At 36.2% G+C, this 144179-nt stretch overlaps 1 pseudogene; it reads left to right on the forward strand.

Moving 5' to 3' along the window:
- The first annotated feature begins 37264 nt into the window (after positions 1-37264).
- Positions 37265-115473, forward strand: LOC122469997 (annotated as a pseudogene).
- Positions 115474-144179: the final 28706 nt, after the last annotated feature.

The following is a 144179-nucleotide window of genomic DNA, read 5'->3' on the forward strand; positions in this document are numbered from 1 at the left end:
CAAAACTTCATGGTGAATTGTGGATATCTCTGATGTTTCCATTTATTTAAGAGAAAAATATATGGATACTCATGATCCCATATCCCTTGCCACATGATTGCTTCTTGGATGCTTTTAACTTAGGGATTCATTCTTTGAATTTATTGAGGCAAAAGCAATATAAGCAAATTAGATTCAATTTATCTCTGTAAATAATGTAGAAATTATAAATTATTATGCAACATGTTCATCTATAAATGCCAAAAATATATTTTTCATTTTATATTTAACATATGGAACTAGTTTTTGTCCCTCTATGTTATCCTGATATATATCCCTATAAAGGTTTTAAAATATTTTTTAAGTTTATTTATTTATTTTGAGAGAGAATGAGAGAGACAGTGAGCACAAGCAGAGGAGAGGCAGAGAGAAGGAGAAACAGAATCCCAAGCAGGCTCTGCACTATCAGCACAGAGCCCCACGCGGAGCTTGAACTCAGGAACTACGAGATTGTGACCTGAGCTGAGATCAAGAGTTGGATACCTAACCAACTGCACCACCCAGGCACCCTATAGAGTTTTGTATTAAGGCTGGGCATAAACATATTAAAATTAAGGAAATTTGGGGCGCCTGGGTGGCTCAGTCGGTTGAGCGCCGACTTCAGCTCAGGTCACTGTCTCGCGGTCCGCGGGTTCGAGCCCCGCGTCCGGCTCTGGGCTGATGGCTCGGAGCCTGGAGCCTGCTTCCGATTCTCTGTCTCCCTCTCTCTCTGCCGCTCCCCCGTTCATGCTGTGTCTCTCTCTGTCTCAAAAATAAATAAATGTTACCAAAAAAAATTTAAAAAAAAAAGGAAATTAAAAGTAAAGAAAATTAAGTTCTATTCAACATGATGCTTTCTAACCTTTGAGAGCCCATGTGCCAGACTTTGTGCTAATACTTTCTATCAAAATTTATTTAATTATCGTATGTGTGTGAGGTAGATGATATTATTTATTTCCACTTTGCAGATAAAGAAAGCAAGGCACAAAGATTTATTTGTTTATTTTGTAAAAAGTAAAATGTGCTGAATTGGCATAAGAAGAAAATTACAGTCAAATGACTTCAGAGTTGATGCTCTAACCACTCTACTACCCTACCTATTTTACTGACAAAGAGAAGAGGGTTACTTGGAAACATTCATTAAAACTCTGATAGAGCCACTGTAGTAGTTCATTGGCTTAAACCTTTTACTTCTTTTACATGTGACATAAGGAGGAGAGGAAGCAGAATCTGCAAGAAGAGAAGCTATATACGTGCCCTGGAGCCAAAGACTCCGGCTTAAAGCGTTTGATTGTTAGCTCTGTAATATTTAACTTTTCTGAAACTCAGTTGTTACATCTGCTTATGGGGAAAATAATATCCACCCACAGATTTTTTTTCAGCAATGATAGTAAGGGACAGATAACAATAACATAATATTTTGAAGGTGCTGAGAGAAAATAGTTATGAAATATAAAAGCATAATATGACAATATTTATTGTCATAATAGAAAGTAAAAGTGGAGGCACCTCGGTGGTTCGGTTGGCTAAGCATACCACTTCAGCTCAGGTCATGATCTCATGGCTCATGAGTTCCAGTCCCACTTCAGGATTCTCTCTTTTTCCCTGTCTCTCTGCCTTTCACTCATTCATGCCGTCTTTCTCTCTGAAAAATAAATTAAAAATAAAATAAAATAAAATAAAAGTGAAATATGACAAACAACTAAACTTCTAACAAATAATGCAGCTAAGGTAAAGTTATTGTTGTGGACCCACAATAATGCATAGAATTTACCACTCACGAATCCTTGGAGAAATTCTGAAGAATGCATTTCAGAAAGAAGGAAATGGGGGCCATACAGAAGGAATGGCATGCAAATAGGAATGGTGTACAAGAATTTTAACCCTGAGTCAGGCACCTTCTTCACTGAGCTTAAGATCTAGCAAGGAGGTAGACCTTAAATAATTCATTATAATTCTCCTGGGTAGAAAAATTGCTGTGGAGTATATAGACAGAAATAGAAGTAGCATTCTTCTTTCTAAATGCTTAGGAGAGACAATGGAAACTAATATATGTCTTTTGTGTATAATTTAAAGGCCATTAAAACATTTGCACATTGAGTGTACCTGGGGTACCTGGGTGACTTAGTGGGTTAAGCATCCAACTCTTGATTTTGGTTCAAGTCATGATCTCATGGTTTGGTCTGTGAGTTCAAGACCCACATGGGGCTCCTCACTGACAGCACAGAGCCCGTTCAAATTCGCTCTCTCTCCCTCTCTCTTTGCCCCTTCCCTGTTCATGCGCATGTGTGCACACATGCTCTCTCTCTCTCTCTCTCTCTCTCAAAATAAATAGATAAACTTAAAAAAGAAAACATTTGAATGCTGAGATGGGTACTCTTTCACCACCAACCCCAACTCCTATCGCTAGCCTTCAACTCCTCTCCTTCCATAGGTTCTGTCTTCCCTGGTATTTTCTCAAACACACCACACTGTTGCTTTCAATTTTACTCATATTTCTCCGGGAGACCCACACTTTCACCTACTTAATTCATTTACCTCCTTCAGATTCAGTTCTACAGTCACCTCCTCCTGTTTATTCCTTTTATTCCTTTCCTGTTTATTCCTTCCCTGTCCTAACCCACTCCTTTCCAAGTTTATTCAGTTAAGTTAGACACTCCTCTGGTGTCCTCAGAGTTTGCTCTATATAACAGCTTCTTATGTTTTCACAAATTGTATTAAACATATCTGTTTATACGTTAGTATTCCTAACTGGATGTTAAAGCACCCTAGGGAAGATAATACAATATTGATCGTTTTTTTTCCAATGATCACTCTTGGCCCCATTGGGAGAACATTGTCCTAGATGACTACCCATAATTTAAGACAAAATATCATTGGTTCTGGAGAAAACAACAAAAATGATGAAATTACCCAGATGGTATGTTGTGTTATATATCAATAACAACTACCTGAAAATACTTAACCAATAATTTAGTAAGTTGAAGGGGAAAGTGCAAAAGCAGTAATGTGTAAACATTGCTGAAGAGTCTGACATAATTCCTAACGTTCCTAAAGATCTGTCTGCTGACAAAGTCCTAAAGATTTATAGTAGAGATTGTTTTAATTTTAATTTTTGATTTCAATTTCAAAGTTATAGAGAAGTTCTTAGCATAGTAGAAAGTACTGCCTTTTACCCTTCATCTAGATTCACCAATTGTGAGAGTTTTGTCATATTTTGTTTTTCTGTATCCTCTAAATTATTATTATTAGTCCGTTATTTTTACTGAACGATTTGGGAGTAACCAGAATATGTACCTCATAATAATGAAAACATCCACTCATCTACCATCAGTATGATTATCAAATTCATGAATTTCAATGTATACACATTATTATCTAGTACCTAGCTCATATTAAATTTGGCAGATTATCTAATAATGTCTCTATGTATTATCTTTGTGCAAACTAGAATCCAAAACAGGATCATCCATTGCATTTAATTGTCATCTCTTTTGTTTTCTTTAAACAGGAAACAGTCTTTTGTCTCTCACGACATTTCTGTTTTTGAAGATACTGATTTGTTCTTTTGGAGACCCGGGCTGTCTGGTGTTTATTCATGATTACATTCAGGTTACATATGCCTTTTTGGCAGAAGTTTGACATGAGAGGTGTTACATTCTCAGAGTATCACATTAGCAGCCACATTTTGTCAGTTTTTTCAATATTGGTGATGTTAATTTTGCTAACTTGTGAAGTTGATGACTGCCAGGTTTCTAAATCTTAAAGTTACCACCTTCCATTGACAATATGGGAGAAAAATGGCTTAGTAAATGTTGGATTCTCCACCAAATTTTCACCCAATATGTTTAGCATCTATTGACGTTTCTTAGCTAAGTTAATCGTAAGTATAATATTTTCAAAATATACTTTTTAAAGTTTATTTATTTATTTTGATAAACAGGGTGGGGGAGAGGGGCAGAGAGAGAGGGAGAGAATCCCAAGCAGGCTCCACACTGTCAGCCAGAGTCCTATGCAGGGATCCATCTCAGGAACCATTAGATCATTACCTGAGCTGAAATCAAGAGCCAGATGCTTAACAGACTGAGCCACCCAAGCGCCCTCAGAAGATATTTATCACTATTTCATTCTTCCTACATTTAGAGATTGTCATTCCACTTTAGGAAAGAGCTTTCCTATATTTTCTATTAATTAAGTAATTCATTTATTTATATTCTTATTTGTCTTATAAGTTTGAGCCCATTGATTCTTATTTTTGTCCTTGGGTTTTCATTGTATCCTTAAGGCAATCATCTGTTTCTTGGAGCCCTGGTTTATATATTAATCTTTCTTTCTTTTTCTTTCTTCCTTCTTTCTTTTTCTTTCTTTCTTTCTTCCACAGAGAGAGAGAGACAGACAGACAGAGTACAAGCAGAGGAGGGGCAGAGAGAGAGGGAGACACAAAGAATCTGAAGCAGGCTCCAGGCTCTGAGCTGTCAGCACAGAGCCTGACACGGGGCTTGAACCCATGCATCGTGAGATCATGACCTGAGCCAAAGTCTGACACTTAACCGAGACACCCATGCACCCCTAATCTGTTTCTTTGTATATCCATATCAACCATGCTGGCTTTGCAGATGTGTTATTATTTGCATCATAAATTTTCTGATTGCGATGTTCACTGAACGATTTTTGTTTTTTTAGGTTTTTAGTTTGTTTTTGCAAATTTGGGGAATTTTATTCCAATTTTTAAAAAATTTTCAACATCAAAAAATGCTATTGAAATTGGGTAAAGATTATATTGAATTTATGAATCAAAATAATGATACTTTAAGGATATTAATTTTTTCCATCATGAGTAAGTACGAATAACTCTCAGTATTCACGAATTGAAAGATTTAACATTAAAAGATGTTAACTCTAATGAAATTAGCATAAAAATTGAAAGCAGTATTTATCAAATAACCAGCTTTTGGGCAGAAATGTCGTAAAGTGATTCTAAAATTTATATGTAATATAGAAAAATAACAAGGAAAGCAAAGGCACATTTTTCAAAGAAGAAGAACAAAGTTAGAGGTAGATTCTAATTAAGATAGTGCAGTTTTAGGGTAAGGGGAATATTAAATAAACCAATGAAACAGAACAGAGACAGACAGACAGACAGACAGATATAATATGGTCTCCTGATTTATGACAAATAATACATTGAAGTGAAGTTAAAAGGCTAATATTTTCAATAAATTCTGCAGGGCCAATATTGGGTAAAATAAAAATAATATTGATTTTTGTTTTATATGATACACAATAATCTATTCCTAATAAGATTTGGGGAAAATAAAAAAAAACATTTCCATGAACATGTGGTAAGACAATATGTATTAAATAAGACACAATAGTATGAGTCATAACAAAAAAAGAAAATTTATAGTTTATAAGCATATGAACTATTTCTTTAAATTTATTTATTTACTTTGAGAGAGACAGAGACAGCAGAGTGGGGAAGGGGCATAGAGAGAGGGAGAAAGAGAATCCCATGCCGGCTCTGAGCTGCCAGCACAGAGCCCGACCTGGGGTTTGAACTCACGAAGATGTGAGATCATGACCTGAGCTGAAAACAAAAGTCAGGGGCTTAACTGACAGAGACACTCAGACACCCCAACATATGAGCTATTTTTCTAGAGAGGCAAAATTAAGACAATGAGAAGATAAGCTGCAGAGTCGGAGTATGTACATAAATTCTTTTGGATCAATCAGAAAAGGGGAAAATTAAATGGAAAATTGGGAAAAAAAGGGCTTGAGCTCTTAAAAACAAGAGTCTCCAAATGCCCACTACCAATTAGAAAGAGGCTTGAATTCACTGATCAGCAGAGAAATACATTCAAATATAGTACAACTATATACCACCAAATTTTCTAAGGTGAAAAGACAGAAAAATGAAGCATTAACATAGCTGTGGAGTTTCTGGAATTGTCTGCAAATATTTTAATAGAAAACTGTTTGCTGATATAGAATAAAGCCATCTGTGACCATCAGCAACTCTACTTCTAGATATAACCCCCCAAATATCTGTGCATATTTTCACCATAAGTCATATACAAGAATCTTCATAGAACTATTCCTGGGGCGTCTGGGTGGCTCAGTCGATTAAGCACCGACTCTTGGTTTCAGATCAGGTCATGATCTCACGGTTCGTGGGTTCAAGCCCTGCATCATTTTCCATCCATGAAAAAGTAAATTTTTGATACATTCAAATGGTGGAGTACAATATATTAATGTGGATAAAAAAACAAAATGGTAGTCAGCAACATGAATGAATCTCAAAAATAATATTCAGTAAGAAAAGTTACTAAAAAGGAGTATACACTTTGTGATTCTGTAAAGTTAAAGAACAGACAAAATGCATCGAGGGCATTAGGAGCCCAAAGACTGGTTATCTCTGTGGTGGAGAATCGAGACACTGGATTGGGACATGAGACATGTCTGCTTCTTGCTGTAGGTGCATCTTACATAGGTATGTTCACATTGTGGACATTCTTTTGCACTCTTTGAAAAATATTTTTATTAAGTTTATTTATTTATTTTGAAAGAAAAAGCACACCGGGTAGGGGCAGAGAGAGGGAAGAGAGAGAATCCCAAGCAGGCTCCACACTGTCAGCTCAGGGCCCAGCGCAGGGCTTGAACTCATGAACCATGAGATCACGACCTGAGCCAAAATCAAGAATTAGATGGTGAATCGACCAAGCCACCCAGGCGCTCCTGCACTCTTTTTAGATCTTGGCACTTTCCTCAATGTGTGTTTGTATTACACACATGGGAGAGTCTTGGCAGGAAACAAACAGTACATCAATTATTTTAACAGAAATACTTCGCTATAACCCCTTGTTCACTACTTATTAGTAACCTAAAAAATGCAAAATGAGGAATCACATCACAGAATCTCTGCATTTGGTAGAGGGGGCTGGGGAGTGGTGACTCAACAACAGATGTGGAGGTGACTTGACAACAAATGTACTTGTTGCTGGAGTCTCTAGGGGTCATGATGCAGCTGGTTTTCTAAGTGTTGCAAAAGCCCAGCATCACTAACTGGGGTACAGGATATTGAGTTTAAAGCAGAGAAGCAATAGCTTAATAACTGCCAAAATATAATACTACAATAAAAATCATCCTCCCCCAAGAAAGAAAAAAAAAGGCACTATACCAGTGTTAGAACAAATAATAAAAAAATTATATTATGTCCATAATTTTAATTCAGATAAGAAAACTCAGAAGACAGAAAATAAAGAACTCCTACATCATACACTAATAAGTTATGGTGTTTTAATCAAAATAAGCAAGACTAAACTTTATGTGATAAACTAAAGATCAAATACAAACCTTGCCATTAATATCTCCAAGGCCTAATTTTCCTAAAATATAAATGGCTGCTTTTATCAATTTGAAAAAGACCAATGATCCAATAGGAAAACATGGGCAAATTATTTGAACTTGCTGTTCACAAAAAAGAATATACATATTTTTCTTAAATATATGCACAATTCCAATTTCATTTAAGATGGAAGTTCAATGAAATTTAAAACCACATTACAATTTTATCAGACTGTTAAAGTTTGACCAAATACTAGGTTGAATAAAGATATAGAGAAATAGCAATTATATATTCCTGGTGGGAGCATAATTGTGTTCTTTCTAAAAATAATAAATATTCAAGCCATTTGACAATTTTGTCTTCCAGGAGCATATCTATAGAGAAAAATCAAACCTACACATGTCATATTTAAAAGTGATTTATCTTATCAGAAAAAGAAAATGTTTTAATGACTGTTAAGGAAAATATTCATTATTGTTAAGAAAAATGTTATGCTAAGTGAAATAGGTCATACAGAGAAAGACAGATACCATATGTTTTCGCTCTTATGTGGATCCTGAGAAACTTAACAGAAGACCATGGGGGAGGGGAAGGAAAAAAATGTTAGGGAAGGAGGCAAATCATAAGAGACTCTTAAAAACTGAGAATAAACTGAGGGTTGATGGGAGGTGGGAGGGAGGGGAAAGTGGGTGATGGGCATTGAGGAGGGCACCTGTTTGGATGAACTGGGTGCTGTATGGAAACCAATTTGACAATAAATTTCATTAAAAAAAAAAAAAAAGGAAATACATTTGGGATGCCTGACTGGCTCCGTTGGTGAAGCATGCAACTCTTGACCTTGGAGTCATGAGTTCGAGCCACACATTAGGTGTAGAGAGTACTCAAAAATAAATAAAACCACATTAAAAATTTGAATTTGTATAGGGGCACCTGGGTGGCTCAGTCGGTTGGGCGTCCAACTGGCTCAGTCATGATCTCGTGGTCTGTGAATTCAAGCCCCGCGTGGGGCTCTGTGTTGACGGCTCACTCTCCCGCTCGCACTCTCTCTTTCAAAAATAAAATAAAAACGTAAAAAAAAGTGTATTTGTATAGAATATCACTTAAATTATATACAAAGAAACCTGATACTCTCCTTGTGGGCAGAGTAAGCGGTTGGATTGGAGACAAGAGATATTTCACTGTCTACCTTTCATACTATGTTCATAAATAAATACAAATATTTCACATTGATAATATCCATAGATTGACGATACTTCTAGTGTTCTCACAGGGTCACTTATATGATTAGAGTCATTTCCATTAATTTCTCCCATCCATGCTTTATTCATTCAGGAAAGTAAGAAAGATATGGGAAATAGAATGACATTATTCTTCAGAAACAAATATTAATGTCAAGCCATTATACTATAAAACAGTGATTAACATAATTGTGCTGATTTAAAATAGCATAATACCTCTATGGATAAATACCACACATTTATGCTAATGGTAAATATTTATTAGATTTCCAAAATCTGACTGTGTTATTACTGTGCTGGTGTATTACATACTATTGACCTTGGTTCCACATTTCTATTTGTACTTGAAAATTTGATTTTGGAGTATTAACATTCTTATGTATGTGAATAATAAAAATAATGATAATAAATATGACAGTAGTAATTTGAAGCCCTGAGAGATTTGTTGAGCCCTGAAAAGAATATCACATTTTTCAAGCCAGTTAGGTTTAGCACAGTTCATATTCAAATCTATAAACCACCCTTTTATTCTCCTAATGGCAAATAGAATTGTTATAATTAAGTTAATGATCAGATTTGTAGCTACTTCAACCATCTGTGAATGAGCCACAAACCTGGAAATGAGCCCCTAGTAGAGATTTATCACATTTTGTTACACAGGGGAGTCTCACATCAACCTACCACTTCTAATACTTATGCATAACAATAGTTAAAATAGTTATTACTCCTAAGTCCTTATCACATTACAAACAGTGCACTATGAATGTTATACACAAGCAGCATAGCCCATTAGATGACCTAGAAATCACTTTCTGGATTGCCTGGTGATGAGTGGTTGGAAAATGGGTCTCAGCTTCCCAGAGGAGAGGCAATTCCTGATCTCAGCTTTGAAGGAGAAGGAGCCCAGTTTTCAGTCTCCAGGGACTACAGCCAGCTCTCCTAACCTTCCCCAAAGAGTTCCTTTCCAAGCTTTTGTTACCATAACAATCTACCATAACAGTTGTCAGTGAGTCCTACAAGTCCGCTCACCTGCTCTTTCCATTAAAACCAAAACATAAGAAAACACCACAAAACAAAACAACAACAGAGGAGAGGCATTTCTCTGCTGGAGTCATTCAACCAAATCCCAGACTTACTATGTGGTCAGCTCTGCCTTAGACCTAGCACATCTCTCCAAAGGATGCCAAGACCAGCAGAACTTGTTTTGTTCGATGAGTTCCTGCTCCAATGTTGGTGTTTATTCAGAACCTCTTTCATGACACATTATCTCATATAATCGTCATCACAATGATATATACAATGATAATAGGTATTATAATTCTCGTTTCACAAATGAGAAAAGTGAGCCTTAACAAAAACAATATGTTATCCAAGCTCACATAACTGGCTAATTTTAAAGTCCATATTTGAACTGAGTCCATAATTATAGAGTCCATACATATGAGCCTGAATACTTAAATAACTTTGCACAACTGTTTATGTATTTTCATTGTTGCTATTTGTCTGTTATAAATTGTCAATAGATCCATACAAAGCCAGGTGATAAGGAGATTCTAAGATACCTACCAAAAATACATTTTTTTTGAAATGGAAATATATATCATACAGCTTTATTACATGCTGACTCTTTTAAATGCACTTGTTTAATCATCATAAACTTTTCATGGAATATACGGAAAAGCTATCACAGGCTCTTCCACAGATAGGGGATGTAGCCAGAATCCTTTACCAAGCTCGTTTTGCCTCTTTCTTTTTTTTTTTTTAATTTTTTTTTTCAACGTTTATTTATTTTTGGGACAGAGAGAGACAGAGCATGAATGGGGGAGGGGCAGAGAGAGAGGGAGACACAGAATCGGAAACAGGCTCCAGGCTCTGAGCCATCAGCCCAGAGCCTGATGCGGGGCTCGAACTCACGGACCGCGAGATGGTGACCTGGCTGAAGTCGGACGCTTAACCGACTGCGCCACCCAGGCGCCCCTCATTTTGCCTCTTTCTATGGAATGTCAAGGCATGTTTACCTTATATATTTGGGGTTTTTAGTAAATTGTTCTCCTGAAATCACAGATTATTGCTTTCCTAGATAGTCTCCAGATCATGACACCTAGTATTATACTCCCAAACAAAGCTGAAACTTTTCCCAACATCTGCAATGTCTGTGTTCTCCATACACAATCCTCACCTACCCGGCACTCGCTCCCTCATCCCTTGAAACTCTATCCATCCTTGGTACAAGAGGATCATAAAAGTATATATTTCTGGAAGTAAACACTTTTTTTCTCTTAAAAAGCAGAGGTAAACTGAATCTGTGAAGTTAGTAACTCTTGATAGTTTTGCATATAATTTTCCTGAATAGTAAAAAGTTTTACGCTATCACTGGTTCAGAATAACTCTTGATCTTATAGATAATGGCAAAGGATTGCTTAATCATGGAAAAGCAAGCACAGTCACAAAACAATCTAAATGTTCTATTTAACTTTTGTACACGTAGAATGTATTTTCTTAACTTATCACAACATCCTGTCTCACATTGTGATAGTGACCAAATAAAGAGACACTATTTTACTCATTGGAAATCTTACCCAAATTACTAGTTCCCCCCAGATATTAGGGTTTCTTTTCAATTTGATCATTGCTTGAGAAAACTCAGCTCTCTGCCTTCAAAATCTCTAACCTAAACTGGAAAATATAAATATATTCAAATAAGATAAAATGATATAGAAATTTCTCTTAATAAATGATTTAAAAGTTTATAACTATTCAGTTATAATCATTTTCAATATAATTATATGAACCACTTTAAACTGCAATTCATTTAAAAAAAAATTTTTTTTAATGTTTATTTATTTTTGAGACAGAGCATGAACGGGGGAGGGGCAGAGAGAGAGGGAGACACAGAATCAGAAGCAGGCTCCAGGCTCTGAGCCATCAGCCCAGAGCCCCACGCGGGGCTTGAACTCACGGACCGCGAGATCGTGACCTGAGCCGAAGTCGGACGCTCAACCGACTGAGCCACCCAGGAGCCCCTGCAATTCATTTTTTGAATCATCTACAATTTGTACATTAAATTTAGTGTATCAAAGTATAGATTTTTAGCTAAAAAACAAACTATTGTCCTGGAAGAAAATTAGAGCATGCAACAAGAATATAACAAAACAGGAGATTTGAAAACGATGTGTTGCTGTCTACTACCCAAATAAGAAGACTTAAACATACTATAGGTATAGGAGACAACATTTCATCTAGACTTCATTAAAATTAAAAACTTCTGCTCTTCAAAAGACAATGTCAAAAGTGTGAGAAGACAAGCCACAGTCTGGGAGAACTATTTTTGCGAAAGACACATCTGATAAAGAATTGTTATCCAAGATTTCTTACAGCTCAATAATAAGGAAACAAAGCGCAATTTAAAAAAAATGGGCCAAAGGACTCAACAGAAGCTCATCAAAGAAGATATATAGGTGGCAAATAAATATATGAAAAAGATACTCTATATCATGTCTCATGAGGGAAATGAAAGTTACAACAATGAAATACCACTATACATCTATTAGAATGGCAAAATCCAAAACAGTGACACTACCAAACATGGTAGGATGTAGAGCAACTCTCACACGTTGCTTGGGGCGGAATGCAAAATGGTACAGCTACACTGGAAGGAAGTTTGGAGCTTTCTCACAAAACTGCACATATTTTTCCAGCAATCTCACTCCTTTTTATTTACTCAAGGGACTAAAAACTACATCCACACGAAAACTTATACACAGATGTTTGTAGAAGCTTTATTTGTAATTGCCAAAACTTAGAAGCAAGCAATCATGCCTTCAGTAGGTGAATAGATGTACTAGGGTTGATCCAGACAATGGAATATTATTATTCAATGCTAAAAAATGGAGCTCTCAAGCCATGAAAAGACATGAAGAAATTTAAGTGCATATTACTAAGTGAAAGACGCAAATCTGAAAAGACTACATATTGTATAATTCTAAATATATGACATTCTGGGAAAGGCTAAACCGTGGAAAGAATAAACAGATGAGTGGTTGCCAGGAGGTAGGGTGAGGAGGAGTGAATAAGCAGCACCTACAGGATTTGGGGGACAGTGAACACACCCTGTATGAAACCATAATGATGGATGCATGTCAGTATACATTGAATGTACAACCACAACAGGGAACTCTAAAGTAAACTATGGACTTTAAGTGATTATGATGTCTTAATGTACTTTCATCATTTGTAATAAATGTGCCACTCTGGTTGGGGTTGGTAATGGAGGAGGCTATGCTTGTGTGGGGGCAGAAGGTATATGGAAAATCTCTGTACCTTCCCCTCAATTTTGCGGTGAACATAATACTGCTTTTATTTATTTATTTTTTTAATGTTTATTTATTTTTGAGACAGAGAGAGACAGAGCATGAATGGGGGAGGGGCAGAGAGAGAGGGAGACACAGAATCAGAAGCAGGCTCCAGGCTCTGAGCCATCAGCCCAGAGCCCGACACGGGGCTCGAACTCACGGACAGTGAGATCGTGACCTGAGCAGAAGTCGGATGCTTAACTGACTGAGCCACCCAGGCACCCCCCTAATACTGCTTTTAAAATAATAAAGTCTTAAGGAAAAATATACTTAAGATGTGGGAAAATTTCTAAAGTTGTCTCATAAGGAAATACATTTGCATAGCTGTGTGTATAAAAATATAGAAAGGCATAACTTAAAATCACAAAATTAGAAAAAAAAAACCCAGTTAATGTTAACCTAAGATTTATTAAACAAATTATAATGCAATATTTCCATGAAATACTATCCAGTCATTAAAGATAATAATATACATGTGTATATTTGTAATACATAAAGTGATGTTAATGTTATTTTTTCAAAGATTAGTTGATACATAGAGACAACACTGAGAAGGTTATACAGCAAGAAATGGGATTACAGATTTATTTTGCATTTTAATTTGGGTGCATAATAGTTTTTTCCATTTATCCTTCAAAGAACAAATATATTTTGTATAATTAAGTAAAAGTGGTTTGTTTTTTGTTTTTTGAGAGAGCAAGTGAAAGTGAGAGTGGGGGAGGGCGAGGAAGAGGGAGAGAGAGAATCTTAAGCAGGCTCTATGCCCAGCATGGAGCCCTACATGGGGCTTGATCTCACAATTGTGAGATCATAACCTGTGCCAAAATTAAGAGTCAGATGCTTAACTGACTAAGGCACTCCAAGTATAATTTTTTAAAAAGTGAACATAAGAAATCATATGTGGCAAAAATAACTTTTTAAAATTGCTTTTGGTAAATGTTAATAATGTATTTTCATCTCATATCTGAGACTCCCAAGGCTATTTATTATATTTACGTTAATCAATTTGGATGTCATAATTGAAATCAGATTCATTGGCCTTGATATTTTATTTTAACGTTTTATTGATAAAGTGATAGGGAAATATATTACTTTTTATTAAATGTTTATACAATACAAAACACAAAACCACATATAACCCTCTTTTATCAATGTCATATTATTTTCTGGGAGTATAGAGGTGCCTAACTTCCATCATACATAACTATTAATCCTGAAAAATTTTCCATAGTTAAATTTTATTTCAAAGATCATTCACAATTATTTAAATGCGTATATGAAATGGTATAGTTGAGGTTTGAAACAATATATTCACTAAATAATATATTACTTGAAACAACCAATGTTTAGTTGTTTTCCTTTAATTATTACTGGGAAAAAAATTACGGTTTTGGAATAGAAACATTTTGTTATTAAGAGTGTTATAATCATCTCTTGTTTCAGTATGAGCGCAGAAGCAAACCAAAACAGAATTGAGTAGAACAATAAACAGCTACTCCTACCCATCAGATAGAAGTTTTCTGCATAAATTCAAATTATTTCAAGAAAATAGAACAATGTTTTTCATAATAATTATGGTTAAAGTGTATCACTACCATTTAGAGCTGGTTGAGATACTGCTTTAATATTTTTACTTTAACAACAACAACAACAAAAAACTAAAAATAAGAATATCTTCACCAGTGGTGCCTGGGTGGCTCAGTCGGTTAAGCATCTGACTCTTGGTTTCTGCTCAGGTTATGATCTCACAGTTCATGGGTTCACGCCTTGCATCAGGCTCTGCACCGACAGCGTGGATCCCCCTTGGGATTTTCTCTCTCTCCTTCTTTCTCTGACCCTCCTCTGCTCTCTCTCCCAAAATAAATAAATAAATAAACTTTTTTTTTTAAATGTCTTCATCATATAATATGAATTGGTGAATAATGGCAGGTTTTATTTTATACAGTACTAAATAAAGTCAGACTGGTAGTATAGACATACAACTCATCCAAAGACAAATGATGAAGGATAACTTTTGCTATTTTTCCATTGATATAAGAAAAGTGAGAAGGAAAATATGACAATAGATACTGTACAACTCATTTAGAATTTTTATTCAATTGTCAATGTCTAATTTCTTTTTTGGAATTCATCTGAAGTGTTTAGTTCGGTTGATATCTGTTATTGACGGATGTATTAAGCCTGTGACAGAGATTCCCAGAAGTGAGTAAGACACAGCTGCTGATATAAATATAATCAATTAGGGGAGATGGACCTGTTATCAAATAAATTACAAGAGTATGAAGTATAGCAATAGAAGCAGAGTGGAATGACCTGTTTCCATTATTTTGGTGTTCTTTGACCGAATTGTGTAGTTTAGTGGTTTTCAAAATCTAACATGCCATGGAAAAACCTGGAGTGTTTGTTATAGCACAAGTTGTTGGGGATTACCTTCAGAGTTTTTGATCCTGTAGGCCTAGGGTGAGACTGCATATTTGTTACATGTTTCTAGATGATGCTTTAGGTACTAATCTGGGATCATACTTTGTGAACTAGTTTTTGAGTCTTTAACCCAACCATTCCCAATTTATAATACAATCTATGCTATATAATATAACCACACTCAGCTGATCTATAAAATAGCCTTAAAGATTCTTTCTTTTTTTTTTCTCTCTTACTTCTCCTTCTATTCTTTCATTTGTAAAGAACATTTATACATTGTTCGGGAACATTACATTTTAACACCAGCTAGGATAGTTACTGGAAAGCTATTCCAATTTCCCTGCCTTCCTTCTTGTGATTTACACAAAAGTGGAGGGAACTCCATTCAAATTAATACATAAAAACTTGAATCTGCATTTTAATCTAACAAGTTTTAATCAGCTCCTATGATAATAACATCAACATTAGTAAAATAGAGAATTTTCTTAGCAAAATAGAGAATTTTCTTGATTTAAATGAAAGTGGAAACAAAAGTAAATTCAATAAAATCAGGCTTGTATACATATTTTTAATCTTTCTCCTAAATCACATTGTCAGTTTTTCAGATAATTATAAGGAGTTTAGGGAACAACAGACTTAGAGAGATGTAACACAGTAAATAGAGTCTAGGACAAGATTTTTGCAAATGAAATTCTAATTGACCTTAAATTTTTAATTAATTATGCATTAAAAACATTTATTCTGTAGATGTCCTGGAGCTGGCTTCTGATTGCAAGTAACAGAACCTCCTGTGGCTAACTTAAGCAAAAAGCAACATAGAGGAAGGATATCCGAGAGTTCTGAGTCTACAAAGTGTAGGCAAGATGGGAGCTCCTGACCAGTGGGCTCCAGACAGAGCTTCTGCCACCATCCCCCACATACTAGCCCTGGGCGGCCAGACTCAGACCGCTCCATAGCCCTGTTGGGTACTGACTACCCACAATGGGTTTGCTTCACTCTAGAAGAATCCAAGTCCTTGTGAAAGGATTCAGTTGGCCACTCCCTTGTCATACCTGAACAGACTAGAGGCCAATGAAACAGAGGGAGCATCTGACCTTCTTGGGCTACTGGAAAGAGCCCATCATACCTCTCATTTATGTGATTCCTTTGAAACCAAAAAGTGTTGGATGCCTTATAGTCAAAATGATAAATTTTGGGGGTGCCTGGATGGCTCAGTTAGTTGAGCTTAAGCTCAGGTCATGATCTCACGGTTCATGGGTTCAAGCCCTGTGTTGGGCTCTGTGCTAACAGCTCAGAGCCTGAGGCCTGCTTTGGATTCTGTGTCTCCCTCTCTCTCTGCCCCCTCCCCAATCATGCTCTGTCTTTCTCTTTCTCAAAAATAAATAATAAACATTAAAAAAATGTTTAAAACTCTAAAAAAATGATAAATTTCTACTATAACAAGGGTAATAGAAAAAAAAAGTCCGCTATTATCTTTTCTCCTCATGTGTTCATATTTAATCACTCATTTCCCTTACTCTCATAGCATTTCAGAGCTTACTAAATTCATAAAAAAATTTACATATGATGTCCTCACTTGATTTCACACCATCAGGGACAGAAATTCAGAAGAGGTACTATTTTTTATCACTTATTATTTACCTATGTTTTGAAGAATTAGGAAATCAAACCTCAGAGAAGATATGCAGCTTCTTCATAAACACATATATAAAGTTTCAAACAGAGCTAGGCAGCACCTTTTGGCTTTCTTTCATGCAAAGTGGTAGATGTTTGGTTTTTAAAAAAAAAATCACATGCTTATTTCTTTTAGTAATGGCAGTGTATCTGTCAGGATGCTTTTAATTGCAAATTACATAAAATGCAACTACAGTTAGCCTACACAGTGTAAATATTTATTATATCACAGAACAAGTCTGAAATTGGGCTTGCTTCAGGCTGGATAATATACCAAGTTAAGAGTATCAGATCCTTTTCTCTTCCAATGCTCTCAGGTTCTCTTCATGGCTGCATCTTCACTTACAGCACTCACAACCCCCCCCCCCCCATGCAGGAAGTTGCAGGACTTGACTTATAAATCCTTTAATTGACTTGGCTTATAAATCTGACAACTATTAATTGTCAGAACTTCCCCCACAGCTCCACAGCACTCTTCCCCTTAAAAACACAATACCAATAGGCTACAGAACTTCTAAGCCAATTATTTTTGTTTGAGGATATTGAAATATGTTTTCTTCTTTCAAGACATACCTTGTAGGGATGCCTGGGTGGCTCAGTCAGTTGAGCATCAGAGTCTTGATTTCCCCTCGGCTAATGATCTCAGGGTCTTGGGATCAAGGCTCTGGTTGAGGGTGGAGGCTCTGGGTTGAGCATGGAGCCTGCTTAAGATTCTGTCATTCCCCCCCCCCCTCCTTCTTCCCCCTCTCCCTTGCCACTCGTGGGCACACTCTCTTTCCTCTAAGGTAAAAAAAAAAATCTTGTAAATTTCTTGTTAATTAGAAATTTAGCTACATTTTTTTTCATTTTGGACTTTGTATTGCAGTTATTATAAAATTGTTCAAGCCAGTAGACGATCACAGCATTCAAGGCCATGTGCCATAAAATGTCATCAGAGTCAGGTACACAGTATCTGTATATGAACTTGACAGGATGTGAAAGTTGTCCAATAGTGAGTGAAGATTTAACACATTTTGTCATGTTTTTTGTTTGTTTGTTTGTTTGTTTGTTTGTTTGTTTTTAAGAGAGAGAGAGACAGAGCACCAGCAGGGGAGGGGTAGAAAAAGAAGGAGACACAGACTCTGAAGCAGGCTCCAGGCTCTGAGCTGTCAGCGCAGAGCCTGATGAGGGGTTCAAACCCACGAGGCCGTGAGATCATGAACTAAGCTGAAGTCGAACACTCCACTGACTGAGCCATCCAGGCGCCCCAGCACATTGCATCATGTTAGACGTGCTATCAGTTATTTTAATTTTTTTAATTTTGTTTTTAATAGTATGAGTGTTCCCCTGTCTGACATTTACAATTATGATTAGGAATGCTGACAGTTGTTTGATATTGATAGTGACTCACTATTGAAAGGATACTTTCCTAACACTTTCTTTCAAATTTCTAGATTGACTTAATTGACCAGAACATTGAAATAGTAAGACAAAGACTTTTTAAAAATTGTCCATTTGAAACTTCTTTTGCATGAAAATCAGTTTGGGAGGTAGGAGGTATTGAGGGGAAAGAGAGAAAGTAGTTGTTTGTATGTTTGTTTTGAAAATATCAAAAATCATGTTTACTTTTAAAATAATATGCAGAGGTATAGAATTACAAGCTCTAGTTATAAATAAGTCTTCTGAAATCCAGCATGCTAGGCTACCTCAAAAACATGAGAAGAGAAATATTGGAGTAATTGTCTATTTCAGTTACCTTAGGAAAAAACTCTAATAAACAGAGTGGACTGCTTCTAAGTTTACACTGCATTTTTTTCTATCATGGATACAAAATTTTCTTCCAAATTTTACTCATTAATGGGAAGAGATGAGACTGGCAAATGTAACAGTTATGTAATCATTTAAATATGTAAGCCATGTTGTTTTTAGGAAATGTATTCATCTATTTATTAAAGTTACACATTTTGTAGTATATTAAACATGCTTTTAAGCTGAAAAGTGATAACATGGGCCCAGTTTTTGTTTGCTGTGTATACATGTATAAATAATGTTTACCCACTACTCAGAAAATTCTCCAACCTTTGGCCCAGTGCTCCATTTGGTGAATTTGTAAAATGCAGCTCAAGGAAAAAGTGTCCTTAATGGATTCATGTTCAAGCACAACCTGAAGCCTTGTTATTCCACATTTTTTTTTCTTGTGTCAATGATGGCAAAGAGCTAACCAAAGAAAAAGAGGCAGATGCTTCATTGTGGTAGATAAAAAATCATCTATTCATCCAATAAGCATTTACTGAGTACATTCTATGTGTAAGGAAACAAGAGTCTTTGTAGTTTTGGCTGTTGTCAAATGCCTCACAGTTTTGAAAGCAGCTGAAGAGCTATGCATCAAAGTTTGAACAGAGACTGCAGCATTATTGTGCCCATTCTTGACCAACTCAGCATGACTTTGACTCTCCCACATTCACAGTCATCCACTACCTGGATAGATAATTAATATGTCAGAAGCCGTGGGTCCCAGTAGAATTCATGGGCTATATTAGCTTAGTCCTGGCATTTAAAATGTGTTTTCTAAGGGTGCCTGGGTGGCTCAGTCGGTTAAGCCTCCAAATCTTGATTTCCATTCAGCTTTTGATCTCGGGGTCATTGGAAGGAACCCAATGTCGAGCCCTGTGGTGGACTCTGCAGTGAGTGTGGAACCTGGTTGGGATTCTCTCTCTCTCTCTCTCTCTCTCTCTGTCTCACTCTGTCCCCTGCTTTCTCATGTGAGCATGTTCACTCTCTCAAATCAATAAATACATATATAAAACATATTTTCTATCCCTTTAATGTCAATTTTTCTTTGCTCTTAAATTGTAGTCATGTGTTCTGTAAAAAAAATTTAAAAAATTTAATTTTGATCAATCAGAAGTGCATTAGCTTTCACATTTCTGTTGTTATTTGGATACCATTTTTTTTGTGCTTCCTTTGGTGGGGGGTTTGTTTTTTCTTCTTAATAGAGTTCACTCAAATCAGGAAGCAGTCGTTATTCTTTTTCTGTTCTATCATTTACACATAATCTTTCCAGGATTTTAATGAGTACATGCATATTTGACTGAATAAGTCCACACTTAATCAGCATGTCTCTTTTTATCTTCTCGTAACTAAGAAGTGTCTTGCATTCTAATGCCAAATACTCTTCTCCTCTCTTAACATACAACTGCCATTTAGCATTTTAGTTTTACCTTGATCTTATTCATTCTAAATTATACTTAACTTCACCACAGAGTCATTCTTATTACCTGTTAACAAATTGTAAATTAAACCGTGATTCTCCTAGGAATAATTTTATGATTCGCTTTTAAGTGAGGAAACCTTATTTACAGATGCCCGTTCGTTTGCCAGTGTCTCCACTCCTACCCACTGCTTCTGGCTTCTCATTTCTTCTGGGGTAAATCCCCTTCTATCTCAAATACATTCTTTGGTGGTTCTTTCAGTAGCAGTTGTATTTGTTTCCCTGAAAATGTGGGTTTTTCCCCCACCTTTACTTTTGAATAATAATTTAAATAAATAAATAAATTATCTACATCGAGAATTATTTTTCTCAGTGTTTTGAAGATATTATTGTAGTGTCTTCTTTTTTTTTTTTCCTGTTTCAGAGGCTGCAGTCGGTGTAATTTTCCTCTATTTGAGAACAATCTTTAAGAAACATTGTCTCGGTGGTTCTAGAGTTATAATACCCAGCCTGGGTATGGCTTTATTATAATTTTCAGAACTTACCGTGCTCGCTTCAGCAGCACATATACTAAAAATATGATTCTTGGAACATATGAATCTGAAAAATCCTCATTTGTAATCTCTTAATAGTCTCTCCCCCTCATTTCCTCTATTCTACATTTCTGGAATGTTCTTATTAGTATATGTTGAACTTCTTCATCCTAGTCCTTATGTTCTTAGTCTATTTTTTACGTCCTTCCATGTCACTATCTTTCCACATGGACTTTTGGTAAACATCCTTTTATTTTTCCCAGTTTATCAATTCTTTTTGCGGTTGTCTCAGATCTGCTGTTTAACCCTTTTTCCCACTGAGTTTTCATTTCAATAATGCCATTTTTTTTTTATTCCTAGAACATCCATTTTGTGATTTTGCAAAACTGCACATCTGGTTTCATTATGCCTTGCTATTGTCTCATGTTTTTAATGGTTTTTAATTTTAGACTCAGTATCAGAGAAAGGGTTTTATAATCTAAAGTTTCCTGGCATATAATCTTATGCTTGTAGTGTCTATTAGTTCTTAGTCATTGAGGATTGCTTCCTTATATCTTAAGGAATTTTAGTTAGGGTAGGGAACCCACAGCAGAGCATTAATTCATTGAAACGCTGCAGGGCTTCAGTTCAGCATGGATTGGTCCAAAGAGATCTTGTTTTGTTTTGTTTTTTTCCTATGGGGCACCCAGAGTCATAACAACTGTGAGCTAAAAGTTCTGTGAACACGTTTCAGTATGTGGATTGCTAGATGAAATGAGCAATCTAAATTTGACCTTCAAATTAATGTGAGGGAAAAGCTGCTGGCTGTGAGCTATCAAGGAGTCTTTCCCCCCCATTAAGAAATCACATTAAACATCTTAACTATCATTTTCATACATTGAGCCAAAGGAAGAATGTTTTGATTCTCTCATTTTTATTGGCGGTTTATCACTTTAGTGATCAAATATTTTAGTGTTTTCTCACATCTAAATACCACGTTTTGACACACAGGGTCTCAAACCTTATCTCTACCATGAATTAGTTTTACCAGCCAACACCAACCAACACCAACCAGTGGATGAGACTCGCAATCCCTCCGGGTGTGGCTATATTTCCAGTTAAACTGCTTGCCATATGTCTCTTCAGGTTTTAATTCTCTCCTTGGTTGCACCTGGTAATTATTTTATTTTATAAAAATTTTATTTTATAAAAAGCAAATATATATATATATATACATATATATGTGTATATATATGTGTGTGTATATATATATATATATATATATAAAACCATGCTTTTTACAGTCTATTCCATACTTACCAGTTACGTAGATAAAATGTTTTAGTTTTTTTAAGATGCTCATGGCCATTGGAAGCATTGGTAATATGAACTGTACCACGTTGGTGTGGGAAGAAGTTAAATCAATTATTTACTTTGTGCTTTCCAACTCATGGAAAGTTTTCTTCTAGATTTGAATGAGCCTAAACACACCAACTTTCCTGGGCAATAGCTCACTTTTTATACCAGCCTCTCATGTAGTCCACACCAACAGTTTTTGCTAAATATCTTTATATTTATCTGAAAAGAATGACAGTCTTTAAAAAATTTTACTGTCTATGATTTTAGTGACAGCAAGCAGTAATGAGATCAGATATCATGTAGAGCTTATGTTTTTCAAAACATAAATGCAACAGCTCATTTAGCAATGTGCTTTAAAATGTGATCATAAATCATTAAAATTGAACAATAGTTGTCAGGAAAAATGAAAAATGTGCATTTTGCGATGTATTTTTTTTTCACCTCAAATATTTACAAAATATTCACAGTTTGGGGAATTTTTAACAAATGATAGGACATTTCTAAACTGTGAGAGCAAGTGCACTGTCATTGACTTCAGTGATAGGAAGGAATTGAAATGATTTTTGAAGACAAGTCTTGAGAAAAACAATTCAAATTCTGAAAGGTCCAGACTAAGGAGAATTTTTATTCTAGATAAGAAGGAATATATTATTCACAAAAGTGTTTTCTCAAATAAACCTTTTTTTCCACTATTTTTTAAGAAAAAAAATGATGCCAGCACCTTTTAAAAATATTACTTCCCTTAATTATACTTAAGTGGCCTTATTTTATCTAAAATATTATAGCTCATTTTACACTGAAAAAAGAGGCTTATTCTGAGCTAAGTCTTTCAAAGATTTGCAACATTATTATATAATTAAGAATAAAATATTCTTTGAAGTCAATACAATCTTTTTCTCAGCAATTTGAAGTTTCTGTCAACGTATATTGCTAGACATCCGTCTTTATCCCAGTACAGAGATAAAAGACTTTAAATTAAAACAAATAATAATAAGCCCAAGATCTTTGGTTTAGAATTCTCTCAAAATCTGAAAATTTAGAAAGCAATGTTCTTGGCTAATATAAGCCATAATTCTTATCAATAACAGTATGTTTTTTCTCACGCCATCCCAAATTATTTCTTTATAACAAAGTGGAGCTATTATCATTTACAGAACACCTCATTATACATGAGTTATTTCGTATTTATAACTATATGAAGCTAGCTCGAATAACTTTTTAATGAAGTGTTCTCAAACCTTTTAAAATTCCTCTGTGCTAAAATTACTTATTTTACCATTTTAACCACATGTCTAAAAATGGCAAATTACTAAAATATTTATCAAAACAAAACAAAACAAATACACCTGTTGCCCTGCCTAGGTTTTTTTCTCTGGGATTGTGCACAATTTTCTAGCTGCTGGTAGGCGGATTGCTTTTCACCAATGAAAGCAGCCTCATCCGAGGAGTTATGTCCCCACGGAATGATGGGTTAGCCAAGCAGTGCAAACCCTTGTCTCAAGGAAGCTATGTTCTGCTACAGCTCTTGTTCTGGATCTTCCCTGGGGTCAGGCTGAAGCTGATCTCTCTGCTTAACTTTCTTTCCCTACCCTATTCTGCTTCCGTTCATTTCTATTTCCTCTATGTTCCTGTTTTTATTTGCTTATTTTGTTTTTTTAATTTCTCTGATTTCCTCAAATATCCTTGAGGGTCCGTTAATTTTTAAGAGGGAGCCTGTAAAATACCATTTTTGTCTCCATATGTTTGGTTAGGTTTTGTTGACTAGGGAGGGGACTTTTTTTCCTCGGCCTTAGAATGTATACGTCTTTTTTCTCTGGCCACCATTTTTCCAGAGAAGAAATCTCTAATGTACTGTCTGGGCGTTTTAGATTGGCTTCCAGCAGTCTAGAAACTAAGAGAGGGAAGAAAGCGTTTGAAGTGTCTATATTTACTATATAGACTTTCATTTAAGTTTCTTTATTTTAGTCCATGGCCTCAGTCCTTCCTTCAACTTTTCCAACACATGGAGTGTTTTTAGTTCAAAGAATGAAACTTTCAACTTGAGGTGGTAAGGGAGTCTTGATTGAATTGTTTTTCTCTGCAGGAGTGAGGATAGAGCCATTAACTAATCCCAAAACAAGATTCCAACGACTGTCCTTTCCACATCCTGTGTCTTCCGCATCTTCTATGGTATCACATACCTCAAATTCCTAAGAAACTGAAGGACCCTGGGATGAGTTGTTTGATTTCTTGCTGCATATGCCTCTGCACACAGAGTTCATGTTTCATCCACTAGACAATAGTCACCTTCACTAATTTAACAGGTATGTATTAACCAACTATTATTAACCACGCACCATGTGAACTTTGGAATACACTATGGGACACAAACAAAAATTTCCCTCACCCTGAAGCCTGTATTTTATGATGAATATAAAGATAGCCAAATAAATAAAGATACAGTGTTTCACAACATGCAAGTGTTATAAAGAAAATTGAAGCAGGAAATGGGGATGGAAAGGGCTGGAACAAGTCAATTGCAATTTTTAACAGTTCAGAGAAGACGTGCAATGATGAAAATAGACTGTGGGTGGAAAAGGAAGAAACAAAGAGATCTGTTAAGAGACAAGTTTAATAATTTAGGAAAGAGATGCTGGAGTCTTTAAAAAGATGACGGGGGGGGGGGGGGCGCCTGGGTGGCGTAGTCGGTTGAGCGTCCGACTTCAGCCAGGTCACGATCTCGCGGTCCGTGAGTTCGAGCCCCGCGTCAGGCTCTGGGCTGATGGCTCAGAGCCTGGAGCCTGTTTCCGATTCTGTGTCTCCCTCTCTCTGTGCCCCTACCCCGTTCATGCTCTGTCTCTCTCTGTACCAAAAATAAATTAAAAACGTTAAAAAAAAAAAAATGACAGGGGCTTGGCAGTGGTGACTGGGAAAAATGATGGTGGCTTAGTATAAGTGGAGATAAAGATAAGTAATTATGTTTTGTATGAATGTGAGGGTAGATCCAACAGAATCTTATAACAGATCAGAGGTAGGAGGGAGGAGAAATAGAAACGTGAAGGGTTAACCCTAAGGATATTTATATGTTGTTGAAATAAATTTCCAGGCCTAAAATGGAAACTTTCCTGCCAAGGGCACCATGATAGCAAAATCTTAGGTAACTTTTGTGTCCTTGTGAAAGTTCTACTTGACCAGAAATGCAGTACATAAAGTTAGCCAATGGCAGCCGCCTCTGAGCTTTATATTCATTTCCTTGTTTCTTGATCTTTCTAAATATAGTCAGATATGCAATCCCAGCCAATTAACTCAGGCTGAGTACTTCCTCCTTGTTTCATGCTTGCCTCTTTCTATAAAAGCTTGCAGTCCTTTTCCCTACTTTGTTGTTCTCCATACTCTTGAGAGTAAAGACTACCTGCTTAATGAAATGTTCAATAAAGTTTGGTTGTATCCCCTAACTTGTCGTCTTTAATATTATATATATATATATGATGTATATACATGAGGTTCACAGATGGATGTAGGAGTCTGAAGTTCAGGAAAGAGATCTGCACTAAATGCATGAATTTGGGAATAGTTGGGATAGAAATGAGATTTGTGTGAGGCTCTATGATGATATCATTGGATAACATTTTAGATAAAAAATGAAAGGAAAGCAAAGACTTAGCCCTGGGTCATACCTACTTTAAGTGACTGAAGAGCAAAAAGAAACCATCCAGTGAAACAGAGCAAAAAATACACAATGGGGTAGGAGGAAATCCAAGAAAGAATGGTGTCCTTGAGCCATGGGAAGAAAGTATGCCAGGGAAAAGGGAGTGATCAACCTTTGTCGATTGCTATTAAGAAAGTCTGAGGACTGAGAATTACTCGTTGAATTAAAAGCATAGAGGTAATCGATAATCTTGACAAGAGCACTTTTGGTGGGTGGTGGAGTGAGATTCTGATTGGATTAAATGAGAAAAGGAAAAGACAAATTGGATACAGTGCCTATAGACAGCTTTATGTCAGTTCCAAGTTTAAAAATAAAGCAAATAAAGAGTAATGTTCAGCGGAGGCAGTGGCATCTAGAGACTGTTGCTGTTTATTAATGTTATTGAACTCAAGTTCAGCTGCCCATCACCTAAAAGTTCATTACTGAAGAGATGAGTTTTAATTGGGAAGGAACATGAACTTTTTTCAGGAGACCAGCAACCTGGGGAGAAGTCAGGCTCTGGTACAAAAACCAACTTCAAGGTTCCTGCCTGACTCAGGAATTTGTTTTTCACTCTTATTATTTATCTATCTATCTATCTATCTATCTATCTAATTGGTACTTTTTAAAATGTTTTTGTTTGGTTTTTGTTTCAACTTTTTATTTAAATTTTAATTGGTTAACATATTGGTTTCAGGAGTAGAATTTAGTGATTCATCTCTTACATATGTATGACATCCAGTGCTCATCACAACGAGTGTTCTCCTTAATACTTATCATCCATATAACCCATCCCCTACCAACCTCCCCCCCATCAGCCTTTAGTTTGTTCTCTATTATTAAGAGTTTCTTATGGTTTGCCTCCCTCTCTTTCTTTCTTCCCCCTCCCCCTGTGTCCATCTGTTTTGTTTCTTAAATTCTACATGAGTGAAATCATATGGTATTTGTCTTTGACTGACTTGTTTTGCTTAGCATAATGTACTCTAGCTCCATCCACATCATTGCAAATGACAAGATTTCATTCTTTTTGATGGCTGAGTAGTATTCCATTGTGTATATATACAATACCTTCTTTATCTATTAGTCAATGGACATTTGGGCTCTTTCCATAATTTGGCTAGTAGTGATAATGCTGCCATAAACATTGGGTATATGTGTCCTTTCCAATCAGTATTATTGTATCCTTTGGGTACATATCTAGTAGTGCAATTGCTGGATCCTAGTAGTTGTATTTTTAACTTTTTGAGGAACCTACATACTGTTTTCCAGAGTGGCTGCACAGTTTGCACTCCCACCAAAGAGCAAAAGTGTTCCCCTTCTCCACATCCTAACCAAAATGTGTTGTTGCCTGAGTTGTTAATTTTAGCCATTCAGTCAGGTATGAGGTGGTATCTCATTGTGGTTTTGATTTGTATTTCCCTGATGATGAGTGTTGTTGAGCATCTTTTCATGTGTCTGTTAGCCATCTGGATATCTTTTTTGGAATGTCTATTCATGTCTTCTTCCCACTTCTTTTTGTTTCAAATATGTGTGTGTGTGTGTGTGTGTGTGTGTGTAGATAGATAGATATATAGATATATTAGAGAGAGAGAGAAAAAGAGAGCACTAGTGGGGAAGAGGAGCAGAAGGAGAAAGAGGAGAATCATAAGCAGGCTCCGCCCGCAGCACAGAGTCTGACAAGGGACTCAATCTCACAACCTTGGAATTCAAGAGTCAGATGCTCGATAGAATGAACCACGCAGGCTCCATCTTCTTCCCATTTCTTAACTGAATTATTTGTTTTTGGGGGGTATTCAGTTTGACAACTTCTTACATTTTGGATACTAACTCTTTATCAGATATGTCATTTGCAAATGTGTTCTCCCATTCTGTAGGTTGCCTTTTTAGTTTTTATTTTGTTTATTGTTTCCTTTGCAGTGCATGAGTTTTTATCTTGCTGAAGTCCCAGTAGTTCACTTTTGCTTTTGTTTCCCTTGCCTCTGGTGACATGTCTAGTAAGAAGTTGGTACAACCGAGGTCAAACAGGTTGTTGCCTGTGTTCTCCTGTAGGATTTTGATGCTTTCCTGTCTCACATTTAGGTATCCATTTTGAATTTATTCCATAATTTGGCTAGTAGTGATAATGCTGCCATAAACATTGGGTATATGTGTCCTTTCCAATCAGTATTTATCCATTTTGAATTTATTTTTGTGCATGGTGCAAGTCAGTGGCCCATGTTCATTTTTCTGCATGTCACTGCCCAGTTTTCCCAACACCATTTGTTGAAGAGACTGTCTTTTTTCCATTGGATATTTTTTCCTGTTTTGTTGAAGATGAGTTGACCATATAGTTGTGGGACCATTTCTGGGTTTTCTACGGTGTTCCACTGATCTATGTGTCTGTTTTTGTGGGCATGAACGAGGGATTTTTAAAGGGTTTGAGGCTAGTTAATCAGGAAAGCGAGTGCAGCTGTCTGCACCATTTCTGGCAATAATGCCAGCTACAATAGTTATCTCAGTGCTCGGTGCTTGTGCAAGGGGGGCAAGTTCTTGTTCTGAGACGTGCAGAAGTACTCTGTTCTTTCTGCAAAGGAGAGCAAGTTCTTTCTACAGATACACAAAGGGGGGTCCGTAAAATCACTTATGTAACCTAAAAGACAGAAAAACATTTTGCTAAAAAAATTGCTAAACAGTCAGAAAGCTGGGGCGGTTCTGATTCTCTACTCCTCAAAGCCAGTGGTCTGCAAATCTCAAAGAAAGTAAATTAGTTCTGCTACAAATCAAGGGCCTTAGGTCATCAAGTAAGACGTGTGTTTAACTGGAGGCAAGTTAACCCTTGCCTGGCTAGAGTGCCATTACATTAATAAGAAGTAGTAACAGATTCTTTGGGTGCTAATGTGGATGGGAATTGGACACCAATACAGAGTTATAAATAACGTGCGGGCAAGTGTTCAAGTGGGGAAGTTGTATGAGTCAAGTTTCCTGAATAGGCTAGAAGAAATGGAATACAGTGCAGCAATGAATCATTTTAGATAAAAACATGAAAAGTCAATGCTATTCAAGTGGAAAGGGAGTATAATGGTCCCAAGAAAATATGCCCAATAGCCCATAAATATTTATAGATTTTATCTTTGATTAAGGTACGACTTCAATTTTTACTTTAAGTACTCCATTTTTGCTTTATTTGTTATACCAACCATGAATAACTCCAATAATACATTAAATTTTTTAAATGTGCCCATTTTAAAATTAAGAATCGTTCATTTCTCACCCATAGACTTTGAGTGTTTTGAAAGCAGAGTTTTTTGCTAGCAGACTGTCTGGTAGTTAGAAATTACTCAACAGATGTCTTATGAAAAACAAAAAGAATACTAACTTATGATAACATGGTCCATTTTTTTTTATAACATAGTGAAATCGAGCCTGTTCATTCATGTTGTAGGAGATTTTCCTTTAAGACATATGGTTACATTTTCTTCTTTATCCATGTGTTGCATATACTAGTAGTGAATTGGTTCATGATTTTTTTTTCAGGAGTTCTTACCATGGTCTAACTTGAGAACCAGTTAGAGTGAATGGACCCCCTCTTTCAAAATGTTTTCTGTTGCAGGCATGTGCTATTTGATCACACATCTTTTTAAAAAAATTTTAAATGTTTATTTATTTTCAATATATAGAAAGAGAGAGAGAGAGAGAGAGAGAGAGAGAGCTGGGGAGGGGCAGAGAGAAGAGGGAGACAGAATCTGAAGCAGGCTCCAGGCTCCAAGCTGTCAACACAGAGCTGAACGCAAGGCTCGAACCCACAACTGGTGAAATCATGACCTAAGCCAAAGTTGGACGCTTAACCGACTGAGCCACCCAGGCGCCCCTGATCCAATATATTTTAACTGACTTTATTCTTCTCTGTTATATATAATTAAAATTTATATTCGTTTTAGTAAAATTATTTATTACATTAGCGTAAAATGCATTCTATATATATATGCATAGACATATAATGTATAAATAAACAATACAAGGTTTTAAATAAAAGTCTATACTTCAATAAAGGAGCACATAAATGTGTATTTTTTAGCAATATAATAAAGATGCCCAGGCAACCATATTTTATAGGTTAAAATGCATATAGTAATTGCTTACTATAGCAAGGAAAACAAGCTTTCATTTTTTATCTAGTGACTTCCAAAAAGTATTTCCCATTTTCAAGAATAATGTTCTTATGATAAAAGTCTTCATGTGTTCAGGAATGTGTTTACATTTTGGTAAGGAATAAAAAATCATGAATAAAACACAAAGATAAGTACAAGGAAATGATTTGTGTAGTATGTCAGTATAAGAATAAAGGCTGGACAAATGAAAAACCTATCTTAAAACCACATATACTCAAAAATACACAAAATACTGAACTAAGAAGAAACATGAAAAGCAGGTAAATGATAAAACTGCCATTTTCTACTTCACAAAGAGAAATGGCTGCCTTTTATTTGTCTTGGCCAATTATTCCCATTATAGTTTCCAGATTAGTCTGCTCTTTTTCATCTTAAGCCATTGAAAAGAATCTGTAACCTACTAGTTGTCTTTATGAGAGTTGAAGTTTGTTTACATTAAAGAAAGTTTTCTGAGAGTGTTTTTGTTGTCGTTAAAGCTTGTCTATGCTGCTTCACTTTTTTAAAGGAAAACTATCATATATTTTATGGCATTTCGGACAACTTTATTTACCATTATATTATATGGCAGCAGCATTATCTGGCAAGTCAATGTACATTTATCAAGCCTCTACTCAATACATTATTCCAAGCATGCTTTTGAAATGTGTACTGACATTGACACTGACATTTTCTATTATCAGCAAGCAGGTTATTTTAATTCAAAATGACATAATCAATTGGAGGAGAAACTCTTTCCCAGAGAAAATAAGTTACTCTTTTTCTAGTAGAGTGTGTTTTTGCATATCTTAGAAGTTTAAGTGTATTCTGATAGTTTATATTCAGGTTTGATTAGCCTTAATTTTTAAGATTCTACTGAAGGTTAAGTTTTCTAGAACAGCTCTGTGGTAAAACTTAACATGCAAGACATTTATTAGCGAGTGACCTTGGTTGAAATCAACCCTGGGGGAAGGGAGAGAAAGGAAGCAGGAGTGGGCCAAAGAATAAGTTCAGCTGTGATGGAGGTCTAGGATCAGCTTTGCTTGAACCCAGTGAGAGCTGCTGGATGCTAAGTGACCCACCAGGTTTGTCCCAAGTGGCCAAGATATCATACCTCACTGTCATCAGACAGCGACTATAGACATCCTTGAAAGGGCATGTCTTCTCAGAATGGATCAGTCACTGACGCTATCATTCCCAGCAATTGGCCATTGATCCTTCCATGAAGCAGGATTTGGGCAGCACATTGCTGTGTCTGCTACGGATTCCACATATTTTTAGCTGGCAATGTACTTAAATCATGTAGAATCCGTGGTCTAGAAAGTTATGCATTTTTCATGGTATAAATTTGGGGGATATATTTTAGAGAATTAAGTATTAGGGACTTAACTGAAGAAACAGAGATAAATATGTATTATAATTAATACAGCCAGGCACTCTCAGTATTTGCATTCCAAATTATATGTGAAGCATTTGAAAATGTCTTTTGTAGTCATTGTAGCCTAACTTAACAAACTATGGGAGGAGTCGGTGTATTGCTTGTAATTGATCTGGGTAATAAAGAACTTTACCAACATCATAGCACGAGCTTCCATCTTCCCCAATCGTAAGGATGAAAGCATAACTTCATGTACTACTTGTAGCTTCTTAGTCCAGGATAGTGTTGGGCATGCATTTGTAATGTAATTTCATTCCCCTTCACCAAATACAACATAAGACAGTTCCTAACACTTAGTGTCATAGAATTTAAGTATAAAGGCCATTTAGTTCTGGTTACTTCAGTCTTGTCTTTTCACTTCTTTAGGTACCCAGTACACTGCTACCTCTGGCCAGACATCTCCTGGTGGTGATTATGAAAGTGTTTCTCTTTCCTTCACCCAGAATTCCTTCCATAGGGTGAGTTTATTTTTCTTTCCAGTGCACTTTTCCACCCAAAATGATTACTGTTACATTACTTCTACTTTACCTCCCTTTTTGTCCTTCTCCATTTCTATTAATGCATAGACCCATACATGTGACACAGGTAATAATAACGTAAACCTAAAAACAAGCGATATGATATACGACATAGCTTACCATCTTAGTTCTCGAAAACGTAGTTATTTCCAAAGTAGGGGGGCAATATAAGATAAAACTTTAACTTTGGAGATCTCAATTGTCTTTGTTGCCATTACAAATTATGAGTTGGCTTATTTGAAAGGTTTCACTATCTCTCAAACTTTTGATGGGACTATTAAATTTGAAAGGCTAGAATTGAAAGACAAATTAAGCTTAAAAAGCTTTCTGAAAGAGAAGATTCTGGCAAGATACCAAGAGGCTTCTTTCATAATTCCAGAGTGTTCCACCTATGAGACTTAGTAATGAGAGTGAACTTCTCCCCATGTGTGCTGCACACTTCAATTAAGTTAGTAATGAGATCAGATCACGATTTCAAAACCTTCTGATAAGTTTAAATGTTATGTATATGTTTAACTTCAGTTAAATAAAAGTTTATGAATATTTATTAGAAATCAATAAATAGACTAGGGGACTAATTGAAAGCATAATTTCTTAGATACCAGAGGGTGTTGCTTTTAAAACATGACTACACATTTGCTGACAATCATCTTAATGCAGGTAGGGCCCCTTCTCCTTATATCTTACAGTGGGTTTGTAATTGCTTTGACAAAAAGAATATGGCAGAACTGACTCTGAAATTTCAAGGCTAAGTTCACGTGTCCTTCGCTTTGTTCTGTGGAACACTTGCTCTTGGGCTCCAGGGACAAGACGTAAGACGTGTGATTGTCATGCTTTGAGGAAGCCTGAGCCATGCGGAAAAGACTCAGGTGGGAGCCCGGGTCAGCAGACTCATCTGAACCCAAGCTTTGAGGCACTTGATCCATGTGCCAAAGAAACATGCACATAACATAGCCTCCATATGATTCCAGTTCCTGGTGCTTTGAGCCACCCCTCCGGAGCTGAGATTTTCAAGCAGAGGCCCCAGACCTGGAGATAAATCATCCCTACCATACATATTCAGACTCCTGACCCACAGTTCTCTGAGCACGGTAGAAAGGTTGTGGTTTAACACAGGTGGTTGTTACCTGGAATGTTCAGGTACTGTAACTGTATAAACAATCTTATCCCAAAAATGAAAGAAGAAAATACTTCACAAATTTCCAGCATAACTCTATAACTATAAGATGTTCACAGAGTCAGACCCTCTAGCAAGTGTCAGAAATTTTTGTATGCAAATCAATGTTCCAACTTATAAACTACTTTTACTTTTAAAATTTATGTACTGGGGCACCTGGGTGGCTCAGTTGGTGGGTGTCCAACTTCGGCTCAGGTCATGATCTCACAGGTTTGTGAGTTTGTAACGATCTCATGGTTCATGAGTTTGATCCCCACGTTGGGCTCTGTGCTGACAGCTTAGGGCCTGGAGCCTGCTTCGGATTCTGTGCCTCCCTCTTTCTCTGCCCATCCCTTGCTCATGCTTTCTCTCTCTCTCTTTCTTTCTCTCTCAAATATAAATAAACATTAAAAATTAAATTAAATTTATGTACCAAGTTTAACTTGAAGCAAAAAACCTTTCTATTTGTTTAAATTATTTTTGTCTATTAAACACAAACAAAATGATTTTCATATATGTACAATGAAAATTTGATAGAAAAATATAAACCTTTTGTTGGCAGTGATTTAACCAAGATTGCTTGATAACTTTATTCAGAGGTACTGAGATGTATGTTGCCCAGAAGGATAAGATAGCCACTTGATAAATTGATTTTGGGTATGTTGCCTAGGCATTTCAATAAGCTTTATATTTGAACCTAAATGGACACTTAGTAAAACCATTTTCAGGGTAAAATGTTCAATAGCTTTTCCTATTCTTCTAAATAAAAACATTTCAACTTGTTTTTTTTTTTAAAGTCCTTCCTGATTTAGCATTTTTTTTTTTTTAGACTTCTCCTCAGACTTATAGTATCCTGGCTAATCAGCAAAATTCCTGTAAGTACTTATCTAAGAAGAGAGAGAGAACAAAAGACTATAAAATTACTACATACATTCAAGCTTTTAGTGATTTGGAAATTTTATTAAAAGTTTACTGAGAGTTCCAAGTATTTATAAGCCTGAAGTAACAGCAAGCTGCTGATATGTTCTCTGTTCAACTCTCAAATTGCATTAGCTTTGGCCTCTATTAGTAGTGTGTATCATGAAGTGCCATGGGTTATGTGTAATATTATGGACAGACCCATGTGTTACCAGAGCTGGAATTGAACTTGATGGTCTAGTTCAAACCACCAATCTAATTCCAGAATTGAACTGCTTCAGTGACTATGTTACTGCCTCAACTATCTCAAAGAGAAGTTGCTTACATCATTTTTACCAGATCAGGTTTCAGCAAAGTCTCAACCAAGCTCATCAGTCAAGTAAAATTTTGATTCCTACTAGAGGGCGTCTGGCAGATTCTAGAATAACTACAGCACAGCCAGAATATCGATAATTCATTTTCCCATAGTTTTTGAAATAAGTACCAGAAGAACTTGCAAGATATTAAATATAAAGAAACCTCCATATCTATGCTGAAAGGACTCATGTAATAGTGTTATACAGAGATTTATTCTCTTTTATGGTTATTTGTATTACTTTGTGAGTAGTTGACAATCTCTATTCTGACATCATAGAAATTCCTTTGTCTAAATCTTATCACTAAGAAATAGATATGGACCACAAAGCCAATCTTTACTAGTCCATTTTATTTCCCTTCTTAAATCTCTAGGTTAGTAAAATTTTTAAGGAGAGGTTTGGCATGAAAATGCAAGCAGCCCTGAAGGTAAAATGTTATATAGTACCATGAAGAGAAAATAAAAAATGGTTCTGATGGGACATCTCAGAAATCTGAGACATAAAGCAAACATACATTCCCTTTTCAGATTTTATTGATATTCTGGACCTAAGTGCCCCATAATGCTATACAGGAGTCCTTTATGGATTACAGAGTATTAGGGGCCAGTCCTTCAGAGACAGAGTCATGAGTGGAGTTCATTACAGCATCTGAGGATATCATATTTTATCAGCCGCAACAACTTGAAGTGCTTAGCCAAAAAAAAAAAAAAAAAAAAAAAAAAGACATGGTATTATTCCCTGGAACTTGTCATTAATAGGGTAAATGAGTAAACAAATATCATTATATCAAACATGAGAAAATATCATTATATCAAACAAAATGCAACTATGTTGGATGCCAGAAAATCAGTAGGTCCAAATGTGCATTCTACTGTTGGACAGTTATGCTTCCCTATTAAAAACTCATAGTTTGGGGCGTCTGGGTGGCTCAGTTGGTTAAGCAGCCAACTTCGGCTCAGATCATGATCTCGCTGTCTGTGCGTTCCAGCACCGCATGGGGCTCCGTGCTGATAGCTCACGGCCTGGAGCCTGCTTCGAATTCTGTGTCTCCCTCTCTCTGCCCTTCCCCTGCTTGTACTCTCTCTCTCTCAAAAATAAGCATTAAAAAAAAAAGCACGTAGTTTTTAAGAAGGTACATAGAACTTGCCTCTTTGTCATTTTAATAAATATCAATCAAATGACTAAATCTCCACTCTTCATGTCCTGAGTGTGAACGCACAAGATGTCTTCATTCCATACCCAGTGGAGTTATGTGTTTGAATGAGAGCTCAAACTTTGGCAATAATAACAAGTAAAAGTTAGAAAGCATCTAATACTTCCGTACTAGCAAATCTAAAGACAAGTCAATGTTTTTAAAAGGCTATTCTAAAATCTTTTTTTCAAATAAAGAACATAGTTACCTAAATAACCCTTGTAACTGTAGCCTGTCAATAAATAGTCTTTACCTGCATGTAAAGAAAAGTAGTATTATTTCAATACAACTTTTTTGGCAATACCATTGTCTATATACATATTTATCATATGCTATGAAATATATAGTGAGTACAGATTATTAATGAATTTTATAATTGTGATCTCAGGTCATATATATGATAGAAACAACCTATAGATGATGTTTAAAGGGAACACACAGACTCTTTACACTGTGGAAATTCAGTAGTAAAGACAAACGGCATTCTTCCTTATGGGGAGTTTATAATTTAGTAAGGGAAGGAACACCTTAAGTAAGTAAAACTTTAAATATTGAAAACTTTAAAGAGGTAAACAGAAAATCAGTTCTTTCAAATATAATGTTTTATTAAAAAAAACCACAATACTCTGATCTTCTATCATACAGTAACAGGATGGAAAGGAGTTAAAGACGTGTGGTGAGTCTTCTCTGAAAGGTATTATTTGAGCCTTAACCTAAATAGTGAATAGGGTCACTGTTTCAAAGATCCTGCATAAAAACACTCCAGGGGGAGGTGTGAGCAAGTGCAAAGATACTGAGGTAGCTGAAATGGGTAAGTGGGAGCTAGAAATGAAGAAAAACAGAACTGACTTGGTTAAAAGATTAGTGAGTCTTTTTTTTTTTTAGTGCTCTTTGAGATGTAATTTCTAGCAAAGAGGCTTGAATATTCTTGATCTCTCAAAGCTTAGTGATTAAAGGGGCATACTGCCTTATTTTATAATCACAGATTTGTGGTCTGTGACATCTGGGTTATACAGGATATGTGGGTGAACACATTTATTTAGTTTGGGACAGTGTAATAGCAGTCCAGCACTGAGATATGTGGGGTAATTTCCTTTAAAAGGTGCTGTCTTTGAAACAGTTTTATGAACTACAGATTTAAACACACAAGTGAATCAGGGTGTGTTATTCATGATCCATTCACTCGTTTATTCAATAAGTCATTTCACAAACAGCTATGGTACACCTGCTTATTTGCCAGACCCCCTTCTGCCCTCCAGTAGTACATGCAAAGAGCCCACTGCCAGGAGAGTTTAGGACGCATCATATTTAGAAGGAAATCCTGCATCGGTCAAGTGAAGACCAGAATTGCATCACGGAGACTTATTCATGAAATGATCACAATGGGTAACTGATAAACGGCAGGATTGAAATCCCAATCTTTGCCTAGATAATCTCTCTTTATTTTTCTCTTCCATTCATTCTTTCGTATTGGATTCTTGATGTTTGTTTGCTGCTTTTTCTATTTTCGTTTTGTTTTTATTTGATTGTTCTCAGGTTCTTTCACCATTTTTCCTGTAACTGTCTTCCTTTATATAAGTTGTCCTCTCATCAAAATCTCTCCCTGTGAACCATAAGGGGTGATAATGTTTCTTATAAGGACTCTGATTGATAGACTGATCAAAACCCTGAGATGTCAAGATGTCAAAAGGAACACCCACATGGGGCAGAGTCACAGACAGAAACAGTGGGGCAGGAGCTAAGATCTTCCATGAATAAAGTTGTGGGACCAGGATGTAGGCTGATGATGGGGATTTTGTCAGATGTCAAAGGATCTAAGATTTTTGGAAAGAGAAACGAGGAGAAACAACTTGAAAGTGACAATGGGGAACGAGGAGAGCATCTATTCCATTTCCTGACCCTCTGTTACTTAAGAAGCATGCAGACAAGGAAGTTTGCTCAAGAAACAGCCAGATTTATGTTAGGGCTGGAAGTGACTAGAAAAGCAATTGGAGAAAATGAGACACCAGAAACATATATCCTACTTTATATATAAGGTTCCTAGGATTCAGGAAGAGGCAGGAAGGAATATTTGGCTGTTATTGAAATAGACAAAGATATTCAAAGGTTGTGAAGTTCGAAAACTGAGGAAAGGCACGTTTGTGGAAAGGATTACATAAAGGCTGGGGCAGGCATTTTGGAGATACTAACAGTAACACCATTGCAGATTTCTATGAATAATTCAAAGGAAGAGATAAGACAAGGGGAAACTTTTAGCACTTGGCATAACTTAGGCATTTAAGTAGCAGTTGCCTTTCAAGTATAGGACTGAAAAAAAAAAAAGACCTGAGTTTAGAAATTCTGGGAGAAATCAGAATATCTGTATTCTGTGGTCAACATGGATATATATGATATTTTCTTAAACACCACAGAGGACACTTTCAGTCTCTAAAAGCTCATTCTCTTCTTCCATCTTAGTGAAGATCTGGATTCAAGACTGTTCAGCTGGTCTACATTTACCAGCTCCCGGGGCAATCAGGTGTGGCCATGTGATGGAGTTCAAAACAATGGGTGTGAGAACAATTCTAAAATTTTTAGTTATCTTAACACATTTCTGAAGTTTCTTTACAAAGTGTAAACCACTATGAACCAGTATTTTCTTTTTGCTACATTTTATACAAATATGGCATACTGTATCCCTTTGCATCTTGTGTGTGTGTGTGTATGTGTGTGTGCGTGCGTGATTTAACATATGCCTTACACGTATTCTACAGAACAAAGAAAACATAATCATTATTTGTCTTTTTTGTAATGCATGGTATTATATTTTATGGATTTACTATATTATACCCTCACACCCAGCTTTAATGGAGATCCAGATTTATTCATTAATGCAGCACACATTTATTAAGTGCCTACTATGTACTAGGATTATTTCAGACCTTTATCCGTGTACAAAACTGGTAAAGATTAAAACCTTCACGGACTTTACATTCTAGATGCAAGAGGCAGATAATATGGAAACAGTGTTCCAATCAAAAGGAAAGAACTTATTCCAGCACATGCCTGACATGTTGGCAGAACAGCAAGAAAGTCCATGTGCCTGGAGCATAGTAGGTCAAAGGACAACAGTAGATGATGAAATAAAGATCAAAGAGCAGCCACTGACAGTAGTTGGGTATATTCTTTGAGTGAAATGCAGATCCATTTTACGTTTTGAGCAGTGAGTTGATTTGACTCACATTTTTTATCACTGGCAATATTGCAATAAATAAACTTGTGCATATTCCATTTACGTATGCACAAATGTCTTCATGGGATAATTTCCAGATTAGGATTATAGGAAAAAAGATATACACGTTTACAAATATGAAAGATATTGCCCAAAATGTCACCCAATGGAGGTTGAATCATTGCCTACTGCCCCCAGCAATAAATGAGTATCTGTTTCTACTTTATATTTATCTCTGTTCCCTTTTGCTGGTATTCATGTATGTGTGTTATCATTACTTTTTTTTTAAACATGAAACAGCTTACTTTTTGCTTTTCCTATTTTCTGTGTTTGTTGGTATTTGAAAAAACTCATGAGAAAATGGGGAAGTTTCCTGGATAAAAGGTACAGTTTGATATTCTAGAAGAATGAGAGTTAATAAATAGTGTTAGGTCCCAAAGAGTTTGGATAAGACAAGGCTTAAAACATAGGAACAGATATAGGTTTGCCTTTGGTGAAAGAACTTCATGTTAATGAAAGAAACAGGTGGGGCGCCTGCGTGGCGCAGTCGGTTAAGCGTCCGACTTCAGCCAGGTCACGATCTCGCGGTCCGTGAGTTCGAGCCCCGTGTCAGGCTCTGGGCTGATGGCTCAGAGCCTGGAGCCTGTTTCTGATTCTGTGTCTCCCTCTCTCTCTGCCCCTCCCCCGTTCATGCTCTGTCTCTCTCTGTCCCAAAAATAAAAACGTTGAAAAAAAAATGAAAAAAAATAAAAAAATAAAAGAAAGAAACAGGTATGTGTAGATGCAGATAAGTTTGCTGGCTTGTGGAGAGCCGGAATTGGACGTTACTTCTCAGAGAGGTTTATTTCCTTTGTGAAATAGGGGCTTGATCATCTATTGAGAATAAAGGGAATCATGGAAGAAAAGAAAGGAAGTACAGAAGATAAAATATTTCTTGTCAGAATGAGAAAGAACATTGCCTGGTGAAACATAATTCAGTTGAAATCACTGTTAGAACACTGATCAAACAGGCAACCATGAATGCGTAGTGTCACCAGTTGGCTCAGGTGTGTGATTTTCTCCACAGTCTCAAAAGTCTATGTACAGACAAAGCGAACACAGGCAGCAAGATTTCCCCAAGGCTGGATGCTTGTAGGGCAAGTGGATGAAAAGACATCAGGTCAAGGTTGTTTAGAGATTCTTCAGGAAGAACTTAAAGTATTCAGCTATGAAACTGAAGCTAGAAAGTAAGAAAATGCATTATAAAAGCTTTAGAGAAAATTCTAGTTTCCTCCTTCCATGTACCCCTACATATCATGGCTTGTATCATGCTATATATCATCATAGCACAGCCTCTGCTCTATTAGATAAAACATTTTGACTGACATCCTTAATTAACAAAACTCATGGAAGGCAACCAGAAGGAGTTCATTTCCCCATCGCACACATACTTTTTAAATCTTTTCATGAAGAGTAGTCTGCCTTATGCCACACGATGACACCAGGCAGTGCCTCAAGATTGTGGATCACTATGAGATTTTTCTTATTTTAAGCTTTTTTAACTCTCATTTTAAGTTGCAAATGCTTAACAGTATGAAGATCCCCCCCCCCCAAGATGTGGTTTAATATGTGTGAAGTGATTGTTGATTTTTTTTTTTTCATGCTTATTTCCCTTTTACTACAAAATGCCATTTTCACATTCTTGGTAAGAGCCTGGGGAGGGAGCAGTGGTAAGGGTGCAAGAAAGTTCTTTATTGATTGCTGTTTTTAAATCGCATTTGTGACCTCAGGGTCTGACCAAAACTTAAATCTCACTTTCTCCCCTGGGGCATTTATTCCTATGGTCTTCAGAGAATTTAACAATGCTGTTGGTCTTTCATGGCTATTATTCCAGAACAGGATGTATGTGGTTTTTGATGCTTATTTGTTTGTGATTGCCCTTCATACTCGGGATCAGATGATCAACAGTCAGCCTCCAGCTTCTCTTCTGTTAAGACCTGAAAGACTTAAATGATTCCCATGTAGCTCTTATATTCAGTGGAAGTTCAGTTACTTCCCAAAAAAGCCTTGTCCCCGCCCCCCCTTTCTCTCTATCTCTATGTCTATATCTTTCCTGCTGCCTCAGGCCAATGGAAACAGCCTCTTGTCTTCAGACTCCTCAGCTACATGTCAGATATGAGTATGCTCTCCAAAATCCAAAGGATATATATTAAGCTCTTATTTATCCCATGGAAGCTGGACCTCTTATCTTGAAGAGAAAAAGAACATCTTACTTATTCCCCTTGTTTTTGTTAGAAGTTTGAAAGGGCAGGCAAGTGTTAGAGAACAAATTTCTTCAGACAATCCTCTTTACAAATTGTCCTTCTTCCTCGTTTCTAGTATTTTATATAGGTGTGGCTGGGCCATTCCTAGGCTGTGTGGGTCCTTGAGTCAATAGTTTCTGTGGGGATTTTGTCTATAAAACCATTTGATTATAAATATATATGGATATATATGGATATATATCTCTCTCTCACATGTGTCCATGTGATATATAATCATTCATGAATGAAGATTTAGAATATCTCTTTCTGTATTTAAGAAATATAAGAAAGAGAACTTATATTTTTGTTAATTGTCCAATCACAGCATGTGAATACTAAATATAGTATTCAGGCCCCATTTTTTCTTCTTCAGATCTTCCAGTTCAGACATTATCTTTTCGCATCATTCTTTTTGTCAAACACACCATTCCTGGTTAATTTCATATCTTCCATCCAAAGAAAAAGGTAGCAATACCGTTATTTAACAAAATGCTCTGATCTTTGAAAAATGTTCATTTAAAATCACTATCTATCTTCTTACCTCAAAATTTCCCTAATACCATGTATTTAATCCTAGTTTTATCATTTATACATCACGATGTATTATCCATCCTGCTGCCCATGGACACTAGACCTGGACAACAGAGAGGAACTTTGAAGAGTTTGAGGATGGCGTTCCCAAGTGTTGAGACCCTGTATTGTTCCCTGGGGCTTCTATAAACAAAGTACCACAAAATGTGTCATTTAAAATATCAGAAACGTGGGGTGCCTGGGTGCCTCAGTCAGTTGAGTGTCGGGCTTCGGCTCAGGTCACGATCTCACAGTTGACCCATGCAAGCCCCGCACCCAGCTCTGTGCTGACAGCTCAGAGCCTGGAGCCTGCTTCGGATTCTGTCTCCCACTCTCTGCCCCTCCCCCACTCATGCTGTGTCTCTCTCTGTCTCGAAAAATAAAATAAACATTAAAAAAGTTTTTTAAATATCAGAAATGTATTCTACCAGTTCTACACCTAGAAGCCTGAAATCAATGTGTCAGCAGGGGCATGCTCCCTGTGAAGGCTCTAGCATGGACATTTTGCTTCTTCTAGCTTACAGTCATTGCTGGTAATCCTTGATGTTCCCTGTCTGGTAGATACCTTACACAAGTCTCTGCCTGTGTCTTCACATGGCCTTACTGTCTCTGTGCCCCAATCTGCTTCTTGTTATGAGAACACCAGATATATTGCATTTGGGAGCCACCCTATTTCAGTATGACCTCATCTTTAACTTGATTACATTAGCAAAGACCTTATTTATGAATAAGATTGCATCCTGAGGTTCTGGATAGATGAATTTAGGGGTGAGGACACTATTCAAACCAGTGCAATCTCTGCACAGAGACCTAGATAAAGACCCAATCTGCCAGGATCTAAGGACAGCAAAGGGACATGAGAAAATCAGTTGCAAAAGGAATTTTAAGTATTTCCTTTATAAGATCAGCCCAATGGGGGCACCTGGGTGGCTCAGTCAGTTAAGCATCTAGCTCTTGATTTCAGCTCAGGTCATGATCTCAGGGTTCCTGGGATTGAGCCCCACATCAGGCTTTGCACTGACAGTGCTGTCAATGCAGGGCCTGCTTGGGTTCTCTCTCTGCCCCTCCTTCCTCTGCTGTCTCTCAAAAATAAATAAAACATTAAAAAAATAATAATACAATAAAACAAAATCAGCCTGATGTGATCTGACGCATATTCATTTTGAAGTTGCAATCCATTTTACCTCGTTGCTACACTCAAAACATCCAATTAAATATTGTGTTATAAGCATGTATGTCCAGCCAAAATGAACTTGCTATCATGTCAAGAAAAAAAGGGTCTATATAAAATAACTAGGAAGTAAATATTTAAGCTACAATAAATAACACAGTCAAGTAACATCAAAAATGTTGTAACAACAGCATATGAAAATATACAGCTCAGGGTAGTGAATGATGGTTGCACAATGGCAAATACGAAAAACCTCTGAATTATGTATTTTAAAAGGGTGAATTTTATGATGCATGAATCTCATCTCAATGAAACTGTTCCCCAAAATGGTACAAGAATCATTCTGAGATGAGGTTAATTGAAGCCCACTTTTTGGAGTAAATCCACTTTAAGATGTCTTCAAGAAACTGAAAAGTATTGGGGCGCCTGGGTGGCGCAGTCGGTTAAACGTCCGACTTCAGCCAGGTCACGATCTTGCGGTCCGTGAGTTCGAGCCCCGCGTCGGGCTCTGGGCTGATGGCTCACAGCCTGGAGCTTGTTTCCGATTCTGTGTCTCCCTCTCTCTGCCTTTCCCCCGTTCATGCTCTGTCTCTCTCTGTCCCAAAAATAAATAAACGTTGAAAAAAAAAAAAAAGAAACTGAAAAGTATAAATTGAAATTTGTAAATTAGTTTTTTAAATATCTATAACCTAAGGGGTGCATGTGTGTGTGTGCATGTGCATATGTTGTGTGTGTGTGTGTGTGTGTGTGTGTGAAATTCCTTTTTAGAAATAAGGCTCACATTTGATTTCATTAAAATACTAACATAAACTGTTGTCAATTAATTAAAATGACAACCTCAAGTTATAGATATCTTAGACTGAAGGGAGACCATAAATTTGCAAATTATCCAGTCTAATTCTTCACAGGACACTGGACTGAAACCATATTTTGCTTCCACTGAAAAAGCATATTGCTGGGGCAAAAAGCATATTGCCTCTAACTTGACTTTGGCTCAGGTCATGACCTCACAGTTCTTGAGTTTAAGCCCTGCTTTGGGCTCTGCACTGTCAGTCCCTGGGATTCTCTCTCTGTCTCTCTCTCTCTCCCTCTATCTCTGCCTCTCCCCTCGTCTCCTGCTGTGCACGTGTGCAGATGACTAGACATGGGCTCTCTTGCTCTCTCTCTCTCAAATAAATGAATAAACTTTAAAAAAACAACAACATATTGCTATCTAGTTGAGGAGAGATTAAGGCAGTGAAGGAAGGGCATTGTTATTAGGTTGTAATCTTATTTAACATCTCTATTAATCATTGAGTGGGGAAAGAGATGCAAGCTAAGGAAACAAATCACAATAGATTGTCAAGTGTTTTAACACCAATTAGTACAGACATGATAAAAAGGGACCTTCAGTGATTAAAGGGCAGCCACAAATTGAGATCCAACTCGGAAAGTATAATATGGTTGGCAAGTAGCCCTTGGGAATAAAAACAAAAATGTGTAATTGTTTTTAAGGTCATCATTCCAAAGATACATGAAGGATATTCAGTGAAAATGAAAAAACAAAATCCTTACTTTTGCAATAAAGATTTTAATGTCAGTTTTTGTATTTTAATTTGTAATTTAATTTAATTTTGTATTTTAATTTGGTTTCACTTTAAGTTTTTAAGTAGGACATCTTTGCTTTTAGATAGCTTTTGAAATTCATGGACAAAAATTTGCCTCTGGATTCATATTTTTTTTCTTGCCATAGACTCAAAATTTGCCATAGAGAATGATAGGGAAAAAGAATGAAAAGGCAAAGACAAAGAAAGAAAAGAAAAGAAAAGAAAAGGAAAGAAAAGAAAAGAAAAGAAAAAAGAAAGAGAAAGAAAAAAAGAAAAGAAAAGCAAAGAAAAAAAAGAAAAATTTAAGAGGATTACAAGCAAGTTACCTTCATTGACCCTTGTACAGAAATTAAAATAAAAATTTATAAATACTCAATAAAATATTTGGAGTCACTTTGTCCTACAATGGGTTAAGAGAAGTGTTTGTTTGTTTGTTTTTACTAGAGATACCTCAGGAAATGAGCTTTCATTAGTTTACTAAACAATTTTTAATGGTTTGCAAACTACTCAGGATAGATCTAGATTTGAAATTTTAACACAACATCCTCAGTTAACAAAAAACCCAAGCTAAGTATTTGACATAGAGAGCATAATAAATGTAAGCCAAAACAGGAATATTTGAGCAAACAGTACCTTGCAGATGTAAAAAATGTCAACAGGACTGCAGTGGAGTCACTTATGCTAAGCCCCATGGTCTCCAAACTAAGAGACTTAATTTAATTTACAGTTTCAGAAATGGAACCTTAAACCACTGAGTTAGGAGATACCTAATCAAACCTAGTGAGGTAATATGTCTGATACACCCTGAATGCCCTAAAAGAAAGTGATCTTACCAGGACCAATCCACTTTTTGTTAAGTATAACCTCCTAGTCTGGTTCTCTTCTGCCTATAAAAGTCTTTTATTTTGTACAGTTCAAAGACTTTTCTAACTGCTAAGATGGGATGTTGCCAGATTCATAAATCCTTATATATAAAATCAATAAGATCTTTAAAATTTACTCAGTTTAATTTTTTTTAACACAGATAACTCCGACAGTACGTGAAGAAAGAATGAATACCTTTTCAGGTAATCATTTCAATGTGATTTTAATTATTTGCTTTAGGAAGGGCTTCAAATATTAAGCTTTATACTTTTATCATATATTTTGTCATAAACATATAAAGAAAAAGAATTAGTTTCAAGACAGAACTTAACATTTGCGTGCTAAAAACCTATCTCTATAGTTAAAAATTTCATGCTTTACATGTCTGAGATGATAAGCCTCAAGAATAAGTTTTAAATATACAATAGTAAAACTTATCACATATATGATATGGGCCATTTTTCCACATCTGAATATCTTATATTTGGTAGTTATGGAAACTAGCATCCTTATAAAAATTATAAAGTAATTATTTCATCTTCAGAGTATAGACGTCTTTTAGAAAATTTAAAATAATGTTTTATAGGAAAGAATTATAAACAATAAAGAATAAAATATTTTTATTCTAATCAATCTCAATAACATTCATATTTAACGTTACTTAAAACATTGATTACTTTTTATTTTTAAAATTTTTTAATATTTATTCATTTTTGGGAGACAGAGTGACAGAGTGCAAGCAGGGGAGGGGCAGAGAAAGAGACACACACACAAAATCCAAAGCAGACTCCAGGCTCCGAGCTGTCAGCACAGAGCCCGACGCAGGGCTCAAACCCATGAAACGCAGATTACGACCTGGGTTGAAGTCTGACACTCAACCGACTGAGCCACCGAGGCACCCCTCATTTACTTTTAAAAGTGAGAATAATTTCACTGGAGTCAAAATTACTCCAGTAAAGTGTTCAAATAATTGAAAGAGAAGATATTTTGAACTGTCTTACAGGAATCAGTTAAATTACTGACTTTGATAATTTAGAAAAACACAAAAGTACAGTGAGTGTATGTTGTAAAATTGAGTAACAGCTGCATCCAAAATCAGTCCACAGTGGCCCTGATTTACATCAGCTTCTGTATCCCCTGCATGTCTGTACTGTGTATGGTCCTCACTTTGAAGCTAATGACAGCATGAGAGCAAAGAAGAGATAAAATGAGAATAAGAAGCGGTGAATTTTTCAAAGACAACAGCAGATGGGTAATCTGTATTTATAGTCATTCACCCAAAAATACGCCTGGCTATACAATGAATTTTATCAACTGAAATTATTTTTGAATAATAATTTAGCTTTGGATAACATCTATTCTGCACTTTGGGAAGTTGAAAACTTAACTTGTACTTTTGCTCTAAGAATGGATCCCTTAGACAATATCAATTATATCTTAAGAAAAAAAGAAGAAGAAGAAGAATGGCCAGGAAACAAAGCAAAACAAAAAGAATGGACCATAGGCAGACAGAATTATGCTTTGGCCTTAAATTCTCATTTTGTCCCACTCATTCTATTTCCCCATACATGCATTCAGTTTTGTCCAGAATGACATCAAAATGTGTCCTTTCTTCATATTTTTCCCTTAAATTGTACGTTTATTTTAACTCATTCTAGAATATGACATCCCTTCAGTTTCACGTGAGGTAAGATAAATATTAATCTCATTTCACCCCCTTAGCACAATTTGGCATAAATCCAAATGCCTCTTGGCTTTATATATAAAATGAGGGGCCTTGGTTCCTTTTAGGCTCCTAAAAATGCAGAGTGGTGGTCTCACAATGGAAGTGGAGTGCTTATTAGCATGGAGATAAGGCATATTCGAGCCCAAAACTATTGCCATCTTCCTGGTGCAAATTCATTGTTTTTCCATGGATCCCAAAAACTTTAGAAAGATTTGAGATTAGGACAAGCTTTCTGGAGTCACTGAAGACTGAACTTTTGTCAATTTGTGCCCATCCTAATTCAAACACCAGAACTCTCACATAACCCCAGGTAGAGAGGTCACAACTGCTAGCATTCTTCCTGGCTTCTATAAACAGATCATCTTTGTGTACCACCCTATGAAGGGTTCTAAGCACCTTAATTCTTTATTTTTTTCTTCCAAGTTTTTATTTAAATTCCAGTTAGTTCACATACAGCATAATATTAGTTTCAGGTGCAGGATCCCGTGATTCATCACCTACACACAACACCCAGTGCTCACCACAGTAAGCACCATCCCCAGTTTCCCATCACCTATTCAACCCATTGTGCCCTGGCCACCTCCTCTCCACCCTAGCTTATTCTCCATAGTCAAGAGTCCATTCCGTGGTTTGCCTCTCTCTCTTTCTCTCTTTTTTCCCCCGCTATGTTCATCTGTTTTTATCCCTAAATTCCACATATGGTATCTGTCTTTCTCTGACTGACTTATTTTGCTCAGCATAATACTTTCTAGCTCATCCATGTCATGGCAAATGGCAAGGTTTCATTCTTTAATGGCTGAGCAATATTCCATTGTATGTGTGTGTGTGTGCGTGTGTGTCTGTATACAAACACACACACCTCTTTATCCATTCATCAGCCAATGGACATTTGGGCTCTTTCCATAAGTTGGCTATTAATGTTGCTATAAAAATCCGGGTTCATGTATCCCTTTGATCAGCTTTTTTTTTATATGGTGGGTAAATACCCAGTAGTGCAAGTGCTAGATTGTAGGGTAAGCGCCTTAATTCTATCTGAAAACTATGACAATGGATTTATTTTTTTCAGTGACTTTAAAAGATGAAGTAATTGAGGCAAACACTAGTTTGCAAGTCTAATGTGAAGATAATTATTTACATATTTACACATGATGTAAGTATAATCGGAATAAAGATTCCACATTCAAAAGTTGGTAATGATTTTATAAAAATAAGGATAATAAATTTTATTTATGGATTAACTGCTATATGCCAGGCACTGTATTCAGTTCTTAGATGCATTAAAACAATTAACACTAGAATCTTGTACATAACAAGGCCACTGTGGATCTGGGTATCTCTTTAGGACAGCTGCCCTTGATGTTTTCATGCAGTGATCCATTCAAACAAAAGGGGGATGGGAAAGAGGAATGCGTGTGTCTGTGAGTGGGGAGAGCCACGGACACTGGTGAGCATGAGGAGTCTAACTTCGCAGGTCTCAGTAGAGCTTGACTCTGCACCAAACTTGATTCCTTTTCTTTCACTTTTCTTTTACTTTGGATGCTTACTTTGTGGCATTGTGACTGAGTTCTAGCCATGAAATGGGAGTACTGGTGATAAATTTCATTCCCAGCCTGTTTCATACACAGTTTTCAGGCATAGTCCCCCAGGTTCTTTATTCTCTTCCACCATCTTTATGTATATAAGCACAAGGACCCTAGAAATCGTATTAAAGATGGACCAGACTCAACATGGAAAAATTCTGGATCCCTGAGTCAATTCTCAGAGGGAAGCAGCCACAGTGAGGAACACCCATTACATACATTAGTGAGGAATACATTTGTATTTTGTTTCAGCCACCATAACATTTATAGTTTATATAACATAGCTTCCTCATGTCATTAAATCTACATGTATATATATTTTTCAAATTTAACACCTCTGAAGTAAGGATGCATCAGACAATCAAAAGTGTCTTAAAATTATTTGATAGCATTCTTTCCTTCATTATAATGTATTGTTAGTTCTCATAGTCAATAATGTCTTAGATTTCATGACATATGGTAATTCACAGGTTTTCTTGATATTGAAATCCATGATCTTAATCATTACCTACATTATATATCTCCTTAAGTGATGGACTACATTGCATAAGATAGCTATCTGGTTCATGATACAATGCTTTGTTACTAGATTTTTACTTCAGAGTGTTTTTTCCTTCCTGTTCAGCAAATCCCCTAGAAAATATAAACATTATTGTAGACATCTTTTCTAATTGCATTCCAGGTGTGTAGGTGCAAATTAATTTTTTACATGTATTTTCTGCTATTTAGAAAATCCAAAGCCCATGATATAATCTGAAAATAGTCCACACATTTTCCAAAAAATAAGCTGCCATGTGCTCCCAAATAGAATAAGATTTGGCATGAATTAAAATGATTTCTACCATAAATTAGAGTTGAAGTCCCCATGGTGGTAAAGGCCACATGGTTAGCATGATAAGAATATGGACTTTTTTTCCTGTGATATAATAGCTTTGTGAACTTGGAGATGGTGGGCCACTGACGCTAGTTTACTGATCTATAAAATCACAATAATATTTATTTCATAAGATTATTGTGAAGATTACGCGTAATATGTTAATAATAGTTGCCCAGTAAATGCTAAATCTTCCTCCCCATCCTTTTTGACATACCGGATTTTCAGTTGAACTTTTACATTTATCTGATTTATGACTTAAATAGATGAAAGTGAATGCAAAATTAGCTGCAATCTCACATTGCTTGCTTCAATGAAAAAAGTGAAAGCAAAACCAGACCTTTTCCTGTGTGCCTCATTAGCTCAGTAAAATCTAATTTTCTCTAATTTCTTTCACTTCCTATGGGAAAGACCAAGTGATTATTGGAATTCATAGTCACATTTCATGATCTTTTCATACCTCTGTAGATTTTTGCTTTGTGAGATAGAACCTGAATTTGAGTTCAATTTCAGACCACATAGGTGAGGAAGGTGAGGGTATATTTTGAGGAGAAATGACAAGAGACTTCATCACTCACTTGCAAAATTTTCTCAAAGTTGCTAAAACCTCACAAAGGAATTGGACACAAAGGAATTGGACACATTCTCATAGCTATGGACAAAGAAATAGGCCATTTCCAAAAGCAGAGGCCATAACAATTCCTCTGGGGTAGCTATACTTCTATCTTTCTTACATGGGGAAAAATAAACTGCCGAATTGGATGGCCAGATATCTGTGAGAATGCCTCCTACTTACTGTGGGCTAGCAGGTATAACTAGAAAATCCATTTTTACAAATAGTTATGGTGCTGTTTTCTCATAGTGCCAGCAGTTTACAACCATCTCAGATCCTGTAATACACTGATGCCAAGAAAATTCGAGAGTGGAAACTTTCTTTTTCAGAATTTATTAATGGAAAAGCTGTCACAGAAAAATTTTCCACTGCAGATCTGGAGAGAGATGTCACTGTGTACTGTGTCTGATTTAAGAGCAAAACAATGATTATAATGAGTTTCTCCTTAGAAGGAGTGCTAATTTAAGGAACTAATGTACATTTCAATGATATTGGAAGCAAGAAACATTAGTAAAAGATGGCAATGACTATGGTTTCATTAGACGAGGACTTGACAGTCTCATCATTTGGATATTAAGAGATGTAAGACAGCCAAAGACGGAAGAGGTTGTGCTATTTTTTAAGTAAGGCTTTTATCAAAGCGTAATACATATAATGTATAGCATGACATATAATAATTATATATATATGTATATATACATATATATAGACAAGTGCAAAAATACCTGTACAGATCAACTATTTTCATGACTGAACAGACTCCTATAATCAACAGTCAGATCAAGAAATAGAACATTATCAGATATCCTCCATTATCCCTTTTACAGTCACTATCTCCCTTCAAAAAAACACTTTTCTGACTTTTGTTATCACTTAGTTTTGCTAGTTTTCAACGTCATGAAAATGGAATTATATAGGGTATGATTTTTTGTGATGATCTTGCTACATTCAATGTTATATTTTGAGAAGAATCCATTCAGTGGGTTATTCATGCTCATTGATTTCTAATATTCCATTAAATGAACACATAATGTCATTATCCTATTATTAATAGGCATTAGGGTTATTTCCATTTTGGGGTCCTTTCAAATAGTATTGCTATAAATATCCTTATGCATGCCTTTTGGTGAACATATATGCACAATTTTGGGAGTGTATTCCTAGTAATAGATTACTGAGTCAGGATATACGTGTTATAAAGTTAATACTTAAACTTAAAATTTAAACAGATTTTCAAAGTGGTTATATCAGTTTGTACTTCCAACAGCAACTGGTTATAGATACCACGAAAAATAAAACAAAAACAAAACTTACCCACCTTAATGGAAATGAGATAATATGTTTAATTAGGCTTTTACTTTGCATTTCCTGACACCCTTTCTTACGCTTATTGACTCTGAACATACTCTTTTGCAAAATACATGTCCAAATCTTTAACCTATTTTCCTATTTTGTTTTTGGCCATGTAGTAACTGATTTGTAGTTCTTATATGTTCTAGATATAAAATTAAGTTTGAGACTGTGGAATTTACTGATCATTTTAGGGAGATCGATATCTTTACAACACTGAATCTTTCAAATTATGATTGCAGTCCATGCTTTCACTTATTTAGGCCTTGTAAAATTTCTCTACTAAAAATGGGCAGATTCGTAGAAAGAGGCTTTGCCCATCTTTCATTAGATATATTGTTAAGTCTTTGTGACTTTTTAATACTATTGTAAATAGTAAATACTATTGTAAATGGTAATACTATTAATGTAGATTGATCCTCCAGTGGAATGTTGATTAATGGTAGTGAGAGCCTGTGTCTTTTTGGTCCAGCCTTTGAGAAATTTCACTAGAAATTATATATTAGTTAATTTTTGTAGATGCAATAATCAGGTTAAGGAAGTTTTTCATACTTCTTGAATGCTAAGTTTATTTTTAAAAATATAAATGGCATGAAATTTTAGTAAATATTTTTATACATATTAAGATGATTATATTTCTTTTTCCTTCAATATGCTTGTCACTGTGGTTAATTATGTTGGGAGATTGTTGACACCTAACCCAGAATTTGATGTAAGAAATGCAAAGTAGTTATGGTATATAATCAAGTTTTATATATTATTGGATTCTATTTGCTTACACTGTACTCAGGATTTTGCATTTATGTTCATAAGAGAGCTTGGCCTCTAATTTTATACCTTTTAATGTCCTCATCAGATTTTGTTTTCAAAATTATGCTGGCCTCATACAATGAGGTAAGAAGTATTCTCCATTTCTCCATTCTCCAAAATAACATTTAAAAATATTAGTGTTACTTGTACCTTAAAGGTTTGACTAAATCATCACTAAAACTGTATAGGGCCGGTAATGTTTTATAAGAATATTTAAAAATACAAATTCAATTTCTTTAATAGATACAGGACACTTATGGGGTTTTTTTTTAATCCTGTTTTTATTTTGGCAAATTAACTTTTTTTGCTTCTTATTTCTCTGTTCCTGACTGAGATCATGTTTTTTCTATCTGAGAATTTCCTTTGGTATTTTTTTTTAATTTTTAAGCATAGTTCTGCTTTTTTGCTTTTCTTTTTTTTTAAGAATTTTTTTCTGAGCATAGAATTATAGTTTGGCAACTATTTTTATTTAGCACTCTAATGACTGCATTATATTTTCCTCTGGTTGTGATAATTTTTGTTTAAAAGATAGTTGATGGTGTTGTATGTTGATATTTTAAGGTTAATATATCTTTTTTCTCTTTCTCTTTCTGGTTTCAAAATATTATCTGTCTTTGGCTCTCAGAAGTTGGCCCAGGGTATGCCTAGTCACAATTTGCTTTTATTCCTTAATGGTTGGAATTGTAGATTTCTTGGATATCTGAGTTGAAATTTGTCATTGGTCTTGGAAAATCCCAGGTTGCTATTATATCTTGAAAAATTGCTACAGCTTAATTTTCTGTGTCCTTCTAGGAACACTGTTATAGATACATTAGTTATTTCATTGATATACGTGTGTGCACCCACACACATACACACACATACTTCTTGGTATATTCAATTTTCCTTTCTGTATTAAAATCTGTATATTTTCTGTTGATCAGAGTTCTCGATACTCACTTATTGAATTTTTCAATACTAGTATTTTAATTTGATGAGTTTATATAAATTCCAATTTTTTGAGAAATTCTCCATATTTTATCTCTCTTCCCTATATATGCCTCCATTTTTCTCTTTAATATCCTTGCCTGATATTTCTAAAAGCTGTTTTATTACCAATGGGTCTGTTTTCATTCTTTTCTATTGACTTTCAATCATTTAGTCTTTCTCTTGGCATGTTTTGTTAATGTTTTGAGCAATACCAGACATTAAACTAAAAGCATTTTTAAAGCATCTAGATCAGATTACCTTTTCTCTAGGAGGTTTACTCTCTGCTTTGCTAGACAAATAACAAGGAAGCTGGCCACCTTACTCCAATTAAGCACTGACTCGGCTTGAATGTAAGTTGTTACTTTGGTAAGACTTCCAGTCCTGGTCTCCTCCACCTGCTACTAGGTCACAGTCTTTGAGACGTTCTACCTTAGATGCTTGGTCTTTAAAGTGTCATCTTTCTCCATTGATCTCTGAACTATTACCTCTTAACTCTTCATAGCTAATCAACTGCTGAAAACTCCATCCACATTGCTCAACCAGGTTTCGTCAGCTAATAAACCCATCAAAGTTATCCTTCATTTCTGTTACAATGTTTTTTGTTTGTTTGCTTTTATCTCTAGCATTTCTTTTTGATTCCTTCTTATGATTTCCATCTCTCTGTTTACATTGCCCATCTGTTCCTGCATGCTGTCTTCTGTAGCCATTAGAGCCCTTAGCATATGAATCATAATTGTTTTTAAATTCTTGGTCTGATAATTGCAGCATCCCTGTCTGATCTGGTTCTGATGCTCCTCTGTCTCTTCAAATTGTGGTTTGTTTGCTTGTTTGCTTGTTGCCTTTTGGTATACCTTGTAAATTTTTTCTTGAAAGCTCGATATGATGTACTTCAGAAAAGGAAATGCTATAAATGGACCTTTAATAATATGGTGGTGAGGTGTGGGGGAGGGGCAAGTTCTACAGTCCTATCTTTAGGGCTCAGTCTTTTAGCCAATCTGTGACTCTGGACTATGAACTTCACAAGTGTTTCTCGGGTTTTTTACTCCCTGATTAGGTAGGAAAGCATGGCTAGAGTGGGTGGGGCTTAGTAGTTCTCTTCCCCAGATCAGTGAGACTCTGATAATTCCCCAGCAGGTTAGGCTACCCTTAACTAGTTTCCTTGTGGGCAGGCCTTGTTAAGAAGAGTGCTCTGGCATATTTGAAAACGGTTCCTTTTTTACTGTCCCCCTGCCTGAAGCCCAAGGGGATTTTCTCTGATACTCAGGCTCTTGGAGGAAATTCTTGTGGGAACCCTCCTATGACAGGATCCCCCTGGAGTCTTTAACTCTCAAAATTGTCTGCTCAAAGCTTCCAGCAGTTTGTCAGTTACAGCTCAGGTTTTCCAATCTGCTGCATTGGCTCCCACTCTCAGGCCCTGAATCTGTGCTCCAGGAAGTCCTGACTCCTGACATTTGCCTGTCTCTCTCCAAACTTGGGGGCACTGGCTTGCCTGGGTCTTCCCCTCTCTCATGGATCCAAGAGGCATCGTGGCCAGTTCAGTCTGTGCAGCTTTTTACTTGTCATGATGGGCAGTCGTGACTTCCACCCTCCTTCCATGCAGAACCAGAAACTGGAAGTCCTTAGTTTGTATAGGATGCCATCTTGGCTTTCTAGACCGGTCTCTGACTTCAGAATAACTCAATTATCAAACATTGGAAAACTGAAGTGTCTGACTCTGTTCTTTGTCTCTCTTTTTTTCGGTAGAACCTGATCCCCAGTACCCTAATTTGTGTTCCTTTTTTGTTATTCTGTCCCTAGGAGACTTGCTAACACTCTGATGTTTTCCAGACTCTTGGGTGCTATGTCTTTCTTTGCGTGTGACTTATACCCTACTCAGACAGGAGGAAAAAAGAAACTGCACAGTGTTGCCACACATCTCCAAAAGGTTTGCCTTCTTGGGAACTTTGCTCCCTTAAGTCTAGGGCTGCTTTGAATTCGTCCTTTAATATTTTAAAACGCATACACATACATTTAAGTACATTTCGAAGTGTCTTAGACTTTCTGATCTTTGCTAGAAACATGGAATTGCTAGATGTCTTTTTATAACTTTGAGAGATGGCTACTTAGATTGTTTCTAACATGCTCTTTGACACATGACATTTTTTTCTCAAATTATATGTTCATTGTATCCAGAAAGTTCACCAAGTCTCACTTTCATTATATAGTTCAAAATATTTATAATTTCCATTGTGATTTCTTTTAGACCCAGGTTATTTAGAAGGGTTTGATGTTTTTTAGGCATTTGAGGATTTTCTAGTGATCCTTTTATTATTGGTTCCTAGTGTAGTTCTACTGTGGCCAAATTACTCTCTTCCCCTTCCCCTTCTTCTTCTATCTAGAGAGAGAATGTTAATGTAGAGATCATGACCTGCGCCAAAATTTTGGTGTTTCAAGCACACTGGGAAAGAATAGATATTCTTCAGTTGTTATTGGTGGCATTCTTTGTCAATTAGGTTCAATTTTTTTTTAAATATGTCATCTCATCTTCTATATCTTTACTGTTTTGTTTTTATATTTTTGCTCTATTACCAAGAGAAATATGTGAACAGTTTCCACAGATTTGTAGTAGTTTCTATTTCCCTTTTAGTTCTATCAACTTTTTTCTTGACATAGTATGAACGTATGTTAGTATATGCATGCAAATTTTGAATTGATGATTCTGACTGATTGGCCCTATCATCATGGTGGAGTATCTTTCTTCAGCTCTGGTAATTCTATCTGCCTTAAAGTCATCTTTGATGTTAGCATAGCTATACCAACTGGTTTACTGCTGTTTTGTTTAATTCAGTATAGTTCCCATACGTTTGCAATACACTGTGTGCTTTTTTAAGATTTTTTAAATTTAAATTCCAGTCAGTTAACACACAATGTAATATTAGTTTTAGGTATACTATACAGTGATTCAGTGCTTCCATACAACAACACCCAGTGCATTTTGCAATGATGTGGGTGGGCCTAGAGAGTACTGTGCTAAGTGAAATAAGTCAGTCAGAGAAAGATAAATCCCATATTAATCTGCTCATCTGTAATTTAAGAATCGAAACAAACAAGTAGAGGAGAAAAAAGAGAGAGAAGCAAACCAAAAAACAGACTTAACGATAAAGAACAACATATACTTTTTTTTTTAATTTAAAGTTCGTTTATTTACTTTGAGAGAGAGAACACAAGTGGGGGAGAAACAGAGAGAGAGGGAGAGGGAGAGAATCCCACACAGGCTGCACAGAGCCTGATGCGGGGCTCAAACTCACGAACTGTGAGATCATGACCTGAGCCAAAATCAACAGTCATACTCTTAACTGACTGGGTCATCCAGGCACCCCAGTACTGTGTGCTTTTTAATTTCAGATATGTCTTTCAGATATGTCTATATTGAGATTATATTTTTTAATCCAGAGTGATCATATTTTATTTGATTATTTATTTTCCTTAGAATTACTAGGGTTATTTATATATTTGGATTTATGTGTATTTATTGAACTAGAATTTTTTCTCTTCTTTCTTGCTTATTTTGGATTGATCAAGTTATTTTAAATTTATGTTTCTTCCCTGTGAGACTCTTAGTGGCAGACTTCTTTTTACTCCTTTATTACTCAAGAGACAGAACATGAATCTTTGTCTTAGTAAGATTTGCTATAAAATGAGCACTTTCACTACTACCCTCAAGATGCTAAAATTTTTAAATAATGTGGCATCATAGACTCCCTCCTACCTTTAATTCTATTGTTGCCAAACATTTTAATTTAATTATACATATAATTCAAACAACAAACATTATTATTAGTATTTTGTATATTTAGGTTTTTTATTGTTCTTGGTATTTTCTTACATTTCCATGATTCTGTTCAGGGTAAGAGAGAAAAGCTAGGAATTCAACACAGGAGATAAATCAAAGAAATTGAGAAGGAAGGAAAGAGTATTAAAACCCATTGATTTACTACTACATGTCAGGGATTGTGTACTGTGTTAGTGACAATAAAATTAATCATTCATTTCCTGCATACCATAAGCCAGATGCTATCCAAACTCTCTATATCCAGTACATTTTTAAAGCTTTAGAAACACCTGGAATTTGGTTTAGCCCCTTATGTATACATGGAAATAAGGAAAATTCCCCTTTCAGTCGTCATGTATATAGCGTGTCCTTTTATGTGCTAGGAACTGTGTGACGTGCTGGGGATCTAGCAAAGAAGTAAACAGGCAAAATCCTGGTCAGTTTGGAAGCTACCTTCTGGCCTCAGGAGATAGGCAATAATAAGAAACAAGTTGGTATATGAATGTATATGTCAGTATATGCATGAATAGTATATGATGTGAGAAATCATGGTAAGTGCTATGGAAAAAAAAAAGTATACATTTGGTTTGCTATTTTATATAGGATTGTGACATCACATCAGAGACAAAACTTTGATCGAATTACTGAAGCAAGGGTTGCCTGGGCGGCTCAGTCGGTTAAGTGTCCAACTCGATCTCGGCTCAGGTCATGATCTCAAGGTTCTTCAGATTGAGCCCCACCATGGGCTCTGTGCTGACAGTTTGGAGCCTGCTTGGGATTCTTTCTCTCCCTCTCTCTCTGCCCCTCTCCTACTCTCTCTCTCTCTCTCAATAAATAAACATCAAAAAAATTTATATTCCTGAAGAAAATATCAAGCTTGAAAAATCAAAAAAGCTCAGAAAAAGTTAAAAATTACAAAAATTTGTAAAACTAACAAAATGCTGAATTGGTCTCCTCAATTACAAAGTCTAGGCTTATTTCACTGGTCCATAGAGGTAGGAAGACTAGAGGTAGGATATCCTGGGGCGGGGAGGGGGTCGGAAATCAGGCCAGGAGCTAATTTTAGCCTTTTCCATATTAATATTTTCTAAACCCATCGTCTAGTTTCCTTATCTCATCTATTCTGCTTCCTTGCTTAATAACAAGGAAAATTATTATTTTTCAAAATCAATATACATAAGATGTCCCAAAAATCTTAATGCAATTCTAAACTTAAACAGATAAATAGATACATCTACCTGCTTATTCATATAGTCAATCTTTTCACGTTCTACATGAAGAAATAAGGATACAGACCTTTTAGATTTAGTCAGGACGCCTGGGTGGCTGAGTCAGTTAAGCATCTGACTTCAGCTTCGGTTATGATCTCAGGGTTCCTGAGTTCAAGCCCTGTGTCGGACTCTGTCCTGACAGTGTGGACCCTGGAGTCTGCTTCAGATTCTATGTCTCCCTCTTTCTCTGCTCCTTCCCCTGCTCATGCTCTGTCTCTCTCACTCTCTTTCTCAAAAATAAATAAACATTAAGAAAATTTTAATTTAGTCAAAATTCACTTAAAAATCTCTCTGTTTTCTTGTAATCAGAGTTGATCAATACCAATTAAAAATGCATATTTTGATGGGGCGCCGGGGTGGCTCAGTCGGTTGAGTGTCCGACTTCGGCTCAGGTCATGATCTCACGGTCTGAGATTTCACGGTCTACGTTTGAGCCCTGCATCGGTCTAAGTTTGAGCCCTGCATCGGGCTCTGTGCTGACAGCTCAGAGCCTGGAGCCTCTCTCTCTGCCCGCCCCCCCTGCTCATGCTCTGTCTCTGTCTCTCTCTCTGTCAAAAATAAACAAAAAAACATTTTTAAAAAATTCATACTTTGATGACAAAAACCAGTGAACTTTGCTTTTATGTAGGGAAATGTCAACCAATGAAAGGCCAAACTGCAAGCTGCATAATAAAATATGTGTGTTTATTTGAGGTCTTAGGGATTGCAATCAGGAGACACAGATTCCATCAATCTTGAAAGTGAGCTCCAGAGAGACACAGGAGGTTAGAAATTTTGAAAAGAAAGGAGGAAATTTGTGGGTGTTGTTTTGAATGAAATGTGATTGGTGTTGGTATAGCTACAGTTAATACTAATCTATATGTGACTGGTTGCTAGGGCTAGTGTTAGGCACAAAGTCCATTTATGTCCATTTTAACGTATAGTGGGCGCCTTGGTTTTTAGCCGTGTTCAGTAAAAATTCTGAGAATTTGAGACAGAAGACATGCATTACCCCTGCTTCCTCAATGTCCTCATGGCTTCATTTTCTATAACCCCTTTGGAAAAGCTTTTTCCATTTTATTCTATTGTCAGAGGAAATATAAATTGTGTGTTTTTTTAAGTTATTATTTATTTATTTTGAGAGAGAGAGAGAGAGAGAGAGAAAATACCAAGCAGGCTATGCACTGTCAGTGCAGATCCCAACACAGGGCTCAAACTCACAAACTGCGAGATCATGACCTGAGCGTAAATCAGGAGATGGACATTTAACCCGTTGAGCCACCCAGGTACCCTTATAAACTGTCTTTTAAAACATCTCCTATTGTTTATATGTTTGTCCTCTATCTCTCCCAAAACATTTTTGGAAAGTTTTGTTGCTGTTGTTGTTGTTGTTGTTTTAAACTCTTGTAAAGTGTTTTACATGGAAAGAATCTCATTGCTGTGGAGAGGCAAGAGAGAGCAGAACTAATGCAAGAAGCTGAATTCCATTGAAGAGCAATAAGGAGAGTAGTCAGATCAAATACAGAACACCCAGTTAGACGTAGCAAATAAACAATGAGATGAACAACAAATCAGTCCCAAATATTGCATGGGACACACTTAGGCTAAAAAAGTATTTGTTTTTATCTGAATTTCAAACTTAAAATTCTGGATGTCTATTGGTTGAATATAACAACCCTAGCAGTAAAAACAACTCATAAGATGACCCAGAAACGGAACCAATTTAGCACAAAGAGAACTTAGAGTCAGAAGGAAAGTAGAGCCCCATGAAACGGGCCATCTTCCTACTTTCTGTGGCTTCAAGAGTTTTGAATGCCCAAAAGTAGTAGATGGGATATTGGAGGCTTGGGGAGGAGGGGATGGAGACAATCAAATCTAGCTATTGGGTATGGGGGCAGGAAATTTCACTTGAAATTTGAAGTATTTTTATGTAAAAAAAAATTATAATAACATTCCTTCCCCTGAAAGCAGTATGTTGATTGAGTTTCCTAAGTTTAATTAATTGATTGAGCTTTATTATCTCTCTCTTGTCTTAATCTCTTTTCATAAATACTTCAGAAGATTCTTTCAGCTCTATTTTTGTATTTCGTAGAGGCAAATTCACACAGAAGTGCAATATGAGCATGACAAATCACTCTTGAATGCCACCTACCTACCTGATCTCCAAAAGATTCTAAATAGAACAGTTTTAATAAGGACCGTTGATCATTATGGTGACTCTTTTAGAATTTAATTATGATATATTTTAATTACATGGCATATTTGAGACAACATCCCATATATTTACCAATTGATATTTTCAAATATAAACAAATATAGATGTATAAAACCATGTTGAAGTTATACACATAGAGTAACATGACTTAATGACATTTGTGAGCAAACTCTCCTGTCTTTGAAACCATATGGTAGAACCATAACGGTGTGTTACGTAGAGATTTTGGGTTAAAAAGTGTTTACTGACATTGCTTGAAGATGTAAGACCAACACGAGGCAATAAGGAAACACAGAAGTAATTTTACAAAATTGTAAGTTTATAGTGATACCTTGTTGAAATGATTCAAGCGTTGACACAGATTACTATGACATGCAGTATTATTTGCTAGTTATCTATTCATTGGATATATTCATTGATTGTGTTTATCACTTAGTCCATTTCACTGAGGACAGCTGAGAAGGGTGATCTGCATCTATAATTAAGCTTAGATTATTCATTTTTCATTTTCCAATGTCATAATGCATTTCTCATTCATATAAAATTTCATCATTTGGGTAAAGTATTTAAATTTTTTCACAACTAACATAAAAATACACAAAATAATAAAAACCAAAGCTATATGGAAGTGACTATAATTATTAGTAACTGTCAAGTAGGCATTAACAAAACATAAACTTGTTTTTACACAGCAATAGAGGTTTCAAGTACACTAAGCTTGTCAGAAATGTTTAAAGGCAGTTTGCATTTATATTCCAGTGCACTGCTTCTAAAGGTCATTTTTTTCTAAAGAAAAAGACAAAGAAGATCCGTTTATTCATATATTACCTTCTCATCAAAACCAGGACTGAGGCTTCATAAGGGAATATGATATTGGTGACATTTTCTAAGACAGTGTTATCTATTTTTACCTGGATCTTTTAAAGTCTCAGACTTAAGAGGTAGAAGAAAAAATAATATCTAACATTTAATATTTTGCCTACCTGTGCTTCTATCACTTCCACAGGAAATAGATTTCAAGACATATATTTGAAATATATCTGAGGAAATATTGAGGAAAGAACTATTTACCAAATGTGGGCAGTTAAGGAACACCAGGAAGGTTGACTGAAGCACATCAGAGCTAGCAAGAGATGCGAGCTGCTAAGACTCAGATCAGAAGAGGCAAGAGGATAAAGCAATTACTAGAACCCGGAAAATGTCATTACAGTAGTAAGAAGGGGCTCTGAGCGAGCAGCTACAGTGTTTAATGGGCTTTGCAGGAGTCCGAGGAATACACACCCCAATCTCAACTTCCTCTTTCCATCACATCTTTTGCAGATGCTTCCCATTGGTCACACCCAGCCCTGGGGTAAAGGAGCTCTTTGATGCAGTCTATATAGTTAACTTCTCAGGAAGCAGAATAGAGTGGGAAGGGTGAGGAAGAGATCTGGATAAGCAAACACAAATATCCAGCACCACCCACCTCTTTTGCTTTGCAATATCTATTGTTCTTTTTCTGGATGAAAAATTTGTGTACCCATACAATATATTTATTTCATTTTATCATATTTAATCACAGATGATAGCACTACAGATATACTCCCACATAAAATATAAAATTTTGGCCACTGCCATTGCCTTTTGTAAAATCATTTTTTAAGTTTATTTATTTTTAGAGAGGGGAAGGGGTAGAGAGAGGAGGAGAGAGAGAATCTTAATCTCTGACAGTGCAGAGCCCTATGTTGGACTTGACACATGAACCTTGAGATCATGACCTGAGCCAAAATCAAGAATCAGAAGCTTAACAGACTGAGCCATTTAGACACTCCAGGCACCCCAGCCACCACCATTTCTTTTTTTTTTTTAATTTTTTTTTCAACGTTTATTTATTTTTGGGACAGAGAGAGACAGAGCATGAATGGGGGAGGGGCAGAGAGAGAGGGAGACACAGAATCGGAAACAGGCTCTAGGCTCCAGGCTCGAGCCATCAGCCCAGAGCCCGACACGGGGCTCGAACTCACGGAGTGTGAGATCGTGACCTGGCTGAAGTCGGACGCTTAACCGACTGCGCCACCCAGGCGCCCCACCATTTCTTAATAAAAGGAGGAGGGAAAGAAACAATTAATATAAAACTTGCCTTTAACAGTCATATTTCTGAAACCTCCATCTTTCAATATGTGAGAAGTAAGGGAGATGATTCCTTTTGAGATACCAAATAAAAGCTGTGCTGTCTACTTAATTGTAAGTTTACAACCTATTCGAAATATGTAGGAACCACAGCCTCCCCCACCCCCCAGTGGAGTCCCAAACCCTTAGACCTCCACTTCCTGGTTCTTCTTTGCCTCTAAGTTTTGCAGGCTTATTTTCATGGACTTTGCAATGAGCATGCATCAAAGAACACAGGGAGGAGGGACTGAAAGCCTCCGTGTCACCTCAGGGGATGTACATTTGTTCCAATCAGACTACTTTTTGCATTACATGGGCATAGGCAATGGCCGGGTAAGGCTGTAACCTCTGTAGCACTCAGCCAATGAGGAACCAGGGGAGGGACTTGCACTCTAGGAGATAAATTGTCTGCTGTAACTGCCCAGAGTGTGTCCATCAGTCAGACACCCGCTCTTGCAAGAATGTTGATTAAAGCCTCCCTTCACTGTGTTCTGCACCCCTCCTCTGATTGGGTCGGTGAGCTCATTTCTCACAATTATCCTTTTAAGGCCCCTCTTACCCTCTGCAGTTACCTAAAATAGATAAGATTATTTACCAAACGGGGTGGCCAAAACCCCTATCCCTGGGATCGGAATCTTTTCTGGCTCTGTCTTTATTAGACCACTAAAGTGTTCCATTGACTATTACTGAGTACGGGGGCACGAAAAGGTACTAAAAGCCAGTGAATCTTCTGGTTCCAGAAATTGTCTTCCTTATCCCATTGTGTAGCAGCCATCAATTTTCTCCTTGATAATGAAGATCAATCACCTCACCAGGAGAGTGACCCTTTTTCTGCATGGCATGAAAAGCACAGAGAGCAATTTCAGTTTCTTATTTAAAGGAGTGTTACTGTGTTTCCTGGCACAAGCATTTCTTCCTTGGACATTAAGACTTCTAAAGCCACTAAAATCAAAGTCACAGAGAAAAGAAGCAAAAATTTTTCCCGTGAGCTACTTTGCATAATAGTAAGAACAGTCTCACCTCTAACCCCTTAGTTTCTACATCCTACATATCTAGTTTTTTAGTGATGATAACATCATATAGTGGCTTTCGGTTTCTGACATATGCTACATGATGAATGGATCTTTTCTGATGGTCATCTACACTGAACCCAATTATCTTCAACATAGGTGCCTATACGCAGAAGTCCATTCAGTTACTTATTGCCCAGACTCATCACCAATCTGACAAATTATGTTCGTGGCAAAGCTTTGATCCACCTTCCAACCCATCAGCTAGCTTAGGTATTTTTCTCAGACAGTCTCTCCTTCCACATGAAGGGGACAAACTGATCCTCGGCCCCAAGTTCTGTCCACTGGGAGGATTTCCCTTTATTGTAACTTTCAGGTCTTCCCTGAGTGGAGCTATAATGCAGCAGCCATCCACTTCCAGGTAATGTCAACACACTGTGCAGGTGTATGCTTTTCCTCTGACATAAGGTGATCACAGGGAACTCCTTGTGCAGCTTCAGTAGTGATAGGAAGGTGAGGCAGTAAAGCAGAAGGAACAGTTACTGTGCCTGTCTGAGGTATCCACTTGTGTAGTGTACTTTCTCCTTCTGGTCTGGCTTTGTTATGTTCTTACACACTTCATCTCCAGTTTTCAGCAGATGTTGGAAAAATATCCCCAATTTTATGATTTGGTGACTTAGTGCCCAAATCATCCTGGGCATTTTAGGTCACACTTTTACATGGCACTTTATTATTAGGAGTTTGGATTCTAAGAAACACTCCAGGAGCAGTTTTCCAAATGGCCTCTGAGGTTGGCAGGTGAGACATTTTATAGTAGAAATATGTAGATTACTTGAGTGAGGGGACTTCCTGATGTTGAACCCATGACAACTTTTATTCCTGGAAAAAGAGAGCATGGCCTTGGTATAAAACTCAGAATCTGAGCCATGGTTTTTGTCTTGAGGTCTGCCAGAGTCTCCATGGCAAGTCCCTGTTTTGTTTTGTTTTTTCTTTGTTTTCGTTGTTGTTTTTCTACTTCAGGGCGTGGCAACTTTCTCTATAAAGGTACAGAGAGTGAATATTTAGGCTTCATGGGATATCCAATCTCTGCCTCAACTCTCCCTCTTAGTTGTAGCATGCCAATAAAAGTGGCTTTATGGACATGGAAATTTGGATTTCATGTAATTTTCATGTCATAAAATTTTCTTCTTCTTTTGGTATTTTCAACTATTTGATAATAAAAAAAACTCATCTTAGTTCATAGGCTACACAAAAGCAGATGGGCCAGATTTGGCCTGCAGGCTGTGATATGGCAACTCCGGTCTACTGGGTTGTGAGGCCTTAAACAGCAGGCTAGACCTACTGAATACGTTACTCTGGACTCTCAAACTAACAGTTTTATGGGTTACCCTGTAAAAGTATTGAATGAAGTATCATACCAAAATGTGGTGTGAGTTGCCGTTAAAATTCAAAGACACCATGAAGCATGGTGACTCTCCTGGTGATGGGACAACTTACCTCTCACTGAAGAAAGGATATTCTGCTATGATAAAGAACCATAGATTCTGAGCAACTCTACCAATGTGGCAGGCCCCTAACATTTATAGAATTTATCTCTTATTCTCAGGCATACATGAATCCTACTGGGGCTTCTAGAATGTTTACTGCTCTCTGAACACCATATCTGTCTGGCATAGTATCTTCAATATAAGTGAGTAGCACAAAAGGTATTCTGCGATATATCAAGAAGATCAAGGTCCTTTAGACTATAGGATACCAAAGAGCTGAAGAGCTGACGTAGGCCTGTGACAGCATAGTGAATGTATATTGCTGTCTCTGACACATAAATCCAAATTGCTTCTTGTTGTGCTTGCCTACAGAAAAGAATTTTTTTCATATGCCATTTTATTAGCTGCACATCTGCTGATTTACTTTAGTAATGACAATCTATCTGGAACTACAGCAGTATGGCAGAATTTATTTATCTTCCTTTGTGTAATAGATTATATAAGCAGTCCAGGCTTGATACAGTGGTTAAATAGGGCCAGGAACCCAGGTCTTTCCATGTGTGAATGAAATCTTCTTGGATGTCGAGTGTTTTTTTCTGCATAATTCACCACCAAGTGTGTATCTTATTTAGCAGGAAGGAATAAAAAGAAAGTGAAGGGTATGTCCATTCCTTTTAGTGGGATATATTGGAAAATAAATACATTGCTTCTATTAATATCTCATTGGCCAAAACATGGTCACCAGGCCAGAACTAGCAACAGAAAAGGAGGCTGGGTAACATATCTTTAGCTGGTTCCCTATGTATTTAATTTATTTTGATATAGAAATGTTTTTTTTTTTTAAAGAATTCCAAGTTCTTGTCCATATTGCCAGGATTCATTCACAGATATGACTAGGTTTAGTATAATAATTATGTTATTGGATAATAGAATGTTAAAACTAGAGAGAAATCTGATATGATTTAATCCTACATCTTATGCATAAGAATAAAGTGAATCCCAGAAAAAACAGAGAGTTATTTAACACAGCAGAACTACCTCCTGGCAGAACTGGGACTGCATCTCAGTACTCAACTTTATAGTCTCTCCTTTCCACGAGCTCCTGTTGCTTATCATATTACACCTCTATTTTCTTGTGTGGATAAAAACATGGGTGGTACATAGTCTGGCAACTAGAGTCTAACCCACAGGAACCAACAATCTAATAAGAAAACATGTATGCAAATAAGGATAAAGTGAAACATAATAAAATAAGTGATTCCATAAAATATTAAAACAAAAAGTATTGCTTTCCCATTTGTGAAAGTTAGGATGTTCAAAACATGAGGTATCTTTTGAATCAAGTACATCTTTGTGATAAGACTATATTAATTATAACTTTAAAAATGAATGAAGAATTACCTTTGTTCTCTAAAATATTTCAAAAATTTTACATTGGGCTACATTGTACTAGAAACGTAAGCACAAAACTTCAGTAAGATAGGATTTGGTGCACCTTGGTGGCTCAGTCAGTTGGGTGACCGACTACAGTTCACATCATGATCTCATGGTTTGGGGGTTCAAGCCCCATGGGGGGCTCTGTGCTGACAGCTCAGATCCTGGAGCCTGCTTCAGATTCTGTGTCTCCCTCTCTCTTTTCTCCTCCCCCCAACTTTGTGTTCTCTCTGTCTATCAAAAATAAATAACATTAAAAAAATTTTTAAATAAGACAGAATTTAATTTATAGTAACATATTGAAGACTCATTAGCAACATATTTTTATATTCCTCCAAAAATGCTAATAGAATTTATTTACATGGTTAGCATCCACCATGGTCATGCACTATTCAAAGTACTGAGTCTAAAATGGTGAATGCCACAGAATTTTATCTCCAAGGAACTAAATAGAGTTTAGAGACCTCAATGAGTCAATACACATAAAGTGCATATATCATGCCTGGCATATTGGAAATGCTATAAGAGTGTTGGTATTTCAGTATTGTTTTCAGTACTATTCAGTAGTATATTTTTTCCTCATAATGAATAGTCACATCTATATAATTTTGTTGGTATTTGATTGGCTACTGCTAATCATCAAGACATCCACAATGTTCCTCTGAGTAATGGTTATGTCCACATGTAAATTTTCTTATACGGATAAATATATTCATTCATTGTTCATTTTTTACTAATTTTCGTGTAGTGGTAACTGTAAATATGTTACGGATTCTATATCATGACCTTACTGCAGTTAGGTAGGATAGGGAGTAAATTATAAAATAATAAATTATAAGACATTATAAATACAGTGTATGTGAGATTTATAGAGAAAGGTATGGCGAATTTTCTTTTGGGAATAAAATTCATCATATATTTTTCTGGAACGTGGTGCATGAACCGAAACTTAAAAGACCAGCAGGTTCTTGCCAGACACATAGGTCAGGAAGAGGAGGAGAGAGGGAGGGTGAGAGCAGAGCTTGCACATTCCACAGAAGGAGGCAACAGTGAGGGAAAGCACAGGGAAGCTCTCAATATTTATGGTGTGGGATACTGTTCTCAACAGGGATGCAAAAGCTGGTTCTTGAAATACCTTATATGCCAACGTAGGGAATTTGATTTCTTCTCTAATCACATAGAAACCACTTAATGGGGAGTAAAATGACAAGACTTGTCCTTTAGAAAAATTCTATACCTGTATAAGGTAAAGGTTAGAGAGTGGCAAAACTGAGAGCAAGAAAACTCATTATATGACATTATTGAAGTTTAAAACATGAAAAGTCTATGAGCCAAGATAGTAGGCCCTGGAAAAGATTTTCTTGAACACACATACAGCCACTAAGTCTCAGGTTGAATTTAAGATACATTTTCAGTCACTTAGGAAACAAAATATAAAGTGTAGGATATCTTTAGATAAATTTTGGTGCGCATTTGGATAAAAAGTAAACAAACAAATGCATACAGGTGCATGTGTGTGTATAAATATAAATTGCAACATCTTAAGGAGCCCTAATATATTTTCTTTTCAACTATTGATGACATAGAATGTCTTTCGGTTTTGCCACAATAATTTTTGGTATAATGACCTGGCAATATTTGATCTAAAACATATTTCAGCTGATTTTTCTCTAGATTTTCATGATTCATGGCAAAATCATTTCAGGTGTACTGTTACTGCCACTGATATTTAATTTAACATGTTGTTAATGAATTTATTCTGAATTCTAAATACTTGGGTTTTGGCCATAGAATTGATAAGATATGAAGAGCAGGTCACACTAGCCATCATTGTCATTGACCTTTAATGCTGACTTGAAGAATCTCTCCCTTTGGAGAAAAGAGAGATGTTCAGCCTGAATGCTCATCTGATATTGGCCCTTGTACAGAGACCAGTAACCACTTGGTCAATTACAGTCCACCGAAATACCTATTCTTCATAAATAATAAAAAATTTAGTTTCCAAATTCATGAGAAATGTTCCTACTATCCCTCCCCTGTTTCTAGTTACTTTTTGATTCAATCGTGTAAGAAATATATTGAATTATTTGGGGCTCCTGAGTGGCTCAGTCGGTTGAGTGTCTGACTTTGGCTCAGGTCATGATCTCACAATTTGTGGGTTCAAGCCCCATGTCAGGCTCTGGGCTGACAGCTCATAGCCTGGAGCCTGCTTTGGGTTCTGTGTCTCCAGCTCTCTTTCTGCCCCTCCCCCGCTCATGCTCTGTCTCTCTCTCTCTCTCTCTCTCTCTGCCTCTCAAAAATAAAGAAACATAATTAAAAAAAAAGAAATATATTGAATTATCTAATGAAAAATTACATACTCTGAAATCTAATGTGGAAATTGGGGACTAAGTTTATTTGTAAAACTTTATTCAAAAATCATTGAGGGGTGCCTGGGTGGCTCAGTCAGTTAAGCCACTTGATCTCAGTTTAGGTCAACCCTTGATCTTGGCTCAGGTCATGATCTCACGGTTGATGAGATCAAGCACTATGCAGAGCCTGCTTGGGATTGTCTCTTCTTCTCTTTTTGCCCCTTCCCCATTCATGCTATCTGTGTGTGTGTGTGTGTGTGTGTGTGTGTGTGTGTGTGTCAAAATAAATAAATAAATAAATGTTTTAAAGAAATAATTGAATATTAAAATAGAACAATGTCATTTTCACCTGGGATATTCAGGAAGACTTTATTGGATTAGATAAAATTTGAAATAGATTTTAGAGGAAGGAAGGAAATTTCCTAGGACACATATTGTGCATAAATCATCTTAGAAACTGAATCAATATCTAATAAACACAAGATGAAATCAGTGGGCAGTATTTAATAAATTATAATTTTATTGTATTAGAGTGTTCCAAAGGGAAAATTTAGATAAAATTGGAAGGGCAGTAGAGATTAGATTATAGAAGCTTTTGAATTGCAGACCTAAGAATTTTAATATTGTTTAGACAACAAGAAGTCCAAGTAGTTTTGTGAGCAAGGAGGCAACATGATTAAAGACGCTTTTTAATATTATACTGGTGACATTTACGCAGGATAAATTGATAGGAGAAGGAAACAGAGTTTGGCACAACTGTCCAGAATATTTCCAATTTCCACATATGAAGAGATAGGGCCTAAATGTAACATTTGTAAGAAATAAATTTAAAAATAATTCAAAGTAGTCAAATGATATCATGATTAATGTCTACTGAAAATAAAATAAAGAGTAGGTTTTTAAGTATGGCTTTAAGGTGTTAAAACTGCCAGGCCATAGACTTCATCCTTGTGAATAATGGTAAGAAATGAGAAGATTATTTAAACATATTAGGACTGAGTTAGTCACAAGAAATAAAATGTTCTTGAGAAATGTATATTTAGAACTCAAATGACTGGTACTGAAGATATGAAGATGAGAAAGTACTATGACATATTTGTTGGGGGGAAAAAAGTATGATATGATAGAAAGAGAGAAATAATCAAGAAAATTACACTGTAACTCTGATCATTTTTCCCTCCAGGCTACTAAAGGAGTCTATGTATTCATAATCAACAAAAGGCTTTTTTTTTTTGTTTTTGTTTCCAAATTCTTGTCTATCAATTCATACATAGTCATAATGTTCATAAGTCATGACCCCCAGAAGAAGAAAGAAAAAGACAAGTATTCTTAGCAGTTAATGAGGTAAGGTGAGGTGAAGAAATAATCTGAAAAATAAGAAAATTAATTTGAAGTAAATAAATTACTATGTCAAAAGGCATAGTCATAAGTGATTTATTTAGGAAAATATAGTGATGTTAAGGAAGATTACAGTAGATTTTCACCACAATAGATTTTCACATTCTTATAAATTTTTGGTTGATTTATTTTAGTAGGAGGTACCTAAGTATGTTTACTTAGTGATAATTACTAAAAACTAATAAAATAACAAATCCTTTTCCATTCACCTCTAGAAGAAATGCAGACCCATTTTCCATAAATCTAATAAAGAATAGATGATATGATGTCAACAGGTAAGGTAATAATAAAAGAACCAGTCTTGTTAACAAAATACCACTGACAAGATGTTTGTGGAATGTGTTAGCTTTGTTTGTTTGTTTGTTTGTTTGTTTTGTTCTTTTAACCAAAATATAGCATCTTTGAACAATATCTATTTACTATTCTCAGAGTTCTGAAGGTCAAAAGTGCAAGTTGGCTTAACTAGTTTCTCTGCTTAGGACCTCACAGGGCTGAAACCAAGGCAGGGAAGCTCTTATTTGGAAGTTCTCAGGAAGAATCCCCTTTAAAGTTCATGCAAGGTGTCATCAAAATCCAGTTCCTTGTAGCTATCTGCCTGAGGTCCCTGTTTCCCTGTCGGCATCAATTGTGGCCTGTATAAGCCCCCAGAGTCAGCTTTCTAATCTTCTCCACATAACTTCCTACCTATTCAAGCTACCAAAGGTGCATTGAGCCTTCTTCATGTTTCACGCAATTCCTCTGACTTGCTCTGCTGCCTCCAGTCAGAGAAAAAAAAGTTTTTAAAGGGCTCATATGATCAAACTGTAACCACTTAGATAATCTTCTTTTTGATTAACTCAAAACTAACTGCTTAGTAACCTTAATTGCACTGACAAAGTTCTCTTTGCCATACAATATAACATAATCACAGTCCCTAAAATTAGAGAGAGAAACCATGGGCAGAAGGCTCATTTTGAAATTCTGCCTACCACGTGGAATATTTGTTTTACTTTTATAATAGACTTAAAATTTTCAAGATCTCTTGAATGTAAGATTTTTTTTTTTTTTTTTTTTTTGCATTTTATGACTTTGCTATCCGTATTTGTGCCATTGGCTTTAGGAACTCCATTGCCTTAGTTGTTAATTCTTCCTTTGTTTGTTTCTTGTTTGGTATCTTACTTCCTTGATGTTTTGCTCTAACTCAGAGATTTACTGCCTGTTTATTTTTGTTTTTGAAAATACCTGTTCAGCAGTTGAGAGTTACAGATGATGAAGGTGCTATCTGGTCTTCTGGGTGTTGACCGGCCAGTGGTGTTGACCACTGGTGCTATCTGGTCTTCTGGGTGTTGACCGTTAGTGGTCCCTGGGAGCACCGCCTTCCAACTTAGTCCAAGCGTCTAACTCACTGCTTTAGTCTTTGGCCCAATGCCCTGGTCAGCTAAGCTCACAAAAAGGCAGGTTGTGCGGCTGCTCAAACAAAGTGGCTCCACGTGGCTCCTGTGACTCTCCCTTTAGCCTTTGAGCTCTCCCAAACTTTCTCTACTTAAGCACATTCTGCTCTTGCTTATGATTTTTTTTTTCCAGAATTGTTTCTCAATGTATCTAACATTACCTGCTTTCTAGAAATCCTCAACATGGTATCCTTTCTTGTTTTGTTGAGGGATGAGTTTATTCTGTTGTTTCATAGGGTTTTAAAACAGTAAGAAGATTATCATCGTGATCCTGTTATTGTCCTTTCACTTAGCAAAAAACAAAAGACAAAAAAACAAAACAAAAAAACACCTGAGCAACAGCTACCAAGATATATGAGACATGATTCTTTGCTTTGGAGAGCAAGAAATTTTAGATAATGAATTCACTCGTTTGAGTCACACATTTAGTAAATACATACCCAATTTCAAGTTACCAGACATTATGGTACTTAGAAAGTGAAAATCAATATGGGCACAGTCCCTGTCCAAACAGAGGTTACCAACTGAATATGATATGCAAAAATAGACAAGTATTTATAATTAAGCAAGATATGTATCATGACAGGTGGAGGATAGCAAGCTGCAGAAACACACTATGGGTTAAAATATCCTAGATGCGGTGGGGAGGGGATGGTTGTGAAGGAATTGTCCTCCTAGTCTGAGATGTGAAAACAAACAAGAAAAGAGTATGTCTGGTAAGGCTAATATTCTAGGGAGAGATGTCTTCTCTGATTTGAAGGTCCATGCTTGTAGTTACTTAAGTTTCTTTGACTCTGGACTCACCATTTCCAAAGTACTACAGTCTTCCAGCAGATTTTCAGTTAACTCTCAGATAGGAACTATATTCCCATACAACTAGTTATGTGCCAAAGGTGATACCGATATGCGTGATATTGACTTCTTCATAGTAATAGTAGTTCCAAACGTGAACCCACACATTCTTTCAATAAATTATTAAGTACATGAGAACAATTATATGCTAAGTTTTGTGGAACTATATGAATGTGTGCTTATAAAAACATAAGAAAAATAGAAACAAAAAAGAAATGTTATCCCTAAAAATTTAGTCAGGCGATAAATTATAATACCTTAATTAATTCCTTTGCTTCACCTTCAGTTTTTTAAAAAAATAAATAAAATTTCTGAAGATATTACAGAATTCAGGGAGAGGATCACAATAGTTCCCAAAGGAATCAAATTACATCCTAACTATATGGCTGAAAAATAAAATCACAATTCTTTAGTAATCCAAGAAAGGAAATACCTTTATAGAAGAATTTCATCAAGTAAAGGTTTTCTTTCCTTATTGAATCTGAGCTGTATTTAATCAAGGCCTGTGCCGACTGCCAAGTTCCTTTTTTCATGTTTAACAAGGAAAAAGGCCTCCAAAAATAGACTTCTGTTTCTTAGTACACTCTCAGTCACTGACGTTTCAAATATCAACTAAGATTGTACTTTAACAGATTTATTCAAGTGGAGGGCAGAAAGAATATGCCATAAAACTAAAAACAAAAATGACATTAATTTAACAAAAATGATCAGCTTATGCTCCCTGTATATTAAAACAGAAGAGGATAATATGTCCTTTTCAATAGATTTATTGATATATAATCAATATACAAAGAACTGCACATATTTAATGTGTATAATTTGATGAGATTGGACATATGCCAATACCTGTGATACCATCACCACAACTGAGGTCATAGATATTTCCAGCAGAGCTTTCTTTATTTTGTTTTAATGTTTTTTTTAAATTTTATTTATTTCTGAGAGAGAGAGAGAGAGAGAGAGAGAGAGAGGTGGGGGGGTGCATAAAGAGAGGGAGATAGAATCTGAAGCAGGCTCCATGCTATCAGCACAGAGACCAATGTGGGGCTTGAACTCGTGAGCCGTGAGATCATGACCTGAGGCAAAGTCAGACACCTAACCCACTGAGCCACCCAGGTGCCCCCAGCAGAACTTTTTTTGTGTTTCTTAGGCTGTATGTGTGTTGGTGGGAGTGGGGCTGTCTTTCCTCTAACCACATTTTGAAATGAAACAGGTCTGTTTTTTCATCTTTGTAAAAATAGAAGTTCCCTCTAGATAATCCAATATCCACCTAACAGTGTAATCAACAGTTGGACTATCTCTTGATTGCCTTTCACTGCCAAGTAAAACTTTGTTTCCCAACACCCCCCTAAAAGTATACTGGATTGCGACTATAAATGCACCTAAATGAACATATGGCTGAATGAGCTCTGAAACAAAGATAGATTAGATACTGAGACTCACACAACAATAAATCGCAGGCTTAACTGCCTGAAGCAATAGTACATATGACCTATTTTATGGCAATTATATTTATGGAGCCAATTCAAACATGAAATTATTCAAGGTATCTTTTTGAATGAAGAAATTACAAGAATAAACTGCACATGTCCTCAGGATTTGGTTTAACCTTGCAAAAGTGTACTGACTGTTCATAGATTATTTTTTCATATGTGAGGAATATATGTGGTTAAAAAACCATATATTTGTGTTTTTGACACAAAAACAGTTGTCAAATTTAATAAGCAAAAGCCATGCCATGGCTCTTCTCAAAAAGAATATTATCTTTCAAAAGGATTTAAAAAAAGGTCTAGTCACAAATAACACTACAGCAAACCATCACCAAGAGAGTAACATTTGAACCACTTTGGTGGGGTTCGTTTCATTGTATTTCATCTCTCTTAAACCATTAATTGTAAGATGGACCATTATTGTATCATTTATACCATCATTCAGGAAAAAAAAAAGCTACCAATTAAAAAATGACTCAGTGTTTTAACAATAGTCTTCGTTGATGCACAAAGCAGGCACCTTAACTTTTCGTCTATTCCGGGCATTTGGCAATGACACTCACCATCACTCAGCTGCATTTTGGTGAGCAGTATTCTACTACCAAACTCAACAACGAAAGTTAAATAACTTGAGCGCATCTTTCTAAGATCCTATAAACATTTGGTTGTTGACTGCAAGAAAATGAGGAGTTTTGCTCATTTCTCTAATGGTAAATGTTCCGTGAGTATCAAACTTACTCCCCATTGATCACTTTTCATGCCTTACTGAATACACAGTAACTTCGTTTAATGCCAAATCATGGAGTAATTCGTTAAAGATATTTTATTTTACTTATTTTTTTAATGTTTTTAATGTTTATTCATTTTTGAGAGAGAGCATGAGTGGGGGAAGAGCAGATAGAGAGGGGGACAGAGGATGCAAAGCAGGCTCCACGCTGTCAGCGCAAAGCTCAATGCAGGGCTCAAACCCACAAACAGTGGGATCATGACCTGAGCTAAAGTCGGACACTCAGCTGACTGAGCCACCCAGGCACCCCTCTTTAAAGATATTTTAAATGGCAATGAAGCTTAACATGTTTTGTAACAACATTGCACATAATTTTGTTTAAAAGAAGAATATGCAGCTGTGGCTACACCTGTCTACGTACAAGTAATGAAAACATCAAAACTGCTACCTGGTCAAAAGTGACTGTAACCAATTATAATTCACATATCAACTTCACATCATCACACACACAGACACACACCTAAGAAAAAATTATGATGAAAAAAAATTAAAACAAAGAAAAAAATGGGTCACTTGGGTGGCTCAGTCAGTTGGGACCAACTTTGGCTCAGGTCATGATCTCGCGGTCCATGAGTTCGAGCCCCACATCGGGCTCTGTGCTGACAGCTCAGAGCCTGGAGCCTCTTTCAGATTCTGTGTCTCCCTCTCTCTCTGACCTTCCCCCATTCATGCTCTGTCTCTCTCTGTCTCTAAAATGAATAAATGTTGAAAAAAAAATTTAAGTTAAAGAAAAAAGAAAAAACTATGATGAAAAAAATGTGTCCCGAGTTTCTTACTTTGGTTTGTCTGAAGTTCTTTGTTATAAATTTTCATTCTCACTCCTAAAATGTGTTAGGCGGTTACAAAACTTTTACCTCAAATCCTGGCTTTCATTTAACGAGCACTGAGACTGAGTTGAGGAAGAAAACATTTCAAACACTTCCTAGACATTGAAAGATATTGGATAGAAGTTTTCATTTTTTTCATTTTTGAGGGTTTGGGGTTTGGGATTTTTTTTTTTTTTGAGAATATATGCCCAACATTACTTTAGGAATATAACAGAATTTTAAAGGCATCATATTGGAAAAGGTGCCATAGGATATGACTAATCAGGTAAATCACCCCCTCTCTATCTCTGAAGATTCTGATAACCAACCTCCACCGAGTCTTGTGAATGAGATCTATTGGCCCTCCTCTAGTGGCCTAAGGCTTTTGCCCACTGCATTAGGCCCCTTGGGCTACCGTAATAAAATAGCAGGGACTGGATGGCTTAAACAAAAGAAATGTATTCTCTCACAGTTCTGGAGGCTAGAAGTCCCAAATCACAGTTTAGCTGAGTTGGTTTCTGGTGAAGATTCTCTCCCTGGCTTGCAGATGATGCCTTCACTTTATGTCCTCACTTTCCCTTTCCTTGGTGCATGTGCAGAGAGGAAGAGAAACAGAGACAGAGACAGAGAAGGAGCCTCTTCTTATCAGGATACCAAGCCTATCCAATCCTATCAGATCGTGGCCTCAACTTTACGATCTTGTTTAACGTTACTTGAGCTACTTCCTCAGAAACGTCATCTCCAAATACAGCCACAATGGGGGATAGGGCTTCCACATAGGAATTTGAGAGGGGGAACACAAAATTCAATTCATAACACCACTACCAGTTTAAAATGTCTACTTCCCATGTAACTGCAATGTAACTTAATAGCAACAAATACTGATATACTTCTACTGTTTAATAGGACAACTTTTCCCCAAAGCCAAATATTTATCTCAGCCACTTCTGCTTAGGGAAAGTAGAGCTTGCATAGTTCAAGATCAAGCTAAAAGAGATTTTACTGTAAGACCCCACGCATTTGATAAAGGGACACAAACTGACATTTGCTTCTCTTGGAACTTGTATGTGGCTGAGACCATCTAAGACCTGTGTTTTGTTAAGGTCAGGGCAGTACGGGGGCTTGGCTTTGAAAAACTTACAGCAAGAAAAGAAGAATGCTTTCTTCCTACAGGCAGTTCACTCCATGGAGAAAAAGGGAAGAAAAAATAACTGACTTACACCTGCTAATTTCTCTTTCCTGCTTAATATACAGATAAAAGTTTGGAAAGACTAGAAGTCATACAATAATGGAGTTGCTTCCACATGAGAGGAAACATTAGGAGGAAAAAAAATGCTTTCTTTCCAATAGACCTCAAACAAAATGCTAAACATTTTATCAGTAATGTTTTGCTGCCAATAATTAAGACAAAAGACAAAAACAAATTGCAATAGCAATATTACCAGATGAAGTAATATCATAGAGAATGACTGAATTAACACAAAATCTCTGTATCACTCTGTTGGTTGATAGACATATAATATATTGCAGAGGGCATGCAATGTTTCATTTTGTTTCATTTCATTTTGTGTTCTTTTGTATCCACCATCCAGATTTTGTAATAAAACCCTTAATTTTCCTTTGGGAAAAACACCTCATGGCCTGGACTGTCAGTTAAAGTGATCAAACTATGCTCAAATAAATATGTAAATCAAATACCAAAGAGACTCTTTTTAAGGGCTTTTGAATCTTGAGCAGTGTTCCACAAGTGGAAAGCAGCCATGAAGGGATTGCTTCCCAGATGCCATCACCTGTTCTAATTCTAGCGTGGTTTTTTTTTTGTTTGTTTTGTTTTGTTTTTATTTTTGTTTTTTTTAGTTTATTTATCTTTGAGAGAGAGAGCAAGCCGGGGGCGGGGGCAAGAAAGGAGACAGAGGATCTGAAGTGGGCTCAGTGTTGACAGCAAAGAGCCTAACGCGGGGCTCAAACTCATGAACTGTGACATCATGAACTGAGCTGAAGTTGGAAGCTTAACTGGCTGTGTCTCCCAGGCTCCCCTAGTTTTAGCATTTTTCAAAGATAGGTTGTTTAGCTTTTGCTTAGGTTCTTTAATTATTCTGCAAATTTTAATTAATTTTTCAATTAATCCATGCTTAAATACCTCTAGTGATAGAAACCAATTATCTCATCTAATATTTATCTTTGTATGTTAAAGACACCCTCTCTCTTTCTGAACTGAAACTTGGACCCCACAGCTTCCTCCTTTAGTTCCCCTTCTATCTCGCTAGGTATATAAAAAGAGATCCAAAATTTCTTCCATGTTGCCATTTCTTCAAATTATTGAAATCATGATCTTTTCCATATTAGTTCTATATATGTTCCTAGAACTCCTTATTTAGGACATCATTTATATCTTTACCATCCCTTTGAAATATTTACTAACCTTACTACTCTTAGAGTGAAGTGTACATAACTGACTATAATGGTTTATATAAAGTGCTCAATTGAATACAGACAAAAATGAGTCTAATACCTATTCCTTGTCTCAGGTCCCTCCTTCACTGGGATTGTGCCCCATGAGTACAAGCTAAATTATGTTAGATGTTGGCTTTGAATATAATAGTGCATTATTATTTCATAGCTACACACATATATATATATATAATTATTCTATAATTATTTCAAAGATGTTACCAAGTAAAATGACTTAATATCTTCACTTGTACAGTTGTTTTTTATTCCTAAGTGAAATGATTTTACCTATTCATTTGTACAGTAAATATTTTTTAAGTTGGAATTGAACCAAAATGTGAAATAAAAGAACAAAAGATGTGATAGAGAAAATAGTTGTAATGAAGTAAAAATAGGAACAAATGAGGAGAGGCAGAGAGGATAATTAAGAAGTTTAATATAATAAACTCTATAAATATGTGCTTGCTATTTCTTCTCTCGTCTTCTTTAAAAGATTAAAATTATATAAAGTAATAATTCTGACAATTTGTCATCGGGTTTTTAATATTTATGAATGTAATATGTATAACAATATTGGTAGGGGTACAGAGTTAGTATAAATCTGAAATAGATTCTGATGTTAAGTTGTATATGGTAAGCCATAGAATAACCACTAAGAAGATAACTCAAAAAACATATAAAAATCATTAAATAATTAAAATTTTACACTAGAAGATATGCATGAAATGCAAAAGAAAGCAGTAAAGGAGATGGGGTGCCTGGGTGGCTCAGTTAAACTTCTGACTCTTGATTTCGGCTCAGGTCATGATTTCATGTTGATCATGGAGCCTGCTTAAGATTCTCTCTCTCCCTCCCTCTCTCTCTCTCTCTCCCTCTCCCTCTGCACCTTCCCTCCCTGTTCTCTCTCTCTCTTCTCTCAAGAAAAGAGTAAAGGAGAAACAGAAGGAAAAAAAAAAACATGAAATATAGAAAACTGAAAGTAAAATGGTGTGCAGTTTGGCAAGAAAAAGAAATAAAAGGTCTCCAGATTGGAATGGAAGAACTGAAGCTATTTCTATTTGCAGATGGCAAAATCTTATATACAAAAGATGCTAAGGAATACTCACAGACACATACACAGACACGCACACACACATACACATACAACTATTAGAATTAATAAGTTCAGTAAAGTCATAGATAAAATATAAATAAATAAAATTTCTGTTCCTATACACTAGCAATGAACAATTCAGAAACAAAATTAGGAAAATAATTCCATGTAGAATACCATCAAAAACAGATAAATTATTTAGCAATAAATTTAACAAAAAGATATGCAAACTCATACTCTAAAGCTACTTCTGTAATAATGAGCTTAGGTATGATTCTCTTCGGATTTATACTGCTTAGGATTTGTTGAGATTCTATCTATCTATATATTCACCTTTTTCATCAAATTTGTGAAATTTACAGCCACTATGTCTTCAAATATTTTTTCTTTCCCTTTCCTTCTTTATGACACTTACATTACATGCCCCTTCCTATGTTTAATGTTGCTTTGTCATCTTTCTTCAGATTAGATAATATCTGTTGATCAAACTTCAAAGTCACTGATTTACTCCCCTACTATCTTATATCTGCTGTTCAGGACTTCGAATGGATTGGTTTTTTGTTTGTTTGTTTGTTTGTTTTGGCTACTTAAATTTTAAACTCTATAATTTCTATGTAATCTTTTCTTAAATATTTTTTCTTTATTGTTAAATAATTCAAAAATACTTTAAATCAACAGAAAAATTATAGTGGTGCTCAAAAATATTTGTTTTACACAAAAGAACACAGTACAAAAGGAGCTGAGAGAGAAACAAAAAAGTGAAACATAAAAATCGAGTGTGTTTATGATCATCTGTAAACAGCCATTAAGTAAATAACTCAAAAATATAGTTTAAAAAATCTACAGAGGAATTAACACAGCACACTTAGAAGTATTTATGTAACACCAAATAAGGCAGTAATGAAAAAACAGAGAGCTAAAAAACAGGAGATCTATAGAAAATCAATACTAGAATGACAGATGTAAACCTAACCATATCAATTTACATTAAATGTGAATAGACTAGTCATTTCAATCACAAAGCAGAGATTATTAGATTGGATAAAAAGCACAGCTTTCCTATATACTATCTACAAATATATACTTTATATTCAAAGACACAAATAGGTTGAAAATACAGAAAAAAAAATATTCTACATATAGAATCTATAAAATAACGGAGCGACTACATTAATATCACAGAAAATAGACTTGGATTTCTTGGGAGAAATACTCCTAGAGAAAAAAGAGGGACATGTCATAAAGATAAGAGTGTCAATATATCAGGAAAATATGACCATTATAAATGTATATGCACTTGCAAGTCTCATAATGTAAGAATTATAAATGTCTTCACACCTCTATACTCCTCCCTTGGAGAGGAAATGAGATCGCTTGTGCAATCTCTCTACCTATGTGGCTTTGTGCTGTGAGCTCTTTACGGTCAAGGAGAATACTTTCCTTTGCTAGTATCTGACAAGTGTGATTTCCCAAACAATTTGCTAAGAAAAAAGGATACAGAAGTAACTGAGTGTTGAAACTGTGTCCCTAAGTCATAAGCATAAAGGGAGATACCATTTTCTTTTAGTTGATTTGGGAACAATTGGTCCACAGGGGGACCTATTTATATGATTCATGTGGGATTTTTAGCCAACGGCTAAAACACCTAAAACACGTCGTTTTTTGGTTCATGCATGATCTTATCTCTCACTTTCAGGTGTTAGGAGGATTCACTCTGCTTAGGCTGATTCTAACTGTACCAGGAATATTGCATATCTTGCATACATGGCACTGATTGTTTTAAGGAGTTTGTCATTTTGTTCTCATGAAAAGATCCAGCTTTAGAGAGTTACAAGCTACCTGCCTGCCTAATGAAAGCTGATCTTTGACACCACATGTTTTTGTGAAAACGATGTTATTAAGTGATTTCCATAGCTAATTTTGGCTACTGCTATTTAAGAAAAAATGAAACTTTTGGGGGGTGCGGGGTGATACACAGCACAACACATTGCCAGAAGTCTGGTTTGAGACCCAGGAAAGTAATCTCTTGTTGTTTGTTCTATTCTCTTGACATGGAGCTAGTTTTCTCAGTAATAGCTGCAATGGAAATAACAAATACAAAAGCTTCATTTCCCCATCCTTCAAAAAGTCTTTTAGCCTACTTTGAAATCCCCAAAGAATATCTAGAAAAATACCTATCAGCTGAAAAATGTCAAGTCTAATGCTCTGCTTCAAAATTAAGGCACAGAGAAAAGACCCGCAATACAGCTAACTTTGGTTTCTCTGGAGCATTCCTGTTTGTGTTAACTGACCAGGGCTTGTTCTACTGCTGAGGGCACTAACACAGGTTGCTCCCACTTCTGCACACAGTACATCCTTTCTTGTAAGTAATGGAGTACGAATATAGGAACGGGGTCTATGGAATGGACCACGTACTCAGCCCTCTGTTCCTTGAAATAAGTGCAGCAACTTTGGAAGTTGCATTGATATTTCAGACCAAACACTATGGCTTATCTATGCATGAGGGGGTCACATGTTGAATAGAATCTTACGGCTCTGAAGCATAAATCCAAAGTAAGTGTCCCAGCATTCCAGGAACTATGATTATAAAATGCCCGATTTCAAAGCTAAGTAAAATAGTGACCATCTGAATTCTCTCAGCTTAATAAAACCTTATTTTATTTCAGTTTCTAAAGCGTTCCTCCTAAGAGTTCCCTAGTCTTCTCTTTGGTGTTTCGGGTTGTGGAGGCTATCCGTTCAAACTCTCAGAGTAGTCATGAGGGAGGAGCAAAAGGTAAGCATTTAAGAATTCTACATTCCCACCGCAGACTCTAAGTGGTAATGGTGCCCCAGCTCTTGCTCACCTTAGCTGGTATATGGACAAGGTCGGTGCTCTGCTCAGAGAGCCTTGGATGTCTTTTTCCCCTTGTGTATGGAGGTGGGCTGAGGGGGGGGGGGTGGTGGTGGTGGTCACATTTTGTGCCTTTATTTCCAAAATTCAGCATGTGCAATTCTTTTCCAGAGAACTGCCCTTAGGCTACCAGAACCTCCTTTGCCTGTCTTGTACAAAGATCAAGAAGCCCCTGGGAATCAGGCCAGAACAGTGAGGCATAACTTACTTTTCAGAAATCCCTTGTAATATCAGGCTGAAGCCACCCTTCGTAGGACTTTGCCTGCGATGAGACCTCATTTAGATTTTCCATTTCATACCCTCCCCTGTCCTGCTTTACCTACTCCCTGTCAGCATTTTCTGAATAAGTATCCCACCTGTCAATTCTCGTCTCAGGGTCTGCTTTGGGGAGTCTCAACCAATGACACAAACTAGCCCCTTGAGATTGAGCAAAAGAGCAAAGGCATTTTGGTGGAGAGTAGAGTAAGGGGAGAAAGGGCTAATGCTTCAGCTAGTCAGCTAGCTAAGGACAACAGAAGTGCAAGGTATCCTTTTCTATCGTGGATCTTACCTTGACCACCCTTTTCTCCTGTGTTGTTTTTGTCCTTCTTCAAGACACTGTACCTCTTAACTCCCCCTAGAGTTCCCTTGTGGGAATACCATCCTTCATTGCCCTCCTTGTTCTTCTGATGTCAAGACTTAATTTGTTCACTCTTCTGGACAGAATTTTAGACACTCTCCCCTACTCTGATGAAGTAACTCTAGAAAGAGGCTATTCATAATTGTTACGTATTACTCATCTCACATATCTATATGTACACAAAAATATCTATAACATAAATATTAAAGAAAACTATTAAGATAAATAATAAAGGCTCAGTTCCTACCCTAAAGAAAGGTAAGATATTTTTAGTATAATAAGACCAATTCACAAAGGAGAACCTTTCAAATGTCATAAGAAATGTATGATCAAAGTGCTACTGCATGTTCAAAGAAAGAGAGAAAAGGAGCATTCAGTGTTAAATTAGATAAAGTACTGACTCCCACTTTCCACACATAAGCAAATAATGTAAATATTGCAATGTAAGCACTTGTCCAAGGCACACAGCAGGTACATACCAAAGCCAAGAATTATGGCACTACTTTCTACACCCAAAGGCTGTGCTTTTTCCTCTACATAACTTTCATGAGGAAGAGCAAAGACTGCTTGACATTTAAGCTATATTTAGGAAGTTGGGTAGTGGATATTTATATCAGGCATTGAGCTACCTACCTTACCTATATTATTCATTTTGCACCGACCCTGTAGAGTAAATATTATTTCTTCCATTTAAAGATTTAAAAAGGGGGTGGGTGCCTGGGTGGCTCAGTCGATTAAATCAATAAAGATTTAAAAATAAATTCAGATGAAGTGACACTTGCTCACACTCACGCAGGTATTTGGTGACAGAGATAGTTTTTCTTGTCTGTTTTTTGTTTTGTTTTGTTTTTGTTTTTAACATTTATTCATTTTGGAGAGACAGAGAGAGACAGAGCACAAGTGGGGTTGGGGCAGAGAGAGAGGGAGACACAAGATCTGAAGCAGGCTCCAGGCTCTGAGCTGTCAGCACAGAGCCCAGCCTGGGGCTCGAACCCAGGAACCATGAGATCATGACATGAGTCGAAGTTGGACACTTAACTGAGGCACCCAGGCGCCCAGTGACAAAGATCGTTTTACTCCCAGGTCTTTCATCCCAAAACCTGATATTTTACCCAATTTGGGGGGGTTATATAGAGACTGAACGGAGAGTTTGCCAGACTAAGTGGAGAGTAGGGGCAAAAAATGAGAGCAGGCACACTCTGAATGTATATGGGGAGAGGGAGTGTTGCAGGTTGGTTAGGGTACGTGGTAAATGAAGAGCAGGAGAATGGCACAGATTGGTAGAATGCTCTGCTTGAGTCCAAAGAGATTGAACTTTAATTAATCAGCAACAGAAGATCATTGAAGGTGTTAAAAAAGAGACAACAGGACCAAAATGGAGTCCTTGGCTAAGGCCCACACCACCAAACCAAGACTAACTGCAATTTCAACTTTCCTGCAAATGTTCAACATTTACTCCCAGGAATGTAAGCTTAACCAGTCAGTCTGGAATTTCCTGGTCAACATGAGCAAGGAAATCTGCCTAACAGACTCCCACTTTCCCCCAAAGGAAAGTGACCTTGCCTAAATCAATCCACTAAAGGAAATCTTGAATTATGAACATTTCTAACTCAACAATGTAAATTCAGGGGGCGTTGACCAATGAGGTGTCTCAGTTTGTTTGTAAATAGTTAGGGGCACAATTAAGTAACTTAAGAGGCATAACCTAATTGGGGCTTCTGGGTGGCTTAAGTTGGTTAAGCATCAGATTTTTTATTTTGGCTCAGATCGTGATGAGCTTTGAGACCCATGTCAGGCTCCACACTGGGGATGGTGTGGAGCCTGCCTGGGATTCTCTCTCTCTCCCTTTCTCTCTGCCCCTTACCTGCTCACGCTCCCTCTCTCTCTCAAAATAAATAAACTTTTTTTTTTTAAACAGGCATTACTTAATTATACACCAACCATCTAGGCTTTCAGAGGCCCAAGGACAATGATAACCACAGACAGAGATTGTTAGAGATGTCCCAACAGATCTGCCCTTTGGGCACAAACCACTCCTACTAAGGTAGCACAGCTCAAGGATTCACTTGCAGGGGTTGTTGCATTAGCCCGTTCAAGCCACGGGGCAGTTAGCTTTTGTGCATATTCTGGAAGAAAATCTTCTAGACTGAAATAAAACGTTGCTCTAAATTCCTTGCATAGATGTGTGCTGCAGTGAGGTCTTTTTGTGACGGGGGACATATCTAATTTAGATAATCATAAAATTGTGAAGGTTTATATGTACTATGATTTACGTAGGTATTTGTGTCTAATTGGGTGACTATCATTATCACCGAAGAAAAGCGAAGACAAGGTACAAGGTGTTCTGGCCATAAAAGTTGACCTTGCCTGAAACAGTCAATTCTTTGCTAGAATAACTTTCTTGCCCCACCTTCTTCTGCCCAAAAGTGTTCTATTTTCCACAGGTTTTTCTATTTGCTCGATGTATGCTGCCCAATCATGAATCATTAAATAAAGCCAATTAGATCTTTAAATTTACTCAGTTGATTTTTTTTTTTAAGAAAGATTTCTAACGAAGAACATAACATGGTCAGAGATGAGTTTTAATATGCTAACTTATAATTTTGTGGTAACAGAGGAATACATATACACATGCTAATCACAGAAATAAGTAATTACTATTTTAGTCAAGGTGTGCTTTTAATGGGGTAGATTTGAGGATCAAGTTCGTTTCCTACTGCATCCTTTAAATCATACCATATAGGATATTGCTTATTTTATATTTATCCAAGACAGACTGTTCTTAACCCTCAGATGCAACTTTTTTCTTTTCTTTTTTTTTTTTTAATTTTTTTTCAACGTTTATTTATTTTTGGGACAGAGAGAGACAGAGCATGAACGGGGGAGGGGCAGAGAGAGAGGGAGACACAGAATCAGAAACAGGTTCCAGGCTCTGAGCCATCAGCCCAGAGCCTGACGTGGGGCTTGAACTCCGGGACCGCGAGATCGTGACCTGGCTGAAGTCGGACGCTCAACCAACTGCGCCACCCAGGCGCCCCTAATGGCATCACAGTCGATAAATAGCAAAATGCCCCTGTGTCAAACTGCTTGTGTTTCCAGAGGATCTAAGCCAGTCTATAAGAATGAAAGCCAATCAACCAAACACAAACCAGCATGTGGGAATTTAGATCTAATCCAGTAAGGAAGGTATCAATGACCAAAAAGCTTAAAGTTGAGCATTCTGGGCAGCAGTAACATTTAATGTCAGGTGAAAGACCAGATCATTGCCAAGAGCACTGATTTACCATAATGCCAAAATAAAGATAATTCTTGGGAGATCAACAGCTTCAGGGACCAGGCAAGAATGTTAGATGTCCCAAGACACCGGCCTGGGATTAAGGCGAACTTCCAGATTCCTATCCCACATTTGCCTAAGGGGTAGGAACTAGGGTGAGTGGAAGCAGTTAGAGGTATGAAGAAGCATTAGGCATACAGAAACTAACTAGAAAAGTCGGGGAGGAACACTGGCCTCAATATTGGAGAGAGAATAAGATATTGGAGAGAGGATAAGATAATGTGGTGCTCTGATCAGATCTAAGATGCTGTTTATAAAACATAAAATTTGCTCCATGTGCAAAAAGGACATTTCCAGACCCAGATTTCACAAGAATATATACTCTCATGCCAGAAGGGACAGACATAATCAACGGCCATGACTTTTGTCAAAGATATTGGGACAAAACAAAGATCTAAATCCATTTATTTATTGAAACATTTATTTGTTCTATAAAAATGGATGGGGTACCTACTATATACTAGGATTTCTCTCAGGTACTGACAATTCATCAGTGCAGAAACAAAAAGGCAAACAAACAATGAAAGAGAAAGCTTCCTTCTCTCTGGAAGCTTACATTCCAGTGGGGAAGATAAACAGCGAACAAGTATAGTGAACAAGTAAATACATAACACATCCGTTATTGCTAACTGCTTTGGGACACAGTAATTACATTTAAAATGACATTCCTCGCGGGTACAAGAGGCCACAATGCTCATGTGAGAGAAGAGGACAGAAGAGGATGTAAAACCCCCCACTGGCTGGCCCCAAGGGTGAGTGGAAAGAAAGGTCTTTAAATGTTTCAAAGCAATCCACAATGTCATCAAGTCACTTGCAGAGCAGAAGGGAATGTGTTATATGCATATCAGCATGCCTGCCTCTCTGTCATTTCTGAAGCTATTAAAGGTACTGAAGCAGAGACCTGAGAAGGAATCCACTTCCTTCCCCTAGGGACAGCATAGTACAGTTGGTCAGCTACTTTAAATAAGAGTATTATTTAATTTTTTGAGTGAAACTAAAGTTTATGGTATTACATATCTACGCGGTTGAAGTTTTTTTTTTTTTTTAAATCAATTACAGAGCCTAAGATTCCGAATTAACGGACTCTTACTGTAGGTTCATTAAAGTAGGACTGATTTTCACTACATTTTAATCCATGTCTCTAGTTTTGAAATAATGGAAGCTTCTGGAAATTGCTTTCAAATTTTAAAGCATTATCTACTATTGAAATATGTACTTCTAAAGCAGAGTCTATGTGCCTGTTGAACGAGTTAGCCTTACCATATTACCATGAACCCTCACCCATTGATTAAATACTAATGTGACCCCAAAGCAATTTCAACTAAAAAGTTTTTTTTCTTTCTGTAGGCCTCATGCCTCCAAAGCTATTAAGCTACTTTGTTCTTCTGTTAATTATCTGAAATGTTATTAATCTGAAACCTAAAACTCCTAGAACTTCTTCAAAGCTACTCTACAATGACAATGGAATAGAAGTTAAAAATATAATTAAGAGATTGGAAAAAGAGATTCTAATGGTTAATTTCCAAACTTTTAGACCTTAATGCTTATGCCATTGTCTTCTTTTGTCTGATTTTGTTCTTGTTCCTCCAAATTATTTTTAAGTGATGAAATTACTGTCTTTTGCAAAAAGATTGGGAAACGGTCACTATTAAAAAAAAAACAAATAAATTGCTTTCATACTGAAGCTGACATTTTTAGCACTTTTGTGCAAAAATCTATATAACCTATAATTTATATTATTACCTTCCCAGTGGGAACCCTCACCCCACTGCCTTTGCACCACTGAAATTGGACAATGCCCTCTGGAGAGATGAAATTCTGGTGGTCCTGCTATGGAGTTGTCACTCTCTACACAGGTCCTGAATCTCAGGGAATGCAGAGATAAAACAAGCATGCATTGGGTCTATTTGTCTCGGGGAGAGATAAAAATTCAGGACAGTCAGAAATTTGGTCTATTTAACTCAGAAAGAGACATAAAGAACTGGGAATTGGGATGTTCCTATAAGGTATAGGATAGGCATAACATTTAGAGACTAATAGTTACTTCAGTTGTCAACAGCACAACTTCTTAACATAATAAATAGTCTTAATGAATGCAACCAAGTTTCATGGATCTAGTTTGGTTGGCTTCTTGTGTGGATGAAAACTTTAAATATTTTGACAGCTATCCACATTAACAAATGTTTCCAGAAAAGATGAATAATATTAGATGTGAAGGATGTTTCACTTATATCATCCTGGCCTTATAATGTATTAGGAAAATGGCCCATTAAGTTCTAATGACTACCAAATCAGTTAGTAAGCACAATGATCTTGACCTAAAGAAGAAAAAAAAAAAAAAAGGTGCTCGGATTCAGTTGTGGGTTCTGTCCCTTGTTATAAGGGTGACGCTGAACAATGGATTTCACGTTTAGAAACTTATTTTTCTCATTCATAACATGGAGTAAACAAGAGTACTTATTCATGGTGATGTTATCAGTGCCAAATAAAACAATACCAGGAAAATGTACTTGGTAGGGTGTAATCTCCTGACAGCCCCCCTTTGCCCTCTATTCCAGTTAAATCCATTCTTTTCATTTTTCTGAATGGACCATTCTTATTATTCCTCATTTGTTTTGCTTTGCTGTTTTGCACTACCAAGAATGCATTTCTTTCCTATTGTAAACTGCTATTTAGTTAGTTAGTTTTTCCCCCCATCTTGTTTTCTAAGACTTTAATAGTTTTAGTTCTTACCTTTAGGTCTTTTGTTCATTTTGAGTTATTTTTTTTAACATTTATTTATTTTTGAGAGAGCACACGTGCACGAGGGGCAGAGAGGGAGGGAGACACAGAATCGGAAGCAGGCTCCAGGCTTTGAGCTGTCAGCGCAGCTTGAACCCACAAACTCTGAGATCATGACCTGAGCTGAAGTCAGAGGCTTAACCCACTGAGCCACCCAGGCGTCCCATGTAAACTCTTACTTAACAGTGAAGCACCAAGTTACACATCATTCTTGTCGTAAAACTTTCATTGAGTCTGCCTCCCCTCCCCATCCCAACAGGCAGAATCGACCTTCTGCACTTTTACACTTTCTTAGCGTGCTGTGGAGGTTTCCTCACAGCAATCACAAATTTGTCTCACTTTTTGTTTACATTTGTGTTTCCTTCATTAAGTATAAACTGCTGAAGCCTTAGCTATACTTTATATTCATATGCTCTTTCTAGGAAAAGTGCCTGAAATATAACTAATATTCAATAAATGTTGAATGCATGGCAGCATGAATACACGCATATTATCAGGTTGTGCAAAGTTCAGTGAATGCTCAGAGAACTTACTACTCACAGTTATCGGGGCTAGCAGCTTCATAAAAGGCATATTATACAACCCACCAAAACCTGTATTTCCAGACAAGAAAATATATATGAAAATTAGATAACTTTCTTAAAACCATAGATTGGCCTTGAAGGTTGCCGTGGTTTAAAGCCTCTCTCTCTCTCTCTTTCTCCCTCTCAGAAAAAGAAGAAAGAGAGGTAGAGAGAGGAGATATATATACTTATATTCATACATAATATATATATATTATAATTATGTGGTAATATAATATATATTATATTATGGACTGGAGCATCTCTCAAAATTCATATACTGAAGCCCAGACCTCCAAGTACTTCAGAATGTGGCTGTATTTAGAGATCATACTTTACCTTTAAAGAGGTTAATTAAGTTAAAAAGATCCCATTAGGGTAATCCCTAATCCAATCTGACTGTTGTCTTTACAAGAGGAGGAAAATTGGACATACAAAAAACCATCATGGAAAGAAAAGACTATGTGAGAATATAAGGAGAGGGTGCCATATTCAAGCCAAGGAGAGAAACATCAGGAGACTTTAAATCTGCCAATACCTTGATCTTGGACTGCCACCTTTAAAACTGTAGGGAAATAAAGTTATGTTGTTTAGCAGAACCTAATCAGTGGCATTTTGTTAGGCAGTCCTAGATAATTAATGTATTTACACACACACACATGCACACACACACATTTTTAATTTGTGTGAACATAGCATACATACCTGGTTTTAAATAGTCAAATAGCATTACATCCCTCACAACTCAGATCATGATCATCTGCCTTACCCTGGATTTCTATTCCTCAGAGACTACCAATTTCAACTCTTTTAGCGGTTTCCTCTTGTATTTTCTCATTTCTAAATCTCATTTCTAAATATAATATTATATTATTTTTCACATTTCAGATGTAGATATTATTAACTTTATACCAGAAAAGATGGAGATTGACTTTTCGTACATTCTTCTCTCATCTTTCTGGAATATGTATTCCATAATTTTGGCTAAATAAATATGCAGTGTTCACATAATTATGACTCCAGCAATGTTATTCTCAGCTCAGTTGCAGACTAGCAGGATACTAAGTAGCAATCCTGCAGACACTTCCATCCATGAGAATCAGCAACCTTCTCTTCAACCTGCAGAGGCCATGCCTGCCTTGCTTAAAGATTCCATAATGTCTTTCCAGGAGACAGTTAGTTACCTTGCAGAACAAAGTAATTTCACCTCATTTGTCCCTCCCAGTTAGGTGCTCATTAGCTTTCAACCTAGTGTTAATTAGATGTCAGTATATTTCAAGAGATCAATTACAGAGTTAAAGCTACAAGACAGGGTTACTAATCAAAAGTATTACAAGATTTTGCTAAATTGTATCAACATAAATCTGGAGACTAAGTGTGGGAGCTATTTTTATGATACTGAATGAAGGAGGGGAAAAATAACTTCAGAGATACTGTGGGTCAATCTACCTTCACACCCACCCCCTGTCTAGGTCCTATGGTAAAGTCCATGAGAAAGACGCTTCACCATGATTTTCAGAAATATATAGATGGGATAAGAAGAGAGTCGTTGAGAAGTGTATGACTAATTTCTGTAGGCCAAGGGGGTAAGGGGAGGTACTGCTAGTGAAATGGATATTTATTTTTGATAGTGATGCTGGAAGCATTCAAGCAGCAGCTCTAATTTATAGGATGAATATATATTTATTTACCCTACTCAGCACCAGAATGGTCTGAAACAGATAAATCTTTGGTGGTTACTTAATGATCATGGTGCCCTTAGCAATACATTTTATGGCTACTCAGAAAGTTCCTGGAAGTATTTCATGTGTGCCCATCAGAGATCCGATGTGAGCCACCACAACAGCCATGCCCAGATACCCAATTCCCAAACTTGTATTAGATCATAAAATCCAAGCCTGTTGAAGTACTCTAGGTACACTTGAGTAAGGAAACTCTGTTAATATAATAAAAAGGTACTGTAAATTTCTTTCCTAACCTTCTTTTGTGGCTATTATCTGGGTTTACTGTGTACTAAGGAAAATGCCATACTATTTGAAGATGACTGAATACTGATTCTGAACTAATGCTCTAACTTTGGAAGATCCACAATATCATCCTGGACGACAAAGATAATGTGGTCTTACAGATGTCTGAGGATAAATGGATAGAGTCAACAGTGATCAGAATCCCTACAGAATTAAGAGATGTTGGGACAAGAAGTGTCAATTAGGAATCCCTGGAATTCTTCTTCCCTTCCAAAATAATAAATCAAAATTAATACTTGGCGAGGGGGAGGGGTGTTGCAGTGTATAACACAGACATCAAAGATTTGAAAGATGCCAAAGACGTGATTCCTATCACTTTCCCCACTTAACTCCCTTTTGTGCAGAAGACAGATGTATCTTGGAGAATGACAGTTGGTTATTAAGAATGTAAACAAAAGCTAAATGCAATAGTGTTGTCTATTCTTCCTGTTGTGTCTTTATGGTAGGAAATCAGCAAAGGCCTTTGTCTCTGTTACATTTGTTTCTATTACCACAAGGGAAAGAACACAGAAGTGGTTTGAATTCAGTCAACAGAGATAGCATTGTATCTTTGTTCTTATGCTTTAGAGCTAAATCAACTGTAGTGATCCATGCAATAATTCAATTTTACAGAGATCTGATCATCCCCAAATCTCAAAGTAAATGAAATTGGGCTACTGAAGGGATTGGTAAGCTCTGGTCTATTAGCCAAATTCAGGCTACTACCTGCTTTTGTAGGGCCTGTGAATTAAGAATCATATTTGTAAAGAGTTATAAACACACACACACACACACACACACACACACACACACACACACACTACCATGTGACAGGAACTAAATGTGACCCACAAACCCTAAGATATTTATTCTCCGGTGCTTTAGATAGAAAAAAAATTGCCGACCCATGGTCTACTATATCAATAATTCCATATTAATAGAATCTAATAAATAGGAAGTTTCAGTTGACTTACAATACAATCTTATGCCATTGCATATAAAAATAAATCCCATGAACAAATAGGTCTGCAACTCTGTAAACTTCCAGTGTTTCTGATGTTCCAGGGCATTTGGAAAATCCACTCTAAAGTGAAATATACTCATTAGACCTAAGAAAGATACACAACGCTTTTACAAGATCCCTCTGGCTTTGGGACAAAACATTTGGTTCTAAACAATTCGTTAAATAATCTCAGTGGCTACTAGCCTTGAATAAAATCTAAGGCAAGAGAAGGCTGTCCATCTTCTCCAAGCCACAATACTACCATCTGTGTACTTGGCTCTATGAACCAGAAGATCCAAGATGCTTAAGATTTCGTGGAAGAGTGGAATGCTCTATGGAATTAGTGACAAGCCCAGATAAGAGCAGGGCTCAATAAACCACAGCCTGTGAGGCATCTGTCCGATTTCATAAAGTCTTATTGGAATATCACTATGCCCATTTACTTACATATTGTCTTTGACTCCTTTTGCATGTTCTACAATGGCCAAATTGAGCTGTTGTGACTAAGACCAAAAGGAACACATGCCTAACATATCTACCATATGGACCTTTAAGCAAAAAGGAAAAAAAAATCTTACCTAGGGTTGACAGATCATAGAGAATCCTTTTAAGAGTTGGAGAAATTTACTTGTCAATACCACTATCCTTTCAGAAAACAGGCTTTGGTTTACTTTTAGTCTCTACTAGAAACCACATGATTGAATACCAGGTGACAAAGTGACCTAAGATGCCAATAATTAATTGGATGTTATCGGAATTGTTAGCCCTAGTTAACTCAAGAATGACCAGCAGCCCACTATCATCAGGTAAAAGTGGCATCTGGAGGACTTGCTTCTTGTAGGAACCAAAGGCTTGGCAAATTGTACTCGAATGTGGCCTACACTCTCACTGCACCTGCTCTCACTCCTCTGCCCATTTTCACAATCCCCATCTTATTCTCATAGCAATTTCCCTATGACTAATTCATAAGGAGAAAAAGAACAAGCCTGGTTAACAGATAATATGCTAGGAGACTGCTGTAGCATTATAGCTCCAGGCACATGGGACCTTGAAGGAAAATCAGGGAAGGAAATTCTTCAAAGGGAGAGAACTTCAGGAGGTAGGTTTTGTGGTTTATTTTTCCTGGAAGAAGCATATATCTTCCCAGAAAGGAGATTTCTGGTGGAGATGCCTGAAAGGAGATATAATCTCATTTGTGAGTGGTGACTAACTGGGAGATGTTCAGGGGCTTGGAAAAAAAAACATACATGAGGATAGGTAACAAGGAGTTCTAAGAAAGAGTTACATGGACAGATTTCTTGGAGTGGGTCTGGAGTGTGATAAATTTTCAGCCCATGTAATTTATTTAGCACAAGTCTGTTGGAAAGGAAGTTTTCAATAAGTAGATAAAAAAGATTAACTCACCTGCGGATATCAGGTTTTTTTCTACGTCATGCCATTTTTTGCTCAATTAGTTCATGAATGAAGTAGCCATATTTGCAGGGATGGAGCATTTTCATGGGTCCTCGGTTAGACTGTGCTCATCAAAGCTGGACTGCTTTTACTACTACCCAACATGCCAAAGTCATGATTAACTCTGAGTCCTGATATTCTGGAGGGCCTCTATGTAAACAGGTATCAGATACATATGTATCTAAATATATATCTGATATCTATATCTTTATCCATAGATATATATAAATAGACATCTGATATATCTATAGACATCTGATATATTTTATATTTGTGTGTGTGTGTATATAATCAGGTACTTATTATCAGGTACTATGAGAAAGAATTAATCCTCCTTTTTTGTAGGTTTTGATTTGCCTTCCCTTCCTGACATCTCTGTCTTATTCAAATAAGCACATATTTCAGAGCAGAAAACTAAGACAATGGATTGATGTTTGTGATGTTCACTGGCCTTGGGATAGGCTCAATCACTCAGATGCAGCTGGCCCTATATTCAGTAGAATCAAGACACCAGTATTTTGTGAGGTTAGTATGTTTTCAAAATGATGTAGTTCATGCTTTGAAAAAGCTACAACAGGGGCGCCTGGGTGGTGCAGTCGGTTAAGCGTCCAACTTCAGCCAGGTCACGATCTCGCGGTCCGTGAGTTCGAGCCCCGCGTCAGGCTCTGGGCTGATGGCTCAGAGCCTGGAGCCTGCTTCCGATTCTGTGTCTCCCTCTCTCTCTGCCCCTCCCCCTGTTCATGCTCTGTCTCTCTCTGTCCCAAAAATAAATAAACGTTGAAAAAAAAATAAAAAAAAAAAAGCTACAACATGTGCAGCTGCTACCCTAATAGCCAGTTTACATGGGTATGACAAAATGGATTAATTTGGAGGGACAATTCAATAAACGTATTAGTAAATTTGTTGCCTCTGTATTTATAAATCTGGGCTCTGTTGGTTTAGAGTCTTAGTGCTACAGAGAAGGTTGCTTCTGCCAGGAGTCAAGAACCCTGAAAGGTCTGAGATTTCATCCTACTTGCAAGGTAAATTAGCTGGTGACAGTTTAACAGATGTAGACAGAAGATGAGACTCTTGGGTAAGAGACCAGAACTTTTATTACTCACAGCACAGCAAGTAGAATCAATTTAATGGGTGTGTTGTTTCCCCTCCCAGCCCAACCCAAGCCCACAAATCAGCCCAGGTAGGTGCTGAACACGCAGTTTGCATCATAGCTGTTATCCACTGAATGTTTGGGTACCCCCTACCCCTTATCAATACATATGTTGAAGCCATAACACTCCATGTTACTATAATTGGATATAGGACATCTAAGAAAGTAATTAAGGTTAAATGAAGTTCTAAAGGTGGGGCCCTAATCTAAAAGGTTTAGTGCTCTTATGATAAGAGACACCAAAGTTCATATTCTCTCTCTCTCTCTCTCTCTCTCTCTCTCTCTCTCTCCTGCATGCACACAAAGACGTCATGCGAACACATAGAGAGGTGGAAGGTGCCTGTAAGCAAAGAAAAGAGATTTGGGGATGACCTTCTTTGCTGGCACCTTGATCTTGGGATTCCCAACTAAAAGAACTGTGAGAAATAAATCCTTGTTGTTTAATACACCTAGTTTATGGTATTTTGTTTTGGCAGCCTGAACAAGCTAAAACAACAGCTGAGGAACCTGAATCTTAGGAAACTCCTTTTTTTTTTTTTTTTTAAATTTTGTAGTCAGCTGCAAGTAAACCCATCCAAAATTTGTCCCAAAGGGAGATATTATCTTTATTATGTATGATAGCAAACAGACCTGTCTTCTGTTCGGGAGGAGGATACTATTTCCATCTTCCAAGACTTTTTGCTATACAAACATCCTAGAAGAAATAGTCCAAAACAAAAGCTCTCAGTACTTACATAAGTAACTGTTCAAAAATACAAGTGCTCTGGGAGAATTATCTTCCAAACATAATGAACATAAAAAGTCTTATATTACAAACACTTTCATGGCCCTATACATTTTATTTTCTCTCTTTCTTTTACCTTTTCTCTTTGTTGAAACATACTTTGTCCTCCTCTTCCCCAAAACAATTTTTATTCATTTTTAATTCTATTCCTGAATGTCACTTTCTCAGAAAACTCTTTAGGTGCTCCTCAAGACATGTCATGTCCTTAGGAAATACTTGTTCAATGAATATGTGAATGACGTATACATAATGATAAGTTGTCTCCCACTTTTCAATATTTAAATTGATTCTGTCTTGTTCTTTTCCAGAGCCTAGAATTTCCATATTATTACAAGTATTAGTAATTTTTTTATTGGTCCTATGATTGGAAGGTCTCTAGTGTTTATTTCCTGAGTATATTTACCATTTCTTTTAATTAGACACTTTCCTAAACTCTTCTTATGGACTCCATTGTCTATCATGATTAGTTGATAAATTAAGATCCAATATAGTACATTTCTAATAGTGTAGTCTCACATTCCTTGAAATCTTCTAACTGAATGATACCTCAATAAAATTTCAAGACTGTATTACCATTTTCTGTATTTCACTCTGATCACGTTTTCCAGCTATCTCATGCGATAATTTCATAAATATATTGGGTTGGTTAATTTTATATGTCAACTTGCCTGAGCCAGGGGATGCCCAGGTAGTTGATTAAACAATATTTCTTAATGTGTCTCTGAGAGTGATTCTGGAAGAGATTAACATTTGAATCAGTGGACTGAATAAAGCAGAAGGTCCTCCCCCATGTGGGTGGGAATCAAACAATCCATTCAGGATTTAAGTAGAACAAAAATGTGAGGGAAGGTTGAGTTCACTCTTTGCCTAACTGCATGAGCTATAACATCAATCTTCTGCCCTTGGAGCTTCTGGTTTTCAGCCTTCAGATTCAGACCAGTGGCTGTACCATTGGCTCTCTGGCTTGCAGCCTTTCAAACTATACTATCAGCTCTCTTGGATCTCCAGCTTGCAGATGATGGATCATGGAACTTCTCAGTCTCCATAACCACGTGATAATAAATAATAAATCTCTTTGTGTATATTATAAGTATATAGAATCCCCTATTGGTTCTGTTTTTCTGGAGTACCCTATTGCATACATGATACCACTATTAAATATAATTACAATAACAAAAATTTTCATTCTTTGGTTATTTTCTGTGTGTCAGGCATAATACTAAATACTTTACAGACACTATTTCCTTAGGTATTAACCCTGTGGAGTAAAGTATGAGCTCCTTGTATCCATTATCCAACTCATTCACTATTGTATATCCAATGAATAGGGTAGTACCTTACTCATATATTATGCTCTATTAAATATTTTTTGAATAAATGAGTTGCAGGTATTATTAAGCCCATTCACAGATGAAGAAATAGAGGCACAAATATGTTACATAACTTGCTAAAAACCAGTTGGTAGGTGGCAAATTGGTAATTCAAAGCAAAGTAATTCTGATTCTATATTTCACTCTTGAATACTATGATACATTACTTTTCTCTCATCTTACCACCTTCTGTTTCTAAACTTAATAAATCCACTTGTACCTACATTTCCTTCTGTATCTAACCATGATCTCGTTACTTTAATCATTCTCTCACTGAAATCCTTCATGTTTCCTTGTTTAATGAATGTTTTTATAAAGTAAATGAAGAAATGAAGATATGGAGACCTATGTGGCACTCTAAGAATGCACAATAATCTGATTATATTAAGACAAATAAGAAAGAAACTAGTTCTGGAGAGCCTAGGTGGCTCAGTTGGTTAAGCGTCCGACTCCTGATTTTGGCTCAGGTCATGATCTCACAGTTCGTGAGACCAAGTCCTGTGTTGGGCTCTTCACTGACAGTATGGAGTCTGCTTGGGATTCTCCCTTTCCCTCTCTCTCTGCCTGTCCCCTGCCTCCCCTGCTCACACTCTCCCAAAATAAATAAATAAACTTTAAAAAGGATAAAAGCTACTTCATGTGCTAGATAATAATTAATTATTATATTTAATGCTTTAAACACATCAGAGTAGAGCAATATGGAAAGCATGATGGTAAAGCATACAGACCAGGGGAGATAAAGTGAAACGACATCATGGTATAAACTTAGTGCTTTATGAACACAGTATGCAAATAATATTGTAAATAGCATTACAGATTCTCACCGTTCAGCAAGGAAATTGAGAAAATTCAAGAGTTTTGACTGCAATGGTTTTAACGCAGAGAATGTGGTATTCACTGGACACTAACCAAATTTTAAGTGGCCAGCACACTCACACATTTAGCATTTGAAGCCAACATGAGGATGTATTTATAATGAAATTACCTTAAATATTTGAATTTCTGACAGCGTTCAGGGCAGTAAGACATACCATATCATTGAACTCTGCACCTAATGGTTAGTTTTTTGTTTCAATACCCAGTTATTTAATCAAATGCTAACCTAGAGATTTTGTAGACATGATTAAATAATTAGTTGGCTTCAAGTGAGGGAGATTATCCTAGATAAACTGCATGGGCCTGATTCAATCAGTTACAAGTAAAACCGCAGTTTTCCTTAAGAAATTTGACCTGTGGATAGCCATTCTTGGGTCTAAGTGTTCCTGCCCGCCCTTCCTGGAGGCTTGCCCTATGGATTTCAGACTTGCTTCTCCAGCCCCTACAATCTCATAAGTTTATCCCCCGCAATAAATCTCTTCCTGTAAATATCTCACAGCTTCTGTTTCTCTGATAGAGCCCTGACTCATACAGTGCCACATGCTTTTGTGATAAAAATGATGGAGTGGTGTCTGGGTGTGTGCATGCGTGTGTGTGTATGTGCATGTATCCTCATTCACAAACATAATGCTCATCATCCTGAGAAATTATTAACAAAGCTTTTCTGTTTTGTGAAGTTCAGGGCTGGGCTATGAGTTAGAGTAAATATAAATTCAGTCTTCTTATCTCCATAATGCACACAAGTTGAGGGTTTGTCAATATTCCAGTAGAGTATTTTGAACATTTATCAGTCAGCATTGGCAGTTTTGACAGGCAAACTGCTTGCTGAATACCAAATGCAAAAGCACGAAGCTGTCATTTTTAGACAGGTTATTACTTTGAAATGATTATTATTTAAGATAACTTCCTCCATATATTTAATTCAGACTCTCTACCACCTCCATTGTGAAGTGCTTTGATGTAAATTTTATCTGTGTGCAGTATATGTAATATTAATGCTTTTAATAAGAGGATTTTTGTATTCAAAGGAATTTTGATTATTCTGAATACATAAAGGTATGAGATATACAACAATCTGTTTATATTGATGTCATATTAGTTCTTTAACCTGCCAAATGGAAATTCTTACCGAATTTGATGATTACATAGGCATAAAATGTTTCTTAAATTATTTCTCCAAAATCCATTCCAAGTATCATTTTAAACCAGAATTAAAACAATGTCAAGATTCTTCAATAATCAGGCTACAGATTTGGGGTTTTTTTGTTTTTTGTTTTTTGTTTTTTGGTCTATAAGTGGAAAAAGCTCACAGCATATTTTATTGAAAAGAGAGTTATAGAAAAAAAAAGACAACTGCAGGCACACATACACACATACATAGAATGGAACTATTTCTACATCATTACATATGCATTGGCTTGATTCACCCTTGTTATGAGTTTGTATTCTTAAGCGAAAGATGAGAATAAACTCATCAACTAGTGAAAAAGTACATTTGCATGATATCAAATCCTGTAACTCATTAGAGTTTTTCTAATCAACTCATCTGAATAAGATATGATGATGATGGTGATGATGATGATGATGATGTTGATGAAAATGAAGACATAAGACAGCAATAACTATTTTTGCATAGTAAGGCTAGTCTATAAGAGTATACTCCAAATAGATGGAACGGAAACATTTACCCCATATGATTTATTTATCTACACAGCTGCATGATGTTGATGGGAATCAGGAATGCCAATTTTATTGTTTGTTCATAATTTTAGGGCTGCCTCTGGTGATTGGAGCCTCAGTTTGATTTTCCCCCAAGCAAGCTAGGATGGAACGTACTCAAAGACAAAGTGAAATAACAATGGAAGATCTCTCAGCATAATTCAGAACTAAATTCATTTCTAAATAACCACTAACTGAAAAGATATTGATGACTTTTATAAAGGAAATTAAAAAATAAATAACACAAAAAATGTACTTAAAAACAGTGTTCCTAATAAAATAATATGAATTACTGTATTATATAATGAAAAATTTAAAAATATGTATGTATAGTTGTGTGGGAAAATGTATAGAGAAATTTTTAAAAATGACTTTATTTAAATCAATATCAATTGGCATACTTTAAAACTAGGTATTCACAGAATGCTAAGTATTTGCAATAGAAAATTATAATCATCTATATCACAATAATTACTCAGATTGTAAGTCTACACTATGTCTTACTATATTTTAAACCAAACTGAATAAACTGAAGAACAAATTAAAGTCAATAGACAGAAGCAGTTTAATTATCTCCTGCCCCCAACTAAAAAGAAACAATGAATTCAGCGATTTGCTTGGGTAGACGGGTAGGGGAATGGCAGAATGGGTGAAAAGGGAAAAGAGTTGAGGTGAGTTACCAACTCCCGGAGGCAGAGATGGGGGATAAATCCAGTGTTATATGCAGAAGGGCAATGAGGACTTCACTCCACTAATAAATTTTTGCTCTATGTTAGTAATAACCATCAGAAAATTCTTAAAAGATGCTTGAAGCGAGGGTTCTGCATGTCAGATCTAAAGAATTGGAGTTTCATTCTCATTAGAACACCGATCTGCTATGTGACCTTAGGCAAGGCAAGCCCCAGCAATCTTGTCCCTCAACAAACTTGTCATTCAATGACACTACTGTGAGTAGGCTAAATGCTCACTAGCAGAAAAATAAACGCATTAAAAAGGAGATGCAAATGCAGTTCAAGACCTAGGCAAACCAATAATTTGGTTCTTTCTCTTGAAGCAATTACAGAAATTTCTAATTTTAACTTCTTCTTTCAATACAAAGTATTCATTTATGACACAACTAATACACATTTTCTGCAGAAAAATTGAAAATCCAAACAAAAATAAATTCACAAGCAATCCTAACATACAGAGATATTTATTTTCATGTGTGTACCTATGCAGCTACGTGTATGCACACACATTTGTGTACAATACATTTTTTACTTTGTTATATGCTTTAAAATTATTGTGTAGTACATATATATGAAAAGATATAACATAAGTATAGTTTAAGGAAGAATAATGAAAAAATTCTTATATGCCTATCATTAAGCTTAAAAATAGAAACATTATCTGTATCTATTAACTGGTAAATGGCAGAGCTAAATCCTTCCAAATATATTATCTTGAGAAATACAAGGTTTACCCTTTGCATTGCATACATATTTGAGAATCAGCTTGTCATATCTTATAAAAGTAAGTCTATTAAAGTCATCTTGGAAGTAATTTTGTATCCAATCTTTATAATATTGAGTCTTCCTGTTTAAAATGTGACGTAACTGTCCACTTGTTCTACTTTGAAATTTTGAATAATATGTTATTTTTTTCCTGTCAAGATTTTGAATTTCATCTAAGACTTATTATTGTTTTTAGCTACTGTAAATGTACTTGTTTTTAATTACACATTTTCTATTGAGATGATTATGGACTCACATGCTCTTGTATGAAATAATAAAGATTTCATGTGGTTTTTGCCAAATTATCCCTGATGGGAACATCCTATAGAAAGCTATAATATGATATTATAACCAGGATATTGACATTGATAAAGTCAAAATACAGAGCAGTCAAGATACCTCACCATAAAGGATCCCCATGTCAGCATTTCGCAGCCACATCTAACTCATAACTTTGGCCAACCACTAACATGTTCTTCCATTTTTATAATTTTGTAACTTCAAGAATATTATATAAATAGAATCATATAGTATATAAATCTCTGGAGTTATAATAGTTGCATGTTTAGTTTTATAAGAAACTGCCAAAACTTGCCCAGTTACTGTACCATTTTACATTCCCAGTAGCAAAGTATGAGTGATTCCAGTATCTCTACACCCTCACCAACATTTGCTGCTGGCACCATTTTTTATTTTAGCCATTCTGATAGGAATATAGTGACGTCTCGTTGTGGTTTTAATTTTCATTCCCTGAACGGCTAAGAGTTGAACATCTTTTCATGCACTTATTATCATCTGCACAGTCTCTCCCCTGAAATGTCTCTTCGTATCTCCTATCTATTTTATAGTTGGATTTTTGTCTTTATTGAGTTTTGAGAGAGTGTATATATTTTAAATACTAGTCCTCTGTCAGATATGTGGTTTGCAATTTTTTTCTCCCAGTTATAGCTTATCCTTTTACTCTGATAACAGGGCTTTGAAGAGCAAAAGTTTTTAATTTTGATGTAGCCCAATTTATCAATTTTTCTTGTTATGGATCATGATTTTGGTGTCAAGTCTAAGAACTCTGTGTCTGAACTCTTGATCTTGATGAGTTTCTCCTGTTTTGTTTTCTCCCCCTAACAAATTTGTAATAAAGAGGATGGCTCCATTTTTGATGTTTGAATGCTGACAATTTTGAGAGCCCACAACATCCCTTTCTCCCTACGCCCCACGTCTGGATAAGCCATTTAAAAAGACCACACGTTCCCTCCTTTGGCACTGAAATTTCAAATCAAACATCACCTTGCCTGGCCCATGTGTGAGAATCTGCACCCCAGAACAATTTGCTAACATAATACATCTCGAGTGAGTAGTCCCTCCTTGCCACTTCTAGCCATTTTAGTCCTGCATGGAGGCAGGACTGAAATGCACAGAAAACCTCATTACGTGAGTATAAAACTTTATAATTTCTTTATGCATGTATGTAGCATCATTAGTCTTGACATCTAAACTACATTTTTTTAATTTTTTTTTTTAACGTTTATTTATTTTTGAGACAGAGACAGCATGAACGGGGGAGGGTCAGAGAGAGAGGGAGACACAGAATCGGAAGCAGGCTCCAGGCTCTGGGCCATCATCAGCCCAGAGCCCGACGCGGGGCTCGAACTCACGGACAGTGAGATCGTGACCTGAGCTGAAGTCGGACGCTTAACCGACTGAGCGACCCAGGCGCCCCTAAACTACATTTAAGGAGGGAAATTGTAGTGGCTTATATTATGTGTCAACCTGGCTAGGTCACAGTACCCAGATATTTGGTCAAATGTGTCTGGATATTGCTGAGAAGGCATGTGTGGTTTATTTTTTTCTATGACATTCCAATTTAATCAATAGATTTTGAGTAAAGAAGGTTACTATCCACAGTGCATGTGGGCATCGTCAACCGATTAGTTGAAGGACTTCAGTAAAAAACTGATCTCCCCTAAGGAGGAGGCTACTCAGATGGCACACTACCTTCAACCTCAAGCTACAACCCATGCCTGCAGCCTGTGGACCTGTCCTAGAGATCTTGGACTTGCCAGCCTCCACAACCATGTGAGCTAATTCCTTAAAATACATCTCTGTCTTTCTCTCTCTCCATTCCTCTTCCTCTGTCCCCACCTCTATTTGTTCTATGTCTCAGGAAAACTATGGCTACTACAAAGGTACAAAGGTTCCTATGTTTACGTATGAGGAAATTTAACAAAATTTTACAGCTTGACATTTAGCCTTATGGTTCGTTTTGGGTTATTTTTGTATTAAGCATGAGATTTTGTATTAAGCATGAGATTCACTTTCTGACCTATGTGTGTTCCGTTGCTCCCACACCATTTATTCAAAAGGCTATTCTTTTACTACTTTTGCAACTTAGTCAAAAACTAGTTGGACACATCTGTGCGGATTTATTATTGAATTTCCTATTTTGTGTCATTTCTTTATGTTTTCATTTCGACACCAGTGTCACAGTCCCCTCTCCTCTTTAGGCACATAGTAGCGCTTCATGTGAAGTAGAGTAATCCTTCCATTTTACCCGTCTTTTTCAAGATTATTTTAATTATTCTAGGACCTATACTTTGCCACATGCACTTTAGAGTAAGTGTTTATATTTGCAAAATACCTCTGTAAAAATTGCATTCAATCTATAGAACAATTTGAGGATACTCAATATCTTTACTATACTGACTCTTCCATTCTGTGGACTTGATAATTGTCTCCATTTATTTAAGTCTTCTTTGATTTCTGTCATCAATATTTTGTAATTTTCAGCATCTGGATTCCACATTTTGTTGTCTATTATAAATTCTCCATTTTCTCTAAAGTGAATGCAAGTAGTACTGTGTTTTTACTTTCATTGTTAGTATATAGATATAAAATTGATTCTTGCATGTGTTTTGTGGTTTGTGAACATTCTTCTTTAATTGAGTATTTTATCTGATTTTCTTATATATATATAGAGAGAGAGATAAATGCAATTTATTTTGACTACTGATTGTTTAATCTATCAAGCTTGCTAAATTTTCTAATTCAAATAATGTTTAAATAATTGGGGGGGAATTTTCTGTGTAAACAATCTGTTCATCTGCAAATATTGACAGGTTTTTTTGTCTTTCCAATTTTTACACTATTTATTCTTTTCCTATTTTTATATTCCTCTCTATTTTTTCCTACCTAGCTAAAATGTGTAGGCACCAATACAGTTAAATTGTTTAAAAGAATTGATAATAGCAAGTATTCACGTCTTGATTGCTTTTTTACTAATAGTTTTGGCATTTTATTATTATTTCTAATGTTATTGTTGACTTTCTATAAGGAATTCCTGTCTATTTCTTAGTTTTAAAATTATTTTGTATGCCTTGCTTGTTGAATTTTGTTAAGAAGTTCTATATTATTTCTAGTTTGTTAAATATTTTCAGCTATAAAATGTTGGATTTTGTGAAATTTTATATCTGCAACTCTGGAGATGATCATATGTATTTTCTTCTTAAAAATGTAAATGAAGCTAATTCAGTCTTTTTCTGATATTTGGTTAAGCTTGCATTCCTGGAATAAACACAACTTTATCATGGTATATTATCTTTTTAAAAGATAATATAAAAAGATCTGTATTTTCTAATTCTTTGTTTGGGGTATTCTATGTTCAGGAGTGGGGTAACCATGTAATCCCCTCCCTCTTTATTGGTCCTTACTTGGTTTTGAAATTAGGTTTTTATTATTCTCATAAAGTACTTTGGAAGTGATTTTCTATTTTTCTCTATTCTAAAGGAGTTTGTATAAATTTAATTTATCTGCCTGTTAAATACTTAGGCGAACATCCTATATAGCCATTTAGGGACAACTAAAATTTAGATGTATTTTGCTTAAATGGTTATGATTTTTTGGGGTTTTCTATTTCTTTTAGAGTCAGCTCTGACATTATATATTTCTACAAATGTAATTCTCCAAGTAACTTAAAGAAATTTATTGACATAGAAATATCCATCAATTCTTAACTATGTAACTTTGAATTATTATATACTATACATACAGAAAAAGACATAAAACATAAATATAGTTTAATAATTTACCAAAGCACACACTGTATATTCAAAACCTACATGAAGATAAGGAACATTTCCAGCACCTCAGAGGCTTACAACTATGAATCCTCCTTCCTCGAAAAGTTTATTACTCTAAATTTTGTGATTATCACTTATTTTTTCCCCATATACTCTTACTACCTAATTAAGAATTGTTCATCATTATAGCTTAGTGATGCCTATTTTTGAACTTTATATAAATAGGATCATACACTATGTTTATCTCTGGCTTCTTTTGTTCAATATTGGTTTTGAGAGATTCAACCATATTTTGGGTGCTGGAGTATTTCACAGTATTTCATTAATTCTCAATTCTATATAGGATTATATTGTATGATTTTTCACAATATATATATCCATTCAAATATCACAATGTGAGGTTTGGTTTGGGGGTTTATTCATAGCATCTGTTTTGTGTCAAGGAGAATTAAGCTGATTCTTAGTTTCGTCACTTACTAGTTTTTTGAGTTTAATTGGTTACTTGATTTTTCTAAGCTATTGCATAAAATATATATTTCATTAGTCAGACTGATTAAATAAGATAACATAATGTAAGATAATCTTCTTTTTCATTATTATAGTGTAGCATTTTCCTTTACCAGCTTACAAAGTGTATTATCTTTTGAAGATTTTTGCAAGTTTTTCTCCTTATCGAACTTTAAAAATATGTATGTCCATATTATGATGTTTGGTTCATAAGGCAGTCTGGAATATAAATATAATCATCAAGGGGGTGCCTAGGTGACTCAGTGGGTTGAATGTCTGACTTCAGCTCAGGTCACAATCTCGTGGTTTGTCAGTTCGAGCCCTGCATCAGGCTCTGTGCGGACAAGCTCAGAGTCTGGAGCTTACTTCATATTCTGTGTCTCCCTCTCTGCCCTCCCCTGCTCATCTTCTGTCTCTCTCACTCTTGAAAATGAAGTAAAAATTAAATAAATAAATAAATAAATAAATAAATAAATAAATAAAATCACTTATTTCCATCTTAAATATCATTTTTGAAATGACTACAAAATTACTCACTCTTTTTACTTCTTCGTTAGTTTTAGATGTTGCCGGAATATGATAATTACGTTTTTTACAATATTTCTTCTCTTTTAGAGTTACAGGTATGTAATTCTTCAGATCTTTACTAGGTTTTTGAAATCCATTCTTCGGTAATTAAATTTACATGCCAATCCCTGAACAGTTTTCCTTTCTTTGGGAATCCCTGTGTACCTCCAAATCTCTATCACTCCACCTCTTCTCCATCACACAAAACAAAAATGCAATCTCAGTAAAAATGCTGCAGAGTCTTTGTAAATGTAAATGTAAGACTAGCCCCCCAGACCTAGAGTGACCATGTAGCTCAATTGCTTGTGATAATCCCCATTTATTTCTGCTGACCAGGATTATTATGAATAGCCCTTTTACTATCCAAATCTTCCAGTTTGAACAATAAATTACAGGGCTACCCTACCTAGTCTTCATTTCAACTAAATTGTTGGCAAACCTACTATTTCACTAGCTGACATAAAATGGCTACTAACTTCCTATAACCTCTTGCTGTCTGAGATGAGTCTGGAATACTAGTTTTTATTCTATACTCCAACACATTAAAAGATCATTAAGTTCCTTAAGAATCTTATGCGGTAAGTCAGAGGTCCTATTAATTTGCATTATCCGAGTATGAAAATGAGTCACTGTTGACCAAGTTTAAGGTAGAAGAGAAGATGAATATCCTGATTCTTGATTTTTTAGTTTGCTGCTCTTTCTACTAAAGATCAAGTAACACGTATAACATTTGGAAATAATTGGCTGAATGAGTAGGACTTGTGCAGATCTGAGATAAAAGCTATACTTAAAGAACAAAGAAAAGAGAATTCTCAACCATTCAGGCTTTGGTGCATGAATTATATCTGGTAGCACAAGCAGAATTATCAGTACACTTTTCATTTCTTAAATATTTACATTTGGTAACATTAGAAGATTGAAAAAGATGTTGGAGTCCAAATTGGCTATTTTAAAAGAGGGGTGCATTTACCCATGCTGATGTTAGTAAACACATGTTATGACTCAATAGAATGTTTGATTCAGCAGAGGTAGTTTTTCAATTAATTTATTGATTTCACCCACTTGCTCGCATACAGTCCTGTGTGTAATGGGACGAGTTTGAGCCCCTTGCTCCGTGTTCTGCCTTCTTATATCCCAAGCCATATACTTTCTTAATTTTCACCCAGTTCACTTTGTTTTTATGATCTCTGCGAAGACACTCCCCTGCTCAGCTCCTTAAGCTTCTGTTCCTCTTTAGTCTTTTATCCCTTCAAGTTGGCTATTTGCCAAACAAAAAAATGTAGGAAGTTTTGCTTCCATACTTAGCTGGTGAGAGGAAGTTTGCACCCCTATGAAACTGGATTATATGTGTCACGAAAGTTACTCTTACATGCTTTACTAGGGGCACATATCATTTGAAGGTGAAACATATAGGAGTAAAGGCTAGAGTTGCCAGATAAAATGCAGGATGCATAATTAAATTGAATTTTAGATAAACAACAAATAATTTTCACTATAAGTCTCAAATATTGCATGAGACATGAAACACTTTTATGAAAACAATCACTTATTGTTTCTCTTAATTTCAAATTTACCTAGATGTCCTGGATTTTTCTTTGTTAAGTCTGGCAACTCCAGAAAGAGGGAAGGCTGTTTGAGTACTCATAATGCTACTTTGGTTTCTAGAATAGAAGATTAAAATCCCTCGACACAAAAATTAGGATAGTGAAGGTAGCCAATGATACTTTTTCTTCCTTTTCTTCCTTTTCTCTCTTTTCTTATTTCCCTTCTGCCCTTGTTTTTCTATTCTCCATTTCTCAGAAATAATAGTAACAGTAACAGTAGCAGCGAATACTAATGCTATTGATAATGCCTGCCTTTGTATACTTTCAGATGTATCGTCTTACTTGATTGTTATTGATTTAGTGATTTTTTCCCCCATATAGATACTGGAATTGGGGGAAAAGGAAAAATCATCACAGAAATATACTTAACATTTCTCTGTGTAGACATATTCTTGCTGTGAAAATAAACTAAAACTTAAGGAAGGCAGGCAAAATGAAGTTGAGACAGAAACCAGATGAATTCAGAGCCCAGAGCTTGCTCCTAATGATCAAATTTGTACAAGGGCTTTATTTCTTAGATGAGTCACCATACTGTCTTCTTATTAAGTAAAAGGATTTTAATTAAATGTATTCAGCCTGGCAAAGTATGGAGGAAATTAAGCAGACCATACTTGGACAACTCTATAATGAACTGAAGAGGAATACTGAGGCCAATGTTAGAAGTTAAACCATTGTCACTTCTTGGCCTCTATGATTTTAGCAATATAGGTCACAGTGTATGCAGAGCTTGGATAGCCATGTAATCAATCTTATTTATATTTTTAGTAATGGGGGAGTTCTTTTAAGCATTTGGTCTTAAGTAATATTTCTAAAACATGAGAATTTTAGTAGATGATTGAGAATCGTAATGTGAAACACACTGGTGGATTTTGTGCTGCAACGAGATAGTGATTTTTAAATGTTTTTTTTTTTTTTATCTTTGAGAGAGAGACAAAGAGAGAGAGAAAGAGAGAGAGAAAGAGAGAGGGAGGGACAGACAGAACGGAGGCCAGAGGAGCTGAAGCGGGCTCCAGAGAGAGGGAGAGAGGAAGGGACAGTGGGGGGGGGGGGGGGGGGGGGGGGGGGGGGGGGGGGGGGGGGGGGGGGGGGGGGGGGGGGGGGGGGGGGGGGGGGGGGGGGGGGGGGGGGGGGGGGGGGGGGGCACAGTCTGAGAATTTTTGCTTTTTAATTGATGTGTTTAGATCATTTATCTTTAACGTTATTGTTGATATGTCTTGGTGTAAAATTACCATCTTGCTATTTTCCTCTTATGTCTTCTTTGTTTCTCTTTTCTTTTTCTGCTTTCTGTCAAATTAATTATATAGTTATTATTTTTATCTGATCGCTTTCTTTCATGTGTGAGCTACTGCTCTTTATTTGTTACATTAGTGGTTTCTTTAGGATTTATAGTATACATCTTTACCATATCACAATACACTTTTACATTATACTATACTGTTTAATGTATATAGAGTCTTATAATAGTATTTTTCTATTTCATCCTCCTCAAATTTGTGCTATTATTTTCTTACATTTTACTTCCCTCTAGCCTATAAACACCACAATATGTTGCTATTTTTGCTTTAAAAAAATGATTCTGTTTTTAGATATTTTAAAAAATAAGAAAAATTCATGCCTACCGTTTCTAGTTCTCTTTATCCTGTTTTGTCCATCCAGCTTTTCATCTGCCATCCATCCCTTTTGCTTGAAGAGCTTTTTTTTTCAAGTTTAGTTATTTGTTTTGAGAGAGACAGAGACAGCATGAGTGGGGGGAGGGGCAGTGTGAGAAGGGGAGAGAGAGAGAACCCCAAGCAGGCTCCCTACTGCCAGCACAGAACCTGGTGTGGGGCTTGAACACACAAAGCTGTGAGATCATGACTTGAGCCGAAACCAGGAGTCAGATACTTAACACACTGAGCCAGCCAGGTGCCCCGAAGAACTTTTGTTAACATCTCTTATAGTGTAGGTCTATAAATGTCAAATAATTTCACTTATGTATATCTGAAAAAGCCTTTAACTTTGAAAGATATTTTTGGTTGGTAAAGTTACCTACATTGAAAATTCTTTTCTTTAAATACTTTAAAGCTTTTTTTTTCTCCCATTTTTCTTCTAGCTTGTATTGTTTCTGACAAAATAAAAAAAAATCTACTCTTATCTTTATCTTTGTTCATTGGTATGTAATGTGTGTCATTTCTCTTGGAATTTTAATATTTCTTTATCTCTGGTGGTAAATAATTTTATTATGTGCACTGGTATATTCTTTGTGCTTAGGTTCATTTAATTTCTTGGATCTGTGGGCTGATAGTTGTCACCAAGTTTGGGGGGAAGTGTCAGTCTTTACCTCTTCAAATAATTTTTCCACTTCTGATTCAGGCATTTCAATTTAATATAAATTTAACTTCTTGATTTGCCCCATAGTTCACTGAAACTCTGTTCTTTCTGTCTCTCTTCATTTTGAATAGGCTTTATTGCCATTGCTTCAAGTTCATTAAACATTTTTCTGCATGGTCTAATCTACTACTAATGACATCCAGATCATTTTCATCTTAAATATCATATCTGAATCTGTAGAAGTTCAGTTTGCGCCTTTTTCTATACCTTCTATTTATTGATTTTACATGAGCCATTTTTTCTCTACCTTCTTTAACATATGGAAAACAAGCATAATAACTGTTTTAATGTCTTTTTTCACTAATTTTATCATCTTTATCATGTCTAATTCAGTTTAGAGAGATTAATTAACCTTTCTCATTATGGATAGCATTTACTTATTTCTTTGCATATGTGAAATTTTTTGTTTGACAGCTCAACATTGTGTATGCTGGATGCTGAATCTTTTCATATTATTAAAAATTTTATTGAACTGTGTTCTTTGACAAAGTCATGTGATTTGAAATCAGTTTGTTCCCTTCAGGTTTTTCCTATAAGTTTTGTTATGTAAGATCAACCAATATTTAAACACTTATTAGTATGCTAAATAATGCTTCACAAATTATAAATCTTTCTACTCTGACTGCTTGAACAGGCAATATTCCCTGTTATTTTGATGTCCCAAGTACCTTTTACTAAATTCTCTCTTTCTTGTCTTTAGTATTTTCCTCATATGCATTAGTTGATCTCTTCTCAACCCAATATTTCAGATGGATCCTCTGAAGGTCTCTAGGTTTTCCCTCTTTATGTAGGTCTTTGTTGGCAGTTACCCTGAGCTGCAGTCACCTTGATTTCCCTGGACTCTCAACTCAGGGAGACCCTGGACTCTGACTGTCTTCCTCTTCCGAGAACAACAGCCTGAAAAATTCCTCCAGCAGTAAGATGTGACAATCACAGAGCTCACCTCGTTTCTCACATTTTAGAGATCACTAGCCATTTTGTATGACGTAGAATATCTTGAAAGTCATTGTAACATACATAAGTGCCATGATTTTTAGTTGTTTCATGCAATGTGGTTCCTCTTACTCCATCTCGGATTGAACTGGAAGTCTTTGTGAGGCCGCTTTAAAATTTTTACATTAGGGCAATTTGAGCTATGTATTTGAGAAGATGTAGCATTGTCATCTGAAAAACATACAATTGAAGGCAAAACTTATACATATCATGTGCATATGTTGTTTTGTGTTTTAAACTTAATAAAAGCTCTTGGAATTTATTTTTGTATTTAAGGAAATTTTCTGTTTCCTAACTTGTCATCCTTCAAAAAAGAACAAAGCAAAATAAATCTTTTCCTTATATTGACCCTGTATCATGTATTTAAAGTGACTCCGTGCCATGGAAAAACGATGACTTTTTTGTAATTAGCCAATTTTTTATCCATGCTATTATAACAAAACACCTTAATGGAAATAATATATGGGCACCATTTTTATTTTTATTGAAATATTTTTAAAAGTGACGGGTTCCTGGGTGGTTCAGTTGGTTAAGCATCCAACTTCGGCTCAGGTCATGATCTCACAGTTCATGGGTTCTAGCCTTGCATCGGGCTCTGTGCTGACAGCTCAGAGCCTGGAACCTGCTTCTGATTCTGTGTCTCCTTCTCTCTCTGCCCCTCCCCCACTCACATTCTGTCTCTCTGTCTCTCAAAAAGAAATAAATGTAAAACAAAATTAAAAAAAAAATTAAGTGTACTTTTATGTTCATTTTCATATTAGCAGTTATAATTTATGACATATTTTCAAAGCCCAAGACTTCAATTCCCATAGTAAACAGATAGTTAATAAATGATTATTTGTAATAAGGTCTCCTGTGGTTTTTCAATAGGTGAGAAGAAAAATTGAAACAACTGTTTGCATAATTCAAGTTAAAAACAAATAAGCAAATACAATAAACCTATTATTTGGAATCTTTCTAAGTAGGACAAAGAAAAGCTTAAACTATTGAGGCAATTCCCATACAAACCAATTTGCAAATGAACTATGGGATATTGTTTGCAAATATCTGGGATACTGTCCATGTTCTACTTTGCATCTCCACATTCTGGGAGGGGATAGGGGAATTAAGACAAGTATCTGGATAATTCAGAAAAGAATTATAGGCCATGTTAACAATTGTTAGCTAAGAGTTTCACATGGCACTTATAAAGCAAAAGGCCCATGACAGACTAAAGTGGGAGTAGAGAGCAATTACTTGATTTTTCACAACTAGGAAAGTAATGTTTCTATTGTAACCTTCTCTTTACGGGGAAACTGATGTATTTTAAGCCAACAGAGGGGAATTTCTTTATTATGTTGGTGATGGAGGTGTGCTACCTTATTGACTTAGGTATCAGAATGCTTAATACTTTCTTCGCTGAATTGGCATCATATACTGGTGGAAGATTGAAATAATGGGTGTGATATATCAGGTTTGGAAAGTATGAATAAAACATTAATTATAAATACAATGAAATTGTATGATTTTTATTAAATTCCATTGATATTCTAGATTTAAAAAAAGATAACAAAAAGCTAACTGATTAGTAGGCAACTGAAAGCCACCTATGGAATCCAGAGGGTCTCCTTGGTAGCATAATCTTCAAGAGAAAAGCAGAGAAAGCTGCTTACCAGCAAGAACTACCAAGGTCCAAGAAATGTAAAGCAGATGAGTTATGCCAAAACCATGCTCTTGGTTGAGAAAGAATGGACAGCAAATATGTGGGATAGGATTATCTGGATCAATCTCTACCACAATGTTGAATCCTTAGATTTTCTTTAACTCTCTGAGCCTATGGAAGTGACCTGTCCTCTCTTCCTTATTTTTTAAATTTCTTTAGTTTTTTGTTTGTTTGTTTACTGGTTTATTTTTATTTAGATTCAATTTAGTTAACATATAGTGTAGTATTGTTTCAGGAGAATTTAGTGGTTCATCATTTACATATAATGCCCAGTGCTCATCCCAACAAGTACCCTCTTTAATGCTCATCACCCATTTAGCCCATCCCCCCCACTCACCTCCCCTCCATCAACCTTCAGTTTGCTCTCCAGACTTCTGGGAAGTTAATTCAGAACTCTCTCTCCTTCCCCTGATTGCTACCTCTACCACTACAACAAAAGGTAACACAATCCTCCCTTGGGATCTGCCATCACTCCTCCTGTTTACTACACATAGATCTAGTATTTACTAAGACTAATTCAGAGCAGCATGACCCAATCCAAAATGTGTTGGTTCTGTAACACAGGAAAAGGACTATTCCAAAGAAGCTGCAAGATCAAGCCAACAGGTCCTGGCAGGATATGAGGGAGCACGAAGGTAATTATGTTCTAATTGATTAAGGGGGCAAAAACAAGAGATTGGACAAGTGAAACTATTGGGAGCATTCTTCTGATATACAGGATTTAACTACCTGGCAAGAAATCAAAGAGATGGTGAGGACGATCTATTAAGATGGCTGCTAGAAGCAGAAGAAAAGAAAATACCCATGTAGAGTAAGGTAGAAATATACAATTGGGGCACTTGGGTGGCTCAGTCAAGCGTCCAGCTTTAGGTTTCAGCTCAGGTCATGATCTCGTGGTTTGTGGGTTCAAGCCCTGCGTTGGGCTCCCTGCTGACAGTGTAGGGCCTGCTTGGGATTCGCTCTCTCTCCCTCTCTGTCTGCCCCTCCCCCACTTGTAGTCTTACTGTCTCTTCCAAAATAAATAAAATAAATTTTAAAAATACTTAAAAATGCCATAATTACCATGGCAAAGGGTGGAAGAAGGGATCCAAAGCTGTTTGGTTTCTTTTGAAAGTTGTCTTTTTAATGGATTCACAGAGGGTTTTCAGTATGTAAGGCTAGAAAACCAGAAAAATAATCACCACATAAAGGAATGGACCATTTCCTAAGGTCAAAGAGAATGAACTATAAGGGGCATTTACTAAGAAATTCAGTGTTGGCTGTTTTCTATAAGCCACAGCTGATGGTAGAGGAGATTATATAAGTGGATTCCCAGATAAGAATTGGGATGGTTGAAACAATAGAAGCTATGTGGTAATGATACCACCAGTCTTATCCAAAAGGGTTCTATAGACAATTATATAGATTATTGAACATTGAGGAAAAGGAAGTAAAAGATATCTAGATTTGTACAACCCTTTGAATATAAACAAATAAATCTGCTTGGGAGAGATACGTCTCTAAATCACAGGAGTAAAATAGAATCTCTAGCTTCCTAAACATGTCTGCTTTATGAAGCCCAAGAGGTATTGAAACATGAAAGTATTCATGGAGCACTATCACTCAATTAGTATGTGGCTATGAGTTTGGTGATTGTATTGTTTGTTAGTTTTTTCATAAAGGATCAGAAACTACATTTATAAACAAACAACATTATACATTTATTCTCCTTACCTTTGTCATACTATAGTCAGAATATAATATAGTTTGGATGTTCCACAGAACATTATATGTATCTATTATAATGACATCACGTTAACTAGGTCAGTGATCAAGAAAGATATAGTATGTTGGAGACCTTGGAAAAATACCTAGAAAGGAGAGTAAGCTCTTTTCCTTCCATGCACCACTGAAGATCTCGGTGTTGCCAAGGGCCACTGCCCTACCCGGTGTTACTGGTATTGTAAGAACAAGTTTTATCCAACGTCTTGCTTTGGCAGAGGCCTCCCTGATGCCAAGACCCACATTTTTGACCTGGGGTGGAAGAAGGCCAAAGTGGATGAGTTCCCACTATGTGGCCACATGGTGTCAAATGAATGAGTAGCTTTCCTCTGAAGCCCTGGAGGCTGCCTACATTTGCGCCAAAAAGTACATGGTGAAAATCTGTGGCAAAGATGGTTTCACATCCGAGTGCAACTCCACCCCTTCCGTGCCATCTGTATCAAAAAGATATTGTCCTGTGCTGGAGCGGACAGGCTCCAGACAGATATGTGGGGTGCTTTTGGAAAGCCCCAGTGCACAATGGCCAGGGTCCACACTGGCCAAGTCATCATGTCCATCTGTACCAAGTTGCAGAACAAGGAGCATGCGATTGAGGCCCTACAGAAAGCCAAGTTCAAGTTCCCTGGCTGCCAGAAGATCCACATTTCCATGAAATGGGGCTTTACTAAGTTTAATGCAGACAAATTTGAAGACATGGTGGCTGAAAAACAGCTCATCCCAGATGGTTGTGGGGTCAAATACATCCCTAATAAGTGACCCCTTGGACAAATGGTGGGCTCAGCCCTCATGAGAACCTCAGCACTGCATTTCCCCATTCATGCCTACCAATAAATCCTGCTTCCTGTCAAAAAAAAAAAAGAAAGAAAAGAAAAGAAAAGAAAAATAAAAGTAGAGTGTAACCACTGCAAATTTTTATGTGTCTGCCATAACAGCAAAGTTTTTAGTGGTTAAGGGGAGGCCAGAATATCCCATTCAGAACCAAATATAAATAATTTCATCTTGCACCTCACACCATGACAAAAGAAACGTAACCCCCATTATGTTTCTTTGTGTTCCACAGCTGGTGTTTGCCATACCTAAGAATACCACACCTGCCATACACTGTGTGATATGAAAGGCTACGAGCTTTGATAGGTCTTAGAACAGAAATGGATTAGAGAACATGTCCAGCCATTTAAGTGATATACCCCAACAGATCCTGAGCAATTAGAAATATCAGTGTTGGGGCGCCTGGGCGACTCAGTCGGTTGAGCATCCGACTTCAACTCAGGTCATGATCTCATGGTTCCTGAGTTAAAGCCCTGTGTCGGGTTCTGTGCTGACAGCTCAGAGCCTGGAGCCTGCTTTGGATTCTGTATCTCCATCTCTCTCTAACCTTCCCCTGCTCAGACTCTGTCTCTCTCTCAAAAATAAATTTTAAAAAAATTAAAAAAATAAATATCAGTGTTGAGAAAAACTGTTGTGTGGAGTTTATGGCAAGTCTGGCAAGTCCCAGTAGGAAAATCAAAAGGTCAACTTCTGGTATTAGGATAAAAACTATGTCACCTCCAGTGGAGAATTTTATTCTTTATTGTTTAATACAAGTCCTGACATGCTATTGTGTCCTAATAGAGATAGGACACATGACCATGGATATAGAACTACCTTTCATGAGGTAGGTTCCAAGAGGGTTCTAAGAGGGTACAAGCCAGTTTGTTCCCTCTTAAAGGGCACAAACATGAGCAGGAAGCCCATGCCTTCTGTCCTTGCTTTGACTGTGTTTCAACCTCAGCTCATCTTAAAGCCATATCAATGATCTTTTGGTACAGATAATGAAAAAGGAAAAAAAAAATCCAAGCTTGGCTTGTAGAGGGATTGACCTGGTATATGGGTTCAAGCAGAAAATGAACACTAGCTGTGCTATAACCTCACACGTTAGTGGCTGTAAAATGAACTTGTGAAAAATCTTACCAAAAGCTCCCAAACATCTTTGGGAGGTACAACTGTTAGCCATTTTATGTAGAATGACAAGTAGCCTGATTTATCGGCAGTGGGGAATGGCTTGGTCAGAAACCTGAGATAAAAAGAGATAAAAAGGTCTGGGGTAGAGGATCATAGAGGTACAAGTGAAAATGGGAGAATAGGGATCTTTGTACCATATGTTAATGCCTATCAGAAATAATTTTTCATGGAAGAGGCACTGATCAACCATATAGACAAAATCACTCAATTAGTTGAAATCATTCATCTTTTTTCATTGACCACTCTATTGCTAGTACAATGGGTTTATGGACAAAGTGGCCATGTTGGCAGAGATGGAGATTATGTACAGACACATAGGCAAAAGGTCTTGCTTACCCATAGCTGACATAGCTCCCAAGGATGGCAAAGGTTCAACCTGCTAACAACTGAGATCAATGCTGTACCCTGATAAGGTACCATTCCTTGATAATAATTATTCACTTGGTGGAAGGTTGCCTGTATTGGAACCCCTTCCTTTTCTGGCTGCAGGATCTCATTTTACAGTAAAGGAGACATGAGAGTGGGCTGATGATCTTTCTGTTTACTGTCATATCACACACTATGCCACCCAAAATCTGCTTGGAATAGTCTGTTAAACAAATAATCAAAATTCTAGCTCAGAGGAGAAGCACGAGTTTAAAACGCCATCATCCATAGACACCTGGCTGGCTCAGTCAGAAGAGCATGCGACTCTTGATCTTGGGGTCATGTGTTTAATCCCCACGTTGGGTATAAAGATTATTAAATAAAATTTAAAAATTAAAATAAAATAATAAAATACAATAAAATAATAACAATTTATTCTCAGTGGGTGAATTGGGTGAATTTGTGTTTCCCAATCTTGTAACTCTGGGTTAAAGATATTATTATGCAAGAGGGGAGCTAATTTGGCACTCATACCCCACAGCATGAGTCCTTGAACTATAAGCTAATGCTACCATCTGGGTATTTCAGGCTTCCTGAATCCATGGACCAGTAAGAACGCAGTCACTATTGGCAGAAGCACTAAACCTTTATCATCAGGATACTTTTCCACAATGAGGTCAGGAAAGAATACACATGGAGCCAGGTAATCCAGTTGGGTGACTCCTAAATGACTCTTAAATGACGTACTTCCTCATTTAATTTTGGCTGGCAGGTGCCTGAAAACAGCAAAGATACTCAGAGGCTCAGATTCCTCAGAAGTAAGTGTCGAAGTCATGCTACTAGATAAGGCATCAAGACCAGCAGAGGATGGGCATTCTGACCACAAAGATATGGAGCTGGGCCGTGCAAGACAGGGATTATAGTGGAGACAGAAATATTTAATCTGGATCCTCTTTCAGGAAAGATTGCTTCAGATGGATAAAGTGCTGACAGAGAGTCTTCAGCTGTCAATAACTTCAGGCATCATCTCAGTGGCAAAGAACAGCTTTCTCCTCCACTTCATCTCTCACTGCAAGTACCCAAATTTCTGTCACATCACACCTTTGCTGAGTGGCCCAGAGCTGATAGATGTAGTTATAAAGGCCCATCCGTTTCTTCCCAACATGGAATGATTCTGATAGTGCATTTCAACTCCAGAGTTCCCCAGGATCTTGGAAAAAAATTATTGTTGGGTTTGCATTGCCGATTGATTTCTTTATCTATCCAACCCTGCTTCCTTTTCACAAATGTTGATCTTAAAGATATTCCCTGCAAACTTAACTCCACCTGGGAATTTACTTCCAAGAGAGACCAACATACTATAATAATGTTGTATTGTACAATAATCAGACCATACAATTTGGAGTCATAGAGAGCTGAGTTTGTAATCCAATAGCTCCATACCTGTAGACAAGTTACCTAACCCTTGTAGATCTTGATTTCTACATGTACCCCTCTCTTTCATATAGCTTTTCCTAAAACAAAACAATAGATCTAATCTATGCATTGTAGTATAGGAAGGATTGTCTGGAGTATCTCATATTTTGGATTAAATCTCAAGTACTGCACTTATGCTCAAGTATATTAAAACATCCTCTTTAACTGTGTTTACATATATACAACTGTGTAAGAGTTTAACTAATTCCTTATGTTTTTCAGGAGATATAACTGTTGTAATATTTTTAAAGCACTCATATAAAGTGGTTATGATTTGAGCCTACCTCTCTCATGGCTGTGTGGTGCAGAAGAAACTTCTCTTTATTTTGCTAGTAAATTGATTTACACAAAAGCTAAGATAGGAAAGGAAAAAAATGAATGGAAGTATTTACAATTCAAATATGATCACCCAAATGCATATTAAAATAGACGACTTTTGGGTAGTGTTAATGAACCAAAACTAATTCAGTTCACAAGTTGAAAGATAGGAATATTCATACATCAATAATTGATGAGTTGTACATTTCAAGCTAAGTTGTTTCATTACCAGTTACCAGACAAAGGCTAGTATTATCTTTTAGCTAGACTAAATTGCCTTTCATTATCCTCAAAGTATCTAGACATGCAAATAACTTTTAGTTTCAGGGCATAATCATCCTTAAAGGATTTTGTTTTTAAGTTTTTTCTTCCTTTGAACTAATGCCAGTTTTGTCTATATCACTCCCTTGTTGACTAATCAAATGACATTTACTGCTGTTAAGTATTTTATTTTTTTTTATCTTTCTATTATTATTTAACTTTTTATATACTTAGTACTTACCTTGCTGGCAAAATTGTAAATATATTGAAGGCAAAGGCAGAGATATACATTTCCTTGATTTTAATATTGTACACAATGACACAATTAATATTTTTGAAAATTCTTTATTTTGCTTTTACTTATAATGAATTGAGGTATCAATCTTCAACTTCTTAAGTAGAACATATCCTACATGATTAGTCAGATTTTAGACCATAGAGGCAATAAGTTAGGTCATAAACTGCCAATTAGGAATGATAGAATCATTTGACTCTCTTATGAGTAAACCTGTTTCAAAAATTCAAGTTAATATAGGATGGTTCTTATCAGTGAGGTACTTCAATAATACAGTTGAGGGCTCAATATTATAATCTAGAAATCTAGAAATGGAAAAGACATAAAATTTCACAAATATTGTGAAAAATAAATTTTGATTTAAAAGCCACAATTAGAGAGGGTTTTTACCAAATTTCAGATTTTCTTTTTTCTTTTTTTTTTCTCAACTTTTTAATTTATTTTTGGGACAGAGAGAGACAGAGCATGAAGGGGGGAGGGGCAGAGAGAGACAGAATCGGAAGCAGGCTCCAGGCTCTGAGCCATCAGCCCAGAGCCTGACACGGGGCTCAAACTCACGGACCGTGAGATCGTGACCTGGCTGAAGTCGGACGCTTAACCGACTGTGCCACCCAGGCGCCCCCCCCAAATTTCAGATTTTCAGACCCCTGAGCAAAAACAAGGTAATCCTCAAAGGCAAAATTAAGTTTAATGAGTCCTGAAATAAAGTATAGCAATAAGTTAATGCATTTGTTTTTTAAAGAATAATTTAGACTTCAAATTACATTTGAGCTAAAAAATTCAATTCTGACTTTTCTTGAGAAAGAATGTTATTCATGTGAAGAATATTAATTGTTTATCAAGTAAACCAAAATAGTGCAAAACAAAATTGATCTTTGAAAAAAAGGATTCTTGATACACTACTGATAAATATCATTTTTAAAGCATTTGTTTCAAAACTGAGAAAAACTATATTCATTTCAAAACTATAGCTGTTAGCATAGTGTTTTTATTGATTTATGAGAACATACCTTCAAATATATTTCATTTACATTTTAATTATTAAAAACATAGACTTCTGCTTACAGGTTTTCATTTTTATTTTTTCCTGAAATGGCTCATGTTGAATACATTTTAGTGTTAAAATACTGTTGCGAGCTTATCACTATACGTATCATAATTCGATAGGTTACCATGAATAAACAAATCAATAAAATGAAGGCAATATGACTACTAACTAGAAGGTAATATTAGCATCTTGGTATACAAATTTTATTTCAACGTTTTAAATGTATTATTACCTACTATATACAGCAATGTTTAAATGTGAAAAATTTGAAAAAAAAACTTATATTGCATAAGAGGTTATTGCACTGTCTCACAAACTATAAAGGAGCTGATAGAGGAGAAAAGAAAGGGACATTCTTATGAGAAATATACACACAGATAGAGTGATATGAGATGTGTATATTAGAGTACAGAGCAGATAGAGGCACAGTGAATCGTCATCAAAAGCTACTGACATAACAACGAACACTCGGGTCATTAATGTGACCATTTTATATTCAGGTTTACACAGGTGGGATCTCATGAAGTATTCATTGAAAATTAAATCTGAATAGAATTGGATTCTATAACCATTAAGAGAAAAGGTCCTTCCAGACAATGGCGCATACATCCCTTTGGAAGGTAGCTCCTCAAAACAGCATTTATAACAGGAGAAAGTGGTCAGATTTAAAGTGATCTGAGGAAAGTAGAAACTTTGGTTAGCTTTATTTTTTGCAGGACTGTGCATTTGAAAAAAGAATAAGCTCTATGTATGTAACTTTCAAAACAGTAAGGGGGTGGGGGAAAGAATGCAGTGAAAGAAAGTTAAAGAAAACAGAAAAAGTCATGGTAAATAAAAAGCAGAAGATAAGATAGAGGAAATAATTCAAATAAATAATCTATATTGTCAGTTCAACAATACATATTCTAATATTAACTTTTTAAAAATATAGTTATATAATTTTATAAAAAATAAATATAAAAACCACAGAAATATTGAAAATAAAATGTTGGAAAAAATATACCAAGATAAGAACAACTTAAAAATTGTACTGGTGCTAATATCATATAAAATATACTTTAGAGAAAAGTAGTAACAGTATAGTTTTAAGAAAAACCTAAATTCACCGGTGTGATTAAAAACTGTATAACATGGGTGAACATAATAATGCATCTTCAAATATATAAGGAAAATTTGACATAATTGCATGTAGGTATCGACAAATCCAACACGATAAAATCCCTCTAATATCCCTACCTCACTAACTGATAGGTGACATGGACAAAATAATTAATAGGGTTTTAAAAGGCTTGAAAAACTTAATTGACAAATTGGTTGAAAAGACATATATCTATGCTACCTACTTCTAGCAATTATAGAATCCATTTCCTTCTCAAGCACACATTTATGAGAAAATAAAACAATCTTCAGGCTTTAAAACAAGTCTGAAAATCTTTCAAAAAATCAATCATATAAAAAAAAGAAAGAAAAAATCAATCGTATAGACCATGTTCTTTTATTCTATTGTAATTATTTTTCAAATGAAATAAGAAGAGATAACATAAATCATAGACAACTTGTATAAGGACATGATGAACTTGTGGCTGGTGTCTGATACAGGGCTATGACTGATTCTTTGCACCTAGTTTAACCAGTTCCCCAGTCTAGTTTTAGGACCAGGGAGGTATAGAAGACTCTCCTTGGCTTTGCACCATAGCTTCCTTGAGGCTAAGGTATCTTTCTGTGTATCTTGTTGGTTAACAATCTGGAGACAAAGCATCCTGTACAGCTGAGAAAGGACGCTGGGAGCTGTGCCTGGAGTTTCTGGACCTCTCTCTGTTTACCTGCTATATGGTACCTTTAATAAAAGCCTATGTGAGTATGTTCACTGAAGTTTTCTAGGTCCTGTCAATGATCCCACCCTGTTACCGTAGCAGCTGGTACTGTGAGCACAATTAAATGAGGAAGGTTTATGGGAATCTACCAACTCAGCTCCCACAAATGAGGTTAAGTGAAGGAAAAAAGGTTAGCATTATTCACGAAAAAAAAAGAAACAATAAAAATAAGAAGGATGGGGGCGCCTGGGTGGCGCAGTCGGTTAAGCGTCCGACTTCAGCCAGGTCACGATCTCGCGGTCCGTGAGTTCGAGCCCCGCGTCGGGCTCTGGGCTGATGGCTCGGAGCCTGGAGCCTGTTTCTGATTCTGTTGTCTCCCTCTCTCTCTGCCCCTCCCCCATTCATGCTCTGTCTCTCTCGGTCTCAAAAATAAATAAACGTTTAAAAAAAAAATAAGAAGGATGAAGAAAACCTATGGATGATTAAACTGGATGGAAATGTTCAGATAATTCATTTACAAATTACCCCAAAAAAGAAGGTGATAGCTGGGGTAGCCGCTAACATTTTAATGGATCAATATAAGTGAGTAGATTTTCTGGCTACTTCATCAAGCCCTCAAATCAAACTAGAAAAGGACCATATCAAATTCTTTCAAATTATCCTAGGTTTTATGACTATTAATAATCTAGTAATGACCCAAAGAGAAATCTAGAGTCTCTGGGACCCATGCTGATTAAAAATGCGTGAGATTAAGGAGAGAACTATGATTCGGAGAAATACAATAGCTATGTTTTCTGTGCAAACGCTAGGGAAATCATGGTCATGTGTATAGGTTTAAGAAAAGTCGCCCAGGGTGGTGAAGATACATCTACAGGGATGGCTGGACATCAGCGCACAACATGTTGTCATAATCTAAATATACTGATAAACAGTTAAAGGTCGGGAGCCTGGGTGGCTCAGTCGGTTAAGTGTCCAACTTCAGCTCAGGTCATGACCTTACAGTCCCTGGGTTGGAGCCTGTCGGGTTCTGCACCGACAGCTCAGAGCCTGGCGCCTGCTTCAGATTGTGTCTCCCTCTCTCTGCCCCTCCCTGTTCGTACTCTGTCGCTCTCTCCCAAAAATAAAATAAAAACACAAAAGAATTTAAAAAGGTTAAAGGTCACTGTAACTAAATTAGATATGATTATGATTATGACATGATTATTCAGGTTTACAAGTGAAAGTATGTTTCAGAAAAGGATTTTATTTTATTTTTTATTATTATTTTTGATGTTTATTTATTTTTGAGAGGGAAAGAGACAGACAGCATGAATGGGGGAGGGACAGAGAGAGACACACAGAATCTGAAGAAGGCTCCAGGCTCTGAGCTGTCAGCACAGAGCCTGACGAGGGGCTCAAACCCACGAATTGTGAGATCATGACTGGAGCCAAAGTCAGACGCTTAACCAACTAAGACCCCCAGGCGCCCCAAGGAATTTGTTTTCAAAAGCTACGAATATTTGTTGCTTCAGCCTACCAGGGTGCTTATTGAGATACTACGAAGAATGAGAAGCCAAACTGCTGAGGAACAGAACCTCACACAAACCTATTTGTCATCATGTTTTAAATGGGCATTAAGATCGAAAACTTTAGAATTAAAGACTAATTAGAATTAATCTAAAACAATGTAGAATACTTGGAGCCATCAAGAAATTTCAGGTTTAATTAAGAATATGTTAGACATCGAGGTATTTAGGCCCACACATTCCTTCTTTAACAGTGTAGTCTGATGTGTGAGAAAGGCTAACGACTACTGGTGATTGATAGACAATTATAGAGATCCTAATAAAGTAATAGCCCCATTGCATCAATTATGCCCAATACAGTATTAAGACTTCAAGTCATGCAGCTAGTTGCAGAAGATTGGTGTTCTTTGATGTATTTGGCAACTGCTTTTTTTAAAAATTTCTATTTCTGGGGAAAATTCAAGATAATGCACAACCATGGGGAACTGACTCCAGTAGATATTTACTATGCTCCTCTACGGGAATTTAAATTCTTCTATTTGTCATAACTTCGTAAAAATAAACTTATATTTTATTCAACTGGGAAGTGCATTTTTAAAACAATTCTAATGATAATGTAATGTTGATGTTCCAATCAGAATATTAATCAAAAACTGAATTTCAAATTCTGGTTGATCTGATGACCACCAGAGAGGTCCATCACAATGTTTAATGGGATTAGTAATTAATCCATCTTTTAAGTTCTCATCAAATTACACATAGCAGGGAGTTCTCTTAACCTGATGAAAGTTATATACCAAACTTAAAAAAAAATCACATAAAAGAGTCACAAATTTGAACAAAGACAAAGATGACTTCTAAATCCCAATTGTTTCACATTGAACTTGACAGAAACACGAGGCAAAATATCTTAAAGGAACACAATACACAGTTATTTGTGGACTCTGTTTGTCTCCAGGAAAACCAAAGAGAATCTATAAATTATTAGAGCTAACTAGAATATTCAGCAAATTTGTTGTATATTAGATCAGCAATTACCAAATAACTAAAAAAATGTGGTAGTAAAAATTATCTATTTGCAATTCCAACATAAACTAAAATATTTAGGGGGAGATAGTTGGCACACATGTACAAGTTCTTTATGGAATCAAAGATTATGACCTGTCGCAGAACAAAAGATGCTCTGAATAGATGAAAGTGTATAACAAGTTCACGAATGGCAGACTTTATGTGGCACAGAAGTCAAATTTATCAGTGCAATGCAATTACAATGAAAATCTCAAAAGGGGTGCCTTGTGGAACTTGGACAAACATTTTCAACTTTATGAGAATGAGCAAAAATAGCAAGATAATTCTGGAGTAAAGAGTAAAACAGAAGAATAAAAGGTTCCTTTTTGTCAGATATCACAGCTTGTTATAAATGTGATTCAGGATTAGAAAGAAAATACACAAGTGGAATAGAATAGAAACCTAGAAATAGGCCCAAGCAAATATAGGATTTTGGTAGAGAGAACTTTAGAAATCCGTGGCTAAGGTAACACTATTAAGTAAATGATGTTAGAATGATCGTCTTGTCATAAAAGATGCACAAAACATTTGGTCCTTATATTATATAAAATAATTCCAGATGGTGGAAATAACTTGGGAAAAATACAACTTAAAAATATTACAAGAGAATGAGGTGCCTGGGTGGCTCAGTTGGTTAAGCATCCGGCTTTAGCTCGGTCATGATCTCGCAGTTTGTGAGTTCAAACCCCGTGTCGGGCTCTGTGCTGACAGCTGGGAGCCTGCTTTGGATTTTGTGTCTCCTCTCTCTGCCCCTTCCCCGCTCACGCTCTGTCTCTCTCTCTCAAAAATAAATAAACATAGAAAAATTTTTTAATATTACAAGAGAATGTAGGAGAATATGCCCCATATATGGTAGTGAAAGATTTCTTAAATCCAATACATAAATAAATCTTATAAAATACAGTTTGATTAATTTGATTATATCAAAACTATGAACTTCTGCATGAATAAAGTCACCATAAGAAAAAGTCAAAAAGTGGAAAAAAAAATGTAAGAAAAAGGGGCGCCTGGGTGGCGCAGTCGGTTAAGCGTCCGACTTCAGCCAGGTCACGATCTCGTGGTCCGTGAGTTCGAGCCCCGCGTCAGGCTCTGGGCTGATGGCTCAGAGCCTGGAGCCTGTTTCTGATTCTGTGTCTCCCTCTCTCTCTGCCCCTCCCCCGTTCATGCTCTGTCTCTCTCTGTCCCAAAAATAAATAAACGTTGGAAAAAAAAAAAGTCAAAAAGTAAGCTAAGGCAGACTAAGACACAATAATGCTGCTCTGTAACAGATAAATGATTTTTATCCATTAGCATTTTTGTGTTCAATAAGAAAAAAACATAAATCTCAATAGGAAAAAAATGACAAGATTTAATGTAAAGCAATTCACTGAAGAGGATTCCAAGAGCCTAATAAAAATATTATAATAACCCCCAAACATTTTTTAAATAATCTGAGAAGTGCCAGTTTACAAAAAAATAATATTACTTATATTGATCAAATCCTTTAAATTTGATATTACATATTGGAAGGAGTTTGGGGCAAATTGTCATACATATTTATGAGAGTATAAAATGTTACAATAATTTGGGAAAAATTTGGCAAAAGCCAGTTGTGAATTAATTGTATGTCTTTCAAACCAGCCATTCTATTCTACATATAAAATATTTTAAACATTGGTGCACAGGTGCACTAAAATATGTGTACAAGGATTTCCGTTTTAGTTCTTTCTATAATAAGAAATAATTGTAAATAATTTTATATGTCCATCAACACACTTACAGATAGATAAGATGTGTTATCTACTCTATGGTGCAATACTATATATAGAAGGAAAGGAATGAACTACATAGCATATACTGTTATCATAGAGGGCAAAATGATAAAAAAAGGAAATTGCAATATTATGCTCAATGTTTGAATGAAACTCACATAAAGTAATATACATCGCACTCTCTCACACACACGCACATGCACACACGCACACACGCACACACACATATACACACACAAAACCAGGAGATGTACTGGAAATTTATACGGTGTGTGTTCAGCATTGTTTCTAGCACAACAGGGTACAAGGGAAGGACACTGGTAACTTTAGCTTTATCTACAATGTTTTACTTCATTAAAATAGACTTAAAACAAGTATGAGGAAATGTGGCAAATACAAAAGAGCAGAAGGAAAAAAATAAATATTATTCAACACTCCATCACCAAAAGAATACTAAGTACCACTAAGATGGTTGAAACTTGGTGAACATCATTTCAGAGTTTTGTTGTTGTTGCTGCTGTTACTTTCCTAATCAGAAAAGAAAAGGAAAAGGACTTAAAACTCTTGAGGTTATAGTTTGGATGAGTTTATAAGTAAAGCACACCCTACAGGGAAAATATGTAAAATATACCTTATTATTATGATTCTGAATCTCTTTGCAATCAAAATCATCTCATTATGCACCGTCTTATATGCAACTTGTTTTCCTAGGCCAACAAAATTTTAAAGACTATAGCACATTGAGTACTGTGTCATATGATTCCACTTTTTCTTTTCTCTACCACTGATCCAAAATATCAGTATTTCTCACCACATAGCTGAGAGGATTCTACCTTAAATACTTTTAGCAGTTTGTTTTAAGAATCGAAAAGAGAAATAGATTTTTTTTAACTTCTTTGTTCAGAGTATTTGTTCAATTCAGTTTAAGTCTCACTGCTTGGCGATGAACTGATATCTTTTTAATGTTTGTTGAACACAGTTTCTAACACACCCATCTATCGACTTCTTCAACCATGTGGTAGTGAATGAGATCTAATTGCAAACTTCTGGCAGCAAATAAATTGTATGATTGATTTTTCTGATAAAAGAATAAACCATTTTGAACTTTTGAATCTACAAATCCATGGTTATGAAAAAACAGCAGGCATTACATGGCTCCAAGCAGAGTTTATGAAACATGAGTGAGGAAAGTTTGTTCTATTTTCACACTCAGAAATGTGCCTTACTATTACATCCTATAAAAAGGAAAAGAGATCAATTTGCTTTGATGGCACATAATGGTTTTAATCTGCCACATTAAAAACAACAACAACAAAACAGCTCTTTAAGACTGAACTAATGGGAGTGCACCCCACCCCTTTTCCAGATATAAGTCACTTACAATTAACTTGGTGAAGAAAATACTTTTATATATGATCCTAATGCTTCTTTGAAATTAAAAAATCATCTGAAAATAAAGGTACTTCAGCTGCTTGAGTTCATGGTGATACGTGCACACACACACACACACACACACATATATACTATAAGTGTATATATATATATATATATATAGTTCTTAAAACAAAATGCTAAAAATATTTAAGGCAGAATCTTCTCATCTGTGTTGTGAGAAATACTGGTATTTTGGATCAATGGTAGAGGAAAAACAATGAAATGGTATGACATAGTAATCCATATGCTGTAAACTGTAAAACTTTGTTGGCCTCAAAAAACAAGTTGCAGGTGCACGTGTGTGTGTGTGTGTGTGTGTGTGTGTGTGTGTGTAGACACATTTTTTGTTGTTGTTGCCCTCGTTGCTGTTTTCTGAAACACACCATATTCTTGCTTCTTGGAAGTCATTTGAATGATTTTTCTACTTTGAGGTATTTTGGTCTTTAAGGAACTTTCAATGAATATTCTTATATTCATAGCTGGATAATAGTTACTTCTTCAGTTTACTTAATATTAGTGCCATATTATTTGATATTTCCATGTCTATGCAGGCATAAATAAAAATATGAAGTAAAATATAAGCATAAACATAAGTAGGTAACAATCAAACACTACTTCACCTCACTCCATTTAAGTTTTACATTACAGATAGAAAATAGTATCTGTAGAGAGAAGTTCACAGAATGTCTTATACTAACACTGATCCAGGGAATTTATTAGAAGCATATTTGTTTATAAAAAAATAGAATTAATATTATATACAGAGATTATACTAATTCATAATTTAGCAAATATTTGAGAATCTATGATATCATCACATTTGTTGTGCTTTGCCATGTTAAAAAGTATAAAAGATACTATTTTGGCCTTAAGATCTAAATGTTTTCTTTTTCTTTCTTTCTTTCTTTCTTTCCTTCTTTCTTTTTTCCTTCCTTCCTGAAATGGAAGTTTTTCACTGTAGACAATGAGAAGGAAACACTTATAATAATAATAAAAAAAGCAGCATTTCACAAATAAATATAACATAAATTTAGCGGGGGTCAAAATTGTTGGAGGATTATGAACAACTGCACCTTAAACTCGTTTTTGTAATAAAGGTTAGGTTGGGATCAGCCAAGAGGAGGTGTTCAGAAAGATGAAGACATGGAAATGTTATGGAAAATGTTTATCATCCAAGTATGTCTTAAATAAGAACAGTATCGGGAAAACTGAAACACAGGTTAAGGTGATTACCAAAACAAAACAAAACAAACACTAAGAAAAGAAAAAGAAAAAAATTATAGAAGTGTTAAACAGAACAGTTACAAGAGAGCTTTGTGTGTGTGCCAAAGGAGGGATTAGAGGACAAGAAAAGGAGAAGTGGAGACAACAATATTTAAACAATTGAAGTGTGTTATTATAAAGCAATCAAGAGGAAAATGTCTCTGCTAAGTAGTGAACTAACAGCTTTTAAACTAAAGGCTTTGAATCAGTAACTAAAAACCTCACATAAAAGACCATGAACAGATAACTTCACTGGTGAATTCTATCAAACATTTACACCATTCCTTCTCAAACTCTTCTTCCAAAAAATAGAAGATGAGGAGATTCTTCCAAACTCAATTCATGAGGCCAGCATTAACCTGACACCAACACCAGACAAGGATGTCACGAGAAAAGGAAATTACAGGCCAATATCCCTGATGAAAATAGATGCAAAAATTCTCTACAAAATAATAGCAAATCAGGGGCACCTAAGTGGCTGTTGGTTAAGCATTGACTCTTGATTTTAGCCCAGGTCATGATCTTGTGGTTCGTGAGTTCGAGCCCCATCAAGCCTGCTTGGGATTCTCCCTCTCTCTGTCCCCACTGACCCTACTCTGCTCACACACACAGGCACTTTCTCTGTCTCCTAAAATAAAAAAATAAACCTAAAATAATATTAGGAAATCAAGTTCAACAATACATTAAAGGGATCATACACTATAATAAGTGGGATTTATTCCAAGGATTCAAGAATATTTCAACATTTACAAATCAATTTAATAAACCCCATTAACAAAATGAAGGATAAAAATCATATGAGCATCTCAACAGATGGAGAAAAAGCATTGACAAAATTCAACATCCCATTCATGATAAAAACTCTCAACAAAACACGTACAGAGGGAGTATACCTCAACATAATAAAGGCCATATATGACAACCCCATAGCTAATATCATATTCAATGGTGAAAAACTGAAGGTTTGTTTTGTTTTATTTTGTTTTGTTTTGTAAGATCAGGAAAAAATGGTCATTCTAAACACTTTTATTCAACAAGGTATTGGAAGTCTTAGCCAGAGCAATTAGACAAGAAGAAAACAAAAAAGACCTCTGATTGGAAAGGAAGAAGTAAAACTGTAACTATTTACAGATGACATGTTATATAGAGAAAAATCTTAAGACTCCATCAAAATATGTTAGAACTAACAGATGAACTCGAAAAAGTTGCAGGATACAAAATCAATACACAAAAATCTGTGGCATTTCTATACACTAATTATGAAATATAAGAAAGAGAAATTAAGAAAATAATCCCATTTGCAATTGCATCAAAAAGAGTAAAATACCTAGGAATAAATTTAACCAAGGATGTAAAATATGTATATTGAAAACCACAAGAAATTAATGCAAGATATTGAAGAAGACACAAATCAATGGACAGATATTCTATGCTCATGGATTGGAAAAGTTAACAACATTGTTAAAATGTCCATACTACTCAAAACAATATACAGAATCTGTGCAATTCATATCAAAGTCTCAATGACATTTTTCACAGAAACAGAACAAACACTCCTCAAATTTGTATGGAACCATTAAAAAAACCCTGAATAATCTAGGCTTTTGTTCTTGAGAAGGAAGAACAAAGCTGGAGGCATCATGCACCTAGATTTCAAACTATGTTACAAAGCTGTAGTAACTAAAACAGTATGCTGTTGGCATAAAAACAGACATGTAGATCAGTGGAACAGAATAGAGAGCCCAGAAATAAACCCACACATATACAACAGCTAATTTATGACAAAGGAGCCAAGAACATACAAGGAAAGGACAGTCTCTTCAACAAATGCTGTTGGGAAAATTGGACAGTGACATACAAAAGAATGGAACTGGCCCACCATCTTACACCATATACAAAAATTAACTCAAAATAGATTAAAGACTTGAGCACAAACATGATATCAAGCTCTGAGAAGGAAACATAAACAGTCAGCTCCTTGACATGACTTTTGAATCTGACACCAAAAGCAAAAAAAAAAAAAAAAAAAAAAGCAAAAATAAACAAGTGGGACTGCATCAAACCAAAAAGCTCTACGCAGCAAAGGAAACCATCAACAAAATGAAATAGTGACCTACTGACTGGAAGAAAATATTTGCAAATAATATACCTGACAATGGGCTAAATCCAAAATACATATTAAAAAATTCAAACAGCTCAATAGCAAAACAATCTTACTAAAAAATGGGCAGAAGGTCTGAATAGACATTTTTTCAAAGAAGACATACAGATGGCCAACAATTATATGAAAAGATTCTCTGTATCATTAATCATCAGGGAATATGAGTCAAAATCACAATGAGATATCACCTCACACCTGTTAGAATAGTTATTACCAAAAAGACTAGAAATAATAAGTGTTGGCAAGGATGTAGGGAAAAGGAAATCCTTGTACCCTGTTGATGTGAGAATGTAAATTGGTACAGCCACTTTGGAAATCAGTGTGGAGGGTCCTCAAAGAATTAAAAACAGAAACACCATACGATCCAGCAATTCCTCATCTGGGTATTTATGTGAAGATGATAAAAACACTAACTTGAAAAGATATATGCATTTCATATTCATTGTAACATTATGTATTGTAGTCAAGATATGAAAACAACCTAAGTATCATCATTGGATGAAAGGATAAAGAAATTGTGGGGTATATGTACAGTGGAACATTGTTTGACCATAGAAAAGAATAAAATCGGGGCGCCTGGGTGGCTCAATTGCTTAAGTGTCCAACTTCAGCTCAGGTCATGATCTCACGGTTTGTGAATTTGAGCATAGGCATGTGTGCTGACACCTCAGATCCTGGAGCCTGCTTCAGATCCTGTTGTCTCCCTCTCTCTCTGCCCCTCCCCTGATTGCTCTCTCTCTCTCTCTCAAAAATAAATAAACATTTAAAAAATTCATTTAAAAAGAATAAAATCTTATCATTTGCAATAGTATGGATGGGCCTTGAGGGTATCATGTGAAGTGAAATAAGTCAGACAGAAATAAGATAAGTACTGCCTGAGCTCTATTATATGTGGAATCTAAAAATAAATAGATAAACAAAAACCAAGCTCACAAATTCAGAGAACAGATTGCTGGTTGCCAGAGACATGGGTTGGGGAAGAGGGTAAAGAAGGGGTGAACTGTTTTTGTAAGTTTTTTTTAGTTTAAACAAATTGATGAGAGAGAGAGAGAAAGGGAGGGAGAGAGGGTGAGAGAAGGGGGGAGAGAGAGAGAGAGAGAGAGAGAGAGAGAGAGAGAGAGATATGGATTAGAGCTCCAAAAGTGGACAAAATTTTAGACTCAGAATGGTTTTTATACAAAGTGAGGGCCTTAGTTAACATGGATTACAATTCTAAAACATAGGACAAGGAAATTTGGGTCAGGTTCTTTAAGGAAGGTTGACCAAATTTAATTCCAGTAATGGAAAGGTATTCCTTGGCAGATTAGTATGGCAATGTTTTAAAAGACAGATTCAAGGGGAAAGAAACTCTGTTTTAAAATAATCTTGTGCTGGGGGCACCTGGGTGGCTCAGTTGGTTAAGTATCCGACTTCGCTCAGGTCATGATCTCACAGTTTGTGAGTTTGAGCCCCGCGTCGGGCTCTGCGCTGACAGCTTGGATCCTGGAGCCTGCTTCGGATTCTGTGTCTCCCTCTCTTTCTGCCCCTCACCCACTCACACTCTGTCTCTCTCTGTCTCTCAAAAGTAAATGAACATTAAAAAAATTTTAAATATCTTATGCTGTGATCCAGATATGAGGCACTCATAAATAACAGGATAATGGCAAATTTGAAATAAACTGAGACAGTAGTATTTCTTATTTAGTCAAGTTTACCAAGTATTTGGGAATCATATTTTGAAGTCATCTGTCAGAACTCTAAATCGGGAACCAGTTAAGTCCATTAAATCCAGTGTTTCTCTATTTTGCTTAAAATGTTTACCTTCTGCTTTTATTCCTCACTGTGATTATTCAAGGTTTTTGTTGTTTTTGGGTCATTCAGTCCTGCAGGCAACAATTCTGTTCAATTATTTTGCTTTATGTTGTTGAAACTACCCTTTTTTTTCCAGTAATGATGTTTGTCTGAGATGTGAAACACCCAGATGCTGTCATGATGAACAGCATTTAAATACCTGAATAAACAAACTTATCTTAGGGCTATCAATTTTTCTTTTTGAAGTTCCCTGAAACATTTCTTAATGTATCACCCTTTGTTAACAACTTCATCATGTTTCTAATTAATTGTGTCCCCTTCTGGGCCAAGAAGTATGCAAACTAAGTATTTCTGCAGTTAGGGAACTATGTATAGAGAAGGTTCCTGCAACTTTGATTTCTAGATCTCAGGAAGAAAAGCCTGAAGTATAAACCATGTCTTAGGTGCTCCTCATGTAAGGTAAATATTGCTAAAGAATACTTGCAACAGAAAATAGTTTCCAGGTTTCCCTTTACATTTACACTCATTATATAAATTTCACTCACCTTCTGCACATTTTGAAAACTGAGTCCTGATTCCATACCTTTCATCTTTTGCCTTTGACATTTCTTTGTCTCCATGATTGACTTATGAACAAATGACTGTTACCTGGTTAATAGTTACTGCAGTTGGAATCAACTTTGAGTCTCCCATGTATCTCGTCCAGCCTGTCTCTTTTTAACTGTTGGAACCCTGTGTTTTATTTCCTGACCCAGTAACCATCAGAACATGAGCCTTCCTCCAGATTCAGAGACATCAATATCAAGCAAGGGTGATCTCAAGCATCAGTTTATTAAAATAATACATATATGTTCCCCAGCATTATTGCACTGGGAGGAAGCACACTGAAACCAGGTTTCCTGCCTTCAGGTTTGCCTTAGACCTATCTTTTATCAAAGACTTGAAACAGCCAGATGAACTTCTTGAAGGAATTGTCCTTCTCACCTTCATCCACTAACCAATATCGAGTTCATGGCATCTTTGGAAAGACACATGAGACTGAGTAATGTTATTTTCTAATAGTATGTAGCTGAAAAATATTACACCATTACTCCCAGCCTCTACTTAGTTTGTTCTTACATGTGCTGCAGTTTACTTGTAAGTTCTCCTATATGTAAATTATTATGCATTATTTTATCAGAAATTTCTTTTCTTAAGTTTTAATTGTGACAAAATACACTTAACATAAAATTTACCATCTAACCATGTTTAAATGTACAATTCAGTAGCATTAGATATACTCGTTGTTTTGTTACTGTCCCATCATTAATTCATTTTTTATCTGGCAGAACTCTGTATCTTTTAAATAACTCCTCACCCCAAGCCCAACCCTAGCAACCACAATTCTACTTTCTGTTTATAGACATCTAACTTACTCAAGGTACTTCATCTAAGTGAAATCATACAGTATTTGTCTTTTTTGTGACTATTTTATTTCACTTAGTTTAATGTCCTAAAGATTCATCCATGTTGTTGCATGTGTCAGAATTTCCTTCTTTTTCAAGGCCAAATAATATTCCATTATATGTATAATGCATTTTGTTTATCTGTCCATCTGCTGACCAACATATGGTTGCTTCCAGCTTCTGGGTACTAAAAAAAATCCTGTTTTACTTTTTTAACATTTTTTAAATTTTTTAAAAGTTTATTTATTTATTTTGAGAGAGAGAGAAAGAGATGCAGACAGAATCCCAAGCTGTCTTTCTGCTGACAACACAGATGCAAGGCTCAATCTCATGAGCCATGAGATCATGACTTGACCTGAGATCAAGAGTCAGATGCTCAACCGCCTGAGCCACCCAGGGATCCCCCTCCCACAAATGCTGTTATTAATATGCATGTATTTATCATAAATTTATTGCTTCCATAAGGAATTTTACAAATTAGATTTGAAGCAATACTTTAGTAAAATCACCCCCTCACAAATGAAAATGATTATAAGGGGTTTTTTTTTGGGGGGGAGACAGAGGGGATACTGATTTTGACACTTGGATAACTCAGAAATACCAGAATTAGTGGAAGCCGGATATAGAAGTGGAGTGAAACAGTTTGCTAGGTGGATATTGGGAGATGAACATTATGACAGATTGAAAAGCAAAGACAAAATCCTTGATGTAGGTTAGAGACAGTAAGATATCCAGTGCCAATGGAACAGCATATGCAAGGGAAAAAGCATAAGAAGTCAACCAAAAAGGTAGTCATAGAGGGGGGGTTAGGCTATATGTTGGATTTCATTTTAAATGTGGTAGGAAGCTATTTGAGGGCTTTGAGCAGAAGAGATACACAACTTAATTCATATATTTTTAAAGATCACCCTGACTGCTGTGTGAAGAATAGTTTGGAAAAGGTGGGGGGCAGAGATAGAAGAGGAAGACTAAATTATAGGAGAAGTTTAGGCAAAAAAAAAAAAAAAGACTAAAAAACCCATAGTGACTTTGACTCAACTAGCAGTGATGTAGCTGGTGAGGGCTATAGGGTTTAGCATTCTGAAAATGGAGCTTCTAGCTCTTGCTGATGGGTTAGAAATGGGATATGAGAGAAAAAGAAAAATTGAGGGTGACTCCAAAGTTTCCTCCAGAATTTTAGTTCTGAGGATGTCAGCAAATGACATCTCCTTTACAGAGATAGGAGAGACTAAGAAGTGTGGATTTGTGGAGACGAATCCTGAGTTTCACACTGGACATGCATGTTGTGGTCCCATCTGGAAATGTCAGATAGGCAACTGGACAAGTGAGTATGGCTTCAGAGGAAAATCTCATGCTGTAATTATAAATCTTGAAGATACCAGCATAATCATCATTTCTTAAAAGATAAAACTGAGTGTCATGAAGGAAAAAAACCAAAGATAGAAAATAAAATCAATCTGAGTCCTGAGCCCTGGGTCACTCCACTATTTAAAGATAGGGAAAAAGAAGGTCTTGGAAAAAGAAGATGAGAAGTGACCAGTGAGGCAAAAGGACAACCGGAATAATGAAGTGCTCCAAATGCAAGGAAGAGAGGTTTCCATGACAGAGGGAGTAATCCAGTATTCTAAAAATGGTACTGAATTTTAGAAAAGAATGGAGATGACAAGTAGATTTAGCAACATGGGGATCACTGGATCTCTTGACGAGAGTAATTTTTAGTTGAGTGAGACTAAGGAAGATGAATTCTAATTGAGGTAAGTTCAAGAAAAATGAGAGTTCAGATAGAGAACAATACTTTTAAGGAATTTTTCCAGAAAGGGGCATTATGGTCCCAAGAGTTTTTTGTTTTGTTTTATGGGATGCACTGTAGTACATTTTTATCCAGACAGGCATTTGATCCAACAGAGAGGAAAATATGAATGCTGCAAGACAAGGGAGGTGTAATTGTGGGAGCAAAATCGAGGAATGGGAGAGAAAGGAGAGAGTACACTACAGCAGTGGAGAGAATAACCATAAATGGAAACGGGGATATTTTATCCATTGTAACAGAGGGAAAAGAGTATATAAAAAACACGGAGATAAATTGGTAGATTTTTAGTGAAAAAAATGTATACATTCTCTTTTCATTGTTCTATTTGTTCAGTAAAAGAAGAGGCAAGTCCATCAGTTGGGGTTAGGGTGTGTAAGGGATTATGGAGATTTAGGAAATATGCTAAGAAAGGAAATAGGTAGAGTTTCCAGGTATGGCTGAGGGCCCTGCTGGAGGTTTGTGATCACAAATTGAAAGTGGGACCCTCCGTACATTGTATGTTTCTCTGGTACATCCCTCATTATAACCGCTCCATTGCAGGTAAGGAGTAGACAGGAGAGAACAGGAGCATGAGAGTATTAAAAGACAATAAAAATGTATTAGACTCCATGGATTAAATTTTCACACATTTTTCTATTTATTTAGTCCCCATAGTCACTGTTTCATTCTTGATGCCAATTACCCAGGTTGATGGATGCGAAAGCACAGAGAAATAATGACCGTCTTGTTGAGTTACAACAACTGCAATAGCATGTCTGGTGATCCTAAACAGATTATGCACAGTATAAATACAGGTGTGCATACATACCTGTGTTTATAATGGTAATTCAATATTCAAACACAGACAAATATTACATAATGGAATGTAAAGTTCAGGGACTGTAATTTTAAAGATGTGTGAGCTTTGGATCTTTTAAAATAAGAATAAACAGGTTGAAAGTATGTGACAATTGTTCTTTGTTATAGATCTACTATGTTTGCCTTTTCCTAAAATAAACTCGCCAACTACAGTTCCCTGAGCCTTCCCCTAAAAGAGTTATATTTGCAAACAGTCTTCTGGCACAATGTTTCTTTGAAATGATTGGCTGCGCGTGGCCAGCTCTTCCTCAGTTTTACCCTAGAGTTCCTTAAAACCCTCTGGTTATTACCATCTGGTCCTGGTGATTAATCCACATTTACTTTGTCAATTTTGTGAAAACATCCTGAGTATTGACCACTATTTGATCTTGTATATCCAACCTGCTCATTTCCTGGAACAATCTGGATTTGGGGATCTCCCTAATATCCTCCTAATTAAAGTCTAAAGCAAAGCTCTAATTCAGTCTATCAGGTATCACATTTTTATCCAAAGTCACCCAAAGATCCCAGTGGTGTATCCTACATGGAGTTCTGCATTAGATAACACGGAAATACTTTTTATTGGCTTTTGATTTTCTCATGAGGTATTCTTTCCCCAACTTGCTTGCAGTTTACATCTATGAACTTCACGTTTCTCCTCATTCTGTCCATCTTTGCACTTCTAGTACATTTGCCAAGAAGTCTATTTTTTGCAGGTACTTGGTATTTTTTATAGTTGGCACATATTTCTGTTGTTCTCAATAAGGTATATGTCAGTATTCTCCAGACATTTTGTACATGTTGATTGAAAAATAACCACACTTTTCTTTTCTGGACGTGTAAACAGCTTTTTTCCCCTTTTCTACTTAGGTGTTGAGTTGAATTTTCACAGTAACTATCATTTAAGAAATTAGGAACTATTTTTATTAATGGGGATTTTTTTAAATTCCTTTCTCTAAGTGTCTGAAATTCCTGACTTTGTCAGTTATTTGCTTAGATGCACACTCTGTTGGGAAAACATGGTAGCGATGATTGAGCTCCTTGTATAACATCAAAAGAATGACAAAGAAGCTTCTGTATAGGGAGGGCCCCATACCTTCTGAAATTGCATTGATAAACGAATGTCTAGAAATACAAAATTCAAGGTGACTAGATATATCTATAAATTTGCATCATATACGACTAACATTAGCAATTATGCTTATTTTTCTCTGCAGAATTCAAAACAATTAACAGCGTTGTCACTCTAAATCTCCCAGCCAGAGCCGTGAGCTAGAAATGACCAGGCGACAGGTTGGTCTGGTCAGTATGCCTTCCCCGAGATTGCTATTTTCTACGCTGTCTTTACTCTGCTGGCAGATAGACTTGCAGTGTTTTCCACACGACACCACAAAATATTCCGTGCAGCAATAACCCAATAAAGCTCTTCACCTGTACAAAATCCACAAGTCATTTTACTTTCAGCCATAGTCAAACATTTATAAATATAGCAGAAATAAAACTTTAGTAATTGAGCAATTTCAATTCAGTATTCATCTGTTTAGAAATGATTGCTTGCAGTGAGTCAACAACCAAATCTAATAAGTAAATGAAATTGGGAGACATTAATGAACACAAAGGAAGTGTTAGCTGTAGAGGAAATAGTGGAAACTATGATTTGCCACAGTATTCATTTCAGCCAGGTAAATAACTGCTTATTATACTCTCCCTAAGGGATCAATTAAAAGTGAGTCTCAGGTGATGAAATGCGTTTTCAGCAATGGAGACAGACTCATTTTACTATCGCTCCTATTTTGTTTGCACATATTTACCATTCATTAGCATAATAATATTTTTCAGCATGATATACATTAAGTAACGTATGTAAAACCAAATGCAGAAAAACACACATACCAATTACATGCACATATACACAAATGCACAAACACCACCACATATGTATACTTTATAGCCTTGTATAGCAGACCTACTGGTGAATTTTCACCTTGGATCTGTTGCTGACATGATGTACAGCTTTAGGCAAAGAATTTTAATGCATGAATTTTAGAAGATTTTGGAAGCAGTTAAGATATTTTGCCTGAGATCAATGCTACAGATTCAGTTATTCAACTACATTTGCATATTGAGATTTATGCTTGAAATAGATGAAAATTGATTTGGGTTTTCCTAGTGCACAGTTAATGGCACTTGGCTACCTGGAAGAATAGTCTGGACCATCTTTCCTTCTGTGGATTCAATAACAGACTCCGCCCCGTTGGACTAGTTTTATTCCTCCCAGTCTTCTGCCTTTACGTTTTGAAGCTAATGCTCATTTCTGTTCAACCACTATTTTTTATAGCCTACTGCAACTCAGAAGTCCCCTCTACTTCCTGATTAAAATGTTGATTTTCACCTCCCTCCTGTATCCTTGTCAGTGACTTTTGCACTCACATAGAAAATTTGTTAAACCTCCCTAAATTTTTATACAGATTTGACTTTGTTGCCAGAGTCCATTAGATTAGGCCATTTTACTGTCTAATCCTCCAGTATCGTTTTTTGTATTTGGCATCTGCCCTACTTTCCATACCCAGCAAATATGCCTCACAGTCCCTCTGGAGCATTCTGCCTCTCAAAATTGTACCCTTTTTTTTGATTGTGACCTTTTTGGTCACGTAAGATTTTCCTCTCAACCTTAGTGTTCCATAAATAGTTGCCTTAATAACACTGTAAACAGTGCATGAGACTGATTCCTTCCTCTAACCTTTTCTAGATTGAAAGTTCCTCTTATGTCAAAGACCGTGTCTTAGTCATCTGTATGTTTGCCTTAGAAGCCAATATGGTGCTTTGGTCTTGATAGGTACTCAATAAACTTGTGAAGTTCAACTGAATTAAGAGATGTGGAAAATTATGGAAGGAACTTCTATTTCCAATGATAAATGCATATATTTATCACCTGTCCTCCCCATATACCAGTGAAGTGACAAAATGATACTTGTTAAAGAATTAATATATGGCAACTCTGGAAAATAAGGAAGAATTCCTCTAGCACATTAAAAACCTGAGGATATTTCTTTTTTTAGTTTTAATTCGGTGCAGTTAACATACAGTGTTACATCAGTGTCAGGTGTACAAAATAGTGTGATTCAACAATTCCATACGTTACTCAGGGCTCATCAAGGTAAGTGCACTCTTAATCCCCTTCACCTATTTCCCCATCGCCTGCCCCCCTCCCCTCTGCTTAAGAATCTGGTTTTTGGTTTATCTCTTTTTTTTCCCTTTGTTTGTTTTGTTTCTTAAATTCCACATATGAGTGAAATCATATGGTATTTGTCTTTCTCCGAGGGGCTCGTATCGCATAGCGTTATGCTCTTTAGCCCCATCCGTGTTGTTGCGAAGGGCAAGATTTCATTCTTTTTTATAGCCAAATAATATTTCATTGTATACATATACCTCATCTCTTTTATCCATTCATTTATTGATGGACACTGAGGCTGCTTCCATAAGTTGACTATTGTAAAAAATGCTGCAATAAACATGGGGTGTGCCAAAAATAGCAAAACACTTAGGAATAAACTTAAACCAAAGAGATGAAAGACTTGTACTCTGAAAACTATAGGCCACTGATGAAAAAATTGAAGATGACACAAATGAAAAGATAGTCCAGGCCTATGGACTGGAAAAACAAACATTGTTAAAACGTCCATATTCCCTAAAGCAATCTATAGATTTAATGCAATCCCTATCAAAATACCAACAGCGTTTTTCACCGAACTAGAACGAACTATCCTAAAATTTGTTTGGAACCACAAAATACATCAAATAGTCAAAGTCATCTTGGAAAAGGGACATTTCTATTAAAAAAAAAAAAAACAGTTTTAAAATGATGTTGGAGACGTATCCAAAAAAACCACAAACCAATAGCAGGTATAGAAAAAAGTTGGTACCCATCTATATGTCCTTCCTCTTACTGAGCCTTGGAGAAACTCTAAGCTCAGAACCAGCAAGTACAAATTGTAGTGGTGGCCCCTAGAGCAACCAAAAAAACAAAGAGCAAAAATATATAAAAAATGTAAAATATTGGGGCGCCTGGGTGGCTCGGTTGGTTAAGCATCCGACTTCGGCTCAGGTCATGATCTCACGGTCTGTGAGTTCGAGCCCCGCGTCAGGCTCTGTGCTGACAGCTCAGAGCCTGGAGCCTGTTTCAGATTCTGTGTCTCCCTCTCTCTCTGCCCCTCCCCTGTTCACGCTCTGTGTCTCTCTCTGTCTCAAAAATAAATAAACGTTAAAAAAAATTTTTTTTTAAATAAAAAAAAATGTAAAATATTAAGCACCTGGTTGACTCAGTTGATTGAGCGTCCAACTCTTGATTTCAGTTCAGGTCACGATCACAACGTCATGGGATCAAGCCCTGTGTCAGGCTCTGGGCCACTCATGCTTGTTCTTTCTCTCTCTCTCTTAAAAAAAAAATATATAGATAGATAGATAGATAGATAGATATATGGGGTGTCTGGGTGGCTCAGTCGGTTAAGCGTCTGACTTCGGCTCAGGTCATGATCTCACAGTTCATGGGTTCGAGCCCCGCGTTGGGCTCTGTGCTGACAGCTCAGAGTCTGGAGCCTGCTTCAGATTCTGTGTCTCCCTCTCTCTCTACCCCTCCCCAGCTCTCTCTCTCTCTCTCAAAAATAAATAAACATTAAAAAAATATGTAATACATATGTAATTTTAATATATAAAAGAAGCTTGAAAATATTTTTTTATTTAAATTAAAACCATAAAGCTTTATTCTGGATTTGAATGGAAAGAACTTTTCATCTTTAATAAATAGGTTTTTTTTTTCTTGCCTTTTTTTTAAACAATCTGTATGTATTTGGCAGATGCAGTTTCCTAACTTTCCCTTGGTCCTGCTTTGAATGTGGACATGATGTCTGGGCTATAGGAACAATTTTGATACATGAGGAAACAAGCATGAGTATAAAGGAATACAACTGTCAGTGAAGGAGAAATTTCAGAGGACCGGGTTGCTGATGACATTGTTTGCCTCTGCGTGGCTGGTTGTGCCACACCTCCCTTAAGACTACTGGTTAGGTGAGAAAATTTAATCCTCATTTGTTCAATGAGTTTTTTTCTGGTTAACTGCTGAGTGTATTACTAGTTAGTTTCATTGTGTGTTTTTTTGAGATAAAAATATAACATGTTCCAGTTCTTCTGTTTTGTTTTGAGAGAGAGCGTGCACACAGGGGAGGGAGGGGGCAGAAGGAGAGGGAGAGAGGGAATCTCAAGCAGGCTCCACATCCAGCACAGATTCCCCCCCAAGGAGTTCTATTTCATGACGCATGGTGACATCATGACCTGAGCCTAAATCCAGAGTCAGACGATTAACCAACTGAACCCCTCAGGTGCCCCCTGGTTCCTCTGTTTTTAAAGTCTAATTGGACATACATGATGAATGTAAATTGTAAACATGCCTACAGAAATACACAAAAATATATATCATGAAATAATATGGAATAAACTAGACCTAACCTACAGACCTAAGATGCGCTGATAATTTTCAGGTCAATTTACTATGAACTTTTTATGAGTCAAAATCTTAAAATTAACATTTCTTTAATAACAAGATTTTGTCAGATTCCTGTCAAGCCCATTCAGCTGAAATCATGCTACCGAGCATTCCACTGGGTGACTAAAATATTCCCAAATTTAAAAGAATGTCCGTTTTTTTCATCTAGTTAGCCCTAAGAGGAGATTCTGTTATATTAAGGTCCTGGACTTTCCAAATTTACAGACTGCCTGAGTAAATCGGCACTGTTGTAATTCAAAACACAGAATGTTTTGTGACTCAGGATCTGCTTCTTTGTTTCTGGCAAATGCAGGCAGGATCAAAAGAGCTGTCAATTCTCTTAGATGTGTAATTTTATAAGGGGCTAATTTTTTCACACTGCCTAATGAGATTTTGCTAGCAAATAAGTGCCTAAAACATATGGGGATAATATTCATTAGATCCAAGAGAACTATTATCTTTAAAACTGTCAGAATTGAAATTTTAAAGGGATAAGACTGATTTTTTCCAAATTAATTGCTTTTGTCTACTGTTCAACACATATGTTAGAGCTAAAGAGAGAAATTGTGCTAACATCTCTGACAATTCATTAAACACCATCGGGTTTACACTTTTTTAGAAAACTGAAATCTATCCAGACCACCTGACTTTATGATTGGCAATGCTTTATATTAGAAAAATATAATACACCCCTAAACTCCGATCTTTCTTTGGGTCTATGCTAGACTTACAAGTATTATTTTTAGAGTTTAATGTATTTTTATGTATGTACTATCTCCCCAAATTGATTGTAGACCCCCATAACAGAGATTATATGTTAATTTTAAAGTAAGAACATGTAATTGCTCTGCCATACTCAGAAAAAGAGTTCAATGTGTATGTCTGTGGTTGATGCTGATAATTATGATCATTTAATGATAATTAGGGTAAGAATAATTTGCCTGCATTCAGAGTATTTATGAATTGCACACACCTACCTTTTGGTTGGCAATTTACTTCAATCAATATATTCTGTCATCTCAGAATGGGAAAGTCAGGTAGAAATTGGCTTGTGCCTAAGTAAGTAAATTAACACTCGCATACCCTCACACAAGCAGGCCTAAATGAGAAGTAGACTGATTGGAAAGAGCATCGGTGTTGGTGTCTTAGCAATTATCACAAGAGAGTCTGATTGGCAGAAAGACATCATCAAGAAGGAACCACTTCCCTAAATGCAAGTAAAGTCTACAATAACTCTTTTTTCCCAAAGACCAGGATGTGGACAGCACGCATTCAGATA

The sequence above is a fragment of the Prionailurus bengalensis genome, chromosome D3 (genome assembly GCF_016509475.1).
Source record: "Prionailurus bengalensis isolate Pbe53 chromosome D3, Fcat_Pben_1.1_paternal_pri, whole genome shotgun sequence".
NCBI classification, from domain to species: Eukaryota; Metazoa; Chordata; class Mammalia; order Carnivora; family Felidae; genus Prionailurus; species Prionailurus bengalensis.